General features: G+C 42.1%; 3 protein-coding genes across 3 annotated transcripts in view; all 3 read left to right on the forward strand.

Annotated features, from left to right (window-relative positions):
- The window catches only part of Su(z)12 (Polycomb protein Su(z)12), a 30167-nt gene extending 23421 nt beyond the window's left edge, over positions 1-6746 (forward strand). The window contains exons 12-14 of the mRNA XM_080278273.1: positions 4536-4724; positions 5718-5747; positions 6581-6746. Coding sequence (XP_080134399.1) covers positions 4536-4724; positions 5718-5747; positions 6581-6746 — 385 coding nt within the window. The remainder of the gene's footprint in view (positions 1-4535; positions 4725-5717; positions 5748-6580) is intronic.
- Positions 6747-35774: 29028 nt separating this feature from the next.
- Positions 35775-83040, forward strand: LOC145407152 (putative helicase mov-10-B.1). Its single transcript, XM_080278170.1, has 22 exons — positions 35775-35799; positions 37507-37559; positions 40178-40269; positions 46459-46568; positions 49469-49621; positions 57122-57246; positions 58149-58267; positions 59174-59311; positions 59443-59617; positions 60763-60905; positions 61427-61600; positions 61891-62038; positions 66990-67126; positions 68322-68447; positions 69095-69309; positions 72242-72399; positions 72927-73067; positions 73532-73639; positions 77136-77306; positions 79359-79435; positions 81138-81256; positions 82693-83040. Exons 1-22 carry the CDS (start codon positions 35796-35798, stop codon positions 82761-82763), a joined length of 2757 nt encoding a protein of 918 aa, XP_080134296.1. The 5' UTR covers positions 35775-35795; the 3' UTR covers positions 82764-83040.
- A 22714-nt stretch (positions 83041-105754) lies between these two features.
- The window catches only part of LOC145407197 (CD63 antigen-like), a 213643-nt gene continuing 175218 nt past the window's right edge, over positions 105755-144179 (forward strand). The window contains exon 1 of the mRNA XM_080278234.1: positions 105755-105867. Coding sequence (XP_080134360.1) covers positions 105802-105867 — 66 coding nt within the window. The 5' untranslated portion in view covers positions 105755-105801. The remainder of the gene's footprint in view (positions 105868-144179) is intronic.

Here is a 144179-nt window from a genome sequence, read left to right on the forward strand (position 1 = left end):
ACAGGAAAACTTTCACAAACTGCATATTGCAAACTGAACACAGTTAACACAAGGCACTTGGAACACTGAACTTACATTATTTTCCAACTGTTGACATTGGAGCCACCACCATCAGTATTTCCATAGATAATTAATATAACCAGTAAACACCTCATCCCCAGTGATAGCATTAAGAACTTCAAGCTCAACTTCTCTCCTCAAAAAGAGAGAGGGAGAGTGTACCATAAAATAAAATACTCTGCCAACCCCAGCAGAAGCAGAATTCTTATATACCCTAAGTAACACAGTAACAAATTGATCAGACAGACTGGCATGATAAGTGGAAAAACTTTTAGACACTCTTGTTAATAGGAAAAATAGCAACATGTTTTGGAAGATAATAACAAACCTCCACCCTTCCAAAAACTTACCGCCCACCAGCCCATATAGCCTAATGAACAGTGATCAATCCATCCCAGGCATGAAGAAACAAGCAGACAACCAGATATATTGCTATGCATCAGTCAGGCATAAAATTACCTGTCCTCAAATTAGTCACTCTCTCTCTCTCTCACACACACACACACACACACACACACACACACACACACACACACACACACACACACACACACACAAAATGGAAAATCAATGATAATTCATTAGCACATTCCTCATTCACCTCACAAAAAGTTATACAGGTAATAAAAAAAAAAAAAAAAAAAAACTGATGCAACTGGATCAGAGAAAATCACAAACATCCAACTCAAACACCTCAGTCCCCTAGCCTTAACTACCCTCACAGAAATATTCAGATTTTCCAAGACTCACGACAAAATCCTTGACATCTGGAAGAATACCTTGTGAACAGGTACCTTCAGGCCACTAGAGTCTCTGAAAGCAGTCTACAGACAGTTTATTAGAGCATCATGAATAATGTGAGGCCAAGCTTGGCTCCCACCTTAGTTGCAGCGTGCAGACATAAATTTTTTTTTTTTTAAGAAACAGAAAAGAAAGCTATAGAAACAAGAAGATATACAAGACCACAAATTTAGGTCACTTGCACCAAGAATCAGAAGTACTCCTCAGGGCCGTAACCAGGACTTGAAAACAGACGAGGCGAACACAGCCCTACTGGGGGGGTACGGGGACATTCTCCCCCAGAAATTTTTTTTTTTTAGCCCTAGCACCAAATAATACAATTGCAGGTGAATTTGAACAGATTTTAAATTAAGTAAATGTTCTGAGTTGGACTGATCCAATCCCGATGACTCACCCACAAGCACTGCGGGTTGAGGATGACAGGGATCAGTGTAAAGTTATTAATGCGATCAGAACAAGTCCCTGGACTTTGGGGTGGGGGTGGATTGAACAGGCTGCTAAAGGAGGGGAGGGGGAGAGGAGATGCCAGCCTCGTCTGCCTCAAGATGGTTACGGGCATGCTCCATGTCGAAGACCAGATGAACATGATAGGTACCCAGTTCATTGCCTCATCACAGGATCCATCCAACCCATGTAACTCTGTGTTGCATCACCCTCCACCATAATGAAACAGGAAATAAGCAACTTCCCAGCATTATACAAAATGCCTCAACAACATTCATAAGCCGCGTATTCGCGATGTTAAAAGTCAAGATATTTTGACTAATCTTGATATCTTATATTGACTATCATGCTGGTCCTCGTTTTTGCGAGCACCAAAAGTCAAAACGACTTTGAATTCTGAGCGTGACTAGTCAAGATTAGGCATTGTTCCTCCCGAGGTATTTTGACGGATATTGACTTTCCATTTTGTAAACAAACCCAGCGCTACGAAAGTCGAGCCAAGCTCGATAGAGAAGAGGAAAGAACTTATGGCCTATTGAGACAAAAGTGGTCCTGTATATGTTTTATTGGACGTGGAGAATCCAAATTTGCTATCAGCTGACGCCTGTGGTGGAGGCATCTATAGTAGGACTCGCGTATGTTTGCGGCTGTGGTGTGGCCCACACCTGTGTACAGTGTTGCCACGTTTTCTATACCGTTATCTCTCTCTCTCTCTCTCTCTCCTGGCGGGAAATGTGAGCCACCCTGAGTACTTTTGATTCTTTTATAAGTTATTTATAATTGTGCTGTCATTTGTTAATTTGGTTTTGTTATATTTAGTGATGCCGACAATGCATTCAATGCATGCCCCTCTCCTGCCTCTCTCTCTCTCTTTCTCTCTCTCTCTCTCTCTCTCACCGACTGGGTGTGGAAGTGTTGCTGCTCACGAGTGAATAGTTTTTTTTTTTTTTTTACTTCGGTATTGGCATATGCCTACTATTTTGTATTACATATTAGCTTATAATTATAAATGTGATTATTCCTCGCCCTTAAAATTATGGTAAAAGCCAGTAAATGTGAGCATTTTTCCCTAGCAACACCTGTACAAGCTATGCTTGGGTCTACGGAGGGGTACGTACTTTATCTTAGGCCAGGCTGGGTGTGTAAGTGTTGCCACTCACAAGAATTACATGAATTATTTCTTTTACTTTGGATATTGGCATATTTCTTCTTTTTTCAGGCTCATTATCTTATATCCATAACTGTGATATTATTACCCACCCTAAAACTACGCTTAAAACCATTAAAAGCGACTACAATTTCTTTTAGCAACACTGTACAATATGTATGCCATGTTTCTGTGTTACTGTATAAATATTTTATGCATAATAAGATTACTGTTGATTCATCCATCAAAATACACAAGTGTAAGTTTTATTCATCGGAATTTATCGAATTTGTGATGCCTTGTACATAAATAGCTTCTGTTTCACATCGCAAGTTGGGGAAACGTGGCACCATTGTACACAGGTGCGGGCCACACCACAGCCGCAAACGTACGTGAGTCCTACTATAGCAGCAACTTTAGTAATGTTCTTCATTTAAGCCCATTGAGACATAAAAGTGGTCCCATATAAAGTTATTTGAGATGGCTAGTTACATTTTACAGCAAACTGTTTGAAACAAAAGTCTTGCTGCAGGTCCCAGAGAAATTCTACTCTTGTTTTTCCTTAATGCTACCACAACTTGAGGGTCTTGAGGATTTTGACAATTTACCTTGTGTCTGACAACAATGGTACAGCTGCCCTTTCATCTGACGCCAAAATTTCAAGCAAAAGCCCTGTCTGGTTGGTCACATGGTGAATAATATCATTTAATTCCATCCATCCATCCATCATCCAATCTCATTTGCCCCATGAGGAGCATAAGAGCCCGGGGGTAGGCAAGTTGGTCCTGACATTTAAGGTGCGAGTGAGCAGCCTCACTCATCCCTGAGTGGCATCATGTGAGCAATAAACCCCAACGACCGCATGGATGTAAAACTTCACCTGCTCAATCCAATTGGAGCGCCATAATTACTCACTAAACCAACAGCCACCATAATTTGGTTATTTGGTTACCACCCAGGATTGTAAGTGGTTTCCTGGTGTACAGGTGCGTTAATTGGGACCAAGGAAGGAAGAAAGGAAAGGGCAGGCATCCGACGGCTTCACTACAGTGAGTGAGTGGATGGTGAGCGTCCCCACCAACCACTGGTGCATACATATATATATATATATATATATATATATATATATATATATATATATATATTCTCACTCTCATCTTAAATGTCTGGACCAACCTCCTAGCCCCGGGTTCCTACACTCCTCATGGGGCAACGTAGGATTGGATGATGGATGGATGGATGGATATATTGGATATATATATATATATATATATATATATATATATATATATATATATATACTGTATATATATCCATCCATCATCCAATCCTGCATTGCCCCATGAGGAGCGTAGGAGCCCGGGGCTGGGCAAGTTGGTCCTGGCATTTAAGATGAGAGTGACCAGCCTCACTCATCCCTGAGTGGCATTACGTGAGCAGTAAACCCCAACCACTCCTTGGATATAAACCTTCACTGGCTTAGTCCGATTGGAGCACCACAATTACCCACTAAACCACCAGGCACCATAATTTGGTTATATGGTTACCACCCAGCATAGTAAATGGTTTCCTGGTGTACAAGAAACCATTTGGCTTGTCACTTAGTGTAGGGTCACCCATAGACAGAAGGAACAAGAAAGAATGAAGGAGAGAAAGACAAAAGAGGGAGTGTAAAGTAACACTTAGACAGAAGGACAGGGAAAGAATGAAGTAAAGAAAGACAGAAGAGGAAGGAAGGAAAGGAGGGAGGAGAGGAAAGGGCAGACACCTGAGAGCAGCACTACATCGAGCGGGTGTTTATATATACTGTGTGTATATATATATATATACCTTGATATTTTATGCAAATAGCATCTGTAGGATTATGATTTTTTCCGGGCAGTTTTGCAGTGTACTCTGTCATCGTATTTGATATTGAGAGCACTGTATATTGATAAGAGTTCTCAAGTTTGAGCATCAAGTACTGTGCTATATCAAAACTTATTCTGATTGTTAGTTCACATATATTCAGAGTTGGTTACTCTGGAGATATACAGGTTGAGAGATGCAACTTTAAAAGTACCCTGTAATATGTTGGTGGCAGGATGGAGGACCCAGCCTTGCAGAAACAGTTGGCAGCTGGATGGGAGGAGCAGCGACGGTCGGCTAAACGGCTCTTCCCAGTCTCACCCCGCCCCCCCATGTCACAGTCCCACAAGCAGGAGACCCACCCTTCCCTCTCAGCATCCTCTTCTTGGCTCTCTGAGAGTAAAAACTCTCCTGCCAAAAGCAAGTGAGATGAATATCATGTTTACTTATGCATCATGCTGCCCAGTAGTTGGTGTCAGCAGATAGTGCTGCCTCTAGTCATCTGTGGCTGACTGAACTGGAGTACTCAGCACTGGTTGTTGTGGTTGTGCACAAATTTGCTTCACTCAGGATTTAGTATTTTTATTGATTCAGTCATTTGCATGTGTGAAGTTTTATAAGAGTAACTAGCTATTTTTCAGTTTTTGTATGTGTGTATGTTTGTGTTTATGCCTGCTGACAATAAATGTACTGTTGGTACATAGTCATAGGTGAAGTAACCTAACACAGGGAGTTTATTGTTTCCTTACACTCTTAAATGTGATCATACAGGAGCATCCTCATCGTGTTATCATAAAAATGAAGCTCCTGTGCATGTCTCAGTTTTGTACATTATAGACAGTATCTGTAATGTTGTTGAAGATAACAGTGTTATCTATTTGGAAACAAGCATTGGAATGATCCCTGGAGTTATTTAATACTGAATATGAGTACTGTTACCTTTAACACCTGAGAACTGATGTGTCAGAATGCTACTTTAAGTGATATGGCTGTTGTTGGCTCATGGTTGAAGGTTGTTAGGGTAAAAAAATATATATTTCTGACATCAGAGCAACTTTATTATGAAGAATGGGCAACCATAAATGAAAAACTGGAGTTTAGATCATCATTTTGATAACAGGACAGCTTTGAAGATTACCCATGAAAGGAGGTGTTATTGAATAACCCCAGTCTGTCTGGCAGAGCAGACCCTTCAACTGCTGGCTAACAGTTGCCCTTGCAAGGCTTTCCCATGCAATGAACCTTGTGGCAGACAGTCTGTTGCCATAATTAGGTGTCAGGAATAGTGTGGAGGGTTTCTGGATGGACACCACATGCGCATATCTCCACCCATTAACAGTAGCACTGTAGTAGGCTCCACATTGCCTCATTATTTGGTAATGTGGTTTTACCACCTACCAATGTAAATGTGTTCCAGGGTTATGGGAGACTTCAGTGTTAAGTCACCGTAAGTGGGAAGAAGGGTTATAAAACTTGACAAGAAAGTTGTGAAAAGTAGGAAGAGAGGAGGGCAGACACAGAAAAAGAATGATAAAGGTGAAGGAAGAAGTGGGCAGCACCACATCAGTTGAGTGGATGATGGTTGCTACTACCTGCTACCATGAATGGAGATGTAATGAACAAAAGCAGACTTCCTGAATCCCTGCAACTATTCAGGTCCATAATCTCATCTGATTAGACTTCTTAGCATGTCTTCCTGAAATTTATTTTGCACATTATAATCCATACAGAAACTGCATAAATAACATAGGCCCACAAGACAAAATTAATGGTCCACATATTTATAAAAATGAACTTGTAAGAAAGAATTACTTGGCAGCCGTAACAAAGAGGCTGATGTCACTGCATCTCAGACATGTGTAATATTGCATTGTGTTGCATATATCATTGACTCCCTGTTGTGTCTATGTCTGTTTTGTAATGCTGTACCATGCATGGCCTTGATCTTCCTTGCATTTTAGATCTTCTCAGAAATTTTTTGTACAGAAATGTTTTTCAACAAGTGGCTTTCTAATATTTCAGTGTGACTTTGGGTATACTGACCACTTTTTAATTTAATCTTGTTCCTTGGATTTCCAGAATTGTTGTAATGTACAGTAGGTACACACAGTACGCGAGCTCACAGTACGTGAATTGCATAGTACGTGAGGACCTGTTTTTTTATCAGATTTTAGTGTATTGTTTTAACAGTACGCGAATTGAACTTGTAATAGGCGAGACGACACCAAAGAGTGGCCCAAATCCTGGGTTACCCTGAACACGCGACATTGCCACCCCAAGACGCGCCAATGGTTGCCTACGCTCCACCCACCTTGTGAAGTCAGTGAGGAGGAGATCAGGGGCATACATTCGGCAGCAGTGGAGCAGGATCCCCAGGAAGTCGTGCAGCGAGTGGATGAGGCCAACGCAGAGTGGGAGTCTGTGGCAGAACAGCCAGCAGCACTAGTGATGGAGAGTGGAGACTTGTCGATGATGGGGATCAGCCGGGTACTATGTGCCCCAGATAAATTCAAGGAAGAATTCAAGGTCATCGAACACTGTCAGTTGTTGTTGTTGTTGTTTAGATTTTTCCCTCTGAACGGATCAGAGTGGAAGCGGGCCTATAGTATGAGGCCCGCCAGTGAAAAGCAGGAGATGAGGAGGTAGCAGTTGCTAGGCGGTAGGAAGGAATTAAGGGTAGGTAATGCAGTTGGAGAGCAAGTTGAGGAAGTTGGACTGGGAGAGCTGCTGGCGAAATATCCTGGCGAATTCGTCTAGATCGATTGTGATAGGTGGGCGTTCGGCATTGGCAGGAGAAGGGCTTTTGGGCGTGTGGTTGCATGGTTTACGAGGCGTGGCACAGTGTTTGGTGTCAGGCTGTTTCCTGGTTGTCTTCCCTTTGATCCTCCTCGGTGATGGTGGGGTGGGGGACGGGGAAGGTTCCTGAGTTGGCTGAGGATCTGCTGGTGACACATCGTCAGCAGTTGGTGATGGAGTGAAAGCATGGGCTTCCGTGTCCTGGATAATGGGCGGGATGGGAGAGATGGTGTCCTCCTCGAAAGCTGACGATGTGTTGTGCAGGTCTATGTCAGGGTTGGCATGGTTGGTGTCCATGGGCTGTGGAGGGCTGGCAGTGGTGGTGGTAGTTTCCTTGTTAATTGGAGCATCGAGCTGCAGCCTTTTCCGCGGTGTTCTGTGGGGTTGGGGAGGCTGCAGCGTGATGGAACGACGCTCCTGACGAGGGGCTGGCTGTACATCACGAGCGAAGCTCTGTGGAATGACAAGGTGCTGCAGCCCGTTCTTCTCAAAGATTTGGGGGAGAAGAACGAGTATCGTTGCCCTGTCATCACCACAGAACGATGCACATGACGACAATTGTATCCACATCACCAGGACATCGAGGATCCACAGGCCGGTGCCCTTGGGCCGTGGGGCGCCGCCATGCATAGGCAGAGCCTTGCAAAGCTGCACCTCCCGGTCCAGTGACGTCTCTAGCCTCGGGACCCTTCGGTGTCTGGTGAACGTGGAATTCAACTGTCTTGCCCTCGTGTAACGAGCGCTGGAGGCGCCGTGAAGTGGGAGCAGTGATCCCAGAACGGTGTACGAATACATCGGCACCAGTATCCCGAAACCGGACGAGCCCGTAGCTCGCCCTCACACTGTACCACTTTACCGTGCCTTTGATGGTCTGCGCTCGTCCCTCAGGCCCGATACTGCCAGTATTAGCCCCCCCTCGACAGGTCGTAGGCTGTAGCAGTAGTAGTGGAAGAGGGCATGGTGGAGAGAGGACTTGTTGCCGCCACCGCTGCTGGACACGAACTGAACACTGTCAGTTGTGAGTGGAGGATGTGATGACTTCACTGGACAGAACCTTCCACTACTACACAGACAGGCACAACTTGGAGGTTAACAGAAGGAAGCAAACCCTCATCACCTGTTACCTTCGGCCTCAAGAAAGTGAGGAATCACTCCCTTCAACATCAGAAGAGCCATTTCCTGGGTAGGATCAAGAGGATGATGTGATGTCTGACATGTCAGAAATGGACTTTGAAGGGTTTATGAATGAAGTGAGTGCATTAGCTAGTGAAAGTGTCGAAAGTGCTGGTGACGAGAGTGGTGAGGAAGGTGGTGTGATGAGTGGTGCAGGAGGTGCACACTAGGTGCCTCACCCTGCCTTGGATCCCCTTCTTACCTCCATCAAGCCTGTTGTCTTCTTGGGTTAAGGTGAGTAGCCATATTCTTGCTGGTTTAGTTAAGCCATATCCCTGTTGATTTAGTAAAGCTGTAATCGTGTTGCCTTACTTTATCTTAGGTAATATGTCCTAGATCGTTTCCCTGTACAGTACAATACTTAGGTCTGACAGGAGTCTCAAGGGTTACCGATGAAGGGGGGTGCAGACCATGTGTAATTTTTCCCATAAGTTTATGTATTCACAGTACACAACCTCCTCTGCCTTCCATAAACTCGTGTACTGTGCGTACCTACTGTAATAGGTTTTATTTCATCTGATGGAACTAGGCTGCTTCCACAATGTGAATTCAAAGTTGTGGTTGCGTGAAATTCAAGGTACCTAAGTTATGAAATAAAAATTAGTTTCCATGGTTACGAAATGAATTGACCCTCCAATCTGACCACACTCAGCTTTCAGCTGAGTTGCAGGAGGTGAGCAAATTTCATCTGATTAGAACAGACATGCCTTAGCTTTGCGGTTTGTCATCAGTGTTGATTGTGTATGTCACACTACCAAGTAAACAGCTGATAGTAAAATACACTGCATTTGTTCTTGCATTAATGTTCATTTCTGTCCTCACCTTTTCTTATTACTTTGGTATACATTGATGTCATTGTACTGTATATGAATTACAGTCCAGCCTCTCGAACTGTTTCATGTTAAAACTTACAACACTTTTCTCCCAGGCATAGCCATCAGTATTTACTGAAGATTGTTTAGAGGAATGAATGTACTATGCCTTTGGAAGGATGAACTTGACTTGATAAACCATTACTGTACTATTGTGTATACTATTTGTCACCATGCTGATTGACCATGGCCCAGCAGCATTTATAGGAGCCTAAAGCACCATCCCAATCACTGTTTCTTGTTTAGATACCAATGAGTGACATTTTCATTCCTCTATTTTCCATTTTCATATTCACTTTAGGGATTTACATTGGTGGCATACAAACCATTAACATTAATAGAATAGTTACCATGGAACCCTTAGTGAGCATTATATCTCCTCAATGAACCATTTTCATTATTGGAGAGTTTCTTTTGAGATGCAAGTAAATCAACCTGGGAAGCAGCTGTCATTCCTCACTTTCTTATTTTTGGCTGTTGCTCTCAGTACCATAGAATTAAAAACAGGATCTCCCTCTGTTGTTGGAGGTTTTACTGCAGTCATTTCCTCAATGATGTAATCCTTGTGATTGTTAGTGTTGTTCATCTACAGTGGAAGTAAGAAAATTATCACAAAAATATTGTTGCAGTAAAATAACATTCCATCTTTTTTCCTGCTGGCACAGGTGATGGTGATAAGAAGTGTAGCGTCCAGTAGTAATCTCCACCACTCAGGGTCAATTTGCTGCAGCTGTATTGGGGACGACTGCCGCTAAGTACAAAGGTGACATGAGCCAGCACTGAGGGAAAGAGAGAGAGTGAGTCAGGGGTCACTCTGTAGAGACCATGTAGAAAAAGAGAATAAGCTACATCATTTTCATGTGAGACCTTCTCAACTTGATGCAGTTGTTGCTGTTGAAGTATTATGGGTTGGAAATAACTGGCCTGGTCAAATTGGTTCTCTCAGTGCCTCATGCCTGCTTACACTCACTCAGATATACAGTACAAATCTCAGTGAATTGTGTGGAGCTTGAGATGAACTGGCAGGTATGTTTGTTCTCTTTCTCCTACGGGGTCTTGACAATACTGCCATTAACCCCAGGTGACCCCTGACTTTTGTGTAGGCTTCTCAGTGAGGAGTTGTTTTTGCCTTAACTGAGGCGTAGTGGTAGACTGTGTGTGTGCTAAGGTTGATACTTTTGAATATATGAGCCAGATACTTGCTCACCCTGATCCTCAAATACAGGGTGGATACTGCACTGTACTGTACTGTTTATCCCCTTTCCCCCACAACAAAGTATTTGTCACATCACAGTTATCTTCATTTCCCTCAAAATATGACCACTTTTCAGTGCCAGACAAGAACTTTTTCAAGGTAGTAGAAATTATATTCATATATGGTAATGAAATTGTGCATATTGCAGTTTAATTTCAGCATGTGGATATAATTTCTATAATTGGAACGCTACTGCACTGTGAACATTTTTTGGCATACTTTGCACACTTTGCACCACTCAGAACAGTTTCTCAAGACACTGTACTGTCAAAGCACTCTTATCATTTAACTCACATCACAGACGACCATTAACATTCCACCAAAGATCCCTTGAAGTGGCAGATTAAAGCTTTACTTTTGCTGTTTTGTGTGTGAACTGCCATAACAAGTCTGTCCATCATGTGTGAATGTGTGTGTGTAGTATTGACCTGATTAGGGTGAGCAAAACCTGGCTGTTGTAACCATTGACATTAAGGATGAGAAGATCACTGATGTGTAATACCATATGAAAATTAATTGTTGTGGAAAATATTTGAAATATGAGAACTTCAGATAGTAGTGTTCCACATTTTTCAGTTACTTCTCTTTGTTTTTCTGCTTTTCCACTTTCAGTCTTTCACATTGAGTGCTGTCATCCTTTATTCTCAATGCTTTTCTCAGTTTTGGCTTGCATACCACAATCATAGTCAGATAGATCTCTGTATTGTCCTCTCTGTGCTTTCATGACAGTTTTTGTTGTAGAGTAACCCAGGTCTGTCTGGCAAAGCAGTCCCATCAACCACAAGCAAGCAACTGCCCTTGCAAGGCCATTCCATGAAGTGAACCAACATTTTCTTGTGGTAGACAGCACCTTGCCACAGCAAGGCATAGGGTAGAGTGGAGGTTGGTTCCTGGATGGAATCCGCCTTTGTGTGTCTCCATGCAGTTGATAGGGACACCATAGTAGCTTGCACATCACCCCATTATTTGGTCATATGGATACCAGCCAGCATTGTAACTAGTTCAGGAAACCATTAGGCTTGTCACTCAATGTAGAGCAACCTAAAGTGGAAAGTAGAGCATTGGTGAAAAAGTAACAGGATGGATGACAGAGATAGGAAGAGAAGAGGGCAACTGCAGAAGAATGATAAAGGAAGAAGCAGGCCTCATTGCATTGAGTGAATGATGGTCACTGCCACCTGCCATCTTTTATGACCATAATACCTGATGCTTCTTTCTGTCTACAGGCACATATCCAATTAGGCTCCTTTTAACATAGTCTTCAGTCTTTCTGTATCATATAAATGTATGCATGCCATTGTCTGATGTATGAATTACTTGATTTCCCCCCCCCCCCCCCCTGAAACATCCTTCATTTACAGTGTTTTATCATTCTGCCATGGTTCTTCCCATTACATCATTACAGTAAGGGCCTGTCTTAAATCTTATGTTCATGTCCTCCACAAAAACACTCTAGAGTCTAGAATTCATGGTGTATGTTCCGTCACTCTCATTACAAGGCATGGTTACGGTAATCAGATCCACTTGCACCATAAACAGTAACTTAATACTCTATACAGACCCCCTGAGTTCATGTATTTACAATAATTTAATCCTCTCTGCTTTCATCATTCAGCAACAAATCAAAATCCCTCTTTTCCACGTCCACCCATTCTCATACATAGTCCTACAGAGGTTCAACCTTCCCATTCATCCATTTCACTCCCTTCTAGGGTCACACGGCATCGAGGCCCACATAAATATCAGTGACTACACATATGCACATTGTAGCTTTCCCAGCATTTGGAAACATGGAACAACTATCACTATTAAACCAAACAAGAACCCAACACCCCCTTCTTCGTACAGATCCATTACACTATTTAACATACTAACCATCCAGGGTAACTGAATGCCTGATTCTTAACATTTACACATCGTGTCCTCCTTGCTCCCTTACAGCTCAGCTTTAGTGCACCACTCTCCATAAACACCTTTCAAACTAGCTTCACACAACACACATTTGATGGCATCAGCTCCACACAACATACATCTAATGGCATCAGCTCTACACAACCCACACAGTGTACACTTTTTGCAACAATGAATATTAAAGCCTTTGATGACATCCCCATCACAAATGAATCACCAAAATTTACAACACAAATAAGGAGGATTCCAGTTGCTGGCTTGCCTGCTACTTATTTGGTAGTCAAGCATATGTCACACTCCAAGGCATCACAAACACAAAACTTTCTTAGCAGAGTTCCACGGGGTTCATTTAACCCATACACGCATGGGGTTTTTCCGATGTAGCATGCTCCTCCTTACAGGGGATATCCGTGACGGAAAAAAATACCCTTACTTCAAACCCAATTATCTGCCAAACTGTAACAGCTAGAGAAAGAATTCAAGATACATAAGACTCACCCACTCTTCCTCTTTCAAATGAAAGTATCCCCAAGTCTCCAGGTTATCTCGTCGATGAGTAAGGATAAGTTAAACTTCAAATGGTGGTGGGAAGACTATTGCTGCTATACACATCAACCAGCATTGCTCCGCGCCCAAAACCATGACGGCTATATACGTCAACCGGTGTGTAGGGGTTAATTTACCCACACTATCAGCATATACATGCATGACATTCCAACACCACAGCTGCCCACAAACATTGCCCTATTTGCAGATGATAATATCATAGCGACCACTCACCACATCACATGCACAGTCTGCACTCTGCAAGAAGACTCCATCAACTCACTATAGGCATGGGTCAAGGACAGCAGATCAGTGATTACTACTAAATTCATCGTCATCAGCAATCATGAGCATCACTTAACAGTGTAGCCATACCACACAGACCCTCCAGTAAGATCCTTGGAGTGAAATATGACTCTGGGTTCACCCTCAAGGTCCACATGTAGAGGCAGTGCATCCCCCAGAGTCAGTGACTTAGGGCACTTAATATATCAGATCAATGATGTCCTGTTCCTTGGCTGCATATGCCCTTATCCCATCTAACACCAACTACAATACCTCACAGACCATACGGAAAACACTATGCATTATCAATAAGTGCACCGTTACTATTTCCACAGCTGTTACAATTTGAAACCAGAATTGTCCCTATTAGACAATACTGTATTTTGATATGAGAGGCACACAGTTCTAACCAGCAGCCTGTGCCAGCACACAACACCCATCATTAGGATATGGAGGCACACAGTTCTAACCAGCAGCCTGTGCCAGCACACAACACCCATCATTAGGATATGACCGAGCCACACAACACGATGAGACACATAAAACAGTCACCACACAGAAATTGTCAGACTTTTCAGTAACATCCCACCTCCAGACTCTCCAGCACATGCAGTGAAGGAACATCTACATAATCATTTTATGTGCAGGGATCAGAACATTATACACCTTTACTGATATCTGCCTATGAGAGTTATCCCTAAACAAAGCTAACTGAGTTCACCTAGCTAGGCTTAGGTCTGGATATCACCCGGCCCTTCTCATTTATCAGCATAGATTTGGGTTGGGTGTAATCACAAATGACACGTGCCTCATTTGTAGAATAGGCATACACAACATAACATATAATGGAGCATTACACAATACATGCCACACTAAGACAGAAACACAGCAGTGGTGTAGGGAACCTATGGGATGACCCTGTATGGGCAGTTGCTTACCTGAGGTTGTTGGGTCTGCTGGACAGGGCATGACCAAGGTTGAGGAACAACAACACTCTATCATTTTTGTCTTGCACAGTGCTATGGCAGTGTTCTTTTCTTCATTAAAAACCTTCAGTACTGCTACTACTACTAGTATTTTTATTTCATTCATGCCTTTTGCATTCCACTCAGCCAAATGAGCCCACATTGTTTTACTGAGGGCTTTGGCAGGTTGTGGATTCACATCTGAGACCATCTGAACCAGCAATTGGGATTCTTCTGAGGGGCATGAAAATTCCTGATCCACACCTTCAGCTTACTTGACACACTGGGAATGCATGGGCAGTGTCATAGTTTTTCATCCTTAACTCAAGGGATCAGTTTTATGGTAAACCAGTCATAATAAAAAGGTTTGTGATTTACGGAAAATCAGTTGGCCTGTCACTAACTCTCACTCAGCACACAAAAGGATGAAGTCAGATTATGTTGGACCTTGAATTATTTTTGTTATCTTGTCATACACTTTACATTTGGCAACCATCATTATCAAATTGTTATGAAATTTTGAGCACTCTGTTAAAGTAGTTTATACTATACTTACAAAATCACAGTAGTATGGATTTTATGGAAAAGTCAGAGAGCTTCCCATTGTTCATGGAAATGGTCCTGATTGTTTGTAGTATGGCACCAAGAGGTAGTGTCTGTAGCAGCTGCTCAGTTGATGCATGGATTGAACTGATATCAGCATGAATGTCGTGTAGAAGTTTAGTCAACTCAGTATTCCAATATTGACAATGTTACGTCAGTTTTTGTTGCAGTTTTTTTTTTTTTTTTTTTTTTTTTTTTTTTTTTTACCCCCAGAGTCAGCCTACAATATGTTGGCAGAGATATGGTAAGGTTTTCTTTACATGCTGGGGAAGGCACCAAGTTAACACTGGATTCCAACCTGTCTGGTGATGCATGGCTCTAATTTTCTGTTTGATGAAGGTTCAAACGAATGTGAAGTAACCATGTCTTTGACAGGACAAGATGATGATTATGTAGCTAGAAAAGGTTGTAATTATGAGGTCAGAATACTGAGCAAGTGTTGATGGTTTGATGCATTGCCGTAACACCTTCAGTACAGTAGGGTATCACAGTCACCAAGTGAAGGAAGTTTTGTGTGTTGTATTCTTAGATATCAAAATGTATTATTAATAATGTTAACTAATTTGTTATAAGACATGTGGGAGGCATGATTTACTGTGTTTATTTATATTTCTTTTCTGTTCTTAGTGTAGAGAGACTATATGTATCACTGAGTCTTTTTAAGATGCCTCAGACAAGGCAGAGTGAAGGTGAGAATCATAAAGATCTGCAGTGTTGCTCTGTGTTGGTGCTTGTGGCTTATGTAATGCCAGTGTGTGTTAGCACCATTAGTCCTGTGACAGATAGGGTATTTTGTATTTCATTATTGTTATCTTGACAATTTTACTCAGTTTAGGGAAGATATTGAATGAGTAAATGAAGTCTATATCTGACCCCCCCAGTTTGGCAAGTCTCTCCTAACCTGGATATAATCATTCAGTGGATGCAATAGTGAAATAAAGAATCCACCGCTAGGTTGAAGAGATTACAGGGGAGAAGTATTTAACCTTTCAAGTCTGGTGACATTTGTTATTGCTTTACACTTGCTATCTCTAGAAAGTTTCATTCAGCATAGAGGAGATCTCTTGTAATGAAGGGGTAAATGACTGCTTTTATCAGGCCTCATCCATTTGAAATGCCCCTGCAAAGCTGAGTAAAATAGTCTGTAAATAGCAAGAATGAAATTAAGCAAGACATCAACAGATTGCAGTGATGAAAGAGGTAGGATGCTCCTGTTATGATGCCCTTTGGAAAGGTAGAGTTATTTGTTGCACATCAACTTTGAGAGCTTAGGGAAAGGGAATCATCTTATAGTAGTTATGCCATTATTGTGCAGTTTATAAAGCACTTTGATACTGTACAGTAAGATCTTAAGTACCAAAACTCATTAGCATTGTGGAGGAATACCAAGTGATCAGCGTAATTGCTTCATGGATTTGGATTTGCCCTGTGAGTGCATGTACATTGCTGAAGAATTGCAGCAGTTTGGAATCATGTTTTAGAATTTTACAAAGCTGCATAATAATATGAATATATATATATATATATATATATATATACAGGTATATATATATAATACAGTTTCCGCTCGCAAAGCGCACAATCCTAGTGCGCAAAACTCACATAACATGGAAGGCAATATTTAAGGCCCAAAAATGGTCATAATGCGAAAATGATAGACATAACGCGGGTGGAGGAAGCTGGCCATTTTTTGGAAACCGTACTACGCTGCGATGATAGAGATAATGTGGCCAGAGGCTGCAAATTATGGTTCAAACAGTCATAATGCAGAAAAATGGGGTCATAACGCGGTGGGAACAGACAGGACGCACCACCGGGTCGGTCAGGATCACTTGATGGTCGTGATCGTCAGCTTTTACCCTCCCGGAAGGGAGCTGAGAGCTCATATAGTCCGATCTAAGGGCAAGGCTGTGACCTTCACACACGCACACACCCATCCCCTTGCTCAAGGGAGACAGTAACCACCCACTTCATCAGTGAAACTTTTCGCAACCTGAGCGAGGCGCGAACTCCCGTCCACCAGTTGGCAAGCGGGAACGTTACCACTGCACCAGCGAGAGGGTTTTACGTCAGTCACGCGGTTAGGTTTGAACTCGGTACACCTGTTGTAGAGTTCCAGGCCGCTTCACCTTACTTCACCTCACAATAGTCATAGCGCGGGTTGCATCAGCCAGTAACGTACGGTTGTCACGTGTCTGCGCGGGGTGTGGTCACAGTCCACTGAGCATTCCTGTCCCAGTTGGGCCTATTCTCTCTCCTCGGTCTGGCTGCACACGTGCTTCCCCCCCCCCCCCATGGAACTCTGCTCCACCTCCCCCCAACAAGCCCATAACCTCTTATATTCAAGGTGGGGAATCCTCTAGTGTTTGTATGTAATGAAGTCTTTATTAGGTAGGTAAATGTCTTGGGGAAAAAAATACTGAAAATTGCCCCAAAGTGAACTTAAGGCAGGCTTGGGTACCATGAAACCGTTTAACATGTAAACACATGGCCTTATAACGTGGAATTTTCATAGCGCGGGAGCTTCAAGGTACAATATTCCCATGTTATGCGAGCGGTAACCATATATATATATATATTTATATATATAATAAAACATAAAGATATGAGGTACAGGTTTTGGTATTAGATATTTAGTTTCATTTTAGGCAGCAGTGTCAGAGCCAGTGTTTGTTATTCTGTGATTAATGAATTGGGAATTTAGTCTTGCTGCTTATTAGAAACATCTTAATGGAAACACTGTATGAAGGCATTTGTATACATTATTGCCATAGTGGTAGTTGAAAGTGTATTTTTCAATTGCCACTTTTTTCTCCCCAGAAATAGTAAATCCATTGTGAAAGTAAACAGTATTCCACGTAGGTGATCAGAGGAGTTCGAAAGGTGGATAATTATGTGGGACCAGCTGATTGTACATGTAGAGGAGTGTCTGTGTTTTATAAGCTGCTGGAAGTGAACGGAGTGGGTTGCAACGATGTAGTGTCAGTCTCAGAAACCAAAGGAGGGCTGCCTTTTGCACCAGTGATTGAAACCAAAGGAGAATTATGAGGGTTAGTGGCTCCTGGTGGTCTGGTGGCAAGAACATTGCAGTTGTAGTTACTACTTTGAATGGGTTCAATCCCCAAGTGGTAAGAAGAGGTTTTCCAGTCATATAAAGCCATCAAGGAAAATTGTCTAGTTATCCACTCTTAAATGCACTGGATTATGGGAGGCTAGCCTTGGGTCTGTACATCTTGAAGGGGGTAATATGGGATTGGCTGTTAACATTTCTGTTATCTGTTATAGCAGTGATAGAAATCTGAGGAGGGTTTCTGTTTTGACAAAAGCTAGGAGAGAACTGTTAAATGTTGTAGCAGTGATAGAAACCAAATGGGAGTTATCAATTGCTTCAGGTGTTGGAGGTTCCTTACTGTTGCCTTTGGAATATCAAGTCGTACCCAGGAAAACATACAGTTCATTAACACCTTCAGTCTGGTGACATGTTTTTTAGATGTACCCCTGCAACCCCCGTACCATATCATTCAGTTTAGGAAAGATCCCCAGTAGTGAATTGGTTGATGAAGACCATGTCTGATCGCTCAGGTTTTCTCAGTTAAGCAGAGTAAAAACCCCTGAGAGCTGCAAGAATAAGTTGAGAAAGATGTCACTGGATTGAAAGGGTTAAATGTTGCTGCTTGTCTGTATAACCTGTTCATCCTCACAAGTGGTCTTACTCACAACTGTCATTTGTAAGAAGCCTAGATGTAATTGACATCACAGCAGACTTTCCACAGATTCTTCCTTACCTCAGACAATATTTTGATACAATGTTCCTGCAGCAACACTTTTCAAAAAAGGATGATATCTGCTTCACTATGATGATGTATTAGTTTAGAAGATTATTGCTACCTCCAGACTATTTTATTGATCCCAGAAAGACTTTTAATAATGAAGGAGGTAATTAGGCTATACCTGACCCTTGCAGTTTGAAAAGTCTTTGCTGTTCTGAATAATTATCTGGAGATAGCAAGAGTAAAATGTAAGATATGTCATGGGATTGAGGGGGTTAAGTCCATTCATCCGTCAAACAGCAATGGTTTTAGGACACATTACCCATCGTGCCTATGAAGGGTGGACCGTCCTTTTAGGGTACCACCAATATCACTGCACCTCAAGGACTCCCTGGGCTGAGATTCACAGACATATGATAAACTCCCTCTTGTACATTAACTTGGATTTTGTTTTACCAGAGAGATGAGGAGCATGTATAACCATAGCTCTTGTTCTTTCTACCAAAGCAGATTTCAGTTATGAATGGCATATTTTCATAGTTGTCATTGTATTACAGGAAGGACAAGGAACAGAGAGAACAGGAACTTCCTTTTTTAATGTTCCTGCAAATCAGAATTCAAATTATGAGGGGGAGTTCATAGTGAGTCCTGGCCCTGAGCATGTTGATAACTCAGAATCAAGGGTAGGTCAGTGTGTGTGCTCAATAGATACTTTTGTTATTACATAGAAGTGACTAGACAACACCATATAGCATCTTAGATGCCCCCCATTCTGCAGACGTGCTTATTATTTGCTGTGTTTGGCAAGCTTGTGTTAATTCTGCAGTGGCATAATCCAGCTCAGTCACTTTATATACTCCAGCACCTCACACAGCCCATAAGAATCGTATTACTTGCTAGAACACTCCTCACATGCTGTAGCACACCACAACAATCCAAATACCTCGCATACAAGTATACCTCTTACACATCATAACAGTTTTCACTCACCAAAATTCACTTTACACCCCATAAAAATCATCATTGATTAGAGTACACTTCATACATACCACAGACCACCTCACTTACCCAACAATAAACATTACTTAGCAAACCATCCCTCACATTCTGCAGTACACCTCACACACCACATACCATCTTCCTCATTATTACACTGACATTCCCTTTAATAAGATGAGATGAGGCATGATACAGAAAACAAGGAAAGTGAAAGTTTGAAATAGGAACAACAGCATTCTCAGTTAAATGGGCCAGACACTCATTCACACACAATACAAGCCCTTGGCTTCCTGGCTTCACCTTACAGGGCTAAGCATTTGCACATACTTTTTGGTATTTTTGCTCACTGAAATACACCTCACATAATGCAACACACCTCATACATCCTTTGTGTACCAAAACATGCTGGACAGCTTGAAAATGCTATGCAGTAGGGCAAGTGCAACGACAGACTGTGGGAGTTGTCTAATCTCATTAATTGCCAACCTCCAATGCTCAAGACCCAATCCCTTTCAGCCCCCTTAGAGTACCAAGCAGACCAACACGGCAAACAGTTGCCTCAGAGAACAACTTTTTCATGTTGTCGTTTGGGTGCATCTTTTATGACGGTGAACAAACAGGTGACTTCTATGTTGACTTGTTGCAGACTGTGTGTTTCTTATTTTTAATTTATGAGGTCAGTAATGTCTTGCATTTTATCTGAACGTGGGTGGCTGCAGTGACAAAAATTGTGGTTGCCTGTTAACAAAGATCGTTATTTGCTGAAAATTCTTTGTATGATATTAGTAATTACAAAGTGGTAGATTGTAATTGTAGAATTTTAAATCCTTGTATAAAGTTGTATTTAATGGAATCAAATTGTAAACCTTCCATTAACTGGTGACAGTTTTCAATAAATTCTTTTGTACAAAGTGATCATGCTCTGTTCTTTGTAACCCATATTTCACGATTGGTAGAAAGTAACCATCAACATCGCAATGATATGCAAGGAACTTGAAATACTGCATGAAAAATTAGTGTGTATTGTATGCGGTCAAGCAGTTACTCTTATTACTTTAACAAAGCACACTGAAATTTAACTGTACCTGAATTATATTTGGGGACCACAGTTGCTGAAGATATGAGTTAATGAATAGGCCTATTTAGTGCACTGGTGTTGCTGATCATTTTGTAAGCTGAATTAGAGTGGTTATGGCAGTGTACGATGGTGCTCACACCCAGTTGAGAGAGAACTGAGGATTAAATTATGAATTTTCCATGACCATTTACTGTATTATGGTGCTTGATGTTCACTCATGTGACTCAAAACTGGACTCCTATTGAATGTGTTGTATGGTAATGGCTTGGTGTTAATTGCTGAGAACAAGAGGGTAGCAGGGGAGAGATTGAGGAGGTGGAGAGAAGGAATGGAGCACAAGGATTTGAGAATAAACACATTAAAATAAAAGTTATCTAGGGCAGGTGGTGCTACTGTCAATGTAGAAGGAATGTGGCCATGAGCAGTTTGCCATAGGAGTGTGGGAAGTAACTCATTTTGTGCAGTGCTTGTGATAAGTGTGCATAAGAGATGTTGTGGTATTAAAGGTAGGCTGCAAAATAATGCTGAGTAATTGTATGTGGTATGTGAAGGAGAGAGGAAGGGAAAGGATTAATCATGCTGGAGAGTCTCGAGTGTGTAGAGGAATTTTGTTTTTTATGGACATGATATGTACTGGAGGTGGGACTATAGCAAGCTTGAGAGCATGAGATTAAGGTGAGGTTGGAAGAAGCTTGAGAGTTGTTGCCCCTCCTGACATTGAGAGGGCTTTCTCTCGATGCTAAGGGATCCTTGTATGCAGCATATATTTATCAGTGTAATGTTGTACAGTAATGAGGCTGTGGCAATAAAGGAAGAGGATATTCATAGCATCAAATGTACAGTGATGAGAATGATCAGGTGAATGTGTAGTGCATCCTTGAATGTCAGGCTTAGTGGGATAGGATTGTGAATAATGAGTTGAAAGATGGAACTTGAATGTATGGATATTGTGATGAGAAGGGGTAGATTGAGATCATTTGGCCATGTGGAAAGGATAGAGGATGACAACTGAGTGTGAATGGTGAGAGTAGAGTTGGGAGAAGTAGACTGAAAAAGGCTTGGGACAAGGTCATAGTGTGTAACCTCGTATTATGGGACAGAGTTGAGAGGTTGCTGGAGACTTGGCAACACAGAGGACTGCCATTAGTTGACCAAGGCTGACATATGCAAGCATGTTGGAGCCTTTATAAATGAAGTGGCATATTAATTCTGGAAGGGCTTATGATATTACTGCACATTAGTTCAGGCTTCAGTGTAAACATGGAAAGAATTTACATGCATTTTAACCAGAAGCAACTTCTAGAAGGGCTGGAAGTGAAGAATAGTGTTGGGAAAAGGACTAATGCAGTGGAAGATGAGGTCCGCTGGAACAGAATGTTGCAAGATGAGGTTTGGTATGTGGGAAAGATGGTTCTATAACAGATTTTTATTATCATTAGCTTTACACATGATGGTTTTGAAGCTAGGGTTATCTGAATGTAAACCCAGTGGGCTGCATGAAACCAGCCATTTTAGCCAGGTGCCCCAGAGATCTTTTGTTGAGACTGTTGAAAGATTGTCCTTTGAAAGTGTGGTGCAAGGGGGGAGCAAGTGTGCTATAGTGAGGGAGGCTGCTTTAATGTGAAGGCACAGTGATTTGTTTTGGAGCCGTATTCTGTGTTGGTACTGAAGCAGGGAAGGGTGATGGACACGTCGCGGTCTGTGTAGGTGCTATAACAGTTGCAAGGCAGCTCAGTGCTTGTAATTAGCACCTGTGATGTCAACATGGTCACCAGGGGATGAAGGTTTATTTCTGGCCTTTAATTTTTAGGATAAACCTCCATGACAATAATTATGAATTGTTTTGTAGCATTTTCACGTTACTATCGACAATCACTCAAATTATGATTGTGAAATGTTTAGAATATCTTTGAGTGAATGAATGGCCTTCATAGACGAAGCATGAAGTGAGGAACTGCAATGGATTTTTAAGTATGGACAAAAAAAACTGGTGATTGGACATTTTTACTGTAAGGGAATTGAAAAAAAGGTACAGGTTAGTAGTGAGCGTGATTGTAGGAAGTGCCGTTTGCAACGAACAAACGAACTGACAGTAAACAACACGTGCGGAGGGGGTGGCGGGAGCTGTCAGCTGATTCCATTATTTTTCAGTACATCAGCCTTGTTTCTTCTTGCAGACACTTCAGGGAGGCCTGTCTGTAAGGTAAGAGCAAATCACGTCAGACTAATGAAGATGACAGTCATAGGAGAGTGTGATAAGGCAAGTGACGGCATGTACCAAGGTCAAATTGTTAACAAAGGATGGATACTGGATTATGACCTGATCTGCCTCTCCATGCCTCTCTTCCCACGCCGGTATCAGGCCATATAGCCACGGTCTGCCTCTCGCGGCTTGGGGGGGAAGAATATTAGATGATTCTTTTTTAAATTGGATTTTTTAAAGGTACGTTACACTGGGGATTATGATACAACACTGTACTTTTGGAGTACGAAGTTTGGGTATTATTACTGTTTTCAGCCAGCCACAGAATTATGACAGTTTGATCAGTTTTTTCGATATTTTAGACTTCTAAGACACTTCGGTAAAAGTGAAGTTTAGGACCAATATAGCTTTCAACAAGCAGACAAGGTTTTTCTGATTTTTTTTTATGTGTTTTGAAAGAATCTGACCTTCATTTCCGCCGAAAATGTTTTGTTTTCCCATTCCCCCCCCTCCCCCTTTGGGTGTGGTAGAAGGGAAAACGAAGCATTGCCAAAAGAAAAGGTCAGAATCTTTCAGACCACATCAAAAACCATCAGAAAAACTTGTCTACAAACCTAACCTAACCTAATCCAACCCAACCCATCCTAACCTAACTTAACCTTAGGGCCAATATGGTCCTAAACTTCACTAATACCCACTTTTCTTCTATGGCATTTTCATTGTTAATAATCTCAGTAAGTTAGGTTAAGTTAGGTTATCTTCAAGAGTAAAATAAAAATTAGCAATGAAAATGCAGTAGATGAAAAGTGGCCAATATGGCTTTCAGCATTTTTAGTCGTACTATCCTCAAAATCTCTCTCTTCTGAGCATTTTGAACCCCAGCAATAGGTGCCGCAAATGCATAACAGCGTCGGAAATTATTTTTGAAATTTTTCTAGAATTTGACTTCAAACTTAGCTCCGGTGGAGATGTTGACTGTAGCGTCCCGTGACCATTGTGTGTTTGTAGATCTGTTAGCTGCAGCTGGCGGGAGCCGGTAGTCGTTGCATGATGACGTGTAATTAATCTAACCAATTGCTTCTCTTTTCCAAATTATGTAATCACATGACAGGCTGGAGTCGCCCCAGGGTGTGAATTTCAGAAGCATCAGTCTACATCAAGATTTGGAAACGGGAGGACAGTGTAGTGGGTGTGCTCCGTTGCACCATAAAATAATACAAAGATACTGGTGAAAGAACAAGAGGAGCATAAATTTCCTCTGAAAACACAGAGTCCTGCCTTCGCAAGTGTTATGTGAGAAGTGCCAAAAGCCATGTCATCTATGTGAAAAATATATCAGGAGGTGTACTCGTTCTTATGGCACGGCAAAGAGTAAGAAAAGGAAAAACTGTAACTTTTCTGTTAGTGACTTGAAAGGCAGTTTTTTTTAGCAAATATGCATCTGAAGGCTTGGCAGATAGTGTGCTTTGTGAATGTCTGGGTCCAAAAACACTTTGATCATGAATCTGTGGAAAAGAACTTGTCTTTTTCTAGAAAAACAAGTATAGACTGGAGGAGTTTTTGTTCAGAAGTGTGTGAGAACTGGTTCAAGATCCACAGTGCTATAGATGGCCCCAGAGTTGTCGTTGAAATAGATGAAATATTACTACTGCGTCGCAAATGCAAACGAGGCAGAGCAGTGGTGCAAACCTGGCTCTTTGGTGGTATCAAGAGAAAGTCAAAAAAGTTATTTGTGGTCCCTCTCCTTGAACCATTGGGTGAAAAATGTGACCGTGCCACCCTCCTACCCATTATTAATAGATACATACCGGTACAGCCTGGCTCTGTGATTTACAGTGATAGTTGGTGTGCATATGCCACGCAAGGCAGAGGGGTTCACGCATGATGCTGTAAATCACAGTGAACATATCGTGAATCCTGAAAACCCTCAGGTACATACACAAAACATTGAAAGACTTTGGCGTGATGTCAAGGAGTGGGTAAGGAAGCCTGGTATAAGGGCCAAGTACCTTACACAGTACCTAAGTAGGTACTTGTTCCTCAAACACTACTCGGACTCAGCCATTCACCATTTCTTCATTGAAGCTGCCAGGCTTTATCCACCTCATGCTAACCCTCCACATGATGCTCTGCCGATACCTACTCCCAGGGTCCCTATTCCTGCCATCAAGGGTGATCCCACCGATGACGCTGATGACGTTGAGTTTGACTTCAATTAATAAGGTATGTGCTAGGCCTTTAGGTTAGCGATGATTCCACGGCGTCAGTGGGGGGCGGAGCCAGTTAGGTTAGATTACGTTAGGTTGGGTTAGGTTAGGTTGGGTTGGATTAGGTTAGGTTAGGTTTGTAGACAAGGTTTTTCTGATGGTTTTTGATGTGGTTTGAAAGATTCTGACCTTTTCTTTTGGCAATGCTTCATTTTCCCTTCTACAACACCCAAAGGGGGAGGGGGGGGAATGGGAAAACGAAGCATTTTCAGCAGAAATGAAGGTCAGATTCTTTCAAAACACATCAAAAACCATCAGAAAAACCTTGTCTGCATGTTGAAAACCATATTGGTCCTAAACTTCACTTTTACTGAAAAGTGTCTTACAATTGTACAGTAAAAAAAAAAAAAAAAAAGTAAGGATCATCCATCATCCAATCCTACATCGCCCTATGAGGAGTGTAGGAGCCAGGGACTGGGCAAATTAGTCCTGACATTTAAGATGGGAGTGAAGAAATAAGGATCAAAATCTCATAATTCTGTGGTTGGCTGGAACTAAAATTTTACCAAAGTTTGATAAAATGTGTTGAGTTTGCAGTGTTGTCAATTAACAAGTAATTGATACAGTGTAAGAGGTGGTAAATATGAATGGTGGGCTTCTTTCAGCTATCTCAGTAACTCATATTTTACTTGCTTGATGTTGGAGATATAGAAGGGCACTAATGAGGAGTAGCCTAAACAGTGTTTAGCTACCATGTGTTTTGTAGAGCCGTACTTCGATATGTTAATGTACATTACAGGAAACTGGTTGGGATAATATTTAGCGAAAGGCACAACAGAAAATAAAATATTTTGGGTCTTTTGTGTTAGTATATTGCAATTTGGTAACACTTACTGTACCTTCTAAACACATCTGTTAGATATGACCCCACTGATTTTTAATGACACCAAGGGGTAGAAGGAGAAGGAAGCAATTTGCAATGGAAGTGTCATAGGAGAAATATTTGGTTATCTTAAAGGAGACATAGGACCACCTTATTTTGCATTTTTTTCCCCCTTACCAAAACCCTTCCTAAGATTCTTGGAGTATTTTCCAAATCCGCTTTCAAGTTTCAGTGTTTTTTCTGTTGAACGTGATAAAAAACTATTAAGCAGTCATTGTTTACATTCCCTAATGGTGCCAAAGACAGATGGAAGCCATCTTGGAATGCCATTTTTGATACGAAGTTGCCCTTATCAGAGTTGAGTCATCCAAACCTAACCTAAACTTTTGTAACCCTAAGTCAGCCTAATTTATCTCAACCTAACTGATTTGGAATAATTTTTGTTGCACCCAAATGCATTGGTAATTTTAGTGTGCTCGGTGACATTATCTCTTTAAATTAAGGGGCAGGGGTCTTCTCTCTGGTATTTCCTTTGTAAACACGTCTATGGTGGTTTAAGTTTTGTCCCGTTCGTAATTTCTCGTGTTGTGACGTGCGACCTTCATCTTGCGGTAATTCATGTTGGTACAGAGGACAAATGTGTTTGGCAGTGTAATCGTGCGCGTGATCAGGAGGTCAGGGCGGTTTCCATCCCCAGAGGTGCTTAGGCAGCTAAATATGCCAAAACTACACCTTCACCCTTAGGTAAGTGGCATTCACAATTATGCCTGGAGGTTTTGAGTGGCTTTCAAGTTTAGATTTTGAGGCACACTGATACTGTAGTTAATGTCACTGGGAGGGGGAGGCTGGGGAGGAGGCAAGTCCCTCCCCCCTCCCCCAGTTAGGACAGGTTGTTTAGAGTGGTTAGGATAGGCTAGTAAGGGCAGGTTAGGTTTGAGTCAGATAGGTTTTAAATATATTCTTTGATTGATTTTCATTATTTTATTATATTCAGATCGGCTTTGATGGTTTTATTCTATACGTGACCTCATCCCTCAAAAAGGATAGGAGTCATTTGTGACAAAATCAGTTGAAATATGTTAAAAATCTTTGAAAAATATATAATACTGTTAAATGAAACATGGGTGCAGTGAAGAAAAAAAAAAATCTCTTGAAGATTGCCAAAAATTTTTGCAAATGATGAAAAACCAGAAAACACTTCAAAATGCTTGAAATCCAGATGTAACGTCTAAATATTTACCACTGGTTGGGCTCCATTTGCATCTTCTCTATTGAATTTGGCATGGAACTAGTTTTTATATAAGTAAAGTGATGTTAAGTAAGGTTAGAGTGTTAGGATTGGTGAGGTAGGACACATATTTTCCATGACTGTTGACTTTCATTTATATTGAATATTACCATTTCATGTTTATGACTTGAAACTGAAACCCTGAGCCAGGATTTACATACATTAATACAGTAAGAAAGAAACATTCATTATTAGTACGTTATCACCGAAACCAACCTGCTTGAGATACATGCCTCCCAACTGTCATTATAACATCCTAACCAGGGAAGTATTGATCCTAACCCTGGGCACTCTTCAGTTCTAACCTTGACATACTGGTACAGTATTGTACGTGTACTCAGGCCCGAAAATTGATATTACTGGAAAGGGTATTTATAGGGAGTGTACAAACCACAGCCTAGGTGAGAAATTGCTTTCACAAGATGGGCACTTTACTCTTTGGTGAACAATATCTTGCTTTGATAAAAATGGAGTTGTGGTGAGGCTATCATCACTTTACCAGTGAATTTTCCTAAGTGAGTGTAATGACCTTGTTTGTCTGCTATGACAGGTTTTATAAATCATCGTCATCACCATCATCACTTTTTACCCACCTGAAGATGGGATGAGATAGGGCCCAGAACACAAGGAAAGACAAAATGCAAAAAAAAAAGAGCTGTCAACAACTTGCCCAGTGAAATGGGTCAGACACTCATTCATTCACCGTTCAAACCCATGGAATACTGGTTCCATCTTACATGCCTAACAATGTGCACATATTTTATGTACTTTTCTTAACAGATGCACTTTGCATTACCTCCCAGGTAGTCAGTAAATTGCCTTTCTAGTTACAGAAGTGATGCCAAACCCTTGTCCTGTGCTCCTCCTTACATAACTGTCCATTCAACGAGGTCCCCTGACAGTTCCCTAGCCCCATCAACTTACAGACATTGCTTTCTCACATGATCATTTTCCATGACCATCTATCTTCTCTGCCCTCTGTGCCTTCTCCCACTTTTAAACTTGCTCAACATACCCTTTTCACTACCCTAATTGTAGTACAGAGTCTCCATTTCCTTCATGATGATATCATCAAAGCACGCTTTCTTCAACTTTTATATCAGCAGAAGTTTTAACTCCACATATTTCACATATCACATTGCAGTAAATACACATATTATCCAGTCCACTCTGCATAACCAACACACATTCCCTATTAATCCATTTTTCCACAGTTTGTATTCCTTACTTTTCACTGCCATATCAAAGTCTCCTACCCAGGTGTTAATGGGGACACCAACACAGTCTCGTGCAGTCCTTTTGCAGCTTCCACACTAAAACCTGTTTAATACGGTGGTATTCATAGCACCATCCAAGTTCCATCATTGTATCAGTGTATTTTCCACTTCCATAGTACCGGTACTTTTTTTTTCTTCTTCTTCACTGATGTACTTACTATGAGACATTGATGAGGAGCCTACACGTGGTGGTGTTGTACACCGTGGGTGGAGCAGCTACGGTGTCCTCTCAGGAGTCAAATCTCGTCATATTTTCTTGCACCTCAGTGTAGGAAGTACCCTCGTCTAACTCTGGTGAGATGCTGTCTACCACAGGGGGGCACCAGATTCCTTCAACGTGTACTTACATATTGTATAGTACCTGTAGGATGGCCCCACAGAAGAGTTGCTTACCAGTACTTGTGGGGAATGGATCTGCTCAGCCAGACAGATTGGGGTTCAGCAAGAACAATTCTAAATAGATTGTTGTATTGCAGTGATAATTCAGCTTATAAGAGATGCCTTCAGATTGAGTCTTGTATTGTTTGTATGTCAATAGGGATTCATCATACTCATGTGTTCTGATATTCCAGAATAGTAAAACCTTAATACCGGGACAGTATAACGGACTTCAATAGACCGGAATTTGCTTTTATCAGAATCGAGGAGCTACTGGACAAAATTCTTATATATCGGAAAAGTCCAATAAAGCCAGAAGCAGTCCGGACTGCCTGACCACTTCACCTATGTTTACCACAATAAAGTAAATAAAAGACATGTTTATCAGTGTACAGTATGGAGGTTATGTTTTCACCCCTGTGCATTTGTTTGTTTGTTGGTTGGTTGGTTGGTTTGTGAGCAAGATTACGCAAAAACTACTGGATGGATTTCCACGAAACTTGGTAGAAGAATGGGCCTTGGCCCAGAATAGACTCCATTAAATTCTGGTGCAGATCCAGGATTTTTTTTTTTTAAACATTGCGAGATGGCATTTTTCGACATTTTCGTAAAATTTTCAGTGAATATTGTGTGGATCGTGATGGAAAAAATCAGGCATATTTAGGATGTTGGTATCTACGAATGTGTACAGTTTGGCATGGCTCCATATAAAATTCTGGGTCTAGCGGATATAAATATGCTTTTATGGGGGGGGGTAGTCTTTTTTTCAACTGCATGTTGGGCCTTGGCAGAGGTATGCTGTCTACTGAGTGCCATTCTAGTTATATATATTATACCATTAGGTTATTGTAGTGAATGTATAATACAGTACAGTACTGCAATGGTAGTGAAAACAGTTTAAAAACTGTTAGTGCGATCCAGACTAATGTCTGATATATCAGAAAAAGTCTAGGTTAGCAGGGGGAAGTCCGGATATCATTTTTTTCGGAATGGCTTGGGTCCCAATTAGTCCGTTATAGTGAGGTTTTACTGTATTATAATATTCTTGGTGCGAGTACTGTATATAATCCTTCAGTACAGTGATTTCTTCTATGCGGTGTGAGATTCCAGGTTCAGTACTGTACAGTACAAGTGAGTGAGGCAAGCATACTTTGTTGTTGTTGTTCAGACCTGGAAAAAAATTGGAAAAACAATATTCACTATTACCAAACCTGCCAAGCTACAGTGCCCATCTTCACTAGACACCTCATCACCCTCTACAGCCCCACTCATTGTACCTACATCTCTCAATCCCCCCATCCCCCTCCTTAAAGATATATATATATATATATATATATATACACAGTATGTCCATATATATATATATATATATATATATACACACTATCTCTATATATATATATATATATATATATATATATATATATATATATACACAGTATGTCCATATATATATATATATATATAATATATATATACACACAGTATATCCATCCATCCATCCATCATCCAATCCTGTAAAGCCCCATGAGAAGCGTAGGAGCCTGGGGCTAGGCAAGTTGGTCCTGACATTTAAGACGAGAGTGACCAACCTCACTCATCCCAGAGTGCCATTACGTGAGCAATAAACTCCAACCACCCCTTGGATATTAACCTGCACCAGCTTAGTCTGATTGGAGCCCCTTAATTACCCACTAAACCACCAGGTGCCATAATTTGGTTATATGGTTACTACCCAGCATAGTAAATGGTTTCCTGATGTACAGGAAACCATTTGGCTTGTCACTCAGTGTAGAGTCGCCCATAGGCAGAAGGAAGAGGAAAGAACGAAGAAAAGAAAGACAGAAGAGGGAGTGTAAAGTCATTATTAGGCAGAAGGAAGAGGAAAGCGTGAAGGAAGGAAAGACAGAAGAAGAAGGAAGGAAAAGAGGAAAGGGCAGACACCCAAAGTAGCACTACATCGAGTGAGTGGATGATGAGCATCCCTACCTATCATATATATATATATATATATATATATATATATATATATATATATATTTATGTATATTTATATATATATATATATATATATATATATATATATATATATATGTACACACACACACATATACTGTAGTGCCAGACTGCCAATGGAAATCTGATCCCTCCACCAACACCATGCCTCATTCAGTGCCCATCTTCACTGGGTGGACTTGTACAGTGTTTTCCCAACACTCGGCCCCATCTTATCTTATCCCACCCAGTCCACCCACCCCTTTCTGCCCATCTCAGCAATGTTTTCCCTTCCTCACCTTAAATAAACCTTCATAACTTTAAAACGGGGCAGCCTGCATTGCCTGTCTGAGGGTATTTTACCCTACCCTTTGATGTTAGATGATGGTAACAGTCATCTACTATTTTGATGTAGTTATGCCTACTTGTTTCTTCATTATTCTTTTCTGTGTCTGCTCTCCTCTCTTTCTGTTTCACCCATCCTTCCTGTGTTTTTTCTTGCTATCCTTTCCACTTCATGTGACCCTAATTCCTGTTACCCAGGAGATCATTTACAACACTCTGTGGTAAATACAGTACAGTATATAAACAAATAATAGGGTCGTATGTCACCTACTATGGTGCCCATGTAAACTGGGTGGAGAGATGCAAATGTGGTGTCCATCCAGGAACTAGACTTCTGCACCCCTCCCTGCTCCATGCTGTGGTGAGGACTGTCTACTGCAATGGTTCACCCCTGTAGGTACGGTGGCTTGCTTGCGATAGATGGGTCTGTTCAGTCAGGTGGACTGAGGTTACTAACAACATCAATACCCTCATGACCCACCCCTTCCATTTTCCATCCCCTAGCACTATACCTCTAAACACATCTCATCCTACCTCCAGTACTGTGCCTTTTACAGTGCCCATCATAATTGAGCTGAGCCCCATTGGCCATGATCATCTTTATTCATCCTTCCTTGTCCATCACCTTTGACTTGCAACATATCAGCCTACTTACAAAACTGATTTCCACATCATATACAGGACTTCCTTGGCACCACTTCGTCTTCCTAGTCCAGCCTGCCATTACTACTCCATGCCTCTCTTCCATTTCTTATCTGATTCTGATATGGTGAATATTGCAACAGTGACTGGCTTGCCTACCATCTAACCTACATTTCTCATATTCACAGAGTTCAGTTCCTTCCTTCTGTCACTCCGATCCTGTCCTACCCACATAACCCAGTAATGAAAGATCTAAAATGTCATTTAAAAACTATTGTATTGATTGGACTGGTTTTTGGCATGCTCATATATAAGTATGACTTTAATTGAACTTTTATTGACTTACGTGAACTTGATCCTGAAGTTTCCTGAAGGGGCCTAAATTGCCTGAAATTGTATGCAGTTGTCCTACAGACCTTGATCTGAACATGGTTGAAATGAACTAAGATGATGAGTGGATCTAAATAGACTAATGTATGTGAATAGATCTGAAGGGATCTGATTTAACTCAGGTGAATGTTTTTGCTCAGCCCCAGTGTGTCTGGCTGAGCAGGCCTGTCAACCACAGGTAAGCAGCAGCTTTTGTGGGGACATCTTACAGGTACAGTAGGGATACAGGGATCCTTTATGGTAGACAGCTCCTAACCAGGGTTGGACCAGGGTTCTTCCCACAGTGAGGTGCTGGGAATATGAGAAGGTTTTGCTCCTGGATGGATGTTGCAGTTGCTTTACTTAGGGTGCACAGCAGCACCACATGTGACTCCTTGTCAGCGCCCCAGTTGGGTGTAAAGGTCATGAATGGTCCAGAAGTGATTTGACTGAGCTTTAGTTCATGTATAAGATGATTGGACTTAAATGACATTGAATGAGCATAAGTGGACCTGAACTGACATGACAGCCTAAATTAATGTGACCTGCCTGAATTGACCAACTGTCTTGAATGGGTCTAACTAATCTTAGATGAGTCAGCCTGGACCTGAATGAGCCTAAATGAACCTAAATGGAGCAGACTTGAATTGACCGACTGATGCTGAACAGATCTGAACTAACCTGGCCTGACAGCCTGAATAGATATCAACATCAGAAAGGGCTGTAATTGATGTAAATTATCTGATATGGTCTGTTGGGCTGGATAATCTGAATTGGATAGTTGGATCTGAATGCACCTAGGCTAAGTAGCCTTCACTGACCTAAAGCGTCCCAAGATTGAATGGACGTAAATTATGTGAATTAGGCTTGTTGGACCTGGTTAAACCTCTTTAGACCTGGTAGTAGATTGTAATGGTGGTAGTGGTGGTAGTGTAATTTGGTATAAGGGTAGTGTTGGTATATGGTGTAGTGTGGTAGTGTATGGGCAGTGGTGGTGTATTATACAGTAGTGTAGTGTAGTGGCTAATTGATGGTGGTGCTCTAGTTTATTATAGTGGCATATTGATAGCGGTGGTGTAGTATATTGGCGTATTAGTGGTGCTGGCGTAGTGTATTGGCGTATTAGTGGTGCTGGTGGTTTGTATTGGTGTGATGGTGGTGTGTAGTGGCAAATGTTGGTGGTGTGGTGTAGTGGCAGTCTCATTATAGTCACGAACACAGCTTTACTGGAATCAGCGTCTTTCATTGCCATCAGTTTTCATTATTTTCCACAAGACAGCACATATATATATATATATATATATATATATATATATATATATATATATATATATATATATATATAGATAGATAGATAGTATATACACCGCGTTCCTGCTGTGGTACAATTAAAAGCTTTATCATATTTTATCGGTCCTTGATAGTGATATCGACTTTGTGTACACTGTACTGTGCTTTGTGGGAGAAGCTTTTCGAGTTAGGATGAGAGTAATTGGCTTATTATGAGAACCAGTTTCCAGACGAACATATAGAAAATATTCCTAAATTTTAAAAACTATAACAGTAATCACTGTGAGACTGAGTCAGGACATTAACAGGTACGAGTACTCTGTCGGAAATAGTGGCGTGTCCTACGTCTGGCAGGACGGTTCATCTTATCAGCTGTCATTTTTCTAGCTAGAAATCCTTTTTTTTTTTTTTTTTTTTTTTTATTTCCCAACCCCTTGCTGCTTGAGATAACTAACTCATATTCACCTGTATGTTAGACCCACCTGACTTGCATATATAGATTATGCTTATAGATTTAATTTAACCCCCATCACTCGTCAGTAACATAATCTTACCGTCATATTATTCATCAGTACTTAGATATACCACTTATTATTTCTTTAACCTAACATCAGATTCTTTGTCCACTTTCATTGCACTTGCTTAGCGGGGAGTGATTCTTTTCACAAACACCCGTGACTCATTGGCTTATCTTGGCGTTCTGGCGCTCCTTTCACAGCCGTTTGTTTAGTAGGCTACAGTATGCTCCAATACTATTTTGGGTACTTTTTACATGTTTTTAGTATTTAGCTACATTTCATTAAATACAAGACTGTGTTATGTTGGAGTGGATGACTCAGAATATACTGGTAAGGAAGATGTTAGGGAACTTTCCAAACCGACCAATACATCCCAAAGTCTTTTCACCCCAGACCTACGCTTTATGACATCACTTACATAGTTGACATCACTTGGATCAGTCACCTGATTTAACATACACTTCATTTCCACTTCATATATCAGTCACACACGCCTGACTCCATTGCTCATTCACAAACATAGCATATAACAACACACCCAGCTTCATATTCATCGCTCACACTTCACTTAATATCATCACATCACACACCTAACTTCATTTTCCTCATTTCCATTTCATTTCACTATCATCCACACACTTCACTTCCCTTATGCACACGCCACTTCTTACACACCAACCTGTAGTTTCTTCACACTCAGTTTCATGTTACAGTCACGCCTCACTACCTACCTCTCACACACTTCATCCTCCTTATCACATTCACACACTGGTCATCTGACGAGTTTCATTTCACATCATGTTCACATACCTAACCACCTTCATTTACACTTTATTTCACATCACGTCAGTTTGACCATTCTCAATATCACATCACGCTGAAGTACTGACCATACCTTTCATGCACCTGACCTTATATACGCAACTGACTTCATTTGCATCATCTTTGTTGACACCCACGAACTTAGAACCATTGATCATAAAACTATGTGCTGAATGAGGTGTGTGGCAAGACTCACCACTTTTTGTTGTGTAAGTATTGTGTACACCTTTTCAACAGTAAGTATTCACACACACACACACACACACACACACACACGATTCACAAACTAAGGATGTGTGAATCACTCTTCACACAAGAACGGTACGACACGTTTTCCCGCCCTGTAATCGGCAGCCGTATTTATTTGTTGCTTGGTGGACGTGTATAGTACGAAGTTGCGGCCCAGTTTCATCATTACGTGGTCTTCCCCTTTTGTGGTGTGAGTGGGCTCCTCTGTGTTACGGGAGGTTTACGGTAGTTAACACGCGAAAGGGACTTAGTGCAGTTTGAGTTGGAGTAGCTGGGGATATATCGTGGAATATTTGTGGCGGGAGTGTTGAAGGTTCGTAGTATGGGAACAGGGTGTTTGGTAAAGTGCTTCAGCGAAGTGGTTGCTTTTATTCAGCGAAGTTATGACGGTTGCACTAATAGTGTAATCAGAAATTACTCGTTCCACCAGATAGTGGAATCTAGTCAATTGTAAAGTACGATTAACGGAAAGTGCCCAAGAAAGTACTATATTATCCTATAGCCAGACGCACAATCTCATGGCGAATCAATGCATTTCAAAGTCAAAGCTTCCCTTTAAATTTAGGGTGAAATGAAAGATTTGTTTGTTGCCCTAAGTTACCCACTGGATAAATATGATAATATTGATATTTAAAGACCACTTGTTATAGCCAGTTTGATAAAAATAGGCCTAATTTTGAAATAGGTGCATTCTTGTGTGGTTATAAGTAAACTGTTGATTTCTTCCTTTATTTCAGGGTGTATTTTGAGGTGGGAGCAGTGGACAGCATACTGGTATGGGTAAGTATGGTTAATTATTGACAGGATAGAGAATGGTAGCTCTGAGGTGTGGGGGTGGCACTAGAGATAGTGTAGTTGGTGCTTGTGGTGGAGATAGTGTGGGTGGTGGTGCTGATGGTGGGGATAATGTGAGTGGGGGTACTTTGGGGGATGAAGTACGTGAAAGGGTACAGCAGGGAAGAAAGGTTGTTGGTACACTGAAAGCAGTGATGAGAAATAGGGAGGTGAGTATGGAAGTTAAGAAGTCACTGCATGATGGTATTGTGATCCCTACCCTGACGTATGGAAGCGAGGCGTGGACCTTGCAAGAGGGGAACAAGTCAAGAGTGAGAGCAGTGGAAATGAGTTACTTGAGAGGAGCATGTGGAGTGACGTGGAGGGACAGGTTGACGAATGAAGAAGTGAAGGAACGTTGTGTGGTAGATGTGGATGTGGTTGAAAAGATTAGGAGAAATACACTGAGGTGGTTTGGACATGTGGAGAGAATGGAGAATGAAAGACTGACTAAGAGGGTGTATGTAGGTGAGGTGGAGGGAGGGAGAGGGAGAGGTAGACCGAGGATGAGGTGGAGGGATGGAGTTGAGAGGTATATGAGGGAGGGGGGGGTGAGTTGGGGGGAGGGGAGTCAAATGGTGGGTGACAGAGTGACTTGGAGGCGTTTTGTCTGCGGCCACCCTTTGCGGGATTAGGGCGTCGGGCTATATATAGATAGATAGATAGATGGTACTGGTGGAGGGGATGGTGTGGGTGGTGGAGTTGGGAATAGTGTGGGTGGCAGTGCTAGTGGTGGGGATAGTGTGGATGGTGGTGCTGGTAACGGGGATAGTGTGGATGGTGGTGGGGATAGTTGTGGGTGGGAGTGCTGGTGGTGGGCATAATGTGGATGGTGGTGGTGGGGGCTGTGGATGATGCTAATGATGTTTATAGTGTGGATGATGCTAGTAGTGGTAAGGATAAAGATGGTGGTGGTGATGGTAGGGATGAGAATTGGTGATAGTGGTAGGGATGGTGCTAGTGGTTGTGGTAATGGGCATTGTGAATTGTGGTGGTGGTCAGGATACTTGGTAGTTCTGATGGTAGTGATATTTGGAGTGAGTGGTGGGAGTGAGAAAATGTCATAGGTAGTTTTGATGCCAGATGGTGGGGGGATTGTGTGTGCAGAATGGGAGGGGTTCAGTGCACTGGGCAAAAGTTTGCATCGTTGATAGACAGTGGCAGAATTACAGTAGTTTGAGTGAATAACATTACAATGTAGATACCATTTCTTCCCACCTCAGTTTCCTATTATTTTAGTTGTTTATTTCAGAAATAGGATAAAGAAATTCATTATACACTTTATTTCATTAGGCTTTGGTATGCAATGCAGTCTGAAAATGTACTCCTAGTTTTAATTCTTTTTATAATTATTATTTGAAAATACATGTATATTCAGAAATGGTAAATATCGGTAATCTTTTAACCAGTATTTTATTTATACTGTATTAAATAAATTTCAAAAGAATTATAAACATACATGTGTACCAGTACAGGTGTGGTATAATGAGAATTTTTAGCCACATCGTACTGGTATAGCTTGTAAACTACTGCTTTTGATCTGTAGCTATATTTCTTCATAACTTTTAAAGCATAACTGCTTAGGGATTGTGTTGTATTCATCACTTGTGTAGGTTTGTTACCGTTATGTTTAGTTCTTGTGGTTTGTTACAGGTGAGACCACAAACTCGCAGGGGAACTTCCCTCTTCACTGCCCTATTTGCTCAGTAAGTTACACATATACACTATTCCATAACTGTGAAGATGGGAATAATCTTGATTTTTTTTTTTTTTTCCAATTAGGATTGAGTGGCCATCCACAAATAGCTAGAAAGTGTCCTGGAACATTGGGGATTGTGAGATATTGTAACATTCAAATGATTTCTACTGTCAAGCACAGCTAATGGGCAGTATTCTAAAACTGATTTGGCTTAGTTTGTAAAATGTGAAATGGTATGTGGTTACTGTTTCTCTAATGATTTTCACATACTTATAGGGTTTGTAAAATGTAAAATGTTATGTGGTTACTGTTTCTCTAATGATTTTCACATACCTATAGTTAAGCACAAAAGTTATGTGCTTTATATTATTCTTTTCAGTACAGTATTCCCTCAGTTATCCAGACGTCCATTGACCGGACCATCCATTATCTGAATGCTGTGATCTGGCTGTTCAAAACCATTATTCGTACATTTTTCCAAATTATTTGGGCAAAATGCTGGCATACAGGCGGAAATTATGGCCGCACAAACATTTTTGCCCAGCTGGGCCTGTTTTTTCATGTTTTTTAGGGCCCTTATTGCTTGCCTGTGGTTGATGGGTCTGGTTGATGATAATTACTGCTTGGCTGTGGATTTTAGGTCTGCTTGACAAGATGGAGTAAAAACACCAGAAATAAGTGTTGTACAGTGTACTGTAGTGGCTTTTTACAATGGCTTTGAAAGTTAGGGTATGTACAAAGGAGGTGGGGGGACAGGGGAGAAGTCCACTATCCAGGCATGCCTTTGGCTCTGTTATGTCGGATAATCGAGGGATTACTGTATTTGGCCAGTGGCAAAGATGTTACTCGGCCAATTCCGATTATCAGATAATTTTGCTGCTTCTGATACCAGTACTGGTATTAAATGGATTTTGTGTTGATTTACAGTACAGCTGACAAGCAGATTAAATAATCTGTATATTGCAGAAAGAAACGACAAACGATATCATCAGATTGAAGGGTTCAGATCCAAATAGCTGATCTGTCAGCTTTCCTCAATTTACAGAGCTGGCTAGATGGAAAATGTGCTACTGTAGAACACACCCTGTAGTGTGCATGGAGTGCCTATTTGTTGTTTGTTTGTGTAATCTCTTTCCATGCTGGTTCTACAAAACTGACAGATATGGCCGTTGTTGCATACCATTGGTTATCTCCTAGTATGTCACCACATTAAACACATTTTTCTTTTTTTCTTAACAAGGCTGTTGATTGAGTTACTGTGAAAATGTTGAATGATGTACAGGAGTAGTTATAGTGCAGTATAGAAATACCAGTAAGTCCATGGTAGCTAATATCCAGATAAGAATTTTAGAGGCATTTATGCTTAATTGAAGATTGAATAATGAGACACTGCTGTATTGGTACCTAATTTAGCCTTCTTTGCCAATCTGGTAAATAATAATAGCATGATATGGTCATGATCTGGCATAAACTGGTATCTTCCAGGAACTCTCACGTGACTTCAGAAATGGACTCCCATGGGAGATGTTGTATGCTGATGATTTGGTGCTGATTGCAGAGAATGAAGGAGGGGCGGTGGAAAGATTTAGGAAGTGGAGAATTGGTACCGGGTATGTGGCACAAGGGCGTAGGAATAAGTGCAGATAAAACAAAAGTGATGATATCCAGGGTTAGTGTCAGTACTCTCAAAGAAGAGGAAGAGTGGCCATGTGCAATTTGCCACAAGGGTGTGGGAAGTAATTCCATCTTGTGCAGTGTTTGAAATAAGTGGGTGCATAAGAGATGTAGTGGTATTAGAGGTTGACTGCAAGATGATGCTGATTTTATGTGTGCGCTGTGTCAGGGAGAGCAGGTGGAGATTGTCAGGCGTGAAAGGATTGAACTTGCTGGTAAGTCTATTTAGTGTGTGGAAGAGTTTTGTTATTTGGGAGACATGTTATGTGCTGGAGGTGGGGCTGGAGCTAGCTCTGTGGCTAGGGTGAGGAGTGGTTGGAAGAAATTCAGGGAGCTGTTGCCTCTCTGACATTTAGAGGGCTCTCCTTGTATGCTAAGGAGCATGTGTTAGGAGTGTAATGCTGTATGGTAGTGAGACCTGGGCAGTAAAGGAAGAGGATATTTGCAGGCTCATACATAAAGAAATGACAGTGATTAGGTGCATGTGCAGTGTGTCCCTGAGTGCAAGGCTAGGTTTATGATGGAAGAGTTGAGAGGTAAGATGGGACTGGAGTGTTTTGGTGTTGTGATGAGGAGAGGTAGATTGAGATGGTTTGGACATGTGGAGAGGATGGGGGATGATAATTAGGTGCAGAAAGTGAGAAATATTAATATTAGGGGTGGGGTTGCAAAGGGTAGACCGAAGAAGACCTGGAACGAGGTCATTAAATGTGACCTTAGGGTTAAGGGACAGAACAGGGAAGCTGCCAGAGATCAAGCAGCATAGAGAGCTGCCGTTAGGTGACCAAGACCGACGCATGCAAGCATGTTGGAGCCTTCAAAAATGAAACAAAATATGATCCTTCTATTTCTGCTAGTCATTTGAATTCTTTCAGGTATAAGCTGTCTTTTTTTTTTTTTTTTTTTTTAAGGTTCACATTGTCTTATTTGCCTACCAATGGTTTCTTGCAGATTGACTTGAAGTCAAAGGAGGAGTTTGATAAACACAAATCCTCAGCACGTCACCGTGTCCAGTGGCTGAAACACTGGTACCAGAGCAACAGGTAGGTACCCTCTTTCTGCCCATGTCTCAGTGTATTTGCATATTTTTGTATGTACCTACCTTGTAGCCTCTGCAGTAGTACCCTTTTATTCTAGTTGCTTATGTTAGGGCTGGTGTAAGCAATCATTCAGCTATTAGTCAAACACTGTACAGTTTTTACTGTATAGATTGATACCGGTAGATTTTGTAGGCTTAGCATCGGTAAATTAATATACTGTGGTCCATTGCTGTTTGCAGGGTTATGGAACACAAACTCTTGTGAATAATTAAGACTTTTAAAATGTCCCCTAATATTTTAGTACCATTTGTGATTTGCCCACAGACCCTTTGTAGGGCCCAAAATCATCACCAGACAGTAGAATCTGGGTATTTAAAGTATAGTTTTAATCTTTTAATTGTCCCAGAATACACCTTAAAGTTGTATATTTTAAGATGGTTCAGTAACCCATGGATAACCAGAACCAGCAATAGCAAAACTATATGAGTAGCGCTGCGGGAGAAGAATCCAAGCACCACCACCCGCCAAACCCTGATTTCCCACTCAAACGGTAGCCAGACGCTTCCTTTACCATGTGGTGGGAGATGGATGCTTCTCTCTCTGTGCTGATAGGGTCGAAAATGCTATAGAATAACAACATGTGCCAGCCCGTATGACAGATTGTCACAGGATGTACAACACCGCCGAGAAAGAAGAATCCAAGCACCAAACGGGGTGGCGTGGTGGCCGCCAGTCAATCAGAGCGTCAGAAGGAATGACGTGCTGTGCCGTCACAGCTAGCCGGCCAATGGCGCGGAGCCCGATGCCGTGACGTAGTAACGCGCAGCCAATCAGCTTGCTGCGGCTGTCTCGAGGAGGCAAAGACAACCTCAGTCTCACTCTCCCTCGGCCGCCATTAACGTTGACTCTTGGATTATCTGTGCTTTTTGGGATTTTATAGCCATGGCTGCTCATGATTCTAGCAGTGATGTTGATAGCCTGCAAGCTCTTGCTGTTCTTCGTGACGCGAGTGATAGTGAGAGTGAAGTGGAGCAAGGAAGAGGGAGAAAAAGGCCTCGAAATGTGGAAGAGTGGGACAGCGTTGTGGCCAAGGTGAAGCGTAATCTAGGCCAAGCCTACACGAGTTATAAAGCCAAGAAAGGGGTTTCTGCACGTGCAATTGGTAATCCTTGCCATGATGGGCGCTTTGGGAAGGTTATGAAGCCGGCAGAGTCGAGCACAACATCGCCCTCCCTGATGAGGATGACAACTTGCTTGATTATTGCAACTAATCCTGGGGGGGAAGGGGGATGAATCAACATTCAACAGTCAAGTCATTCCAGTGTGGTAAGTACCCCTAATATTAGTGTTATAATCATGTCTCTAATCATTCTTTGCAGGAAAAGATGACATTTAGCTGAACTCTTCATGCACATGATTTCGTTTTTTTTCGTTTTTAAAGGCTCCAACATGCTTGCATGTGTCGGCCTTGGTCACCTAATGGCGGCTCTCCATGCTGCACGATCCATTGCAGCCTCCCTGTTCAGTCCCTTAACCCTAAGGTCACACTTAATGACCTCTGCCCCATGTCTTTCTCTCGGTCTACCCCTCATAACCCCACCCCCAATATTAACACTTCTCACCTTCCTCACCCAACTATCATCCCCCATCCTCTCCACATGTCCAAACCACCTCAATCTACCTCTCCTCATCACAACACCAATACACTCCAGTCCCATCCTACCTCTCAACTCTTCCATTGTAAACCCAGCCCCTCCAGGCCTTGGACGCAGGGACGCACTGCACATCCACCTAATCATTGTCATTTCTGTACGTCTGAGCCGGCGAATGTCTTCCTCCTTCACTGCCCAGGTCTCACTGCCATACAGCATTACACTCCTAACACACGCTGCATACAAAGACCCCCTTAGCACGTAGGGAGAGCCCCTCAATGTCAGGAGAGGCAAGAGCTCCCTGAACTTCTTCCAACCACTTCTCACCCTAGCCACAGAGCTAGCTCCAGCCCCACCTCCAGCACACAACATGTCTCCTAAATAACAAAACTCTTCCACACACTCAAGAGATTCACCAGCAAGTTCAATTCTTTCACGTCTGACGATCTCCACCTGCTCACCCCGGCACGCCGTACACATAAAATCAGCATTATCTCGCAGTCTACCTCTGATACCACTACATCTCTTATGCACCCATTTATCACACACACCGCACAAGATGGAATTACTTCCCACGCCCTTGTGGCAAACTGCACATGGCCACTCTCCCTCGTCTTTGACAGTACCGCCACCAACCCTAGATATCATCACTTTTGTTTTATCTGCATTTACCCTTAAACCCCTTTGCCCCATACCATCTCTCCACTTCCTAAACCTTTCCTCCGCCTCCCTTTCATTCTCTGCAATCAACACCAAATCATCAGCATACAACAACTCCCACGGGAGTCCGTTTCTAAAGTCACGTGAAAGGGCTTCAAGTACCATGATAAACAACATGGGACTCAAGACTGACCCCTGATGCACACCAACATTCATGGAAAACTCATCACTCAAATCTCCATTCACTCTCACCTGGGTGTGAGCACCCACATACATGGCCATAACCACCCTAACCAGCCACTCCTCCAAGCCAAGCTTTCATTGCCCACTTCACCACCTCTCTAGGGACTCTGTCAAAGGCCTTTTCCAAATCAACAAAAACAAAATAAAGATCCCTTCTCCTGCCAATATATTTTTCCTGAAGCTGTCGAACAATGAATATGGCATCAGTGGTCCCCCTACCTGGCATAAACCCAAACTGCATCTCATCAATATTCACTCTTTTCTCTAATCATACCTTCTAAAACTCTCTCCATTACCTTCATTATCTGATCTAAAAGCTTTATACCTCTATAATTCCCTCTTTCCAGGGCATCACCCTTCCCTTTATACACATTTACAATTACACTCTTCAGCCAATCATCTGGGACAACACACTCATAAATAATCCTATTTATCAGGTCAGTGACTAAACTCACCCCTATATCGCCTGAGGCCTTCAACATTTCGGCAGTCAACCCAGACACACCTGCTGCCTTCCCCACCCTCATCCTGCCTATTGCCTCACTCACAGTAGCAGTATCAATCAAAGGCCAAGGGCCAGACACTGGATCTGCTGGCTCCAAACCTTCCCTGTCCCAGTCAAACTCCTCATTCAACAACCGGTTATAATGCTCTCTCCATGCATCTTTAATATCCTCACTGTTCACCACTACCCTTCCTTCATCATTCTTCACACACTGCTCACCTATGATATCCCGATTATCCCTCTTCACCTGACCTGCCACCCTAAATATATTTTTCCTTTCCCCATGATTTAGGTTATCAAGTAATTGTCTCTGTGACTCAGACTTTGCCCTGTATACTCTCTCTCCTAGCCCTACGCTTGGCAGCCAAATATTCCTCTTTGCTACCACCCTTCTTCCATTCCCGGAAAGCCTTCTTTCTCCTTAATTGCAGCTTCTACACCCTCATCCCACCATGAAGTTACTTTATGTCTTGGTGGTCCTCTTGTCCAGCCGCATGTTACATCAGTAACTCTCAAGAAATTGTTCTTGAGGGCTCTGTACTGTTCATTAACGCCTCTGTCTACAGCTCCCTGTTCAGCCACCACTCTCCTCAACTCGCTATAGAAGGCATCCCTTACTACTTGGTTTTTCAGCTTCCATATTTTCCTCCTAGGTACATAAGTCCTCTTTTTCATCATTTGTTCTTTAAGCACCATATCACAAATCAGTAGTTTGTGCTGCTGCACACACTCCTCACTTCCTATAACTTTAACATCCCTCACTAACCTCCTATCGGCCCTCCTAACCAGAAAATAATCTATCTGACTGCTATTTCCCCCAGACTCATACGTGTAATTAACCTACTGTCTCTTTTCCTAAAATATGTGTTGCACACAATCATGTCCGTTGCCTCCCAAACTCGAGTATCCTTTCCCTTCTGCATTCCTTAGACCATATGCACAGCCCCCATGCACTCCTTCATAACCTTGGGCTGCTTCACCTACATGACCATTTAAGTCCCCTCCCAAAATCACTATCTCATCATCCCGCATACCACCCACTACACGTATTAAATCATCCCAAAATCTATCTTTCTCTGATTCATCCAATCCTGCCTGTGGAGCATATGCCGATATAATCACAGCTATCTTTCTTCCCAACAGAATTTTCACAACCAATATCCTATCGCTTACTCTCAAAACATTCATAACATATTCCACCCATTTCTCCGCAACCATCACACCAACACCTCCATATCCATCTGTCCTCCCCTGCCAAAACAACTTATAGCAACAGTCCTTCCCAACAATCTTTCTGGCTGATCCACCCCTGTACCGGACTTCCTGCAAACACGCCACGTCCACCCACCTCCTACTGAATGCCTCGACGACTTCCCCTGCTCTTCCCCTCAAACTTCCCACAAAAGTTTTTTTCATACCATTATGAAGCTGATGCTTTAAGGTTTATTTTGATATGTGAAACATAAAAATCGTAGGATTGGTTATTGAGATTTTTTACATTTCTTAAAGGCAAACTGTAGGAGCGATTTTGCCATTTTTTAAAAAGGGCGCTTGGATTCTTCTCCCGCGGCGCTACTCATATATAGTGAGGGGTGACTAATCAGAAGTACTCACCTAATTTCCCTAACAACTTGCTGAATATTAATAATTTGATCATTACAGTAGTAATTGGCATGACTAGTTACTGTGTTTAAATTTGACTGAATTTGTGATTAGGTTTGTTTATTGAGATGATGTCCTTAACTGTTAAGAGGAGTCTGTGAAAGATTACATGCTATTCAAGAGACTGGGAATTTTGAGGAGTGAGTTGTTTGAAAAAGGTAGTTGTAAAGTATACATGGAAAAGTTGTTATGTTATCAGGAGATGGGTGGTTACTATATAGGGACAAAATATTTCTCTCTGTCTGTCTGTCTCTCTCTCCAGGCAGTGGTGTCATATTGTAGTCTTTGGAGGGGGGAGAATGTATGGGTGTAAAAATAGGACGGGGGGGGGAGATGAGATTAAGCATTAAATAATGTTAAGAATGAAAGGCTTGGTGTGTTGATGTTTATAACCAGCTTACAAGGTGGACTTAGATGAGTGTAGATACTACTGACAGTTGAAAAGAAGTAGACTGTATGAAAAAAATGAGAGAAGATGGTGTAGGTGGACATAACCAAATGTGAAGGTGGCCTGTAGTGTAGAAGAGCTCTGAATGTGAAAGCTAGGTACAGGCAGCTGTCATTTGATGTTGGGGATGTGTTCAAAAATATCCCCAAAGTTTTCATACAGTTGGTACTATATATTGGAGGAACTGGCAGATCAACTTTACAGGTAGCAGTGTAGTTTTAACACCTATCTCACTGTGATTCTTTTTCATATTTTTAAATGATTTTGTTTACCTTCTGTGAAAACTTTTAACTGGAAAGGTAGGATATAGCCTTTATTAACTTCAGTACTTCAAGGGTACTTTCCTTAAGTTGAATACAGGTATACCCTGGTTTAACGATACAGTTGATAAGTAAAAACCCATCGTTAGGCGGGGTATCATATATTGGGGTAGATTTAATATGTAACATAATGGGATGCGTTTTTCAGCCTTGGGTTTCCCCCCCAATGAAGTCCAAAACCCACCCAAATAAGCCCAAAAACAAGTTTAAAGCCAATCTAAATGGCCTAACAGCTGTAAAAGAAGCTAACCTAAGACTATCCCCTGTAAATAACTCACTAAAACCAACAAATAAAATATGAAAATCGTCAGATATAAGTCTGGAAAAAATCAAGCTTAGTAAACTGTACCCCAAAATGACAATGCTCACCCAGCTTATGGCTAAAACACATTGTCTAAAAACTATTTATAAATCAACCTAAACGCACAATTTTAGTCTAAAATATCATCAAAATCAGTTTGAAAGTCAAAACCCATTGTTAAACCGGGGTTTGATCATTGTTAGGTGGGGTATGTTGGTATTTCTACCCCCATTGTTAAACCAGGGTATCACATCTAGGGGTATTTTATATTGAGGTATTGCTATACAGTATACAATAAATGTGTGGCTAACAAGACTGTTTGTATCAAGATGTTAGTGTAGTCAAGGGTAAATAGGTAGTTTTTATGCAGACTCTGTATGAAGTTGTTTGTCCATCCCTAGACAGTTGTTGGCCCAAGACAAGCTAGGGGTGGAGGTAGAGCCACGGGGAGACCTCGGAAAGGGCAGCTTCGATTCTCGCACTGGCTCTGTTACCCTCACCATGAAACCAGGTCTGTAACATCAGCTTTTCTGGCCTCCCTCCTGGTCACTCCAGTCCTGTCTCTCTCCTTTTCTCTCCTCATCTATCCTTTCCCTCCTGCCATATCATTTCACTTCATATTCTCGTCTCACCTCCTTTTCTCTTACTGTCACTGGGAGGGGGCAAGGTGGTTCAGTGGTAGAGCGTCTGAGTCGAGACCAAAGGGTCGAAAGTTTGCACCTCACACAGGTATCTGGCCTGCTAGGAGAGGTAGCAGTCTCTCCTCATGTAGCAGGGTTGTATGATCTGTCAAGGTCTAGCTTGGAGTTTCCCCATATAAAAAGAAGAAAAAAAAAAGAAAATGCCACAGATGATAATTATACTGTATATACAATAAAACCTCTACAATTCGGCATCCTTCAACTCGGAAACTTCTTCAACTCGGGAAGGCTCCAAAATATTCATTTAAAAAAATCAAAATTCAAAAATTCCCAAAAATGCACACGTGAGAGGAAGAGAGTCGGTAAAAATCCCCCCAACTCGGTATGATGCCGAGTTGTACTGACGTTCAGCAAGAGTAACCCGGCATCATGTGTGCATGAGGATGTAAACAAAGCTTGTTGTGCACCACATGTGGGCCAGTTTGCCTTTATCCGCACCCGTGTTGCGTTCTGTCCTCACTCGTTCTGCTTGTGACTAAGTGTTACGCACTCTTAAGTGGATTGTACGTGCAGAAGCTAACCATGGCGTCTCCCATTGCAACCCCAGTGTTTAGTGAATAAGTTCTGTACAATAATGTTTAGGTGTTTAGTCTTTAGTTCCCCAGTATAGTACAAGTCATAAATACATTACAGTATGGCCTTTATAGTGTTAATTGTGCTTTACATAGTGTACAGTGTCAAGTACAGTACAGTAAAGATGTGCCCAAAAGTGATCTAGAGTCCCCCTAACACCTCCAAAAACTACCAAAAGTCCTCCTCCATGCCTACAATACACCCTACAACTGTGTGGAATCATGGTAAGGCAGCTTTTATTGTTTATTGTAAAAACGTTTAATTTTTTCCATTTTCTCCTTTTTTGTGTGTGTGTGTGCTGGGGGGGAACTTAAAGTTCATCCCTACAACTCGGCAAATAGGCTAACTCGGCAAGACTTGCACATGTATTATGCCGAATTGTAGAGGTTTTACTGTACTGTACTTAGTGACTGCGATGTATGCAGATGTCATATGGAAATAATTGATGATGTCTTGCATGAGTTCTGTTGGTTTTGTTATCTATAACAGCTTATGTGGGCTGTTGTGAGTAACAAAATATCCCTGGCTGTACAGTACTTTTGGTCACTGCCATCATTAGGTGAATAGGTGTGTGCAGGAATATGTGTATTCCTGTGCAAGTATGTACAGTATTATGGTATATCAGGTACAGTAATCACCTGATTATCCGTCATAAATCAACCATTATTATGTTGGATAATACATGTTTTTGGAGAATGCAATACTACTCCTCAACCCCTGTACTGGAGGCATAGCCTTAAAAAAATATATATTTTTGTATATATGTATTGCACTGTATACTGTACCATAACTGTTTGGACTTATGGTAGAAAAAAAAAAACGACCCTAATTAGAGTTTTCCTGTTAAACAGCACAATAGTTTACAGAAAAATATACAGCTTCTGTTCATGTGTACTGTACCATACCCACCATGCTGTAGCTCTGTAAAAGATTTTGTTGATTATTCCTTTCATGTTAATGGCCTGCTGTTGCTTAGTGCTGTAGAAAATGGATAATACATTAATTCAGCCACATCTTTGCTTGTTGGATGATGATTGTCTGTTAATGTGGCCTCAGGTAATCAGGAGATTGCAGTATCTCACTATATCATCACTATGTGATGTATCGCACTAATGTTGAACAAAAAGTTAGACCCATTTTAGGAATAATGATGGTGAAATGATCACAGATTCATCTAGAATGATGCCTTCCAGTCAGCTATTTGGTCCAAGGTGACTGCCCAGTATTTACATTCATTGTGATCATCTTGTGCTTGGAAGCCCATTGAAGCACCATTGCTATGGCCAGATAACAGCGCAAATGGGCAGCGAAAAAGGCAGTGTGCAGTATTAAGAGAAGTGATAACTTTTTGTGTGTGAGATACTGAGACTTGTTGGAAATTGTGTCTGGCAAGGATGCTATCCCCATTGGAAAGTATGGTGCCAGTGAGGGCACCTACGTCAAGCCTAAAAGCATATGATTTCTTAGGATTTTAGGTTATGAGGTCATAGATTCCCCCTCCCCTTCTGTATTCTCATTGACCCATTGCTATATTGACAATGCTATTTGATAAATCACTATAATCTCTATGTTACAGGTTTCCAATTGATGTAACCTCACCATACAGCAAGGTGTGACTTTATACTGTATCATTATATATATATATATATATATATATATATATATATATATATATATATATATACTGTATATGTATGTATCTATGTATATAGATAAATAGGTAGATAGCTAGATAGTACTCAAGTACCAGTACATTGTGATGGACTGGAGTGCAAGCATGCACTCCGTACTTAGTTTGTATAATTCTTAAATAATTTTCAGCTTTTATATTATCAGGTTGAGTGTTACTCATATGTATTGCATAGTTGGCTTTGCCATTTTTATTGCTAGTGCTTAGCACTTGTGTTTAGCATTTTTGTTTTATTAATAGAGATCCATCTTCCTTTTTTGTGCCCAGTGAACCAGTTTACCAAAATGTCTCCTAATTGCTTTTCCTCTGTAAAGGTGTATCCTCACCATTACCAGTACTTTGTCATATGCAGACTTATGTATATTTTACAAAAACTCAAGGTACTAGGGAGTCTTAAGCCATTGAAAATACAGTCTGTCATCTGACACAATTGTTGTTCTGTAACAGGAGATGTGAAGAATGTGACCCTGGTGGTAAAGAACTTTGGAGGCGAGGCGGTGATCCTTCGTCAGGTTGAGGCGCTGCATTCCTGTCCCATGATCTCACTGAGTGATCATTATGGAGTTACCAGGAGTGAGAAATTTGTTCGGGTTCTCCCAGGTCAGTTGCAGTGCTCAATCTCTGCTGTTCCTCCTTTAGCATGGTGGAGTTCCCTTTTGTCACTTTATGGTATGGATGGCAGACTGGTTAGATAGATGATAAGAAGAGAAGATAAGAAGTGGATGTGACCAGTTATTATGAGGCACATTTCTGGTGCTTCTTTAGCCTTATAATGCACAGTAATTAACCCGCAGCGTCCCATCGACATTCTTTAACGTCCACGTGTTTTGTCACTGCCAATCCCGTCGGCTAACATAAACAATCAATTGCAAGGTCCCTAATTTGCACAATTTTCAATTTTCGCGAGTGATTTTTGGTAGGTATACACGTGACACCTTCCTCTAGAAGATGCCAGGCAAGGACAATGCCTTACCCAGCATGACCTCCTCCCCCCCTGCACACCATTGTCTCAGCAATTCACCTGTTATCAGTGACCTGGCCAGTAAAGCCATGTCATGCCACGGTACGAATTCAGGGCTAGAGTGATTCCCCAATCAATGACAATGTGTAGGACAAACTTAATATAGCATTAGAGGAAGAAACAGTCAGAAATGATGATCAGGTAATGTGGCAAAAAAAGGTCAGGTATGGTGATGAGTTAGAGAGTGAAACAATGCTTATAATGCCTATATTACTGCTTGAAAACCAATATACTCTCGTACTACTTATAAATTCGTACCAAGTAAATAAATAAATACCGTTTATGAGTGGTGTGAAATAGTTATTCTCCCATAGAACTCGTTTTCTTTGGTGCCAACCTGTTAGAAAACCCAGTAAGATAAGGAAGTACTCCTACCTGTATTGAGTATTTTAAACCTCAGGTGAGTGATTTCTCTATGAATTTTCGATGTTTCTCACCAAAAGCGGAGGTTTGAGCAAAAATATATATATTTATATATATATATATATCAAAAAATGGTCAGGATTGGGGGGAGTCAGTGGTGGAAAAGTGGTCGGGATGGGGCGGGTTAATGGGATAGTAGCCTCTTCAAGTTTCATTGCTACTCGTAAAGCAAATAAGAAGGCGTCATGTGATGTACAGTACCGACTGTTAGGGAGAACTGGTGCTTCCTTTTCAATAGCCCTCAGGACTAGCTTCTGACCATCCCCCCTTGCTGATCTTTTTCGGAGTGTTGCTAACACAGAGATAGACCAGCAAGCTCTCCCAGATACAGTACTAACTTTCTATTGTCCACTACATGCACTTTACATGCCACATTACCTTACTATGACACAGGTTGGCACCAGCAGGGGCATGCAGTTGGAAAGCTTTGCCCCTGCTATCCAGTGGTGAATTTGAGGGGAGGCATGGGGTAAGCACTGTCAGCATCCCCCCATATGGGCTTGGGGCCTGTGATCTGTCTCCATCTTTTATTTATTCAAGCAATAAAATAGAGGCCGCTAGAGATTGAGCAATGTGTAGACTTATTGTAGAGCCACCATTAGGTGACCGAGGCTGATGCATGCAAGCATGTTGGAGCCTTTAAATGAAGTGAGTGTGAGTTAAATAACCATTACTTATATTGAATATACAGTAATCCCTGTACTATCTGGACGCCCACTTACCGGACATTGTGGGCAGGACCTTCAGAACCCAGAAATGGCCCAAAAAAAAGAAAAGAAAAGAAAAGAAAGCCCCCCCCCCCCCCGGTAATTTGAAATTGCTGTGCGGTGCCGAACAGCTGTTTACACCACGGCCCCTTCACCCCTTCCTTCCTCCCCCCTCTCCTGTCAGGTTGCCATTTGGTATTACCAAATGTGGACCAATTTGATAATGAAAAATTTGTTTGATAATGAATCCGAATAATGCATTACCAAACGGATTTTTCACATGTATGAGGATACACAGGATGGAGATGGTGGATTGTCTGCTCTCTCTGATTAATCTGCTAGCCTACATAGCGTAATGAACATTCATTCATTCATTGCCAGACGCCATGTATCCCAAATGGGGTGGCCAGCGGCTTGGAGTTAATTGTTTTACAGGGAGGGGCACTAATCCTCCACCAACCCCACTTGACACATAGGGATGCCAACAGCATCTGGTGTTCCCAGGCGGTCACCCATCCAAGTACTAACCAGACCCAACGTTGCTTTGCTGTTAATTATAAAGAGAGTGATTGCATATATTTCTGCTTGTACTGTATATATAATTAGTGAAGGATAAATGCTAGCTTTACGAATTTGGTAATGAAAAGTTAAATTTGGTAATGAAAATTGAGGAATGTGGTAATGTGGCCGAGCTCCGATTTGGCAACCCTGCTCCCCCCTCACCACCAGTTACTGCTTAACTGCGATCACGAGTAGATGCCTATCGCAATGGATGGTGCACGTGCTTGTTTTTTGTGAGTAAACTGCAGTACCTCAGCACAAGACCACATGGGAATTTACAGTGTTGTGCAGTGTTAAGAAATCAGAATGTAGAGTGCAAAGGATTAACTGTGGAGTGCAAACTGGCGGTTGAAACTGGCGTGGTGCAATTAACAATGTGCAGTGTTAAACAGTTATTACTCACAGTGCAAAGAATTACTGTAAGTGCAGCACAACACTGGATTACTGTATGTGCTTCAAGAGCATTTTCACCACTGCCAAAGCCTTAGAGAAGGGGGCCACAGACGTGCTTCAAGTACCCTGGCTGAGGTACAGTCGCTTCTAATTCCTCATTCTTTGGTTCCTTTTCATTTGTTTCATGCTTTATGTCCATTATTGGTGTGAATAGGGTCTTAAATAGGTTTAAATAGGTGCTATGTATGTCTGGTAGGGAGTTATTTAGGTGGCTTCCAAAGTTATCCTGGGTTAGGGTCCATAACATGTTACCCGCGTTTCGGCAATATGAGTTCTCTCCCAGGATGCGTTTCACTTCAGAATTCTCTCCCACCAGTCTGCATGGAGCTATCACAGCAAAAGAATTTATGTCGCTTTACTGAGTACCAATGAGGGATATGACTTCATGAAAGTAGTGTGTCACTGGTGGCCCAACATGTATCCTGACATTTTCTTCTCGTATTGCATGATGCACCACCGGTGGATCACTGAAATAGTGTACTACTTTGGCCCAGGTAGCGCAGTCTTCCCCCACTCTTACCTGGCGCTTCTGTTCTCTTTGGCTTGTTACGATCTCATTCTCTGTCATGAAGTTCCAGGTGGCACTTGGCTATTTAGGTAGTTGAAGTAAATTCAAGCAAAGGTCCAACACTACCTTTTTTTATTATTATCTTGTTTCTTGATCATTTTTCCTCCTGATCTCTTTACTGGCCTTCTAAAGGTTTTTTGCATCGCTGAAGACAATGTTTCTTGCAACCAAGCATAATGATAGCTGGGTACGTTGAATGCCATAATAATAATCGGCAGTATCCAGCTAGGGATAATTACAAGTACCATAATTAATTATTGATTATAATTAATCATTTATAACTATAAAAAATCTAATAACCAGAAACATCCAACACTTATCTTTTTTGTTTGTTTGTTTGTTTCCAAACAAAGATAATGTAGAACCATTCAAAACAAAATGGTTACTCCATTTTTTCTTCCAGTACAAAATCACAAATAATTATTATTAGTAAATTTAATCTTTGCTTCCCCCCCCCCCCCAAGAGAAATGTATTTGCATCTCATGGCCCTAGTTCTGCAACTCAGGGTTGTTTTTCAATGTTTTTGTGCAAATAATACTATTGTTTGACATCTAAATGAAATGTAATAGTCACTACTGGAAGTCTGATACATATTCTCTAACTAAATAGGCATTTCTCTAATCTCATATCATTATCCTATTCAACATCTCTATTGTAGAAGCAGCAACAAAAAATCAGTCCAGCCAATATTCGTGAAGGTGAAATGCATGAAAAAGTGAAAACAAATTTTTACTCACTGTTGTACCATTAGCGTACCAACACGCTAGGAAAGAAGACATCAAATGGTACACCAGTGGCTCAGCACGCTGGTAACTTGTTAAGTACCAGTCCAGGACCCAGGGGCCCAGTTTCCGGATATGCCTTTGGATCTATTACTTCGGATAGTAGAGGGGTTACTGCATGTGTCATAATATAAAAGTTAGGACAGTACCATTCCTCCTGTAGCTTGTTGTGGTGATCTTTCATCAGCTCTTCTTGTATTCTCACCTGTAAAGAGGAAACGAGATGAGGTGTGGAATAGGATCAGAGTTTTTACCACTAGCGTATGATCTGAATTCCACATACAGGGTGATCCATGTGTTTTTTCCCTTTCCCAGTTCATGTGCACTGTAGGGACAACTTGGTCAAATTTACCATTTCTAACCTGCTGAAAAACCACTATAATTATGGTCATGTGTATATTTATGGCAAGTACAATAGGTGGGGGCGCTCACCATCCACTCATTCGATGTAGTACTGCTCCTGGGTGCCTGCTCTTCTTCCTTTCCTTCCCTACTCTTGTCTTTGCTTCATTCTTTCCTCTTTCTTTTGTCTACAGGTGACTCTACACTGAGGGACGAGTCAAATGGGTCTCTGTACACCAGGAAACGATTTACTCTGCTGGGTGGTAACCACATAACCAAATTGTGGTTTAGTGGGTAATTAGGACGCTCCAGTCAGATTAAGCCAGTGCAGGTTTATATCCAAGGAGCGGTTGGGGTTTATCACTCATGTAATTCCACTCAGGGATGAGGAAGGTTGGTCACTCTCATCTTAAATGTCAGGACCAACTTGCCTAGCCCGGGACTTCTGTGCTCCTCATGGGCAACACTGGATTAGATGATGAATGATTGATGGTAAATGTAACCTGTCATTGGCTGCATCATTTTCCCACATAAATTGCCCATTTCCACACTCGCTATAACAAACTAATGGCACATGGGAACTGGTGAAGATGGTCGTGTGTATGGACCACCTTGTATACAGGTACAGCATTGTGTCAGACATGGATTGCTGAGTTCATATTGGGTTGCTTTTTAAATTAATCTCTTATTTACTTGTGATAAAGGTGTAGTAAATAAGAATTTGAGAATTTTTGAAGAAATGATATGATAATGCCCCAGGAAGAGTATATATAGAGATATTTGCCAATAATGACCAAGAACAGCATAGAAGAGTGTGATGAATTCAGATCAGTGAGCAATTATGTAAGTCATGAGTTAGGTACGAGAACAAGGTTGAATATATATTAGAAGACTAGACAGGAATGGAATGAAGGCATGCATTTGAATTATGGTGGGTAAGTGTCAAGTGAAAGTGTTTGGTTGTAACCACAATTAATTTCCCCTTCAGTCCATGGACGTATTTCTAGTTTTATTCTTGCTTCATGACCATTTTATTTAACTTGGAAGAGCACCCTAATAGTGACGGATGTATTATACATCAAAATAATATCATTTAATGATAACAATGATTTTTAAAGGTACTATCACAAGCATTTGTTTCTTTACCCCCCTGACAATTGCGAGGTTGAAGTCACGATTAGAGATGGACCAAGCGAACGAACACAGACAGTTCACAGTGATCAGATATGTTTCAGTACGACAAAGTCGTTCACTCACTTGGACTCAACATTTTTCACGCTGGCATGAATAGTTAAAACGAAGTTTAAAGGATGTTTGTAGATCATCCTCTTGTTAACCACTGCCACTGTGAAATAAGCTTCGTTGTTCGAATGTAGGACACCTAAGATAGATGCTTTGGAGTATTAGACTGAAAATGAGTTGAAAGGGGACCTAGAACGATATTGAGAATTACACATAAACAGTAATGCATACACTGAAAGAAACACATGTGGGAATCACTTTACAAACATTAACTAATTCCATGTTTATGGTGGTGAGAGATGAGGGTAATATTGTGGGAAGAGAGCCCCACCAAATCCCATGAAGCATTAACTGACTACTATGGACTGGCTAATGTTTGAATGCGTGGCCTGTCTCCATCCGGGACTTACGCCCGTAGTCTTGAAACTGAGGGCAAAGGTTACCCTTCCCTCACCCCGCTGGAAGTGGAAGCTCACACCTTCAACTTAAGTGGGAAGCTTGAAAGCGTGACAGTGCATCCCTTCCTGTGGGTAGGTGCCGCAAACAGTGGGTAGCACTGATTAATTCAAACATTTAAAATCCTATTTTTAAAAAATGTATGACAGTTTCTGAAATTCCCATGCAGTATAATTTTTATTGTTAGCAGTTCTTACCTCTTTTATCATTAAAGATTGTCATTTGTTCTTGAATACTCTGGTTATGAGTATGCATACTGTAAATTATCCACCCAGGGTGTACACCTACGTCCGCATGTTGCACTACATTCGCCCATGGTGTACACCTACGTCCGCAAGCTGCATTACATTCGCCCATGGTGTAAGCTACACCTACGTCCGCATGTTGGACTACATCCACCAACGGTATACATCAATGTCCGCATGTTGCACTACATCCACCAATGGTATACATCAATGTCCGCATGTTGCACTACAACCACCAATGGTATACATCAATGTCCGCGTGTTGCATTACAACCACCAGTGGTATACATCAATGTCCGCGTGTTGCACTACAACCACCCACGGTGCAGGCTACACCTACTTCCGCATGTTGCACTACATCCACCCACGGTGTATGCAATACCTACTTCCGCATGTTGCACTACATCCACTTATGGTGTCCATCAACGTCCGCATGTTGCACCACATCCAGCCACGGTGTAGGCCACACCTACGTCCGCATGTTGCACTACATCCACCCAAGGTGTGCGCCTACATCCGCGTGTTGCACTACATCCACCCACAGTGTACACTTACATCCACATGTTGCACTACATCCACCCACAGTGTACACCTACATCCGCATGTTGCACTACATCCACCCACAATGTACACCTATGTCTGCATGTTGCCTGCATTTACTTTTCACCTTTGTTTTCATCTCGTAAATTAACCATCTCCGGAGAAGCAGAGAAGTCTTTTAAAACGATAAAAATATTTTTTTTTTTTTTTTTTTTTTTCCCTTTACACGCTGTTTTTATTAAATTAAAATTCTCATCATACACACCATATGGTGCTACAAATTCTACATAGTTTCCTTTGCACAAGGCTACTATATTGTGACGAAGGGACATGGGAAGGGGTGCAATGAGACTTCCCGTGGATTCCAGTACTACGCCGGGGTAATCCTTTCCCGTTTGCCAGGGAACGCTCTCTTTTTCGTGCATTAAGGTTACCAAAAGATGCGGATAGGGCAAGGCGAATGCCTGCCCGCAGTTTAAGACTACAGCCCTTAGACTCTGCTCTCACCAAGGGGGTAAAAAAACTAATGGTCATGAAAGTACTATAAATTATTTGGCTGTTGTTTTTGTGGCCTAAGGCTCATCAGGATGTGAACCTGGTGTCTAAAGTTGCCCTTCTTCAGTTTACCATCCTCTTTTAGGGTTAGGTAATAAACTGAGGGATGTTGCCCTTCTGTATTGGTACCGCTGCAAGAAGGCATCCCTCTCTAGCACCAGTGACGGGATATATACTGTATTTGGCATACAAATTATATTCCAGGGGTGGAGTACGGTGTGATGGTGGTAGGTGCAGCCAAAGAAACACTTGGAGTGGAGCAGGTACCCATAGTCTTCCAGTTCAAGCCAGACACCTCTGACCAGCTGTTTTTCATAGCACGCACCATGGTCAGTCCCTTAATTGTGTACAGGAAGTCCTTGTTTGAAGTTGTCATTTTTGACACCCTCTTTGTATCAGATCCTCAATAAATTTCACAAAAGTTGCCCATTAATTCTCTGGGCCAGGATAACACCAGTATTTTTTCCAGCTTTTACCAGATTGTTGTGTTCAGCTGAGACTAGTAACCAATAACTTATGATTGGGACAGTGTTAGACTGTTAGTGTGTGTGTGTGTACACATCAAGGCCATGACACCAGCACCCTGTGACTGCCATGTCACTTTTTGCTCGGTTATTTTGAATGGTGAAGACAATGATTTGGGGTTTGTAGCCATAATCTTCTTCCATAAACCATGGAATGACCAGTGTATAAGGCAGAAAGGTTGAAATTGTGGGTGCCGTGTAATGGGTAGTTAGCGCAAGCCACACCCAGAAAAAGCAGGGGCCTACTGTAACGGTGTATTGTAAAACAACTGCTTTAATTGAAAACAACTGAATGATCAGAGAGCTTTTAACCCTTTTAAGCTGTGAGAAATCTCGTCTCTATTTGGCTACCTCCAGATCATTTAATTCTGATCATTAGGTTCCTGTTTTAATTCCCACGACCATTTTACTCACTTCAGGAGTGGTTTCCTTTCCCTTTAGAGTTATGTTGTGAAAAGTGGCACACAGAGGGAATGTCATTCCTTGTTAGATGGGGGTGAGAATATTTTGAAGATTTAATTGATGAGTGACAGTGTGTGTCACAGCTCACTGATTGCACTGTAGCTCACTGATTGCACTGCAGATAGTTCACTTTCTTTGTTTTTTTATCCAACCCCATTCCACATATTACTGAGAAATATGCTTAATTGATGACATTGATAAATTAATGAAATACACTTAATGAAGTACACTTGTGATTGGTATAGGTTCTGAATGTCGTGGACAGTATAGCAGAGGAAGTTGGATCTAGTTCACCCTACAGAAGACAACATCCACTCCAGCCACTCTTCCGGCAGGACTACATCCCTGGTGTCCCCTTGTCACCGTAAGTGTGGGTTGTGAATTGGTCATCACTCTGGGGTCTAGGGGTCATACTCTCATCTGTTAAGGAGGGTCCATAGCACCTCTTCTTTACCAGTTTATTTGTTTCTGGTACGTTAATATATTCGTGTAAGTCTTGTCCTTCTGCCTTCGGGTGACTTTACACTCCCTCTTCTGTCTTTCTTTCTTTCATCCTTTCCTCTTCCTTCAGCCTGTGGGTGACTCTACACTGAGTGACAAGCCAAATGGTTTCCTGTACACCAGGAAACCATGTACTATGCTGGGTGGTAACCATATAACCAAATTTTGGCACCTGGTGATTTAGTGGGTAATTATTGTGCTCCAGTCGGATTGAGCTGGTGAAGGTTTATATCCAAGGGGTGGTTGGGGTTGATTGCTTACGTATTGCCAGTCAAGGTGAGTGAGGCTGGTCACTCTCATCTTAAATGTCGGGACCAGCTGCCTAACCCTGGGCTCCTACGCTCCTCATGGGGGAATGTAGGATTGGATGATGGATGGATGGATGCTATTTATGTAATCATTCAGTATAAGAAGTCTATAGGTAACATACAAGGTTTACTATGCAGAGTAAATAGTTAAAGAAGTGTTAAAAGCCTACTAAGGTGAAGAGAATAAAGGCCCAGGTATCATTTAAAATTACACACACACACACACATACACACACTCTCTCTCTCTCTCTCTCTCTCTCTCTCTCTTAGTAAGAGTGGGTGGTTAACACAGGCCTAGTTCTAATCCTGTATGCTTTTACTAGGTAAATACACCCACACATGACCCAGACTGGGCAGGTATATATAAAAAATATAGCCCCTATTTGTCTGTTTTTATCTATCTTTAGCTGTCAGTATGTTTGTCCCACTGTCTGCTTTTGAGAATATTATCTTGCCCACAGACACCGCCAGTCAGCACACCCAAACTTCAAGAAGCTGAAGCCATACAGATATACCCAGAGTTTTTATAACATCGCCTTCAAGAACTTCAGTGAGAAGAAAGTTGCCACAAAGCATTCCATGGAGTGTGCTAAGCTCAAGTGAGTGTTTATCCTCTTGCAGTGATGAGTTCCATTTCTGATACATCTTACTAAACTAGCTTTGGGCCTCTGTGGTCCTGGTGGGACAATAAAGGAAGGGAAGATGAATGGATTGATTATTTGCATTGTAGAAAGAAGCTGGAAGGTGGTGTGACAGGTGCAAACCACAAGACTTGGTATGAGACAATGCTGTGGGTGGAGGAGATCCAAATGGAGGTGGACATCAGAATGTACAGCATGGAGGAGGCTCAGCTCATCACAGTGCCACCCAATGTCTTCCCATTCCCTCCATGTGTAGAGCTCAAGGTTGGTACACATCTCCTACCATTTATGTGCACATGTGAAGAACTGTATATGGAGTGTTTGATATATCGCTCTTTCTGTCTGCACCTGATTTTCCTTTTATTTGTCAGCAGTCATCCATGTTTATTCCTTACATTTTCACATTTTGCAGACCTGTTCCTAGACTTCAGCTCCCTTCTCGAGAGTGATCTTATATTTCCAGTCATCATTTAGACTTCCTCTTGCACCTTTCTAACCCATGGATCCATTTCTTAATACACACTTGTTTTTACGGCCGCAGGGTCATCTAGACGTGAACCAGGTGAAATGCAGGCTGAAGTTGCCCTTCTCTTGCTGTTCACCATCCTCCTCTTAGGAGATATGGCATCCCTCTCCACATTTTTTACTCTGAGTATATTACGTTCATTCAGTAGTAGTAATTCTGTGCATTTACCCCACCTTCTTCCCTTTTTCCTCCACTGGGCTTTCAGTCACCATTTCTCACCAAAGCATGGAAGGTCAAGAAAAAGATGGCTGGTGATTGTGAAATAATGTGTAAGTGAAGTATGGAAATTAGGAAAGCAGATGAATTGACAATGGATCAGACTGACTGAATGCATGTTACAAGAGTGGCTTCCCCTTTCTTTACTTGGTAGTTAGCTAAATTATTGTCCTGTAGGTTTTTGTGAAGCTCATTCTCCCTACGTGTCAAGTGGGGTTGGTGGAGGATTAGTGCCCCTCCCTGTAAAACAATTAACTCTAAGCCCTTGGCCACCCCGTTTGGGATACATGGCATCTGGCAATGAATGAATGAATGAAACATCTAAAAATATAGTGCAGATGTATTGTGGGTGTTTTTCATTGAAAAGATGGAGTTAAGATTTCAGATGCGTAAGTGATTGTGTAGCTCATGTCATTAGGTTCTCTATTGGTGGTTGACCTACCTTTTTGTTATTCCTATCCAGTTTCTGAACCTAACTCATCCGATTCTTTAAAGGGGAGTAGGGTTAGGATGATGATAGATAGACTGACCAGTTTACTGTATGAAGCCATATGTTGGAAAGAAGTGACCATCGCTGTAAATGGGGGCCGAACTTACTGGTTGATCTGTAGGTAGACACGGAGGCAGATGTATATTCACATTTGCTATATCTTTGCTCGTTTTACAGGTGGAGGGACTGGCAGAGAAGCGACCATCAGTACTGGTAGGAGACAATGTATATGTGGCCCATCATGGCCATCGCTCCCCTGTGTATGCTGGGGTGGTACACAAGGTTACTGACACCTCTGTATACCTTGCTTTCGATGACAGGTGAGGCATGATGAGATTTATAAGAATTTAGAAGCAGAATGAAAAGAAACTGGAAAGGCAGGATAAAGAGTGGAGAATATAGCAGACAAAAGGAAGCAAAGGTAAAGTTTGGAGGCAGGATAGGAGGGGTACAGTAGAGAAGAGGCAAAGAGGCACAGTTGAGGTACGTTTAGAGTTTAGAGGAAGGTTAGGAGGGAATCACACAGAGAGGGATAGTGCTGCAACCGATACGATTTGTCGAACTGATATATCACTGATGTTTTCATTTTTTTCGATACCAAACCGATGCCTATTTTTATTGTCAGTATCAGATATGGATGGAAATGGCATTAAAATGTCTTTTATTGAAGATTTTGTTCATTACTTTGCCTGATTCTCTGTGAAAGAGTGTTGTTTCCCTGACTCTGTTTTACAGCTTAATAAAAGAAGAGTCGTTACTAAAAACCATTCAGAGTTCAGAATGATAAATGGGTGAGTGGGAGAGGATGTGGATAATTAATGTCATCCTTTTCACATTCCAGCTTCATGGAATCATTTGTGAGTGGGATGAAAGTGAGTGTGGAGTTTGAGTTCAGCCGCCACCCATTGAAAGTTTGCCACCGAGCCCTTGAGATTGGTGCCTCCCGCCTCAGCCACCTCACCTTCCCCAAGCAGCCCCAGGGACAACAACTTGCAGATGAACAGATGAATATTATGTAAGTGGATTTAAATGAATGACTGTAATTACAGTATACATATTTGTCTGTCTCTTTGTCTGTGTGGGTTGTGGTTTTCCTTTAGTACATGGTGTTCTGTTTGTGGATACCTGTCTGTTGTATGTTTCAAGTTGATTACTGATGTTGCTTTGCATCAGAAAACGAGAGCATGCGATACTGGAAAGGTTCAGACATTGAGAAACATTTTCTGAACACATACCGTACTGAATGGGGTCGGTTTTAAGTGCTTGTATCTTAAATCTGTCTCTTTGTCTAATTTCCTCCCACAGAGCCTACAACAGGAAGCTAGAAAACAATGCAGAACAGATGCAGGCAGTGAGAAACATTCTTTCTGGCACATCCCTCCCGGCTCCCTACATCATCTTTGGCCCACCCGGCACTGGCAAGACTGTCACTGTGGTTGAAGCTATCAAGCAGGTGAATGGGCATTAGATTTAGTCCATAGTTATTGTGAACACAGCACATGGCAAGACCTTGTTTATAAAGTTTCTGGTTTGGCCATGTGATTCTCTCTCTCTCTCTCTCTCTCTCCCTCCCTCCCTTTCTAGTGATACCCAGTTTTAGAGAGATGCTTTTGAACTAGCAGGAGATTGGAGTGGAGAGTAGATTACAGTACCGTAATTGTGTGATGAGTAATTGAGGAGTGGTTGGTAACTTGAGTGGAGAGTTGGGACTAAATGGGAGGAACAGTTCAAGTACATTGCAATCCCAGTTATCTGGTTACCAGGCAACCAGAATTATCAGACATCTGGGAAAATTCACGAACTGGTAAATATATAAATAATATAACTGTGCTACCATGGTTGACCGCCCTAGCATGGGTTAGCCACATGAGACTGGGTGAAGTTGGGCAATGTGAAGTGAAGTTATTTCCGGTCAGGGTCATTTCCTGGTTAATCCCCTTTCCAGCCCCCCCTCCCCTTTCCCCCTCGACATTTCACCAGTCAGCTTTCTGCCGCCAGTCAATAAACTAACACTCGCCATTGAGTTGTGTTATCGTGTCGTGAATAGGCTAGTGATTTGTACCCTTTGATGCCTGAAGTGCAAACTAATCTTAAGCACATTGTGATCTCCTTGAAACAAAAGCTGGACAAATGCATCACCCTTGAAAATGGTGAACATTGTAAGACACTGATAACAGAATTTAACATAGGAAAGCATTTGTTTTATATGACAAAATTACTGTTCTTGCAATTTCTACATATTTATTGTATTCTCTGCAAAACAGCTGAGGAGTGGAGATGGCAGTCATGTGAGGAATAAATGGGTGGGCCATGGCACATAAACACAACTGTGAGCAAGGGAGTCATGATAACTGTACTGTAGAACACTTCTTTCAGAATCATCAGTTCAACAATTAATGCTCAAGATTTATTTCATTAGTTTATTTTTCTTTGTTTCATGAATAGAATAATGGACTATTTATAAAACAGACTCACTTTGTGCATTTTGCACTTCTTCAAGGCTATGCATCCAAGTGTGTTATGTCAGTGGAGTGTGTTTGAGGTTGTTTCAATGGAAAAATGTTAGTGTGGCCCTGGATTTTTTTTTTTTTTTTTTTTTTTTTTTTTTTTTTTTTTTTGACACTTAAATATAGGTACATGGTGTTTTATTTGTTGGTCCAGCTAGAAGTACTATTAGACAAAGTATCAGCAGGGTAGAGTAGGCTGGATGGGGACCCAAAGACCAAGCCCTGGGTGGGCAATTCACCACTTACCATTTTTCCAATAAGTTCATTGGTTCACACAATGCGAAATTGTAGAAAGTGAGGATTTCTGCCGCCTGTAAGCTCGTATTGTGTGAGGGTGCACCATTTATATATATATATATATATATATATATATATATATATATATTATTTACATAGTGAGGGGGAGAAAGAGAGAGAGAGAACAACCCAAAATAGAGCCTTCCTTATAAAGTGCAGTAGTTTACAGTGAAATATACTGTACAGCTACTGTATACTGTACTCACCATACTGTTGTATGTTTAAAGATTTTGTTGAATATTCCCGTGTGGTCAGTGGCACACTGTCGGGTAATGCCAAAAAACTAAAATGATATTGCTTTAATTCAGTCAGATTTTTTCCTGTCAAATAATAATGTTTGTTGGTTAATGCAGTGCTATAAAAGATTTTGTTGATTTTTCCTATGTGATAGTGGTGGTGACCATCATCCACTCACTTGATGTAGTGCTGCCTACTTCCTTAGCTTTTATCATTCTTTTTCTGTGCCTGCCCTCCTCTCTTCCTATTTCTCCTATCTTTCCTGTCACTTCTCATTCCTTTTCTTTCCACTACAGGTGGCTTTACATTGAGTGACAAGTCAAATGTTTTCTTGTAAGCCAAGAAACCATTTACAACGCTGGGTGGTAACCATATAACCAAACCAAACGTGCTCCCTGCGTGTCAGCAAGAGGGTTGGTGGAGGGTTGGTGCCCCTCCCTGTAAAACAACTAACTCAGTGTCAAATGGCCACCCTTTGCGGGATTATGGTGTCTGGCAATAGCTAGATTAGTGGCATGCCGTCAGTTAATGCTATAAAAAATGGATATTGCTTCAAATCAGCCAGGATTTTGCTTGTCTGATAATAACACATGTCGGTTTATGTGGCATTGGATAATTGGGGAATTGCTGTATACCAGTTGGTATCATTATATCATTTGAGGTTCTAAATAGGTTGTATGGACAGAGTTGTGTAGGTCTTTTTTAAATACACTATAGTCAACTTCACTTATCTTTACAAAATTACTGCACTATCCTGTGGGCCTTGTAGTTGGTAAGTATGAAGTACTGTACAGGTAATGTGTAGTTTATTGAGTTACATTGGGTTGTGCCTTTTGATTTGTTTCATGCTTTTGTTATTTGAGTGTAAATAGTTGCAGCATTGTATCAGTGCCATGTCATTCTTGCAGCATGAAGTTTCACTAACTGCTATTCTGGTTTGCAGAAAATTTGCAATTCTTTACATGAACCTTTCCTGTATGATGGTGCATCATTATAGTTTTATTCTTGTTACCTGGAAATGATTCCTTTCATCAGGATCTCTTTAGTATGGTACTGAAAAGGTTATTCTAGGCATTATCAAACCTCCCCAGTTAAAAAAAAAATAATAATCATCATCATACTGAGGAGGTTAATATAAGTAATTAACCCTGCCACATAATGATTTTTGCATCTTTTTCATGTTTCATATTTCCAGATGATTTTATTCAGCCTAGGAGAGACTTTTCAGACTGGGGGAGTTATACAGAACTTTCATTAAATCTTGCATAATAAGGGGGATTCCCTAGGCTGAGTGAACTCATCATATATTAACACAAGGAAGCGTTCAGAAAATTACGACATAGTAGGGCAATGTATGATGATGCACAGTACAGTGTTAGGAGTGATCGTGGTACCAACTTGTAAAATTATTGACATACTGATTCTTGTGTTGTTGGTGCAGCTCTTGACATTAACAAGTTTGTTTACATTTCCACAGTAATGCATGTTTGTTTAGTGCTATTTTATTCAGTAGTTCATTTCCTGAGAGAGAGAGAGAGAGAGAAATGCCTTTTCTTTGTGTATATGTCTCCCCCCCATTACCTGTTATCTGTATAGCCTGTATCGTTCGTTCAGTTATAAAGGTTCCAACATGCTTGTATGTGTCGGCTACCAAATGGCAGCCTCCTTGCTGCTCGATCTCTGGCAGCCTCCCTGTTCAGTCCCTTATCCTTGTGCTCACACTCTATGACCTTGTCCCAGGTCTTTTTTTGGCCTGCCTCTTGCAGCAACCCTATCACAGATGTCACTTTCCACACCCATTTGTCATCCCCCTGTCATCCCCTACCCTCTCCACATGCCCAGACCATCACAATATACATCTCATCACAATACACTCCAGTCCCATCCTTCCTCTCAGCTCTTCAATCATAAACAAAACCTTCCCAGGTATGTAGACAGAATACTTAGTATTTGTGTTCCTTTTATTTTGAATTTGTGCATTCAGCCAGCCCTGGACATTCACCAGGAATATGTCATAAGACCCTACGTAAATGGTTGATGTTCGTGATTGTGTGATGCCTGAAAAAAAGATAATGCAGTATTACAGTATTCCCAGAGATGGGTTGATGAACTGACGTTTCTTGGTCCTTAGTGGCAACTCATCAGTCATTTCCTCAGTCATTTTAACCTATCCTTACCCCGGCTACTTACCAAAAACCAACCACCTAGGGCCTGTTTAATTATTTTTTTTTTATTATTATTTGGTTTTACGCCAGGTATCCCCGCAGGGCTAAGGCATTGCCCCTGGGTAGAGGACTTTAGGACTGGAGCGTGTAGCATTTTATGACCGGATGCCCTTCCTGATGTCTACCAATGACCCTTGGGTGGATTTGATCCTCCGACCCTTCGATCAGAGCGGAGCGCTCTAACCCACTGAGCCATGGCATTTATATTCATTAAAAGTTAGAGGGAGATGTATAGATGAAAATACCTGTAAGTAGACAAAAGCAGGCATCTAGCTAAACAAATTGAGTAACACAAAGGAGGCAGCCAGGGGGGAGGGGAGGAATTACTAATTCATATTCAGCATCCCCCCATATGTTGTAAAGGAAAGGAATATTGCATTAAATCTTTTAAAGTGGAAATACCCGAATATGTAAATCTCACCACTGCCTTGTGTTTCTAACAGGCAATCAGCTGACTTTGTTTATAAGCAACCAATGCACTTGGTGTGGTGCAGTCATTCCATGCTCCATGTATGTGCTTATTTGACCCACAGAATTATTAATTTACTGTTTATTTTTGATGTACAATATTTATAATAATGCTGTAAAGGTGAGGGCTAGCCACTGCAGTCACATTTTTGTATTTTCTTTGCTCTGTAAGTGTTCCCTGCCCCCCTCTCCCAGGACTGAATCATGAATATACTAGGGATGCAAATATTTATTCCACAGAAGTTCAAGGCCAACTGTACATGCATCTGTCAATCTTGTTCACCTGAAGGTTGCTGTCAATACAGCAAGATCTCTGTAACATGTCCATTCAGTCCATTAACCCCAAGGTCATTTTGTAGAATCCCAAGTTTTAATAGGTTTGCATCTTTGTGCTGTATGCTCCACGTTCACACTCATAGACTTTTCACCCAATTTTCATCCACCGTTTTTTCCTTATGTCCAGACCCTCTCAGTTTCCCCTGTCATGTGACATCATGAGTGCTTTAATTATCAGCCAGTCTCTGCCAATCATTCAGTTTTGCTATTTGTAGTACTATCATTCAGGTACCAGGTAGGAAAAAGAGAGAGTAGTGATGATGATTGTGTGTGTGTGTGTGTGTTTATTTGCCATATTGTTTTGGATTACCCTTAGAGTGTATGTGTATTTCAGGTGATCAAGGAACGTCCCCAGAGCCGAGTGTTGGCATGTGCTCCGTCCAATGCTGCGGCTGACCTTCTTGCTGAGCGACTTCTGGAACATGTGTCTGGTGCTCATATGCTGCGCCTCAATGCTGTCTCGAGGACCAGGTGTGTAATTCACCGGGTCGGTCAGGATCACTTGATGGTCGTGATCGTCAGCTTTTACCCTCCCGGAAGGGAGCTGAGAGCTCATATAGTCCGATCTAAGGGCAAGGCTGTGACCTTCACACACGCACACACCCATCCCCTTGCTCAAGGGGGACAGTAACCACCCACTTTGTCAGTGAAACTTTTCGCGACCTGAGCGAGGAGCGAACTCCCGTCCACCAGTTGGCAAGCAAGAGCGTTACCACTGCACCAGCACCAGCACCAGTTTGTATCTGTGTGTGTGTGGGCGTGTGCATGCATTTTTGCTTGTGGATGTATAAAGGTGGTGATGGTGGTGGCAAGGAGGAGGAAGAATACTGTCCTCATATTCATTGTGTACTCATATAAGCGTTTTATACTGTAGTTTGATAGCCATGTTATAATGTAGCCAAAAAAAAAAAATGATAAACCCAAGTGGGTTATTTGGTTGGTACTAGGATTGGGATAATGTTACGTGGTTACTTCATTCTTTCTTCGTCCTTCTGCCTATGTGTGACTTTACATTACCTCTTTTGTCTTTCTTTCCTTCATTCTTTTCTCTTCCTTCTGCCTGTGGGTGACTCTACACTGAGTGACAAGCCTAATGGTTTCCTGTACACCAGGAAACCATTTACTACACTGGGTGGTAACCATATAACCAAATTATGGCGCCTAGTGGTTTAGTGGGTAATTACAGCACTCCAATCGGATTTAGCCGGTGAAGGTTTATATCCAAGGGGTGGTTGGGGTTATTGCTCATGTAATGCCACTCAGGGATGAGTAAGGCTGGTCACTCTGATCTTAAATGTCAGGACCAAATTGCCTAGCCCCGGGCTTCTACGCTCCTCATGGGTCAACGTATAATTGGATGATGGATGGATGGATGGAAAGATATATGTTGGAAGGCCAGTTATTAGTTTGTTTTGCTGTAGTGTGTACCTAAGGTAAAATAAGATGCAGCTTTTCATCATGGATTTTATTTATTCCAACATCTGTCGCATGTTGTGAAGGAGTGACCAGTTTTAAAATATTCAGTGATTGATGAGTGGATATATAACCCATTTCAGTACTTTTGTTTTGCCATATTCCATTTTAATGTTGTGTCTGTCCCATTTATTAGTGGGAGATGGAGTGAAGGTGATAATTATGGGAGTTTTTTTATTTATCTCTGTTGCAGTGCCACAATTCCTGCCAATCTGAGGTGTATATCAAATTTGGATGACAACAATAACATTTGCATGCCCCAGGAGACAAAGCTGTCGCATTACCGTGTCATCGTGTCAACTATGGTCACTGCTGCTTGGTAGGTGTAAGCATTTTGTATTTACAGCATCAATACCATTCCTCCTGCTCCTCCTCCTCCTCCTCTTCTTCTTCTTCTTCTTCTTCTTCTTAGGAATTGGCTACTTGGGCTTGTAATTTTATGCTGTTTTATTTGTTTCTATTCTTACAGGCATATTTGTTTCTATTCTTACAGGCATATTTGCATATCTGTTTTGTTACATTATACTTCCCACCTCACAAAGATCTCTGTGCATCAGTCTTCCCTCCTCATCTGTGTTCTGTTCCATCCCCTCTCCACCCTTCTGCAAATACTGTTCCTGTTTTCTTATATTATTCGTCCTAATTGATCGGCAATGTATCGTATCCCCTCTTCTCTTTTTGCATATTCTTTTCCGTTTCCTGGGAGAGATGTCTTGGGACTTTGGCTTTGTTTGTGGTCTATAAGCCCCTCAGCCACCTTCTCTATACCCCTTATCCTTGTAGGGCCTCCCATAAGTGAATGAAAGCACTCTTCTTTTTTATTTAATTTTTTAAAATTTAGTTTTTATTTTTTTCATGACATGACAAGAACTGAGAATTCTACAATAATGTTGTATGGCCAGATGACATTCCTGGCATTATGTGAAGCTGAGATTATATACTGTTCTGTTGTGGTGCCATGTACAGGCTAGTGACATCTGGGATAGCAGAGGGCCACATGACCCACATCTTCCTGGACGAGTGTGGCCACAGCATGGAGCCAGAAGCCCTGGTGGCATTGGCAGGCCTGGCCAACAAGAATACACAGGTGGTCCTGGCTGGTGATCCTCACCAACTTGGCCCAGTCATCAGGAGCACACAGATCCTATCCGACAGCAAGCTCTTCAGGCCATGTGGCCTAGGTGGGGGCAGAACTAATTTTTCTCTTATTTCTGAAGTTTTCCACTGTATGCAAGGTTTTTATTTTAAAAGGCATTGCATAAATCAGATTTATTAATGTATGTACACACAATCAGTGCACATGTCTGCTGTTTTTGTTGTGGCTCAGGTTGGCTCATCAGAAGATGAGCCTGGTGGACAGTATGATGGTTCCTTTTTTCATGCAGTTCATCCTTCTCCTGTACAGGGATAGGGTAGGAGCTGAGGATCATTTTATAACTTTGTGCCCTCATGTGAAGCATCCCTCCCCAGCACATACCAATAATAAATGTACTGTACAGTAAAGTACTCTTTACACTATATTGAATAAACAAACTACAGACAGAGTGATAACAAGAAACACTGCACACACTCCAATATAAAATACAAACAAACCATATTGGAGTAATAACAATGAACATACTGTGCACACTGCAGCAATAAAAATAAACATACTGAACACAGTGTATGATCTTTGATTAAGGTTGAATTTCAGAAAACCAAGATTAGGCAACTTGGGTTGCAGCAGTAGTTCGGGGACCTGAATGGATGTGTGACCTCTTCATTTCTTTTCCTTATATTGAATCCTGTTCACCATATTTTTTTGTGGGAAATAAAACTTGGTTTACGTTGTTAGTTGTTACTACTGTCTACCCATCAGAGGTATCCTTAAATTCCCCTCCGGTGACTTTTTCTGTAATACAGTTTTCAGTACAAGCTGTGTTTCGTGGTGTGGTACGCTTTCTCTATCATATTCATTCAGTAAAGTAGAGTACTTGTATAAAATAAGAGGGAGACATCATGAAGCCATGCATTACAGGGAACTGTCTATGTTTTAACATGGAAACAGGACCAGTGGAGGTTAGTTAGTACAGGCAGTTATCGAAGAATGTTGTCATGGGGTTTGGCTCTAGCCGGGCCCCAAGGTAAGAATTTTTATCATAGCTCTTTAGTAAATTAAAATACATACAGTATATGAAAGAACAGATAATTGCATAGAAAGCATATTATGGGAGCTGTCCACGACCTACCTAAGTACACTTTGATGAAGGGTGGGTGGGTTAGGATTACGATTGATGAGAGGAAGGATGGTACCGGAGTGTATTGGTGTTATGATGAAGAGGGATAGATTTAGAAGGTTTGGGCATGTTGAGAGGATGGAGGATGACAATTGAGTGAGGAAGGCTAGGTCAAGTAAATGATTCGTGATTAATTTTGTATATAAAAAAAAGAAAAAGAAAAAAAAAAGCCACAGTTGTGCCCCATGGTAATCCTTCATTATCATATTCATTTAGTAAATTTGAGTATATGTATATGTAACATAACAAGGAACCATCCGGAAAGCAGAAAGTATGGGGATCTGACGATAACTTAACCTAACCATGTGTTGATGGGGACATGACCAATGAAGGTTTACCCTAGTGATGTAAAACCAGTTGCCAAGTATGATATAATCATGGTTGTATAGTAACTGCTTCTCTGATGATACACAGTCATTCATCCAAGCTCAAATTTTACCTGTATACAGTTCAGTAGCTATGGCAGATAAACACCATTGACATCATGGGAGGTGTCACGTGCATGTCCTCTGTATTTTGAGTTATGTTGTTCTTATTAACCCAGTCAACCCATCTCTTCCCATTGTCTGCCATTCCCACTGCTTATGATCCCCAGTTTTAAATACAGTGTGTCCAGGCATTGTAAACTTTTGTGTGTGTGTGTGTGAATTTTACAGTATTTATTGTTTGTTTTTAAGAGACATCTATTACAGGTCCCCCATCTGTTAAGTCCTACGTTTCATTAACCCTTCACTGTAGCTTTTTTTATTTTTGGCTGCTACAGAAGATTTTTGTCCAACTTAGGAGAGTCCCCTAATAATAAAGGGGTACCATCCACTCACTCAGTGTAGTGCTGCTCTGGGTGTCTGCCCTTTCCTCTCTTCCTTCCTTCCTCTTCTGCCTTTCTTTCCTTCATTCTTTCCTCTTCCTTCTGCTGTGAGTGACTTTACATTCCCTCTTCTGTCTTTCTAACCTTCATTCTTTCCACTTCCTTCTGCCTATGGGTGACTCTACACTGAGTGACAAGCCAAATGGTTTCCTGTACACCAGGAAATCATATACTATGCTGGGTGGCAACCATGTAACCAGATTATGGCTCCTGGTGGTTTGTGAGTAAATAAGGCACTTCAGTTGGATTGAGCCAGTGCAGGTTTATATCCAAGGGGTGGTTGGGGTTTATTGCTCAAGTAATGCCACTCAGGGATGAGAGAGGCTGGTCACTCTCATCTTAAATGTCAGGACCAACTTGCCTAGCCCTCAGGTGGTATGCTTCTCATCGGGCAACATAGGATTGGATGCTGGATGGATGAATGCCATACCTAACTTGTTCATTTGGAAAAGCCAACCCTAAGCCAAATAAAATCAGGAGATACCATGAATAAAGTGTCAGGATGTTTTCTGACAGGTGTTGTAAAGATTAATCCTTGCCTAAAGACTAGTATTTGTACAGGCCAAATTCCTTATAAGAACCTTAAATGGGATGTGCATCTAGTTCATAATTGAAGAGAGTTGGTGTAATTTTATTCTTGTAGCCTCCAGACTGTTTTCTTCGGTTTAAGAGACTTTAAACTGGAGGGATTAGATAAAGCCTTAATCAACTCCTCCTCAGTCAGATTTGAACATAATCATTGAATAAAATCATCTGGTGATAGAGTAGCCTGATGAAAGTGAAGAATCATTATAGTAAAGAAGTTAAAAACAAAAAATCAAATTCGTATCTGAGTTCAGAATAACTTCATAATGAATCATAGGCAAGTTAGGTAAAGAAATGGTTTTAATTCATCAGCTGCTTAGTAATGAAGGATCTTCAAACAAGAATGAACTTTGCTATAACCCAGCTCTTTATTTGTTTGGACAGACAAATCATATCTAGAGCGTCTGATGGGGCGCGAAATGTACCAGCCAGCGGATGGAACCTATAACACACTTGTGGTCACCAAGCTTCTCAACAACTACCGCTCACACACACACATCCTCAACCAACCTAACCGGATGTTCTATGACTCACAGCTTAAGGTTCGTATGTCCAGTCTGTCAGTTTTGTCTCCCTGTGCACATTTTTTCTAAACTAATCAGTTGTTTTATGACTCGGCCTAAAGTTCATTTGTGGATATTTAAACTGTTTATGTATGCAGATCTGTCCTCAACTAGTCAAGATGTTCTGTAACCCTCACTTGAAGGTTCATCAGTCCAAACTTTCTGTCTTGATATGCACATTTTCATTGGTCAACCTTGTCATATATTTTGTGATTCTCAGCTCAAGCTTTGTATGTACGGTATTATTCAGTGTCATGAGTCCAAGATTTCATGTTAACCACCTATGTACAAGAGTGGGAATAGAGCTGCTACATTTCTAATGAGGTGCTGCATGATGTGAATATGGGTGGATGGAATAGGGTTTTGATGGTAATGGTAACTAACAGGATTGGATAAGTTGATGTTTAGAATAATATTACGACGATAATGCTCATGAATAAAGTAGTATTGGATGGTGGACGGATTGAACAGGGCAGTAATGACGATGACTAATGGTGGCATGACAGGTGTGTGCTGATGAGGTTCTGGCAACATCTCTGTGTCGCTGGGAACACCTGCCCAAGAAGAACTTCCCACTGATCTTCCACAGTGTGCGGGGGAAGGACCAGCGAGAGGGTGCCAGTCCCAGCTTTTTCAATGCTCAGGAGGTCAGTGACATTACAGAAATCATCAGAATACATTTCAACTACTGTATATCATTCTAGCCTTGTATTTTTAAGTTTATTCATGCATCAAAGACTCAGTTCTTACACCTATCAACCCGAGAGAATCTTCCACAGGAGTATCCACTAATGTTTGATAATATCTAGTTCAATCCTTCATCATCTTTAAACATACTTGGGGTTTCATTCTCTCTCAGTATCTTACAGGAAAAATTGCTTTGATATCTGACATACTCGCTGACCGAACACTCCCACTGGTACATAACACTGCTGGATATCAAGGTATGGGTGTATTTTGCTTATACTTTTCCCACTTTTATACTTTTCCTTGGTTCTGGATTCTCTATCACCCTATACATGGGTGAGGTAAAAGGTCAAGATTAGTAATTTTTAAGCTGTGGTAAACTAATATTGTGTAGTTGTATTTGTCTGTATTTGTTGTGTTTCAGGTGTCAAAGGTGGTGGAGTACACCAAAAAGCTCTTAGATACCCGCAGTCCAAAAATCAAGGCCCAGGACATCGGCATCATAACACCCTACAGGAGGCAGGTGGAGAAAGTGAGTACAGTATACAGTACTGATTTCCTCCATTCTTATCTCGTTCCAAAATCCTCTGTCTATCAATCTATAGCCAGATGCCATACTCCCATGAGGGTGCTAAATCCCTGGTCATGCACTTCTCTCACAATATTCATTTAGCCAGCTCGATCTCTTGTCAGTCCCCGTACCTCACTGACTCCCACACCTCTCTTCCTCACATACTTATTCACCATTTCCCCCCACCTTCTCCTTGGCCTACCTCACCTTCTCCCTCCTTCAAATTCGCGCAGATAAACCTTTTTCAAAACTCTATTGTTATCCATTCTCTCCGCATGACCATACCATCTCAGTACTCTCTCTTCGATTCTGGTGTCCACGGACTTCCTCACTCAACATCTTTCACGAATCACATTATTTCATATCTTATCCACTCTCTGTATTCCACATACATTCCTCAGCAGTTCCATCTCCACTGCCCTCACTCGTGACCTTTCATGCCACACCATAGTCTCACATTGATATGTTAAGTTGGCACTAACACTCCCTTATGTAAGCCTCGTGCAGCTGCAACACTCAAGCCTCTGTTTCATATCAAGGCCTTCATTGCACCAGCTACTTTTCTTCCTTGTGTCACTCTACTTTCCATTTCTTTTGCAGATTTTCCTCTCTTTTTCTATCACTACCCAGGTATTTGAACTCTCACCATTTCCAGTCCCTCTTCATTCACTGTAGCATCGCACCGGGAGTCACCTTCAGTCTCAGTAACCATCACTTTATTCTTTTGTACATTTACTCTCAAGGCACGACGCTCACAGACATCAGCAAAACTCTGCTGTAGCCTAGCAAGTTCTTGTCCGGTATTTACAAGTAGTACTGCATCATCAACATACAACAAATTTGTGATATTTCATCTATCACCATTCATTACCAATGCCATCTCCCTCTCCGTTACATGTGTTTTTACTTCTCTCATCACCCCATCCATATATATATATATATTGAACAACCACGGGGACATCACACAACATTGTCGCACACCCACATCAATTGTGAACCATTCACTAAGATGCCCATTAACCCTTACGCATGCTTCACCACCATCATAAAAACTCTTGATGGCCCCTAGCAGCTTATCAACTGCGCCGTACATGTGCAAAACCTTCCACAATCCTTCTCTGTCTACTTTGTCTTATGCTTTTCCATATCCATGAATGCCATATATACAGTAAAAGTCCTATTATTCGGCAGCTGATTGTTCGGTAGATCCGACATTTCGGCAGTTTTGAGAAATAGTCCCATTTACAAAAATCATTGATTGTTCGGCATATGTCCGGAATCATCTCGGCAGTCTAGGAAGTGATATCTGTGGATTGTAGGCCTAATGTTTCATTACACTTCTGTATGTTCACTAATTTCTATATTTTTATTCAGACTCAGGTATAGTACTGTATTGATTACAATATTGCACAGTATCATACACTACAATAACCACCCCCACCAAATTAGCGAGGGTCACTTTCCAAGCCCCCATGCTAATTCTTGAAATTCTTTCATTCTTGATGCCTTTATGAAAATGACTTACCGGGAATTGAGTAGCCCATGACACTGTAATGCATTACCCATAAATAAATGTTGCTTGTTAAATCAGTTTCCCCGTTGTTTTTAGCTGTACGGCTGTGACAGCTCTAGTATTTTTATTCCTCAGCATAATGGTGGGACTGTCCTGTTTAACTGAACCTAACCTAACCTAACCGAGTTTAACTGTATTTAACCAAGCCTAACCTAACCTAAAGTCAGAAAAATACTTAAAAATAAACTGGAGGAATATGAATTGCTAAGGTCTCTCTGATGAAAGTTAAACATACATTTAGTTCTCATTCTTTTGTTTGTTTTTGTGCTTAACGTGAAAGAGAGAGCATTGATGCAAACAGTAATATATCCCATTAACCCCTTAATAACCTCCGGCACTGAACAACCTTTTACAGTGCCGATGTCAGTGATGTTAAGTTAGTGTGAGCTATAAAGAAAACGGAACAATTATGGGGAGGGAACGAAGGTCACTGGTATGTTTGCATGACTACGCTACGATTCCAAGCAGTTAGGCGGTCGGTTAATCTCAGATGTTTTCGCCCATTTGGTAAATACACCGTAACTTTATCAATCTTTCCGTGACTCATAGCGAATCATAGCATGGGTTTAGGAAGCTAAATAACACATTGCTAGGTGAGCCAGACGATTATCTTCCCATCTTTAAGAAAAATAAATTGATTTCAGAAGAATGGAAGAACTTTACGTACTCAGAGAGGGATTTAATTTCTTCCATTTTCTTATAAGATGTGAAGATAATCGTCTGGTGCACCTAGAAATGTGTTATTTAGCTTCCTAAACCCAAGCTATGATTCGCTATGATTGACTGGAGAATTAATAAAGTTACGGTGCATTTACCAAATGGGCGAAAACATCTGAGATTAACTGACCCCCTGACTGCTTGGAATCGTAGCTAGAGTCGTGTAATTATACCAGTGACCTTCGTTCCATTCCCATAATTGTTCACAGTTTTTCCATAGCTCACTAACTCGACATCGGTACTGTAAAGGGTTGTTCAATGTCGGAGGTTAGTAAGGGGTTCATGGAATACATTACTGTTTCCATCAGTACTCTCCTTTCACATGTAAACAAAAAAAAAAACGAACAAAAGAGTGAGTGTTAAATGTAAGTTATAACTTTCATCAGAAAGACCTTACCAATTCAGATCCCTTTACTTTATTTTATGCAATTTTCCGACTATTTTATTTTGTTTGGAAAAAGTACTGTATACAGTACTCAATCCAAACATATTTGTAATAATATAAGTAGTGATGAGTTCACCAATACAAGTGATGTACTGAGCTGGTAGGTAATATTCCGTATCATTTCGGCCATCCAGGAAGTGTTATCTGACTTGTATGCCTACTGTGTCATTACACTTGTATATGTTCACTAATATATATATATATATATATATATATATATACTGTATTTCAGATTCAGGTATAGTACTGTATTGATTGCAGTATTGTACAGTATACAGTACTCTCTCCAAACACAGTTGTAATACCGTACCGTAAGTGGTGATGAGTGTTCACCAATATATTTAAGGTACTGAGTGGGTAGGTTTTTGATTATTCGGCAAATCTAATTTCTCGGCGTCATCCTGGTCCCATAGATGCCGAATAATGGGACTTGTACTGTATATATATATATATATATATATATATGTGTGTGTAGTGGATGATGGATGGATGGATATATATTATAAAACTGCTAGCTGTGATGTGCATGGAATAATTTTCAGTTGAAGTATGAAGCACACAGCAAAAGAGTATAATAAAGATGGATACCCTGACATTTGAGGAGGAACAAGAATTTTGGAAGGCATGATGGTGTTGGAAGGGGTTTGTCAGTGAACTTTTGCTTGTGATAGTAGCATTGATGCAGCTGATTACCTACGTCTAAATATCCATCAATTCTTCAGATACGGAATCAGCTGAGGAAGGTTCGAAATGCTGATGGACTGAAGGTAGGCTCACCAGAGGAGTTTCAGGGCGATGAGCGGCGTGTGATCATCATATCCACTGTCCGGGCCTCTGCAGACCATCTTGCACATGACCAGTTCTTTAAGCTGGGCTTCCTACGCAACCCCAAGGTAGTGTATGTAGGCTGTTCAATTTAATATCTTAGGAATTGTACTGTATAGTGTCTGTATTTCCAGGATTTCTTCCCTCAGTGGTAAAGAGCAACCTTATAGTGTTTGTTAGTTATTGTAGCTTATTTGATCTGATCTGAGAAGAGATGAGCCTTAAGCTTTTAAAAGCTGGCAGCTGATTGGTTGTCTGAGTGCATTCATTATTAATGACATTTAAAATTATTTTTAATGTATGGGTTTCAATAACTGTTTTTTGATAAGAATGCCCAATAGAATATTATATACAATTATTTGCATACATTAATATAAAAAGGGGGGAAGAGGGAGGGGGAGGCCGAGGATGAGATGGAGGGATGGGGTGGAGAGGTATATGAGAGAGGGGTGTGTGAGTTGGGAGCAGGGCAGTGAAATGGCGGGGGACAGGGCGACTTGGAGGCGATTTGTTTGTGGCCACCCCAAACGGGATTGAGGCGTCTGGCAATAGATAGATAGATAGAATATAAAAATGGGGCCTCATTATCAGATGGCCTAGATGCATGTGAAATTTTGAATTCTTTGAACAAAGCAAAACATGTCCAGGTAAAGTTTCATGAGTACTCTAATCTTTTTCCCCTCCATGTTAAGGCAAATTAAGGTAAATAATGTCATTACTGTGACATTATGTAAAATCTAACCTAGTAAAACATCAGAATTCCAGTGAAATATGACTGGTAAACACGGATGAAGAAGCTATATGTGGCTGTCGCTTTTAAATATCCCACAGCCTGTACCTTGTCACAGCTCAGTTGTAACTAGACATTCAAAACTTAAAAGAAGCTATATGTGACTGTTGCTGTCAAATATCCCACAACCTATACCTTGTCACAGCTCTGTTGTAAGTTGTAACTAGAAATTCAGAACTTAAAAATATAGAAAACTTACGGACAATGCATAAGTAGAGAGTATATTGCAAACTGATGCGACAACAAAACACTTTTAATTTAATCTGAATATTCGTCTGCTTAGTCAAGTGGGACATCCCATGAGCGGCCCACCCCACACCCCCAAGTCTGTCATTCATCAGAATTCAGGGAATATGTTGTACAATATTTCATTACAATTCCAATGTTTTACTAGGTTATATTTTACAAACTATCACAGTAATGACATAATTTAGCTAAAGTTGCCAGAACATGAGAAAAAAAATCAATGTACAGTACTTGTAAAACTTTGTTTTGATTAGGCCATCCAGTAAACTTAGTGTGGCCCCGTTCTTAAATTAATGTATGCAAATAACTATTTTTAATACTTTATTTGGGCAGTCTTAACATAAAATGGTTACTGAAACCCTTATAATAAAAATTTTAAATGCATTGTTAATATTGATTGCACTCGGACAACCAATCAGCTGCCAGCACTCAAAAGCTTAAGGTTCATCTCCTCTCAGATCAGATCAAATAGGCTATGGAACTGTATCAGTTTTGCTTTGTACTTGATATGTTGTAAAACTAGCTCTTGACATACAGTATTATGGGCATCACATTACTCTCATGGATAGTTGGTAAATTATGCAGGTAGTGGAAATTTTGTGTTCTCAGTGAGTCACCCTCCATCCACTCCCTTGTAAAGCTACTGAATGGTTTCTTGTAGCTCGGTAAACCAGTAACTACCTTGGGTTAGTAACTGCATTGGGTGGTAACCATATAACCAGACAGATCCCTAATAGTCCATTGGGGTACGGTGCTCTAGACAGACTTTGTTCGTGAGAGCTGGCATATGAGGGAAGGTTGGTTTGTTGCATACACTGTTTGGTGCCTGAATAAAGTATCCCAGTATACTCAGCTGTTAATGAGAGATTATTTCATGTTTAATTCTTGCACCTCATTATTGTTGTGCTCCTGTTAGGGTACATTTTTCTTTCTGAAAGGGTTAGAACAGCCTTCATAAGCCCCTTCACTGGGTCTCTCTAGACTTTTGATAGCAAGAATTAACCAAAAATGTAATAATGGAGGAGTTCAGTTTATTAATGTTTGCCTACTTCATCCCTTCCTTTCCCATTCCCCTCCATTTCAGAGGTTCAACGTGGCTGTCACCCGAGCGAAGGCATTACTCATTGTTGTGGGATGCGCCGACATCCTTGCACTCGACCAGTAGGTATCAACTTATCCACAACATAAGCAGTGAGTGTGTAGAATGTAGGTTGTTTGAGAGGGGTGCATGGATGTCAGTGAATGTGTAGAATGTAGGTTGTTTGAGAGAGATACATGGATGTCTTCGCACTTGACTTGTAAGTATCATCCTTTTAAATAACTAACTGTTGTATAAGATGTAGGTTGTGCAAGAGGGATGTACAGATATCCTCTTGCATCATCAGTGTGTATTACATGTTTATGATATCAATTGCTTTGTAGGGTATAGGTTGGGCAAGAGCTGTACAGGTATTCCCATATGCATCTGGAATTTATAGCTCATTTCAGTGTTAGCAGTTGGTGTGCAGGGTGTAGGTTGTGAATAAGAAATATAGTATCATGAGCAAAAATTCACCTACAGTCCCTTGCCAGCAGTCTTCTGTCTTTGACATTATTCATTCCTCCCAGAATGTCAAAGAGATTCTTCTCATATGTATTGTGCTTCATTGTGCTATCGTATAATATCGTCTCATTTATAAAGGCTCCAACGTACTTGTGTGCATCAGCCTTGGGCAGTTAATGGCAGCTGTCTATCCTGCTTGATCTTAGGCTTTTCATGTGTTGTTTTGGTAGGGTTAGATCAGGACTATGCATCACTGCCTTGACCCATGTGAGGCCACTTCCTTAACCACGTAAACAGCTGACGCAATATGCACCATAAATGATGTAACTCATTTTATATTTTTATCTTTTCTTTACTCAGTTAATTTTGATCAGCAAAATTTCTATATCATCATCATCATCTGGACCTCCTTTCCCGCTGCAGGGCAGGGTGAGGAGTAGCAATGTCCAGACAGCCCAAGTTTGCCCAGTTCAGTAAGCCATTCTTCCATTCACTCATCATTCAAGCCCCTGGAATCCTGGCTTTATCCGATATGTCAAAAACTTTCACCACATTCAGTAGCTTCACATAAACGTACAGTATATATTTCTGCGTACAGTATATACGTGCATAAACCATATGAGTGTAACATGAATCAATTATTACCTTTTAAAATGTAAATCTGAATCATTACAGAAAGAGCCATCTTATCTCAAATTTTTGCTATATACTGTTATGTATTATATAGAAATACCATCATGCCATGCCTTGTTGCATTTTTTTTTTTTTTTTTTCTCCACGATGTACAGGTACCTTAAAAATAACAAAGTACTTAAAAAATTGTTACATTTACGTAACTCATTTCTCATATTTCAGTGCTCCCAGATATTATAACACAAGTAGAGAAGTATCAGAGTCAGCAATCACACATCCTTCCGTCTTAGCAGCCTGAGGCTGAATTGTGGGAACTTTAAGAGGGTGAGGGAGGGAAGTTTTCCTACCTAGCAAGAACTAGCCAGTTTCAGGGGATGGTGGAAAATCCCAAATTTTACATACAGTATACTTTCCCCACAGTTCTGTTACATTTCACTGCATTTCAATACAGTACATTCCCAAGGCAGTGGAGTTCAATATTTTGACTGAGTAGCTTAGAACTAGGCCTCCTACACTGGTTCTAGAAAAGATTGGTTGATGGATGGTTGGAATGGATTAGAGTAGTATTTATTGAATCATGGATGGATGCATGTAGAACAATAATTGACTCTGGTTAAGTGATGGAGAGATGTAAAATGTTTAGTGAGGGTGGATTTGGCAGTTACCATAACCATACACTAATTCCAGGCACTGGGGTGGGTTAATGCGGTACATTCAGGACCGTGGAGGCTACATTGGTCCCGCCCCCAGAGCTCTCGACGATGATATCGATGACGTTATCTCTCGTTTTGAAAGCCTCGGCCTGAGTCAGTATCTCTCTGTTCTCATTTCTTGATATTTGCAGCTCAATATTGGTCATCCTCGGCTCACTAGTTTTCTTTGTAACCAAACTTATAAGGTTACCCTGTATATTCACAGGGCGTTCTAGGTCAGGAAGTTATTCTATGCCATTTTAACCTCATTATGCATTTTGACTCATCTGTGCATAAAATCATCATCAGCAGCAGCAGTAAAGACAACATTTGTAGTGTATATAGTCTTTCAGCTTTGCATTTCAAGTTGTCAAAACAGAAATATACCATACATCTATCTGTCTGTCTGTACCCAGAGGCCTTAATTGTAAAAGGGATTGCCAAATACATTAGTTTCCTTCATGTCATTCTGTCCTCCTCCATCAATGTGCCCTCCCTCCAACTCACACACCCCTCACTAATATACCTCTCCATCCCGTCCTGTCATATGATCTTTAGTCCTTCCCTTGACCTCCCCCTCTCCATCTCTCTCACATACATTTTCCTAGTCAGTTTCTAATTCTCCATTCTTCCATATGGCCAGACCATAATAACCATGCTTTTTTAAATTTAGCATTATGTTTGTCTACCTGTTATTCAGTTTGTTCAAATGTAAAACTTGTTTTGATACCACCTTTTCAACAAAGAAGAGTAACAAAGAACACAGTGTAGGAGTTCATAAGAGCAAATAGATGGTAATGTTATGTAGTTTAATTATATGTTCAGAGTCACATGAGCTGGAGTTGCACTTCATGAGTTAGGGACCTCAGATGGTAGTGAACATTTTCTCGAGATTCAGTTCCAGGGATCTGATGTATCATTATCTTGGAAATCCAGTCCAGTTGCTACACTTACATCAGTCATAGTCACATTGTTTAAGGTAATTTTGGCGGAAATGGTTATGGTAATTACAGTAAATCCAGTAGGTTGATACTGGTGGTCATGTGGTCAGGTTCTGGCTTTAGAGATGGGAGAGGGGGCAAAAAATTGAAAATAATGAATTACTGGAAATGTCTGGCCAGTCATGTGGTCCAATCCCAGCTCTGCCTTGATATGTAGAGAAGACCATCTATTTGTTACACCTTATTGATAGTGGGGCATTATTACATCCACATGCTGCCCTGCATAGGATACCTGTGTTGGATAAGGCTGCATGCTATTACATATAAAAATGTTGCATTAAGATCTTAGATGGAAAGGTGGACTGTGGACACAAATGAAACAAGATAATACAGTATGGTATGCACCCACTTGCAGAGATGCCAAAATTTGAAAGAAAGTACAGCACAGTTACCATTAATGTAGTCATAATTACAGTAGTTACAGGTAACTATACCTGTTCTTGGCTATTCTTTTGGTAAACAGGCTTTGGTTATACAGTACATATCGCTGGATAATTGATATATGCTACTGTGAAACAAACGCTGACAATAATGTTGTTTTTGTTCCAGATCCGGTGTTGGGTGAGGATGCAAGTGCACGGGAAAAGGCCGAGGCTCCTGAGTGGCGTACTGAACAATAACGTGCTGCTTCTCCCACTCATACAACCTGTGCACTCATGCCTCATCATTACATAGCCTTTACCATTACATATTATACTTTCCCCTCTCACCACAGAACCATTCACTATTATCACACTTTCCAGTAACCGTGACACAACCCATCACTGCCATCACATAGCCTTTTACCCTCTACATCATCACTCACCCTGCCTCCCACCACACATTCCTTCACCACCATCACACCGTGTCCACTACCACTTCACAGCTTGTCCTCATCATCATACAACTTTTCCCCATCATCACACAATTTATCCCCATCATTGTTTTTGTTTTTAAAGGTTTCAACATGCATGCATGCATCGGCCTTGGTCACCTCATGGCGGCATTCCATGCTGCTCGATCTCTGGCATCCCCTGTCCTCTCCACATGGCCAAACCATGTCAATTAGCGTCTCCTTATCACAACACCAATACACTCTAGTCCCATCCTACCTCTTAACTTTAGCATCTTAAAGCTAGTCCATCTAGGCCTTGCACTCAAGGATACACTGAATATCCACCTGATCATTGCCATTTCTGTACGTTTGAGCCTGCAAATATTCTCTCCCTTTACTGTCCAGGTCTCACTATCATACAGCATTACACTCCTAACACATGCTGCATACAAAGATCCCTTAGCATGTAGGAAGAGCCCTCCCAGTGTCAGGACAGACAACAGTTCCTTGAACTTCTTCCAACCACTCCTCACTCTAGCCACAGAGCTAGCTCATGCCCCGCCTTTAGCACATAACGTCTCCCAAATAACAAAACTCTTCCACACACTCAAGAGACTTACCAGCAAGTTCAATCGTTTCATGCCTGGCAATATCCACATGCTCTCCCCAGCACACTGTACACATGAAATCAGCATTATCTTGCAGTCTACCTCTAATGCAAACTACATCTCGTATGCACCCGCTTAACACAAACACAACACAATATGGAGTTACTTCCCATGCCCTTGTGAGAAATTGTTCACAGCCACTCTCCCTCATCTTTTTTAGTGCCACTCCCAGCCCTAGACCATCACTTTTGTTTTATCTGCATTTATTCTTAAGCCCTTGTGCTCCATTCCTTCTCTCCACTTCCTAAATCTTTCCTCCACCTCCCTTTCATTCTCTGCAACCAACACCAAATCATCAGCATACAACATCTCCCATGGGAGCCCATTTCTGAAGTCACTTGAGATGGCTTCAGGTACATTAGTAAACAACAAGGGGCTCAAGACTGACCCCTATAACCCCTTTCACCACGACAATACTCCTTCTCCCACCATACAACCCATCACTATTACACAACTCCCTCAAACCCCCATCTCTCTCCAGCTCATCATCACTTTTCAGTTTTCCAACCTACCATCAGTTCCCTCTTTCCCTTTACCATCATCACTTCTGCCCCCATTCCACTCCCTGCCTCTTACCACCACCCAGAGCGTTAGTGGCCATGGCAGGTGAAATTGTGATAGACCAGTGGAATTTTATACAGTCCATTCGATTATCGTATTCCACAGTCTGTTACTGTATTATTTAATCTTTCCCCCCATGCTAATGATTTTATTTGTAATCCTCTCTCCAATCTCATGGTTAGCTATTTTTTTTTTTTTTTTTTTTTTTTTTTAATGCTTGATGGGTGGGGGCATCCATCATCTACTTGATGTAGTGCTGTGTACTTCTTCCTTCATGTCTATCATAGAAATGGAGGGGACAGACACAGAAAAAAAATGACATACGAAGGGAGAAATAGGCAGCACCACATCAAGTGAGTAGATGATGGGTACCCCTATGTAACACCAAGAAAATACATTTCTTTACGTATTAGGAGGAAACTTTGGGAAGCATCATTTGTTTGCTTGCAAATGCTCCTTGTAGTTTTTATTTATATACTTTCCCTCGAGGTGTATCTTTTCCCTTAACTTTGTTTCCCACCCCGATATTTACCTATGCATTGCGTCCCAGCTATTTGATTTGTTTTAGTTCAAAATAATCAGTACCATGCAAGTTGGTCGAAAGCAGTGTAATTTTTTTTCATTGGCCTGTTAAAGGATGCATTTTTATCTTGTGAAACTGTGATTATGTGATTTTAGTAAAGGAGTGTATAAATTGTCCTGTGAAATATGCAGAGCTTGGGACACAGGTATGGCTGTGTTTCTGCGGTGAAATAATGTGGTATTGGCTCTTTCACTACAAGATATCTCTCCCAAACTGAAGAAAATTGTCTGGCCATGGCAACAGTAATAATAAGCATGCTGAAATGGTTTTAAAAACATTGCTTCTGAATCTTTTAACTACACGAAGTCTGCCTGCTGAATCAAAAAGTCTGGGGGGGAGGGGGAAAGGAAAAAAAAAACAAAGAATAACTACATTGTACTGAAAGGGTTAATGCATGGGTGTTTGAGTTTAGACTGGGAAGCAGATAGCTGTTTTCAGTAAATATCAGTACAGGTCTAAGAATGTATATATTGTACTGTGCATGCTCTGACTTGTACCTGCCAAGAAATGAAATGGTTATTGGAAATGGCCAGGCCTCTCACCTGGCGTTCCAAGTTCAGTTCTCTGGAGATCTGGCCGAGATATACTGTAAGTACGTCATCATCATTATCAACTGGACCTCCTTACCCATCCTAGGGCAGGGTGAGGAGTAGCAATGACCAGACAGCCCAAATTAGCCCAGTCCAATGGGCCACACTTCCATTCACTCATCATTCAAGTCCCCAGAATCGTTGCTCTATCTGGTACGCCAAAAACATTCACCACTTTCTGTAGCTTCACATAAACGTGTCTGATAGAGTCAGTCCGGACGCTGTCACATTAAAAAGGGGTTCCAAATTGCTGATCATTTGCTTCTCACAACATTCATCCACCAGCCACCTTGATCGCTTGTCAGTCCCCTAGCCTCACCAACTTCCAAACCTCTCTTCCTCACATACTTATCCACCATATCCCTCCACCTTGACCTGCCTCACCTTCTCTCTCCCTCAGATTTGCTCAGATATACCTTTTTCACCACACCACACTGTTATCCATTCTCTCTGCATGATCATACCATCTTAGTACACTCTCTTTGATTCTGGTGTCCACAGACTTCCTCATTCCACATCTTTCACGAATCACATTATTTCATATCCTGTCCATTCTCTGTACTCCACATACATTCCTCAGCAGTCCCATCTCCATTGCCCTCACTCTTGACTTTTCATTTTCATGCCACACCAGAGTCTCACGTCGGTATGTTTAAGTTGGCACTAACACTCCTTCATGTAGGCCTTGTGCAGCTGCAGCACTCAAGCCTCTGTTTCGTATCAAGGCCTTCATAGCAGCAGCTACTTTCCTTTCTTGTGTCTCTTTACTTTCCACTTCTTTTGCACAGTTTCCTTTCTTTTTCTATCAGTGTACCCAGGTATTTGAACTCTCTCACCAATACCAGTCTCTCTCCATTCATTGTAACATCACACTGGGAGTCACCTTCTCTTTCAGTAACCATCACTTTACTCTTTTCTACATACACCTCAAGACATGATGCTCACAGACATCAGCAAAACTCTGCACTAGTCTACCAAGTTCTTGTCCGGTATTTACAAGTAGTACTGCATCAACATACAACAAATTTGAGATATTCCATCTATCGCCATTCATTACCAATGCCATCTCCCTCTCCATTACTTGTGTTTTTACTTCTCTCATCACCCCATCCATGTGCAGTATATATTGAACAACCATGGGAACATCACACAACCTTGTTGCATGCCCACACTGATTGTAAACCATTCACTTAGATGCCCATTTACCCTTACACATGCTTCTCTACCATCATAAAAACACTTGATGGCACCTACCAGCTTTCCTTCTACATTGTACATGGACAAAACTTTCCAGAACCCTTCTCTGTCTACATTGTCGTATGCTTTTTCCAGATTCATTAATGCCATAAACACCCTATAGTCCTCACAAGCCTGCTCCACTGTCTCTGTCTTACTGCAAATATTTGATCCACACATCCTTTCCCACTCGTAAAGCCACCCTGCTCATCATTTATTAGACTTTTGATAACTCTCTTACATTATAATTCTTCCATATGGCTTCCCTACCATACTCAGTAAACTTATGCCATGATAATTCTTCCACTCTGCTGGCACAGTTTCACTCATCCATGCCTTCTTACATATCTCCAACAAGCACTTCATTCTGCTGTCTCTACTGCACTTGATTAATCATCTCTGCATACACCTCATCAACCCCAGCTGCTTTCCCACTTTTCAGTTGCTTCACAGCACTCTTCACCTTCGCAAGTGTCGCGTCTCCTGGCACTGCATTCCTTCTCTGCGCACCCCCACAACCAATCGTGTTTACAGCGGCACTGCTGTCCCTATTCCCATTCATGAGGCATTCAAAATATTCTTTCCATCTTTACCTTACTTCATCCCCATGGGTAAATAATCTACCACTTATGTCCTTCACACTTTCATATTTCTTTCTGCTGTCACTTCTACAGTGCCATGCCCCTTTCCAGAATAACTTCCTATTTTCAGAGTAATTTGCATTCATTTTTCTTCCTATATCATCATTTACCTCCTCCTGTTTCATTTTCACAAGTCTCTAAGTGCCTCTTGCTCTCAATATATTCAGTTCTTATTTCAATTGAACTCTGTCCTGTAACCACTTTAGCCACTTCTTCCTCTTTTCCTCCACTGCTCTCAACCTTTTCATCTCACCATGCTGTATGTTTCTTCTTTGTTGCTACTCTTGCCACCCAACACACTGTTTTAGCATTCCTAACGAAGCAGTCCCTATATGCATTCCACAGGCTGTCCAGATCTATTTAATTCCAAGTTACTGATTCTAATTCCTCCCCTACTTTGGTTCTGTATTCATCTGCCATTTCTGTGATCCTCAGCTTCTCAGCTCTCAGTCTTTCTCCCTGATTGCTCTTCCCTCTCCTGGTCGAACTCACTCCTCCCAGATTGGTCTTGCATACCACAATCACATGATCTGATAGACCTTCACATCTTCCTCTCATGGCCCTCGTATCAGCAACCGTTCTTAGCGTCAACCTCTTTACAAGCACGTAATCAGTCAGGCTTCTTTCAGTGCGATTGCCGTTCCCACTATACCATGTTTATTCCTGTATATCTTTGTGTTTGAAATATGAGTCACAAATGCATAACCTCCTTTCCTGACACATATCCTTCAGTCGCTTTCCATTATAATTTTCTCCTGGTACAGTACTGTACTCCATTACTACCCGTTATGTCATCCTCAGGACCAGTTCCTACTCTTCCATTCATTTCACCCATTACGATCACTTTATAGCTCCTGGGCATTTCTCCCCTCATTTCATCCAGCTCATCCCCAAACCCGTCTTTCTCTGTCTCATTCCTGTCATCACATGGTGCATACGATACAATCACCGCCACTTTCACCTTCTCAGACATGCACTTGACATACATACTTCTCGAGCTGGCACATTTGTAATCTCCCATTCCACTCTGTCACACTTCATTCATCAACAAAGCAACTTCCTTGCATCTTCCTTGCCCATTCATGCCCGACCTCACACACTTTACACTCTCCCACTCCTCCACTTCACACCCTTTCATCTTTATAGATATTCCCTAAACAGTCTGGCCGAACAGCCCCACTTTGTTTCACACAATGCCATCACGGCATATCTCACACTCTTGAACACGTTCACCACTTCCACGCTCTTGCCCTCCTTATTGACACCTCTCACATTCTACATGGCCATTCGAATCTGCCCATTTGGTTGGGGCCCTGGGCAGGTATTGGGCCCTCCGAGGCTCTCCGAAACATTTGCCATGATTTAGCGATTTTAGATAGGGGAATCTGGGGAACACTTAACCCAGCCAGAATCCCCAGTTATATGGTTACCACCCAGCTTAGTAAATAGTTTCCTGAGTACAGGAAACCATTTGGCTTGTCACTTGGTGTAGGGACCATAAGGCATTCCCACATTGAGTGGATGATGGGTGCAAATTCTACCACTAAGTACAGGTATAGATTATCGTTGTGTGAGAACTTATATTGTTAGAAATGCCATGATCTCTTTTTGGCATAATCTCTTCTCCAAGGACATCTTTTTAGCCCTTCTGCTATATAATTTTATTCAGCTGAGGAGATATTTTTCACACAGGACAGGGTAAATATAGCCATCATCTACCCATGCTGTGCAAGAGTCTTTTCTAAGCTGAATAAAATCATCTTAAGATACCTAGTAACAGATTATGTAATATGTCACTGGCTCGAAGAGGTTAATCATTCCTCCTTTTGCTGAGTCTATGTATTAAACTGCCTCAACACCATCACAGTAATTATGTTTATTTCATTTTACTCAGACTATCACCACCTGATTTTTTTCAAGGTAGGAAACACCCAGAGTAGCAAATATGTTAGTGGAGGCTACATATGACCCCTCTAGTTTGACACCTTTCTCCTAAGCTGTATAAAATTACCTGGAATTTGGGAGGTAGCAAGAAATACATACATACATACATATATATCATCATCATCATCAGCTGTTTGAGTATTCACTGCAAGACCGGGCTATCCCGACCGAAGTCTGGACGATACAGCCAATGTATCTCTACCAAGTGGCTTAGGCTGTCTGGTAGAACTTGTATGTAGGGTGATAAGTGCTTGTAAGTGTAATTGTTGTGGCTTTGGATGTGTGTGTAGTCTCTGAACCAAGTGTAATCGGCCTGCGCAAGCCGACTGGGTGCAAGCATGCTTTATAGTAAGTGACACTGGTTCAACCACAGCACCCCTTGTGTCCGCCAATGCAGTACGTGGGCGGGTGAACGCTCCCAAAGTTTATTACCCTGGTGGGGCGCGAACCCTGGTTCACCCGTGTACGAAACGCACTCTACCACTGTACCACAGAGGCTCCATATATATATATATATATATATATATACCGGTATATATATATATATATATATATATATATATATATATATATATATATATATATATATATATATATATATATATATATATATATATATATATATATATATACCGGTATATATATATATATATATATATATATACACGCACACACATTCTCTCTCTCTCTCTCTCTCTCTCTACAGTATATATACAGTAAAACCTCACTATAACAGATTAATTGGGGCCCTTGCCATTCCAAATCTCTCTCTCTCTCTCTCTCTCTCTACTGTATATACAGTATATATACAGTAAAACCTCACAATAACGGATTAATTGGGGCCCTTGCCATTCTGAAAAAGTGAAATTGTGATAAAAGCGACATCTGGACTTTCCCCTGCTAACCCGGACTTTTTCCGATATATCAGACATTGGTCAGGATTGCACCAATGGATTTAAACTTTTCGCTACCATTGCAGTATTGTGCTGTGTTGCACATTCACTACAATAATCAGATGGTCTAATTTATTTACCCGAGTGTGGTGAACTTAGCTGAAGTGATCACGCAGTCCGGACTGCTTCTGGCTTTATCGAACTTTTTCCAAAATATGAGAATTTAGTCCGGTAGCTCCTCAATTCCGATAAAAGCGAATTCCGGTCTAACGAAGTCCATCATATCGAGGTTTTACTGTATATAATTGGTGAATGGGTTAATACTATTGTTAAAGGTTGGTTAGTTTCTGGATGAATATATATGTATCTGTTCATAGCCTTATAAGCAAGAAAATGTTTCTCCTAGCTTCATCCTTGCTCAGCTGCAGCTCTTCATTGTCTTAAGATCTGCCCTCTGATGTATGCTCTTAAATTTCCATTCCATTCCACCTGTATTTGTTTGCACCATCATTCAAGGTGTACCTTTCCTTTTTATTGCTATTTGTATCATCCCATTTAACTCCACCATAATAATGTCATACTATTTTAGTATTACATCTTTTAGACAGTTTTATGCAGCTTTGGGATGGTGCTAAGCAGTGATTTTTTAAGGGTGTATCTAACTCTTCCAGTTCTAATATCACCTGTAAACTGACAAGGGTTTTCTGTTAGTTGCAATTGGTTAATGCAAAATACATCTAGTTGAAGAAGTTAAACATTACAATTGAAGGGGTTAAGCACTGCGGTCACATTGAGTTTCCTGTTATTATGCAACAGCACAGTTCTGAAGCAGGATGTAACCTTTATCCCATCAATCCACGGGCATCATTTATGTTTTATTCTTTCAATCCATACAATGTCATTTTGATTGGGAGAGAGTTTTTCAAACTGGAGGGATTAGATACAGCCTTCATTTAACTCATTTGTACAAGTGGTCTTTCTAATCATAATAAATGCATCCAAAAGAGCAAATATTACGAAGGAATGATAGGTCATCAGATGGAAGGGGGTACTGATAAGTTCCAAGTAACTGAGTGTATCTCTCACAGTAAAGTTTCTCAGTGATGGTGTGTACAAAGGTGCTCTTTGGTGCTCTCTTCTAAGTCAGTTGTTTTTACAGTCTAAGAGTGACCCTGTACATTAAGTATTAATCATGTATTCTGCTGCATCCATAACACTTGGTAAAGCAGTAACACACATAGCAAGAGTTGTAACACATTTCTCTTACTACTGTACTTGTTTATTAGTGTAGGAGATTAGGTTACCATGCATTTAAAGGTATGTGACAAGCCTGCATCCTTGGTGACATTATAGGATTGAAAATCCTCCATTGGCATAGGCTGATCATTTACCTGTTAAATGGTTACACACAACACTATGTGGTTTATAAAGGGAGTTTTACACTAGGTACCCCTTTTTTTGGATAAGGGCTAAGGCGTTGCCCCTGGGTAGAGGACTTTGGTTTGGAGCGTGTAGCATTTTATGACCGGATGCTCTTCCTGATGCCTACCAATGACCCTTGGGTGGATTCGATCCTCCGACCCTTCGGTCAGAGCGGAGCGCTCTAACCCACTGAGCCACTTTCATGATAGATTCTTACATTTTTGGTTTCAGCTTTACAGGAGAATGTACCTGTTAGTTAAGTGTTAAACATGAAAAGCAGTTTTCACCATAGTATATTACAGCTACTGTACCTGTGATACCCTTTTCACATGCAAGATTTCTCTTGAATATACAAGAAGTATTGATAGTCTTAAGTTAGCTACCATTATACAGTAGTAGTAAGCTGCAGGTTTGTTGATTATGGTGCAGATCTTTTTTAGGTGGTTTTATATTTGTTGTCATTGTATAGTGTGAACTTTTATATGCTGGAGAGGAGTGTGTCAGATATTTATGTGCCTGACTGGGCATAGACTTAATAGTCCTTTTCCCGAGCCCCACAATTTGTACGTGCAATACATCTATACATGTCACTACTGGCACTGATACCTCCCCGTGGTACAGAATACTTGCGTGGGCTCTCACACTTCAGAACTGACTTGATGGTATGGTATTAGCAGGGATGTTTTTATGACATCTGTTAATAATCAGACTTTCCTGCCCCACTAACCTGGGATCAAGTTTCCATCCTTTCAGACAGCAGATCACTGGACCACCACCTCCTCCAAAGGCATGAAGAGACACCCAGTGCATGGTTTTGGTCCTGCTGTCTGGTATTGTTACGCTCTTGTTTTAGTCATCTTTAGATGTATTCTTAAAGCTAAAATTTATGAAAGGGGAGGCAAGTCCCCAGTATTTTATCTTAATTTTTTAGATATATGGTAAAGGTGGAACATGCCTGGCCTCTCAGTATCACTGCTGACTGCACTCTAATATGGGACGCAAACTAGTTACTGTATACTGTATCTGTTAATCACAAGCTTTCCATAAATGACTGAAAAATTATGGGTTTGCATTCTTTGTTGCCATATAAATTTTAAGCATGCACTTCTGAGTTCTGTCTACAGGTTGAATAAGGTGTATACTGTAATTCTGTATGTTGTGAATATTACATTTCTCAGTTTGTGGCTGGGGGGCGCGGTAGCACAGTGGTAGCGCGCTGGACTTGTAATCGGGGGATTGCAAGTTCGAGCCTCGCCCGGGCTGCCGTGCCGGGAGGGGTAGCTCCCTCCTGTAACCCTAGCAGGGCTATATAGTCCAATACAGGGCTTAGCTCGGGGGAACTCCATTTCTCCCATTTTTTTCAGTTTGTGGCTAAGTACCGGTAAGCAGAATATGCATGCAGATGTCATAATTAGTTGGGCATAGAGAGTGATTAAATGAGTTTAGCCCCTTCATTATGGTAATCTTTATTTTTGCCGCCTCCAGATGATTTTATTCACCTTGCAGGAGGCTTGCCATTGATCTGGAAGGATAATTACAGCCTTTATTAAACCCATTACTGCTGGAGCCACTTTGAGGGTTGAACACACTTGTTTATTGATATTCTGATAAAAAAAAAGACCACTGTGTGGAAGTGGTTACCCACAGCATTATGATGCCTGGCTAGCTAATATGTACTTGGTTACAGAATGATGTCAGCTATCCCTGTATCAGGAATGGTTAGTGAGTTAGCAAGGATTACTAGAGCAGCTCATGTAACTGAAACATGTGTAAGTGCTGTTCCATTATTTAGAATGTGTGTTTGGTTACTGAGTGATTCTAATACAGTTGTGTATCATGAATGTGTATTGGGTTACTGAAGGGGTACTGTCACCTGGGGTGAATTTGGTTGCATTTTACAGTTTATTTTTACTTGCAACTGCTCTTTTTTGGGTGTGAGGAGGATATTAAGTCCCCATGGGGGACTGATCTAGTAAGCAATGAAACCATAACCACAAAATGTGTATACAGTGAGCACTCACATAATGCGGGAATATCGTACCCAGAAGGTCCTGCTTTATGAGAATTCCTTGTTATAGGGTCATATATTAACATGTTAAACGGTTTCATGGTACCCAAGCCAGCTCCAAGTTCACCTTCTGGGGCAATCCCCCCCCCCCCACACACACACACATTTACCTACCTAATAATGACCACATTACGTACAAACACTGGAGGATTCCTCCTTTGAATGGAATAGTTTGTGGGCTTGCTGGGGGGAGGTGGAGTGGGGTTCTGTGGAGGGGGGAGGGAATGATCGCACAGCACTTGTGCAGCCAGAGCCAGGGGAGAGGGTAGGCTCAGCTGGGGCAGGAATGCTCAGTGGACCATGACGATACCCTGCGAAGACACTTAATAGCAATACATCATAGGCTGATGCAACCCATGCTGTGACTGTTGCTGGCTGCATTGTGTCTGTTCCCACTGTGTTATGACCCTAGTTGCCAGGTGATGACTGTTAGAACCATAATTTGGGGTCTCTGGCCACATTATGTCTGTTGTTGCTGCTTAGTATGGTGTTAAGAAAAAATGGGCAGCTTCCTCCACCCATGTAATGGCTGTCATTTTCGTGTTGTGACTATTTGGACATCAGGTTTTGCATTCCGTGTTATGTGAGTTTTTCGATATAGGATTGCCTGTTATGTGAGTGCTTGCAATATATATATATCATCGTCGTTGTCGTCAAATATCCAGTGCTGCCCCATGAGGTATGGAACCTGGGGCACGGCAAGTTGGTCCTGGCATGTAAGATGAGAGTGACCAACCTCACTAATCCCTGAGTGGCAGTGTGTGAGCAATAAACCCCAACCACCCCTTGTATATAGAATATATATACTGTACTGTATCTACAGTGGGCACGCTCAATACACATAATCACATTGTGCGAATCACTTAGTACACAAGTGACCTAAAAGCATAACCATAAAACTTCGAAATGCAAGAGTTTAGCCCACAATATATGAGGCAGAGGCAAGGAGTGGCCCTAAACCACTATTTTCCCAGACTACCCCCCATATCCCCCGGCACTACTTGCCCATCGCGTGACGTAGAGGCTTATGGGGAAGGTGCTCAAGAGGAGTCTGCTGTAAGATCTTGCCAATAACTACTTTGACAATAACGTTTTCAGCAATATTGGAAAATTAGACTAGATACCCAGTTTCTATAATAACATTTGGATTCACTGGAGTAACGATTATTTCATGAATGCCAAGTGTTATACTACAGATATGTCCATAACAAGATGAGGAATGAAACAGACAAAGAAGAAGAGATGAAGGAAATTGCCGAAAATGTGAGCAGTAGCAAGGAGGAGACTCCTTCCCTCCCCACCTCCCCTGACTCGCCTGACACAGTCCACTCCATCTCCTCCCCTGACTCGCCTGCCGCTATCCACTCCACCTCTACTGCCCCACCTTACTCACCAGCTGCCTCCCCCTCCACCTCCACAGCCCCACCTGACTCACCTGCTCCACTGGGCATACCTGCAAGCATACCTGCATCCCCCACCTTAATGCTGTTGCTGCATTCTGGAAGAGATACAGTAAAGCATTTGACAGACCGTAAATTTCTGTCAAAGCTTGGAAGAATGCAACATTGGCAACCATTAAACACGCAGGGGCACTCTAAGTGTGTTGCTGCGCCTCGGAACCCCTGATAAATATTTAAGTCCATCAGGCCTGTCATCTACTGTTTTTAAGGTGACTGACCATCCATCCATCCATCCATCATCCAATCCTGCATTGCCCCATGAGGAGTGTAGGAGCCCAGGGTTAGGCAAGTTGGTCCTGACATTGAAGATGAGAGTGACCAGCTTTACTCATCCCTGAGTGGCATTATGTGAGCAATAAACCCCAACCACCCCTTGGATATAAACCTTCACGGCTCAATCCGATTGGAGTGTGATAATTACCCACCAAACCACCTGGTGCCAAAGTTTGATTATATGGTTACTACCCAGCATAGTAAATGGTTTCCTGGTGTACAGAAAACCATTTGGCTTGTCACTCAGTAGAGTCACCCACAGGCAGAAGGAAGAGGGAAGGTGGCTGACCATATTTTTGTTATTTTAGCTATACTTGTATGTGTAGTATATGCCTTAAAAATTTTCCCTTTATTATATCTCTAAGGTTACAAAAATATCAAGGTTTGAGGGGTCCCACCCATATGTTATTATTTCTCATAAGATTATTTATTCACAGTACGCAAAATCACAGTGCATGAGGTCATGGACTGCTCATCCACTCACTCACGTACTGTGCGAGCCCACTGTGTGTGTGTGTGTGTGTGTGTGTATATATATATATGTATATATATATATATATATATATGTACATACAGTATATACAGTACGTATCATTATCATCCGGACCTCCTTTCTCACCCTAGGGCATGGCGAGGAGTAGCTACGTCCGGACCGTATGTACTGTATATATCATCATCATCATCATCCGTACCTCCTTTCCCACCCTAGGGCAGGGTGAGGAGTAGTTGTGTCCAGGCAGCCATTATATATATATAGATAGATTGATTGATTGATTGATAGATAGATACTGTACTGTAATATAAAACATTTGGTCTTGTTTTATGGTGTAAAGGAGATAATGAGTGACTGGCCAAGTAAGCTGTCAAACTATAACCACCAGAATAGTGCACTATATATATATATATATATATATATATATATATATATTTTCCCCACTCTAGATTGCCTCAGAATGAAGATATTCTCATTAAATACCCAGATATGCATACACAAAATAGTGTATGGATGTAACCATCTAACCATTTTACATATTTCTGTCTTCATTCTGTACATCAGTTTGGATAGTGTAGTTGCATAGATAAATTTCTTCCGGGTGCATTAAATCACTTTTGCTAGGAATGTAATGGTGTAAGAAATTTAATTTATAATTAAATCCTGTACTATGTTGGCAGTATAAAAAAGAACATCAGAAACAAACCCATACAAACAAATTCTGATGTGTTGTATTGTGTGAGAGGTATTATTCAGTATTTTTTTGGGGGGGAGGGGAGAGGGTGGTAGATGGGGGTGCCCGTCATCCACTCACTCATTGTAGGGATGCCTTGTGGTCTCTGCATTGAGTGACCAGCCTAATGGTTTCATGTACCCAGGAAACCATTTACTATGCTGGGTTTTTGGCCAGGTTAAGTGTCCCTCAGATTCCTGTCTAAAATCACTTAATCATGGCAAATGTTTCGGAGGGCCCAAGACCTGCCCACGGCCCAAACCAAATGGGCAGATTCGGGAAGTGTGGCCCGTTGTTTTGGGCAGACTTGGGCTGTCTGGACATTGCTACTCCTCACCCTGTCTTAGGGTGGGAAAGGAGGTCTGGATAATGATGATGGTGATGAAAACTTTAGTTATATAAAAGAGAGTTAGAGAGAGAGAGAGAAAAAAAAAATTGCAGCAGGTCCACATTTACCTTAGTGTATGGTACTAGTTCTGTAGCATGAAAGTAGTGGGTTAATGAGGGATAGCAGTACAGTCTGTTGCATGAATGTGTGATGAATTAGTGAGGGGTACTAGTTTGTACCATGAATGTGTTGTAGGCTACTGAGAGGCACTAGTTCTGTGGTAAGAATGTGTGTTGGGTTACTGAGGGGTATTAGTTGGGTACCATGAGTGTGTACTGGGTTACTGAGGGGTACTGATTCTGAACCATGAATGTATGATGGATTATTGAAGATGTGAATGTTGTTTCATTAATTGAGAAAATGGTGTTCCTTGGCCTTCTGGGTCAGTTGCCCTTGAAGATCCTCAAACCATGGCTTGAACATATGTAATAAAGCCACCCACCTATGTCAGGTGTGTTAAGGTCCCCTTTATTTACATACATAGTAAGTTGGTGATGGATATTGGTGCTGTGTCTTTATTGGAATTGTACTGTAAACCTTCTGCATAACAGACTAGTTAGGGAGGAACTGGGTATTTTAATCTGAAAGTTCACTAAATCTGATAGGCAAACCAAGATTCACCATGCCTGTATGTTAGTTCATTAAGACACGTTGTGGTACCGTAAGTGTTTGTGTTTTGTGCTTTGATTATGTTTTGGGCTCAGCGCGGAACTGTACAATGGAAGCCATGCCATCAAGTGGTCAGTCAGTCAGTTGGCCACTTCCACTTTATATATCGAACTATTCTTGTTAAATGCAGAGATTGTTTAGTTATTCAGGGAGTTTGTTAAAGCTGAAATTTGTTACATCTGATTTGTTATTAGGATGGTTTACTGTATAGTTGGCTACTGAGGGTTGTGAGTGTTGTTAAGATGCCAAGAATGTGTAGTGGGTAACTGCTGGATATTAGCATTGTCCCTGTATCAAGACTTTGACATTGATGAGTGGTGGAAAATCTTGTAAATCAGCTGCTTTCATATGGATGACAGCTTTGATGGGATTTTTAAAGATAACATTGGAATACCTCATCTTGCCTGTATGTGGGAAGAAGGGGTATGATGATGGGATGTGAGTAGTGTAGGGCCCAGAAAGGCTACAGAAATATGTAAAGTATGAGAAACATGCATGCATTGTGGGAAGAGTTATATATAGTACAGTAATTTTTCATTTCTCATTTAACAGTAGATTTGTTGTAAAAAAAAAAAAAAAACTACTGTTAAGTGAAATCACTTAGTGAGAGCTATGTTCCTGCAAGAAAGATAAGAAGTATCTTCTTAAATAATGAAAGTTAGTCTGTATGTATCAGATGTGAAGTGCATGACCAGTTTAAAGAAATTAGAGGTGTATTGAGAGCAATGTTTGTGTGTGCTATTTCAATTATGATTTTTCATTGCACGTCATTACCTGATGCATATTGGCTTGCTGTATGAAGTGTTCTGTGTTGATTCATAAGTTTTTATTGTAAAGCATCTAAAACGAGGAATTATGGCATCATTATGTGTTGTGGTCCCTGATGCTGTTTTAAACTTGATATTGTTTTGACCAAAGATTCATGCAGGGCTATCATCTGTCATCTGCCATTCTTAGTTCACTCCTGCCTTTCCTGGTTTAACTTAATATAGCTTTAACTATGACAGTTTTAGGTTGTCAGTTCAGAGTTTCTGTACTGTGATGCCTTTATTCAGTGCTACAAGACTCATCCATTTATGTACTGTGGCTTGAATATGCCAAGATGGAGACATTAAAGGACCTTAAACGAGAGGATTTGTAGGATTGCAATATATTTAACTGCAATTGTATAAATGTTGAGTTCTAAGAAGCTAAGACCACACACATTGAAAAAAATTATATATGAGACATGATTTGAGTTGAAATGTTGCATGATCTCATTGGTATACTAAGTTGCATGTCACTGGGAAAAAAAATATTGATGAATAGTGGAGTACTGATATATTTAAGAAAGTGAACTGGGATAGAGTGAAATATTGCAGTTAAGTCAGAATAAAATAACTTCAGATTTATTTTGGTCATTGTCGTTGTAGATGACATACCACATTGCACCTAAAGGCCGACAGAGGGTGCAGTGCTGATTAAGTTAGGACTGTATTCTTGAAAGCATCACAGTGATGTTTAGATGTACGGTAACTTTGTATTACTTGGGATTACAGAATGGCCTCATTTTTCGTATTGTAGATGCACTCCACATTCCCACAGAAAAAACTTTTTACACCTGTTACTCACACGAGGCATTAAGTAAGGGCACAAGAAATGTCCACATTTTTCATAACCCTTTCATTCAGTGGCATATTTTTATTGGGTATTGTTGCTGCCTCTTGATGAGTTTAAGAATGGGATAGGCTCTTCATAATGTAAGGGTTAGTCATCATTGTCTTCCCTTCACTACTGAAGGTCCATCCGGAGTTGAATAAAAATTTTTGGTTGTTTCTTAGTACTGTGTCATTGAAATGAAAGGTTTGCCATAAATGGTCGGAAGTGTTAAAGGAGCACATCAGTGTATAAGATACTGAGGTTTCGGACATTCAGTTAATGTATCTGGTATTTTGAGGTTCTTGGAGCCACAGCCACTGTTTCAAAGATCAGAAGGTGGCATCAGTGTATAATTACCTACCATATAGTAAGAGTCCAGTTGTCTTTATACATATTAATTGATTTTATTGCATGATTTATTTGGTGAAGTTTTTGCTCAGTTTGAAATTGTTCCAGCTTTTGTCGTATGTTCACTGTCCTCATTTTGTAAACAAAGAGTTACCAAGAAAGTTAATAATGGAAGGTGTTGTGATATTCCTGATATTGGTAACAGATCCTGCCTGGTAGTGGAGTGTTCATGACACATAGGAAAGACTGAGGATGCACACAAACATTTTCTTAGCATTACTTCAGCCCTTGTTCAGTTCAGTGGTCTTATCCATTCCATCTAATGGCGGATTTTCATGTTATTCTTACTCCATACAAATAATTTTATTCAACCTATGGAAGACGTATTTAATGAAGGGGGTCACTGATAGCTGTGTTAGTCTCACTTAGCCTGAATAAAATTGTATGGAGGTATCAAGAATAAAGAGCTCATCATGAGATTGGAATAGTTAACTAGAGTAGAATTATTGTGATTCAAGTACCCAGATTACTCGTAACTAGTTAGTGTTTTGTTTATGAATTGTTTGTGATTTACCAGAATAATGATTGTATACAGCAGATAACCATACGCACTGTATAACCATCCTTTGCCCTCCTTGCTTTTCTTTGCCATGAACTGTTGGAACTTGTACAGTGAATAGGTTATATCCAACAACTCATTTCAAATTCCCACAATCTGTATAAAGAAAGAAAAAAAAAAAAAAAAAGTAATTCAAAAAATGTACAGGCCAGTAAAGTCATTTATCCTTATGTGTTTATATATTTTAATGACTATTTTTTAAAGTGAACTTTACAGAATGATAGTTACATTTGCCATTAAGTTAATCATGTTATGATATGGCTAACTTCCAGTCAGTACAACTTGCGTCCATGTTCAAAAAAAAAATTCCTGTTTGTGTAAGAACTTGTTCCCATATTTTGGATCACTGGTATTTCTATGTGATTGCTTGCTGATGTCAGTCATCCAGCCTCACTTTAGTGTAACAGCAATAAGAGTTTGGTATATAGTTAATCCTTATAATATATAAAGCAACTTAAACCATCTTTATGCTCTCTTTTGAAGTTGTTTGCTTATTAAAGTTCCATTGCTACATGTAAATCTCATAGACAGTACCATTATACCTCATTTTGCAGTACTGGTCGTATGGAAAATGTCTTTGCATCTTGAAACATCCCTAATATATAACAAGAACTTACTGTGTTTGTATAGTCAGCAGAAGAAGCATTGCAACACATAGATTCAACATTTTGCAAGGTTATGTATTTTTTGTTTTATCTTCCGTCTTCCAGATCATTTTGTTCAACTTCGAGAGCATCCTGATACCGAATGGGTTAATGAAGGCTGTATATAATCCCTGTGGTTCAGAAAGTCTCCTGAATTGAATAAAATCATACTGGAAGATATCATCGATTTAACAAAAAATATTTTGTCGTAGTGATGGGGTTAAAGATGAACTTGAGAAATGTTTCCCATGATCCTTCAGTGTGTTTGGAAATTCAGAGTACCAAAAATTTCATTTTTTTATTTATTTATTTTTTTTTTCCGGGTGCATATATTACAAGAGGATGTTAACTCGGTTTGTCTGTCTGTCTGTTATCACTAATGGAAAGGCTGTTGAATGAAACAGCAGTAGATTAATAATGATTAAGGGCTGTCAAGGGAACAGGTGATATAAATTTTGACCATAAAAGGCAAGGTCAGGGTTAAGGGCAAGGTCAACTCAAACAGTCTCAATCCAGTTTAGACCGAATGTAATGGAAGGGTTTAGGATCAGGAAAGGATAAAGTGATTCAATTGTGAGGTTAGGGAAAAGTTAAATACATGGACTGTTAATTCAAATAGTTTTGCATCTGTTTGTATCCCAGATGGATGGATGTAAGGTCAACTGAAGATTAAATTGTTCTGAGAAGAAGTAAACAGTCAGATTCATGGGGATATATCAACTTAAACACTTTTGATCCAAACTTTGAGGAAGGATTGAGGTTCAGACATGGACAAGTTACTGTAATTCGAATTTGAGAACAATGGCACAAAGGGCAAGGTCATAGGGTAATGTCAAAGGTTTGCCTGTAGGCTGATTGTTAGATGTGATTACAGTATTGCACTTATTTTATTTTTGCTATGTCTGGACACTTTAATTCAGCTTAAAGGAAACTTTGTTGTTGTGAAGGAGGTTTATTAAGGCTATACACCATATGTCCCCTCCAAAACCAAAAAGTCTCCTCTAAGCTGAGTAAAATCATCTGGAAAGAACAGGAATTTATAAAGGGAGGGAGAAGTTGTTGTTGATACAGTTGATTAATTTTATTGACTTGTGGTAAACAGTACAGTATTTGAAAGTTTCATCCTATTTTTGAGTGGGGGCAGGGTGGGTCAGTGGTAGAGCGCATGACTCAAGAGACTGAAGGGTTGAGAGTTTGCGCCCCACCCGGTAGCTGCTCTGCTGAAGAGGTAGTGCTCTCCTGTCACCTAGCAGGGCCACATGATCAATCAAGGTCTCACTCGGGGAGTTCATTTCCCCATATTAAAAATTTTCCCAAAATTCATGTTTGTTGTAATTTATTACTTTTTTTTTTTTTTTTTTTTCCAAAAATGTGATCAGTTGAAGTAAGTTTTTGCATAATCTTTTCAACTCTAGGACATCATGATTACTTTAGTCTTGCTATAACCAGACAGTTTTATTCAGCTTTAGAGAACACCCAGTTACTGATACTGTATGTTAATAATAAGCTATGTCTCACCCTTACAGTTTGAAAAATCACTCGTAAGCTGAATAGAGCTGTCTAGAGATAACAAGGATAAAATGTGCCATACATCTGATCATTGAGGCCAGAAGTTATGAAGCCACATGAAATTTGTCACCAATAATATTTTATTCGGTTTTGTTTTTATTATTGTATTAATCCCTTTGATCCAGTGCTGTATTCCTACATGTATACTTGCATTCCCTAGATGATTTTATGCAGCTTGGGAATGAGTACAGTATTGGAACTGGGGGGGTTAGATTGAGCCATAATTAACCCCTTCACTGTCAGGATAGTTTCCTAAGCTGCTTTAAATCATCTATTAGTTGCAAGCATAAACTAGAAAAAAAAAAATTATTAGTATGATGGGGTAAAATTTTTAGGTAAATCTGAATTGTGGAAAACTGAGCATTCCTGATAGGTAACTTTTGTTTATGTTTTTAATTGAGTATTCTTTTAACTCATTCAGTTTGAGAATCTGTTAATTAATTCTTTACTATGGTACCATATTTTTTAAAATTTGTGTTTTATTGCACAAGATACCTCTCATAGTGATGTGGTTAGAAATGTTCTTCATTAACCCCTTCATTACATTTAAATTTATTTTTGCTACTGCCGGACGACTTTCTTCAACATATTGGGGACATTTTGTAAAGAAGGGGTTAGTGTTAAGCACAGTAGTAAGAAGCCAGGTTAGTTCGAAGAAAGTTGAAGTTTTATGAAATGTTCTTTAAGAAGAATTTTATAATGCACATAAGCTCAGTTTCCTTTTAGAATTTTGTATTTTTGAACAATTAAATAACTTTCCACAATAAATTGTGTTTAACTAGCCACAGTTCTCTCATAGGCAGGGGACTGGGTCACAAGTATGGTCATTGTCATAAGGTCTTGTATTAGTGTGTCAGCTTACATACCCAAAATTACATTCCCCAACTCTGCCCCACATAACTCTATACAATCCTCAGTAGTTCTTTACACTCTCACATTACCCCATAATTATAACTGCACATTTCCATACTACCTTCCCAATCCCATCACAATCTCTCACACCTCACACCCTCCCAACCATGTGCTTTCCCCCACAAGTAGAGTCAAGATCATAAGTTCTAATATTCCACTGTATCTGTTTACACTGTATGTTGTGTCCTGTACAAAGAGGCTTTGTTGTAAGTCGCTTTTTAAATATGATGGGAAAAATGCTTGTCTGAGTTCCACTGCCACTTGTAGAGATATATGCCATCAGGGGCGCACCCAGGAATTTTCTATGGGGGGGGGGCGTACTGAGGTGAGGTCAGGTAATCCGGTAGAGAGGTGGCGTGCGGTCCTAACGGACCCAGGTTCAAATCCCGGCTGGGGCAGGGAACAGTTTAAGGATTTGAATTTCATTAAATCAGGCTTTACTGATCTACCAGAAGACCCGCCGACATGTCGTAAAAATACCCCCGCTAATACCAATACACCAGTCCTGTATGAGACAGCCCTAGCATGTATTCAATAGGGACGGTGGGTGTTAGTGCCGAAGTGGTGACATGTAGAGGTGTATGGTATGTAGGAGGACTGCTGGGCCTTGATAGCAGGCTGTGAGGCCTATGCCCAGAGTCGGACACAAAAAAAAAAAAATAAATAAAAAATAAAGATAATTAATGGGAGGTCGCATGCAGCTTTAGAGGCGGAGAGCTGCTGGCTTCTGTGTTACTCTTTCTTTGTACTTGCCAATTTTTCATGTATTGCTGTTATCGAAATAAATATAAATAACTTTTCCAGGGGAGCGCGGTAGCTCGGTGGTAGGGTGTCGGGCTCGTAATCTTGAGATTGCGAGTTCGCGCCCCGCCCGGTGGCTGCTGTGTTTGGAGGGGTATCGCTCTCCTATCTTTTCTCCTCCGTGCCTGTAACCCTAGCAGGGCTATATGATTTGATGAGGTCTAGCTCGGGGATTAATCCCCCTTTAAAGGACCCAGAGAGCTAGGGGGGGGGGTGCCCGGGCCCGGTGCCCCCCCCCCCGGTGCGCCCCTGTATGTCATTTCCCCCATGGTACAGTAGCCAAGAAAGTTTAAATTTAATACTTTAGGTCAGCAACAATGTGCAAGTCTATGTTTAAACTTTGACTTGAATCTACTTAAGGCTGAGTTTCTTTGCCCTCACAATAACAAATAGTGGGAACTGATCACAAGACATTTAGCGTAGTGTCAGATGTGATCATGCTATAATGTTCATGTTCTTCCTGGGAAAAAAAAAATCCTAGTTGACTAAACTAAGCTTAAGTTTGTGAATCTTGGGCCTGGTTTCTACTGCATTGCCGTTAGTGTTGTAAACCACTACAATCCGTGTCCGTCCTGCCCAGCCTTCCCTTTTATAACACCCACAAAATTAGTAGTAGTAGTATCATCACCTCAATCCCCATTCTAACCGGAGAGGTAAATTGAGAACTCACGGAAACTCAGACAGCGTGCATAATCAAATGACCCCACGATCACACACATCTGAAAGGCTTTGGGATAATAGCTCTACCTCATAAACAGGAAAACAAAGCCATTTCAGCATGTCCCGCACCGCTGCAACGCAGATAGATTATGCGGTCGACGAACGCGACTTAACTCCGTCCGTCAGTGTGCGATTTTATTCAACGTCTGATAAACTTTTCTAGCTGGAGTAGTTAGCTATAGCCTTCATTAATTCCTTCAGTAACCAATGTCTTGACTTACTGGAAGAAAATCGCCTGGCGGTAACAAAAATACAATCATACGTCCTCAAACTGAGGTAATTTTAATAGACTACCGCCATTCTCAAAACTGCCAGAATTAAATTAAAAAAAAAAAGCCGATACCCCACGTCTCCAAAACTGCAGAAGAAAAAGAGGAAGAAAGAAAAATTGACTTTACAGCGAACATTTCTCTTCTCACCGTGCGCCAAAATCCTTCAGGTGCAATGTTTTTAGTTAAAAAAGAATGCTCCACTCGAAGAATGAAAGTGCGGGGTAAATACATGAAGTATTGCACTCCCCAGCCCTCCAAGAATAAACTCTTAAATACTTTTATTAAGTCTGAAACAAAAACCGTCTTCAGATTCGCACGAACATCGAGCAAACGATAACATTATTCAAAGAAGGTGTGAAAGATCTCACCCACCCATCTCCACGGTTCCCCTGACACTGCACCTGCACGGAGACTCCACTCCGTGTCAACCTCGCTCAAGAAACTAGTACTGTCAACCTTCAGCACTAAGAGCGCACGTTGCTCAGTCGAGTAATGCGTAAGCCACAGAATATAACTCAACAACAATACATTATCATTTTGCAAAGAAAAGATTTTTCCAGTGCCCGGGAATTATGTTTTAATTTACCTGTGTATTCCTCCGCGTACCTCCAGTCTGCTTCGTTCTCTCACTCAAAGTCAGTTGTGCCTGGACCTGTGACGGAAGTGGACTAGTGCGCGCGCCTCTCAGGCTCCTGAAAAATGGCTCTCGACACGGGGATGAAGTGTGTAAAATACCTCCTCTTCATTTTCAACCTGCTATTTGTGGTGAGTACAAAGTTTTGAGAAGTTGGTGCAAAAAATTAGATCCATATTGGTAATGTTTACATTGTTTGTTGGAGTTCGAGACGGAGTGCGGCATCTACTCCCACCCTTCCCCCCCTCCCCCAGCCTCCCTCTATTTCCTCTCCATGTTTTACTTTCCCTCTCCATAAAACTCCCTTTCATTCCATCCATTCCCCCCCCCCCTCTTCTGTTTTTCCTTTCCCACTCATCAGCATATGTCTTCGTTCCTTCAAATTCTTTTGTCCTCTGTCACCATGACAAATCTGACATTTCTTTCTTTTCAACATTTTATCTCGTAAACATCCGAAGGGTGACGCCTTTTCATCAGTAATGCCACCAGATGATTCAGTTTAGGATGCTTTGTAGACTACTAGAGGGATATATATATATATATATATATATATATATATATATATATATATATATATATATATATATATATATATATATATATATATATATATATATATGTATGCGTGTATTTTATTGACCCCTTCACTACGAGAAATTCCCCCCCAAAAAAAATATATATATATATATATATATATATATATATATATCGCCTGGAAGCAGGGAGAATAATACATAAATGACGTACTGTATATATTTCGCACAGATAGGTTTAATCCTACCGAACGAAATTATATCGTATGTTCTGTTCTAGCTGCATTTACGAACTCGAGCCCTTGAAACGAACGGCTGTGCTAACGGAAATTTCGTCTGCAAGAAGACAAGGAGTTTCTGCATTTTCTTTTTGCCCTTCAATGAAAAAAAAATAAAGATAAATAAAAATAAGGTAAAATGTAAATAAAAGAAACTAAATAAAGAAGGAATAGCTCAATAATTTTAGTTGTAACCAGTTTTTTTTTTTCTTTTTTCTTAAAAGACATGAAAGGTTTCTGCATTTTTCCTCCCCTAAAAAAAAAAAAAAAAGATCCCTCGCAATTGTTTTCCTTTAGGCTACTGATGGGAACAGGAGACATGAGAAGATTTTACACTTGTACTAAAATATAGAAGAAAGCGAAAAAGAAAAAAAAAAGTAGGGAGTTGATCTTTGTGAATTGAAGATAAACTCTCGTAGACATGTTTTTGCAGGAAAGACAAGGAGAGGAGATTGTTGATTCTTCCCATGTGTCTAGTTCTTCCTGTATGAATGAATAAGGATAGATGGGGAGTTCATTTGGATTGTTAGAACAGTTGGGAAATGTATGGATATTCTGGAGACTCCCCCCCTTTTTTTTTTTTTTTTTTTTTTACGATACCGGCAGTTTTTTGAAGCATGAGAGACCTCATGTAGTCTTTGTTTCGTTGCTACTTACACACTAATGCGGGATGCAGCCTAATCCCATGTAACGGTCACAAGTGCCCCATAACAGAGCGTCTAACATTCACGCACTCAGTTATTACGTACAATTATTGCGGCCGTGGGTTTGTGAATCCTGCCTTTGTTGGCGAGGAGACGTTCACTTGTGCAGAGATCCTCCTCCTCCCCTGCGGAAGGATGGGATGAGGTGGGATCAAGAAGCTAGGAAAGTACGATAGTGGGAGAGCTGTCAACAACATGCCTCGCAAAAGTATACCGTATGTATATATATATATATATATATATATATATATATATATATATATACCAGTATATATTATATATTACACACACACACACACACCCTGTATGGACGTTCCTCAGCTTTTAATTTTGTATACATGCTGCCTCCAGACAATTTTATTCGGCTTTGGGTGATAAATCAGGGTGTGAAGGGGTTGATAAAGACTTTTAGTCCCCATCACTACAATTGGTCTCTTCACAGCTTCACAAAATCATCCGGAGTCAGAAAAAATCCTCGGGCAGAAGGTGTTAATCTAGATCAAGATCTCTCTTGATCTAGGTGTTAATATGATTCATCTTGGTAGGAGGCTAGAATAATAAATTCGTTTCAACTTGTTATACCTAGCAAACTCTTAGCAGACTTTCTCCATATCTGACCGAGGAACAAATTTGCCTAAGGACGTAACTTAGTTTTTTTTTTTTTTTTTTTTTTTTACAGTATTTTGACAAATCTTTCCCCACCCCTGCCTCAGGCTCCTCACTTTCAGGTAGACAACTATCTATCAATCTAGTGCCAGACGCCTTAATCCTATAAGGGGTGGCCACAGACAAATCGCCTCCACATCGCCCTTTCCTCAGCCATTTCACTCCCCACCCCCCAGCTCACACACCCCTCTCATAGACCACTCCTCTCCGTCGCACCATCTCATCTTCGGCCTACCTCTCTCTCCCCCCCCACCACCTCACTAGCCTCTCGCTCTCCATCCTCTCCACATGGCCAAACCACCCCAATTTATTTCTCTTAACGCTTTCTATCATATCCGCACCACTACGCTCCTTCACTTCCATAAAACACCACATGCTCTTCTCAAATAACTAATTTTCACTGATCTCACTCGTGACTTGTGTCCCTTTAACAAGGTCCAAGGCTCCCAGCTTCACATCCAGACGTTAGAGTTGGTATAACAGTACTATCATGCAGCGACTTTTTTTTTTTTTTTTTTTTTTCGTGCTCACTTCCTATTTCTTATTACTGCTTTCAAAGAATCAGCAACCCTTCTTCCTTGTTGCACCTTTTCAAGCACTTCATCCTCCAAATTTCCATCCTTACTCACCACGCCAGCAATCCGAACACTTAATGTAAATGCACTCAAATTTTCCATTTCTTCGTCATCCAACCTCACTACTTTCCAGTGACTTCATTCCTGTCGAAGACAACTTTCATGTTGATTTCCACTCCCCCATCTCTGATACTCCCGTGTGAATTCCTTTGCTGCGCTTTCTTCTGTCATTGAGGTGCCACCGATGTTTTTTTTCTTTTTCTTGTTCATCCTTTATTTGCCGACTTTCGTTTGTCATTTTTTCTTAATCTTGCTTAGCCTTCAGCGACATCGTTCCCCAGTGATGGGGCTTGTACTGATTGCTAAATACCGTGTCCGAATCACACTCACACTGTTGACGGAGGAGTGCGAGGTGAACAGTGTTAGCTACGATTTTCCCAGACGGTGTGCCTTACTAACACTTTCAGTTCAGTGACGTGTATACTTGATTAATTTTTACCATATTCAGACATTTTAATTCAGTTTAGTTGACATTTGAAGATGGAGAGGTTAGTTACAGTTTTCACTTACAGTTTCAGCACGAGAGATTGGTCCTAAGTTGAATGATCATCGAGAGATAGGAAAAATACAGAAAAAGTACTCGGTAATGCTGTAAACCGACGTTACTGCATTGAAGGGGGTAAGCGGCCCCGAGCGTGTTGATTGATTACATTAAAAAAAAAAAAAAAAAAAAAATCTGCCAGCGTAACAAGAGGTATTACCGCCATACTCGAGTAAAAGCAGAACAGTAATAAGAAATAAACAAGAAGCAGATATTTAAAAAGGAGAAAAACAGTTATTGCAGTCCTCCAGTGGGTTCGTGGTTAGAAGCGTACGAGCCCAACAGAGCCCCTCAATCACCACTCCATTTTCCTTTCATTTCTTGTGTAAATTTCACTGCCTGGAACTCACGTAAGTACACTGTTCAAACTAAACCCACACGGCTTTTTAAATTTGTTTTTCCATTTTCTGTTCATCTAGGAGAGAGAGAGAGAGAGAGAGAGAGAGGGAGACTTTACGATAGTCCTGCCCATTGACTATCGGTACAAATATAGCTAAAAAAAAAAAAAAAAGTCTAGTGGTAGGCTGGGTGATATAATTTTAAGCGTCCACAAAATGCAAACGAATTAAAGAGCAAAGTTACCTGTTGGCGACTTTCACATGCTCATTTCAAAATAAATCAAACAAAAACTTGCATTATGACTAAATTGCATCATAAACGTACACAAAATAAGGAGGAGGAAGATAATGACGATGATGATGATGATGGCCTTGGGAAACTGATACCGTAGTCTGTAATGCCGTCAAGAAAACGTTGGTAGTGAGATCATCATCCTAACCCACTTCCCACGTATGGAGTAGGCTACCCTCGAATCTATAATCAAAGAGGGAGGGCACGCGGAACTTCAGGTAGACTTTGCTTTGTTAATGCGCTATGTCCAGAGTAATTGGCACTCATTTAAGCCTTTGAAATCTTGGCTCCGCGTGACTAGCAAAATCTCTCTCTCTCTCTCTCTCTCTCTCTCTCTCTCTCTCTCTCAAATATTTTCGACCTGAGAGAGAATCGTTGTGTGCTGTAGAGTTAAAAAGGGAGTGCCAGACCCACGTCGCATGCCCCCACGTACTGTACTGTACATGATTCATCTGTTCATATCGATCCCTTGTAAATTCCTTAGGTACCCCAGCTTACCTCGCGTTCTCATGCACATCACGCCCTCTCCCCCATCTGAAGACCTGCTCATCTAGTGTACCATACCCCTTTCACGACCACCTAGTGTACGGTACCCTTTTCTCCACCTACTGTATCCTTTTCATCACCACCTACTGTACCCTTTTCACCACCACCTACTGTACCCTGTTCGTCACCACCTACTGTACCCTTTTCATCACCACCTACTGTACCCTTTTCACCACCACCTACTGTACCCTGTTCGTCACCACCTACTGTACCCTTTTCACCACCACCTACTGTACCCTTTTCACCACCACCTACGTACCCTGTTCATCACCACCTACTGTACCCTTTTCACCACCACCTACTGTACCCTTTTCACCACCACCTACTGTACCCTTTTCATCACCACCTACTGTGCCCTTTTCACCACCACCTACTGTACCCTTTTCACCACCACCTACTGTACCCTTTTCATCACCACCTACTGTATCCTTTTCACCACCACCTGCTGTACCCTTTTCACCACCACCTCTGCACCCATTATGCCAGACCGTACCATCAAAGCAGTGCTCTTTCAGTCATAATTAAATTTCCTTATTGCACATCCGTCACTAATCTGCTAGTTTTCCTACCCTCACTACGCAGGCCAAAGGCATTCCCCAGGCCCCGTCTCCACTGGTGTTACGCACGACTTTCCACACTCATGCCTCTTGTAATTCTCTTGCTGCCTCCTAACTCTCTTGTTCATGTAATACTCCTTTCAGCCCTAGGAAGTCAGTTCCCCCCCCCCCCTGTTGTTGATTTCAGGCGATTTATCACCGCTTGAGAGACTTCGAATTGGAGGGGATTAAGGTAGCCATCTGTAGCTCCTTTGCCAGAGGGATGTTCTAATGAGAGAGAGAGAGAGAGAGGGGGGGGGCCAAGAATAACTTCCTCTGGTTTTACGTATTTAAGGCCTTCATCGTAAACATATGAACACGCAATGTATAATTTTTTACTTTTTTTTTTAAACCTAAAATGACGGCAAATTTCAACAGCGTAGCCACCCTTTGTTAAGTTTGAATAAGTGGTGGTTGAGTTGTATTGTTGTCAGTGTTATACTATGGGTTTTTAATTCACCGAATTCCCATGTTATTTTGAGTACTTGGATACCCGGTGTCGTATGCACGGAGTGACTTATGCTGAAAGTTACCGTTCCGCTCAGTGCGCATGCGCCGAGTGGCCGTTTAGCTTCTGTTTTGTAAGTATCCGCATGTTATCTCAAATTTTGTGCCATTTATCAACAACAATGTATGAAATATGTCACGAAGATAGCTGGATGTCTTATCGGCCTGTATGTAACTATAGGTCGATATATGAATATATATAAATAAAGATATATATGTATGTTACAGGCAGATTGTGAAATGAGTCATTTCGTGAATTAAGATTAGTTTAGTTTAGGTTTGTTCAGGTTAGGTTGATCGAGGATAACGTTATGTTAAGGTTAGGTTTGGTTAGGTTAGGTTAATTTAGGCTTAACAGAGAAGGGATCGGTAACTTCCAGCATAAAGTCACTCCGTGCATATGACACCGGCACGATTTTTGGGACTTATTGTTATTATTATTTCCGGTATCATTATTGTTAATAATTATTTTATTATTATTATTATTACCGGTATTATTGTTGTAATTATCATTAGCCTGTTTTATATATTCGATTCAATGCGGGGCAAACTAGGTCGTCACGTTTGCTTATTTCTTTGTTTACTTTTCAACTGCACTTGACAACCGCTTCGTGAGATCCTGCTGTCTTTAATGTGGTATATACACCTATCACCACTTCTGTGTTAATTACCGGCCGTCCCTGTTGCTTGCTAGCCTTGTCTTTCATAGCTATACTCCTTTTTACTCCAGCTGGGCCTAAAATTGCCGTATGTCCATCATGAGTGCGAGCTGTAACAACAGATTAACACTATATGATGGTAGTCACGGAAGAGTGTTATGGAAAAGATATGGAGCCGTAGCACTGTCTTTTTCTGTCACTGAGCTACGTGGAATAAGCTGTAAAAGCACGAATATTTGGACCAAGTTAAGGTGAAAGATCTGTAGTGTAAATAGTGTTATCGCTGGTGTTTCTGACTTTCAGGTGGGTCTAGCGGGAGATCAGTAAATTTCTTGGTAATGAAACCTAAGTGTTCACATCGCTCCCTTTTCCGGCCTGAGATCAAAATTGTCTTTACAAACATAGGTCCGTATCACTTCTCTAAAGATTGGATTACTGCATCCTTTTTATTCCCACTTGGCCGAAAATTGCTACCGTTTCTCTCCATCTTGAATGCTGAGATGTAGCAATAGATTAGCACTAAAATACGGTCCTTGTTCAGAAGTGCTGTAGAGAGGAGGTAGAGCTGTAGTGTTGTCTTTTTCTGCCGCTGGGCCATGTGAAATAAGCCGCCAGAAGACGAAAATCTGGGCCAGGTTAAGGTGAAAAGTGTAGGTGGTTCTGTGAAAAGTTAATGCAGTAATTGTTGCATATCCAGAAGTCATTTATACCCCGTTTCTGTTGTATCAGTGTTTTTAAGATGGAATGGTGATGGCGATGTAACAACGTAGATAGGCTCAATGGATAGAAAGGTAAATAGGTAGGCTCAATGGGTAGAAAGGTAAATAGGTAGGCTCGATTGATAGAAAGGTAAATAGATCGATACCGTAGATAGAAATGGTGATAGATGAATGTATAGAAATGTATCGGTAGGCATAAGGTTCGATGGATAGATAGAATGGTAGATAGAAGGATGAATAGATTGACAGACAGACGGATAGAAAAATGCATAGAAAGAAGGATGGGTGGACAGAAGGAGAAAATTGACAGGCAGATAGGTGAACAAATGTGTGAAGACGAAGGTAAACAGAAAGGCAAGAAGACAGACACAGCAATGACGTAAGCGTTTAGCAGTCCGAGCCTTAAATTGGTGGGTATAAAAGAGAATGAGGTGGAGAGGGTGGGGGTACCTGCATAGGAGGGAGGGGGGCGTGCTGTGAGGATGGAGGGGGGAGGTTGTTACTGTGTAGGGACATGAAATAGGACAGGCCGGTGTTGAGTAGGGAGAGACTGCCAAAAGGTCCGTTCACTGTGGTCGCCCCTCACAGGTAGCGGGATAAGGAAGAAGAATATAGCTGATGAGGTAGAAGAGTATGGTTATGAGGGATAGTTAGTTTTGTGGCACGGGTGTTTGTTAATGATTAGGGACAGAAATGAGGCGGGTGTCGTGGGGGGAGGATGAGTCGTTATTGAGTAGGGACAGAAATGCATTGAGGTGGATTGTAGTGACCGCCCCTCACAGGCTGCGGCGTTAGGGAGTGAGTGAATAAAGCTGTGGTAAAGGAGTGAGCATTCCCAGCCGGCAATAGGATACAATATTAATTCGGTCTCCCAAGGTCGCTGTCAGCAATCCAACATGCTTCGGTACCGCCATGGTGGGCTGTCTGACTGTTAATCTACTTATCTATCAATCTGCAGTATAGCTCAGTTTATCTCATTCCCCGTATGTAGTACCGTATGTGTGTGTGTGTGTGTGTGTGTGTGTGTGTGTGTGGCGGTTTCAATCCCACCGCTACTTTGGTTATCTATTAGCTATCCCATCAGCCTGAATGTCTCTGTATCTGTATATGGACATCTGTACGTCCATATGCCTATCTGTTGCCTGATCCACTATATTAATATCCCTCACCTCCTTCCCTATCCACCGAAAGGGGGATGGTAGAATGCCGGCAGAGGGCAGCTTCAGCCTGCAATCCACCGAGTTTATGTTTCAGATGGACCTGGAGCTACATCAGTAATAACTTCTAATACTGCTGTTTATTTGCTTAGGACAGCGCGGCACGGGTCAGCCACTCTTTAACTCAAAAGTCTCCATATCACATATTATTATATTGCTATAGTAGCCGCAGCGAGAAATGAACGCTGTGGTGGGGCAGCCGGGATGACCTGGGATTCCCCCAATGTAGCCATATCCACATGTCACCGACCATAGAGGTAGGATGTCACCGACCATCGGCCACCGCTGCAGCCCCGCTCCATGATCCTTACCCTGTGTCTCTGGCTTTCTCTTTCTCTCTCGGTTTCTATATAAACTGCTGTATTTCCGAAACTAATTATGAAATTATTATGACTTTTGTTCCACACCACCACTGAGGTAAAAATCAAGGAGAGTTTTCTGTATAAAGGTTTACCCCCCCATGTCTGTGGGCAGGTCAGTTCTGGCGAGTGTATAATTATAGGTCAGGCGGAGGTATCGGCAAGGCCGCACTCCCCCGCTCATATGCCACATTTAGGAGGGGGGGGGGGAACCTTTATACAGAAAACTCTCCTTGATTTTTACCTCAAAGGTGGTGTGGAACAAAAGTCATAATAATTTCATAATTAGTTTCGGAAATACACCAGTTTATATAGAAACCGAGAGAGAAAGAGAAAGCCAGAGACACAGGGTAAGGATCATGGAGCGGGGCTGCAGCGGTGGCCGATGGTCGGTGACATGTGGATATGGCGTCATCCCGGCTGCCCCACCACAGCGTTCATTTCTCGCTGCGGCTACTATAGTTCGGTAATAATTTGGTTTTCACTAATATTCACAGTACCGGTACCGGTACGTAGTTTTGTTGTGAAGGAGTTGGTGGCCGTGTGAGTTAAGATAAAAATTTAAACACGCCATTTTACATACATCTGAGGCTCAAGAAAGTGTATGAATACGATAGGCCTACATGGTGTCCCCGTGGTAAAGGTAAAGCCATATTGTGTACTGAGGACGTCATTGTTAGCTGTATATAGCTGACATTAATTCAGGGATAGGTAAGAGTATATTATTGAAACAGATTACTCGTTAGACATACTCGTATATGACCACATGTTTCCTGTATATGGGTATCTATATATTTCACAAATGTTCTCTTCCATTTACGTAATCATGGGCGCAGTGGTACTCTGCCACGACCACCTAGATAGCTAGCTTTAGGTACCCTTGACTCAGCTGTTTAAGAAAATATCAGATGGTAGGTTACATGAGACGAGAAAGGTTAGGAACAAAGGCTAAGACCGTATCATCCATATTAATTGCATTTATTTTTGTTTATCATAATGTGCTGTAGGCTCCCCCCCCCCCCTCCTTTTCTGTGTCTGGACATAGGATCCCCTTTTCCGAGGTTCAGTTATCCATCCACCCACGTACCTACATACTCGTATGGCATAGCACACCCATACACGCCACCGATGGAGCGTTATTACTCACGATCAGTATTGGGCGCTGCTGTTGATGTTACTGTTTTGACTGGTTCTGGTATGTTCGATGGGTTATCGGGAGTCTGGCTAGTTAGTCGGTCGGCCTTCTGTAGAAACCATGAAATACTGGTAGGACTAATCTCTTTGATTTTAGAATAATGTAATAGTATTAGGCCTATATTACTTTAATATTGCTTAGTTTACCGAAACCTAACATGTTCCCATCATGAGCCAGGGTTTCATATCGTTTCGCTACCAAGTTGACCAGCTGTATTTGTACGACCTCCTTCCCCCCCTCCCCCGCCCTCCACCCCTCTGTTTGTAGACTTATGAGCCCCAGACGGACGACACGGGCATGTTAGTTACTCGTTTCTGTCAACTCAGCCCACTACCTTTACCAGAAAAAGTTTTAATTTAAGGCAGATTTGCCAGTGATTTGATGGTATAGCCAGTGCAGGTTCTGATCAGAATAAACAAGATTGTGAAGATTGCCTAGTAAGTTATGTAGTCTATAACATTTGCAAGTCATCGCCTTCCTTGGAAAAAGAAGTTTTGCTACAAAATCCGTAGGAATGGTTTCATTGAAGTATGCAGTCGAAGGTAAGTGGCAGTATCAATAGCCTGTGTAAAATTCTGACAATATTTGTCAGCAGATGTAGGTAGTAATGGCAATACAGGTACTGGTACTAGCTGATCTTAGGTGGAGGTGCCGACCATCCACTCACTTTATATAGTGTCTGTTCTGAGTGGCAAAACAAATCCTTTCTTATATCCCAGGAAACCGGTTATTACGTTCCTGGTAACCATACTTGTATAACCAACACGTAGTCGCTTGTGATCTACTAGACTGAGTCCCAAACTGAAAATGATCAATAAGGGTTCCAGCCCAAGGGGAGGTTGGAGTTTATACCGTAGTTCACATACGGTATTGTTGCTCGGGGAAGGATGACTGGTAACTCACGCCTCTAATATGTTGGCTTTTGGCCTAACTCACTGGCTTCTATACGTTCCTCCTGCTGGACAGTGAGGGATTTGATGATGATGATAGTGAGGACGGTGATGATGATCGGATGGAAGGGTAATGCAAGTATAATACATTGCTTTGCGGAGGTGATTAAAATAGACTAAATTAATTACTATGGTGAGTGAATTGTAATTTGCGCCGTTATTATATTTCCGTCCCATACCTCATAGAATTTCTGATAAAATTAATGTATCTAATTGAAACCTGCCTCACATATTTACCTCAGAATAGGTGATGCGTTTAGTAATATAATGTATTGTTTTTTAAGTAATCCTTCTCGCCCCTCCCCTCATTGCAGCACCACCAACCCTGAGCATCGTTTCATCATTTCATAATTTGGGTCACACGGGAGAAAATTTGGCCACGTCCTTGGTCTACGAGGTTCTTAATTAATTTTCAGAGGTTCGTCTTTGAGTTGAGGTAAATCGTCTGGAGGTAACTAGAGGAAACTAGAAAATGCGTCATCGTGTTAAAGGGGTTAGGGCCTCGGCACACGTATTCTGACGCAACTTGTGTGATCGTGTTGGTCGGTGGTAAAAATTTGATTAAGAACACCGCCCTTTCACTGGACCACGTGTATAGGAGACGTTGACAGGGAGTGCAGGGAGAGAGGGAGGGAGGCGAGGAGGGGGGAGAAGGGATGGAAGAAATTAAACAGGGAAGAAGGAAAAGGAGAACTGAAAGAGAGAGTGCAGGGAAGAGAGAAGAGGGAAAGAGGAGGTGGGAAGGAATGACGAGTGGGGAGAAGAGAAAGGTAAGGGGGACCAGACGAGAGGGGAAGGAGAGAAGAGAAGGGGAAAGGAGAGAACGAGAGGAGAGAGGATAAATGTTTCTCAGCCTCACCTGCATCGTGTCTGGTATTGAGGAACGAATACCTGAAACGTGGCTAGATGATAATGTGTGTTCTTAGTCCAGATTTTACCCCATAAGCCTGCAGTCCACTGGGTTCACGTTTCAGATGAACCTGGTGCTACAGCTAGGCTACCACTACTATTATCCCCGGAGTACACGATCGAGCAGTTAATATTGGAGTATCTGTCTGTCTGATTGCTGCCTCAGAGTAAGGTCCTTTGTTACTGTACATTAATGGCAGTTTGTAATGATGTGTGAGAAATATTGATAAGTTAATACCAGGCCACTATAGTCAGTTTGATTTTAATCCTGCCTATGATCTCCAGTCTTTCAAACGCAATGTGTCCAGGCATCTCGAAATGAACGGTTCTTGAATTTGGCTCTCTGTTATCTAGTTTTTGTTTTTTCTTGGAGGGAACAGTTTGCAGGTTCCAGGCCTTCTTCCTTTGCATTAAAAAAAAAAGAAAAAAAAGAAACTGACGAAGATTAAGCCGTTTCAGCTGAGTGAGGTGTAGTGACACTGGAGGGTCGATATAGTAACCAAGGATGTCCATTCCTGCCTCGTAAGTAAGGCTTGTCGAGTTACACGCAGCCATGACTAAGGATTCTGGTTGTGAGTAGCCCAGTTCCACCAGATGAAAGAAAAAAATTATCGGTGGTAAGCGAACACAGGCCCAGAGTACTGTGGTTGATTTCCTACCTGCCAGAAGCCGTATTCATCAACATTCTTAGGCTCAGGTTGTGTACAAGGTTGTGTTTTGTAATTTAGGCTCCTGTCTTCACTTTTATACATACCAAGCAGTTCGTTACCAAAACAGAGTGAATATTAAAGTAAAGGATACGAGAAAATAAAACTTCATGGTATTTCACTGCCAAGGAGATTTATCAGTCGTAAAAATTGGTTAAGACCCTTTGTGAATGCGTCTTCAGAGGGGCCAGTGTCAAGCCTGGCACTGAAATAGTCAGACGTGGATGTGACACTGGCCTACACACACACACACACACACACACACACACACACACGCGCACGCACGCACGCACGCACGCACGGACGCACGCACGCACACGCACACACACACACACACACACACACACACACACACACACACACACACACAGTGGGCGGGGGGAATAGAACCTCGTAAATCATTGTAAAAAGAAGTGAATGACTAAGTTAGAGAGAGAAGAGAGAGAGAGAGAGAGAGAGAGAGAGAGAGATTCAGCTATTATTGATGTAGGATAACGTGTAGGATGAGGCCAGGTCTTTGGAACATGAATAGGGAAGGAAGGATGTGTGTGTCAGTTCAATGGACACTGTTGAAAGCTGATCGTACTGTTTACATGCAAAGGCCGATTTCCGATTATGAGTTTCAGGGCCTATCCAATCGCTGGCGGTAGAGATGATTGTGATGATGATGGTGGTGGTTGTGATGATGATGATGAAGGTCCCAGTGGTGGTGGTGGTGGTGGTGGTGAAGATGAGTGTCTTAGTGATGATGATGGTAGTGGTGGTGGTGGTGGCTGTGATGATGATGATGATGATGTTGATAATATTGGTGACGACGATGATGGTGGTGAGGATGATAGTAATGTTGATATATAATGATGCTGGTGGTGACATGGATGATGATGTTGATATAGATGGTGATTATGATGATGTAACCGATTTGATAATATTGGTATGAATGATGTTATTGGTAATGGCAGTGATGGTGATAATGCTGATGATGCAATTGTTGACATTAATGATGATGCAGAGGATGATGAGCTTAACCCTTTCACTGCGTTAACGTCATTTTCATTTTCTTTCGCCCTATTTCTAGACAAAGTTAATCTTAGGGAAGGCGTTCCTAAATGGAGTAGTTTTACATGGTGTTCAGTAACCTCTTCAGTAATAGTGTTTTTACCCAACTTGAAGGAAAAAATAGTTTATTGTCGTAATCCCGTCAAAACAGTATCTTATTCTTTCCAGTTTTACTCTTGCCACCACCAGGCGATGCTGCTGAAGTTAGGAAGGACAAAGCTAGGACCTCAGACAGTGAAGGAGTGATGGCGGGAACAAAGTGTAGGGGTGACAGTAGGAATAAAGACGTCCCCGAGCTGAAGGGGTTAATGCATAGCTGTTACCTGTGGAGGGATGGTGGTTTGAGGATAGCGAGGATAAAATTGAAGGGTCTGAAGGGCGGCTGATGCGTGGCTGGGTGGTGCTTAGCGCGAAGGATCATGAGTAATGCAAAGCGTGAGAATCGATACCATCAAGAGTGCTAAAGTCAGTGCTGAGAGTGTGCAATGGTGGTGGTGGGGTGGTGTGTTGTGGTAGTGAGGTGATGTATTGTAGTAGTGTGGTGTGGTGGCAGTGAGGTGGTGTGGTGTGGTGGTAGTGAGGTGGTGTGTCGTGGTGTGGTGTGGCGGTAGTGAGATGGTGCGTTCTGGTGGTAGTGAGGTGGTGTTGTGGTGTGTGATAATGGTGTGGTGTGATAGTGAGGGATGGAGATATTGCTGTGGTAATGAGGTGTGTTGGCAGTGGTGTAGAGGTGTAATGGTGTGGTGATGATTGTGGTGTGCCGAGTGACTAGTAGCCTGGTGAAGGTGGTGGGCTGTAGTGATGGTGGTGTATTTATGACTTTGTGGAAGCCTAGTGAATGGTGTGGTGTGGTGTGGTGTTATGACAGGGTGAAATGTGATGTGTTGACTGTGTTAACCTAGGGAGATTTGGTTACTATGTAAAGTGATATGGTGATAGGCCTAGTGAGGTTTGGTGTTAATGATGGTGATGGTGTAGAAGGAGGGTGCGTGATGTGTTCTGTGATGCTTTGAGGATAAGGTATGGTGTTATATATACTCTGCTGAAGTATGGTAATGTGTACTGTTATGTAAGGAGGTGTAATGTGACTCAAATATGTTCTCTCGAAAAAAGAACCAAAGTCTCGGAGCTTGCGAAAGTAGTCCCTTCCAAGAAAATCATAATCAGTGTAAGTTCATATCGAGATGCCTGGACTCACTGCATTTCAAAGACTGGAGGTCGTAGGCAGGGGAAAAGAGAGATTGAAGATAGTTCCAGAGTGGACTGTTGGCATAAGATTGAGCTGTGGTTGTGTAGGCTAGTATGTATTGGTGTGTTGATGGTATGGTGTGATATAGTGTATCGTTTGAAGGTGTGGTATAGTACTGGGAGATGTCTGGTAGTGTGATGTGTTGGGTGTGATGCCGTGTTGTGGTTGTGTTGTATAATACCAGTTATGTTGAGTTGTGGTAGGTTATGGGTAGTGTGGTGGTTTGTATGAGTAATGTGTGGTATTGCATTGTGGTATTTTGATGTAAAGTGTAGTGTGGTATTGTGGTCCTGTGGTAGTGTAGCCCGGTGCGGTGGTATGTCAGTGTGTAGTGTGATATGGGCTAGTGGTGGAGGTGTTATGCTGTGGTGTGGTGTGGTGTGTGGTATAATGATGTATGGTGTGGTGTGTAGTATAATGGTGTGTGGTGTGGTGTGGTGTGTGGTGAGAGATCTCGTCCTTCCCTCCCACCTGATCCAGAAAATAATCGCCCTATCATGACCCCTCACTCCAGCCTCATGTGCACGCTTTGGCCAAACACACACACACACACACACACACACACACACACACACACACACACACACACACACACACACACACACACACACGTTTCATCATACAGGCATAAACAGCCATCAGCATATAATTATGGTATTGACACGCACATAGCCTGGAAGCCAATTTCAACATACACACATACATACATTCACACCCTAGCTACATACATACAAACATACATTAATAATACATACATTTACACGCAAGCTACATACATACATACAGCGGTGGTCTCTGTGTGTGCTTGTCGATATTTTTGTCTGTCCTTCTGTGTGTCTGTCTACTGCGTCTGTCAGTTTTTCAGTCTGTCCATTTCCTGTACCTATATCCATCCGTCTGTCTGTATCTATTGTGTCTATTTATCCGTCTGTCTATCTGTCTATCTTATCCTAACTCCTTTGTAGTCCTTCGTTCATTACAGTACGGTACCGCATTTAGCCTACTTCTCAACCCGCCCTTTTCCAGCTCATCCTTGGTCTGCCTCTCCTGACGACGAAACACGAGACGTGGATAAAACGGTCGTGAAATGTGAGGAGAGATGTATGTTGATTAAGTGGGGTTATTTTTCGAGAGAGAGAGAGAGAGAGAGAGAGAGAGAGAGAGAAAGAAAGAGAGAGAGAGAGAAAGAAAGAGAGAGAGTGAGTCATCAATACACCTTGTCTAGCACCTCTTCCCTAGCGATTTATTTCCACGGAGAGAGAGAGAGAGTGGGAGAAAGAGTGAGTCATATATGTACCTTGTCCAGCAAGGTAAATACCCTAGATGACTCACTGGCGATTTATTTCCAGAGAGAGAGAGAGAGAGAGAAGGGGGGAGTAAGGGAATAGAACTTCGAAATAATTGTAAAAAGAATTGAATGGTTGAGAGAGAGAGAGAGAGAGAGAGAGAGAGAGAGAGAGAGAGAGAGAGAGAGAGAGAGAGAGAGAGAGAGAGAGAGAGAGAGCATCAGAATCAGCCCTCATCCTAAAAATCACACGCAATACCAATAGTAATCCCAGGGGGCCGACATATGAGTGACTATGAGGGATGGTGAATGGAAGGGCAAGTGATGATGAGGCGGGACAAAACAGGGAGACATCGCCTGGCCTGCCCCTGTGTCCTGGCCAGGTCAAGCGGCAGGGCACACCAATACTGGGGGGAGAGCACGTGTGTGTGTGTGTGTGGGGGGGCTTTGTGTATGGTGTGTGTGTGTGTGTGTGTGTGTGTGTGTGTGTGTGTGTGTGTGTGTGTGTGTGTGTGTGTGTGTGTGTGTGTCCGTGTCCCCGTGTGTGTGTGTGTGTCCGACTTTGGATATAGAGTTCTGCCCATTAGTTTTCATACATGCCACACATGTCACCACTTAGGCGCCGATACTCATCGTCCGTATGGAATCCATGTTAAGGCTGCATCATTGACGATTGGTGTTTTAGTGTTTGTGTAAGATTTATTTTTCCTTTCGCTATTTCGGTTAGTCTTGTGGAAGATAAATAAAATCTGTTATATTGAGATCACCTCCGTCTTTCCGTGTCCCATCCAAGAATCGAACCCACGTCTTTTCGGATAGAGGACTACTTATAACTATAGGGAGAATAAAATGTAGAAAACGTATGGCACTTGTAGTAATGGTCTGAAAATTCTCTCTCTCTCTCTCTCTCTCTCTCTCTCTCTCTCTCTCAAGTGGGTAATTGCAACTTGACACCTGTACCTATCTTTGGCTTTCACCATCCTCATCCTGTTGTTGTCTCTCTCTCTCCCTCTCTCTCTCTCTCTCTCTCTCTCTCCATCTTTTTATTTGATTCCATTCATCCTATCTATCCTCTCTCCTCTCGTTCTCTCCTTTCCCCTTCTCTTCTTTTCTTCCCGTCTCGTCTTCTCCCTCTCATCATTCTCTTCTCTCCACTCTTCATTCCTTCCCACCTCCTCTTTTCCTTCTTTCCCTGCCCCGCACCCTCTTTCCGTCCTCCTTTGCCTTCTTCCTTGTCAAATTTCTTCCATCTCTTCTCCTCCCTCCTCGTCTCCCTCCCCCTCTCCTCTCCCTTCTCCTCCCACACTCCCTTTCAACGTCTCCTATATATACACATACGACTCAAGGACAGCAGACCCTCCCCTTACCTTCTCCCCCCCCCCCCGTCTGCCTCTCCCTGCCTCCCAGCCTGCCTCTGACTCATCCTGCCTCTCCTTGCCTCCTTCCCAGTGCCTCTCCTTGCATCCCTCTTCCTCTTTTTTCCTCCTCAGCTTCTCTTATTCCTTCATAACTTCTTTCTGTTTCCTTTGATCTCCCTTCCTCCACTTGTCTCTTATTGCTCCTCTGGCCTTCCCTGCCTCATTTTTCCCACTCCCGTACTCCTCTCCCCCTTCCCTGTCTGCCCTTTCCTGTTCCTGGGCCTTTTCTCTTCTTTCCCTTCCCTCTCACTGTGTCCTATCCTCCCCCCTTTCCATATCTCTCACTATCTCTCTCTCTCTGTCTGTCCCTTTCCCCTCTTCCAATCACCCTCTTTCCTCTCCCTGTCTCCCTTTATTTCTCCTTTTCTCTCCCTTCCTCTCTGCCGTCGATGGTGGGTTTGAGTCCCAGTGGTGCCGTGGGGATGGTTTTAATGGTTTGTGTTGGCTCTCCCCACACGGCCCGTCTCTGTTATGTGTTTAATATGGACTATAGCTGTTGCATGGACCCGGTCATCGGTCCCGTGTCGGGGTGATGGCTTCGTGCGGGGATGGTGAATACTTTGCCTGGAAAAGAGAGAGAGAAAAAAAAAAAGACACTGGTTCCTCTCACTAGCTTGCCTGTCTTTGCATCACAGCTTGCCTCACCCTGCATTCCCTCTTGCCTGTCTGCCTCTCTCTGCCTCCCAGCTTGCCTCACCCAACCTTCCCTCTTGCCTCCCAGCTTGCCACACCCAACCTTCCCTCTTGCCAGTCTGCCTCTGTCAGCTTTCCAGCTTTCCTCACCCTACTTTCCCTCTTACCTGTCTACCTCTCTGTCTCTCTCTTTATCTCACACTGCGGTGCCTCCATGTCCTCTCCTCAAGGGTCCTCCTCTCTTTTCTCCCTGTCTCATTCTCTTTTCCAATGACCCCCTTTTTTTCCCCCTGCATTCCTCTACCTCTCCCTGTATCCCCCTGCCCCTCTCAATTGTCTCTCCTTCCCAGTATTCTCTCTCTCTCTCTCTCTCTCATGCCATATTAAAGTGTGTCCTTCCATGGTGCCTCCAATTTTTACTGAGAGAGAGAGAGAATGTAATGATGTCAGCAAATTTAAAGTAATAACAATAAGAATGGGAGTGAGAGGAAATGTGAGAACGAGCCTTGAAGAAATTGGAGAGAGTGGGTGGGGAGAGAGAGAGAAGTTATGGGGTCAACAACCTTCGAATAATAAAAATAAACCTATATAATGAATGAGGGAGAAAAACCATAATGAAGAGAGAGAGAGAGAGAGAGAGAGAGAGAGAGAGTGAGCTAGGTTACATCATCACCCTGTTTGACCAACCCCTATACTACCCGTTTCCACTCGATCACTTCACACTTCCCCGTCTTGCGACCTTCAGTGTGTAGAGAGCCAGAACTTAACACTGCATAGAGAGAGAGAGAGAGAGAGAGAGAGAGAGACAGACAGACAGACAGACAGAGGCGAGTTGTGTTTTCTTTCTTTTCTCTCTTTACGAGCATTTGTCTACTGGCATCGGAATGGTATATTTACCTCGGTTAACTAAGTTTGTTTGACTTCTCTATGTATTTCTGTCTATCTGCCATTTCTTATCTATCTGTCTATCCATCTACCGTATCTATCTGTTTGTCGGTGTCTGGTAAGTTACTCAAGGCAACATGTGTAAGGTCGTTTAGGACTTACAAGTCTGTAGGGCGTAGGGACATGGTTCTTAGGGCGAATTGGTAGACCGAATGGATTGAGATGATGGAGCGAGTGATGGAACTAGTTGGAGAAGTTGATGGAGTGAGTAGTTGGTTTGGGTTGATTTGAGAAGTTGATGGTGCGAGTAGATGGGTGGAGTTGGTTGGACAACTTGATGGACAAGTTGATGGAGCGAGTGGGTGGGTGGAATTGGATGGACAAGTTGATGGAGCGAGTGGATGGGTGAAATTGGTTGGACAAGTTGATGGTGCGAGTGGATGGATGGAGTTGGGTGGACAAGTTGATGGAGCAAGTGGGTGGGTGGAGTTGGTTGGACAGGTTGATGGTGCGAGTGGCTTTACTTCATCAAGGCACACGGATTCTTTATTGGTTTCTGTAGTTTTGATATGCTTCACAAAATCAGCACCAGTTCTAGTGAAAGATATACCTATGTTGGTTTTTACTGTTTAAAGACAAAACCTTACTGTTTACCCGTAGCCAGATCGTGACAACATTCCAGTTCGCTCAAGGTGACTGGCAGAGAAATCTTTAACGTGACTCATGGAAAGAGTGGCCGTGTTGGGTTTTGTTGTGAGGACTTGAGTATCGTAAACCTGATACTCTTTCACTACGAGGATGTGTGTGTGTGTGTGTGTGTGTGTGTGTGTGTGTGTGTGTGTGTGTGTGTGTGTGTGTGTGTGTGTGTGTGTGTGTGTGTGTTTTATTCTTGCTATCTTCAGATGATTTTACTTAGGAGAGACTTATGGGATCGGAAGACGTAAATGCTGCCTTTATTCATTCCTTCAAGGCCACTCTCCCTATGCAGGTAAATGCGTCTGTGTTAATCGTGAATAAAAAAAAAACAGTTAATCATTACGGGTTACTGTATATGTGGTTATTGCATCCTGTATAATTATGAAAGCTTCTGTAAAGGTTAGTTAGCTCATTGGCAGAGCGACAGTCATGTGGCCCTGCATTCCACAAGTTTTTCATGAACAGCACCGTATTCTGGTGTTAAATATAGATGCTCACTTGCTCAGGCAGGAGAAATGACAGTATTAAGGCTCATTAACGTGAACAGAGTATAGTATTGTGAGAAGGGAGGGGAATTTTAGATTGAGCGAGTGAAGTGAAGGGTGGAGGGGAAAGGATGATGTATATCCCAGAGAGGTGCTTGTTTAAATCACGTGTAGACAGTTAAGATTAAGTAACATAAGAGGACATTGTAGTGTGTGGGTTAATCTGAGCATCCCTGGTAGTATGGGGCATAGGGTGGGATGGGTGGAGTGCTGTGGCATTGGCGGGTGGGGGACAGAAGTGGGACGAGGGGCATATCCCAGAGGAGGTGGTTGTCTGTTGTGTCCATATTTCACTATGGCGGTCACACCACTAGTTGCCTGATCCATTCTGCCTCTCCCTTCCGTGCCCTGCCTGCCCCTGCTTTACTCTACCCTGCCTTGCCCTGTCCGCTTTTCCTTCCTCTGTCTCGCTCGTAGTGTCTTGCCTAGCCTTAACCTGCTCTCTCTTACTCTACCTGCCTTTCTCATCCCTGCCTTACCCTAGCCTGCCTTACCACACCTTTCCTCACCCTGCCCTACCTTACCCATCCCTGCCTTACCGATCCCTGCATCACCTTTCCTTGACTCACCCGACCTTCCCCAGCCTGACCCTTCCCTGCCGCACTCAACCCTGCCTAATCGAGTTTTACCTCACCTTACGCTGCTTTACCCTGCCCTGCCTCACCCTACCCTGCCTCCTTGTACCTCACCCTCCCTTATCTTCCTGAACCTGGTCTGCCTCACTCATCCTCATCCTGCCTCCCCCTGTGCTTATTTATCCTGCCTCACGTTGCTTCTCTCGTCTATGCTCTCTCCCATGCCTCTGCCTTTCCTCTGTCGGTCATTACGTCACCCTGCCTAACACTGCCTGACCACAAGCATCCTGCCTCATTCTCTCTCCCGCCTCGCTCTCCCTTGCATGACCTTGCCTAAAGCTGCCTCACACTGCCTCACCCTATCAAATATTTCTTCCTGCCTTGCGCCTGCCTCACTTGCCTGCCAGTCTCTCTCTCTCTCTCTCTCTCTCTCTCTCTCACTCTCTTCTCTTGGATTCCCTTCTTTCCTCTTTCTTTTCCCTTAGTTCCCTCCCCTTCCTTTCCACTCTTTGTTTTTTCTGTTTTCCCTACTCGTTTCCCTCCACGCTTCCTTTCCCCTCCCATCTCCCCCCCTTCTTTCCACCGTCGCTTTGTCCTACTCCCTTCTTTCCTCTTTCCCTTTCAAGTCTTTCCCATCCTTGCCTTTCCCATCTATCCCTTCCTGTTCTCTCTCTTCCTCCTTACCTCATCATCCCTTGTTCTTCCTTTCTTTGCCTTCCCTTCCTTCTTTTCCACTTTCCCTTCCCCTTCCCCTCTTTCTTTCTTGTTCCCCTTACCGTCTTTCCTTCCCCATTCCCCTTCTCTTCCTCCCCTTTACCATTCCCCTCCTTCCCTTTCCTCTGTTTCCATTTCTTTCCAGTATTCTCTCCCCGTTCCCTTTCCCCTCCACCCCTCCCCATTTCTCTCTCCCTCCCCTCCACTTTCTTCTCCTTGACCTCCCCTTCCCTCCCCCTCTCTTTGTTCCCCTCTCTTAGATTCCTTCGTATTAAGACCGTGACGAAGTGAGTCAGAGAGAGAGAGAGAGAGAGAGAGAGTGTGTGTGTGTGTGTGTGTGTGTGTGTGTGTGTGTGTGTGTGTGTGTGTGTGTGTGTGTGTGTGTGTGTGTGTAAAGTAATATGTAGTTACCTGATACATCTACTGGTATTTGTTTACTGATATGTACAGCCTTAAGCAGAACTTCATCAACACTTTCCTTCATGCTGTGGCGATGGCAGGTGTTGTATGAAATGCCTTTACGTGATAGCCATATGAAGTAAAATTAAAGAAAGAGGAAGCACTAGAATGAAGGATACACAGACGTCACTGGAGGAGTTACAGACAGGGAAGGCGGGACATAGTGTTAGCAGAGGATTGTCTGCTAAATTTTGTTAATGGGTGTATAAAGTAGTGTGCGTTTATATTTAGGTTGAGAGTTTGTCTGTTAAATGTTATGAAGTGGCTTAGAATAGTTTGACTTACAGTTGTAGTTTGAACTGTATGTAAATATGTTAGCATGTGTGTGTAATTTTGTCAGGCTGCTACTACTATTTCTTCCACTACTACTGCTACTACTACTACTACTACTACTACTACTACTACTACTACTACCATTTCTCCATCAGATCATGACATTTCGTTGCCAGAACTTTAAAATGTGTATGGAAAAGAAAGCTAGATTATAAACTTGATATCCAGTGGCCTGACGTCTTTAAGAAGGAAAATACGACAACTGGGCTGTGTGTTGTAAGATGTAACTTAAGGAAATCACACGGTATTAAGAAAGTCGTAAGTGTTAGTGGTGATATACGACTCTCTCTCTCTCTCTCTCTCTCTCTCTCTCTCTCCGATTGTTTATTGTACGGTATAAGGAACAGCTCTGTATACTCGTACTTTAAGGTAGGATTTCTCTCTCTCTCTCTCTCTCTCTCTCTCTGACATGTGGTGTGGTGTGGTGCATTTTATGGTGTATAGTGTTCCGTAATATAATACAGTGCTCTAATATGGTGTGGTGTGGTGTGCAGAATGGGTGTTTAGCGTAGCAGTGTGGTGGTATTATTGTGGTGTGTGGTATAGTCGTTTGGTGCGGTGTAGTGTGGTATGGTATGATGTAGTTTGTTATGTGTATGGTATGGTGGTAGAGTGTGGTGTATTTGTATGGTAGAGTACATATGTGTGTGGTGTATGTGTATGGTATAGCAGTAGACTGATGTTGTGATGTGTAGTGTGGTGTGGTGTGGTGATATGCTGTATGGTATGGATGTAGAGCGGTGTGGTGTGGTGTAGTTTTGTGGTGTATGGATTGGATGCAGAGTGGTGTGGTGTGGTGTGTGTATGGTAAGGATGTAGAGTGGTGTGGTGTGGTGTGTGTATGGTATGGATGTAGAGTGGTGTGGTGTGTTTATGGTGTGTATGGTATGGATGTAGAGTGGTGTGGTGTGGTGTATGGTATGGATGTAGAATGGTGTGGTGTGTACTTGTGTGGTGTATGGTATGGATGTAGTGGTGTGGTGTGGAGTATGGTATGGATGTAGTGGTGTGGTGTGGAGTATGATATGGATGTAGTGGTGTGGTGTGGTGTATGGTATGGATGTAGTGGTGTGGAGTGGTGTATGGTATGGATGTAGTGGTGTGGTGTGGTGTATGGTATGGATGTAGTGGTGTGGTGTGGTGTATGGTATGGATGTAGAATGGTATGGTGTGTACTTGTGTGGTGTATGGTATGGTGTGTATTTGTGTGGTGTATGGTATGGATGTAGTGGTGTGGTGTGGAGTATGATATGGATGTAGTGGTGTGGTGTGGTGTATGGTATGGATGTAGTGGTGTGGTGTGGTGTATGGTATGGATGTAGTGGTGTGGTGTGGTGTATGGTATGGATGTAGTGGTGTGGTGTATGGTATGAATGTAGTGGTGTGGTGTGATGTGGAGTATGATATGGATGTAGTGGTGTGGTGTGGTGTATGGTATGAATGTAGTGGTGTGGTGTGGTGTGGTGTGGTGTGGAGTATGATATGGATGTAGTGGTGTGGTGTGGTGTATGGTATGAATGTAGTGGTGTGGTGTGGTGTGGTGTGGTGTGGTGTGGTGTGGAGTATGATATGGATGTAGTGGTGTGGTGTGGTGTATGGTATGGATGTAGTGGTGTGGTGTGGTGTATGGTATGGATGTAGTGGTGTGGTGTGGTGTATGGTATGGGTGTAGTGGTGTGGTGTGGTGTGGTGTGGTGTGGTGTGAGCAAGATCGCCGCTGTGACTGGTTGGCGCCGGTTGTCAAGACGACGCTCCCCTCTCTCGCCCCCCCCTCTCTCTCTCTCTCTCTCTCTCTCTCTCTCTCTGTTTGGCTTTCCTCTGTCCCCTCCCATCCCATCCCTTTCTCCCTTCCCTCCCTCTGTGCCCCCTCTCCCCCTTCTTCCCTCCCTCTCGTGTCATTCCTCCCTTCTCTCTTTCTCCTCCTCACCCCCCCCCCCGTCCCTCTCTCTCCCTCCATCTCCCTGTCCAAAATAGCATTGTCCCTCTCTCTCTCTCTCTCTCTCTCTCTCTCACACACACACACACACACACACACACACACACACACACACACACACACACACACACACACACACACACACACACACACACATACACACACACACTCAGCTTCCGACCCTTGGCTTCTCATCTGTCATACTGGATGTCTCTCTCTCTTCCTCCTCCTTTTCCTTCCTTTCGCTTTCCCCCTTCCCATCCCCTTCCTTTTTCTTTCTCTCCTATACTCCTGTCTCTCTCCATTCTCTCCGTCCTTCTTCCTTCTTTCCTTCCTTCTTCCATCTTTCCTTCTTCCTGTCTTTCATCCTTTCCTTTTTTCATTCATTCTTTTCCTCTACCATTATCATCTTTCCTCCCCTGTCTCTTCCTTCCTTCCCTGTCTTTCATTTTCTCATGTCTTCTCTCCAGATATATTCTCCTTCCTCTTTCCTCTCTTCCCTCTTCGTTCCCTCTCCCCTCACTTCCCTTCCTCCTTCAGTTTCTCTCATTTTTCCCACTTCCTGTCTTGTTACATTCGCCTCCCTCCCTCATTATCTCCTTCCTTTAGCCTCTCTCCTTCCTTCCTTTCTTACCCTTTTTCTCCTTTCACCTCCTTCTTCCACCTTCCCCTTAGAAACTCTCTCTTTCTTCATATCTCTTCTCTTCCATTCTCTCTCTCTCTCTCTCTCTCTCTCTCTCTCTCTCTCTCTCTCTTTATTCTTTCCCCCATTATCTCACTTTGCATTCTCTCTGCCTCTTTCTCGCTTTCTTTCCTCTCATCCTCTCTGTCTCTTTATGTTCATCTTCAATTCCTTTCTTTCATTTCCGTCCCTCCCCCTTCCTCCTTCATCCTCCTACCCTTCCCTTCTCCATCCATACCTCTTCTCCAGCATCCTCAAAGTTCCCCTCTCTCGTCTAATATCATCTTTTTCCAGTCCTCTCCCCCACCCCTCCGCACCTCCCCCCTGCCCCCTGTGGATCTGGTTTGGCGCCAACTCCCGTCATGATGTGTATGTGCGTGTGTGTGTGTGTCTGTATGAATGTATGGTGTGTATGTATTTGTGTTGTGTGTGTGTGTGTGTGTGTGTGTGTGTGTGTGTGTGTGTGTGCAAGCTAGCATATTATGTACTTACAGTATATGTAATCTCATATATATATATATATATATATATATACGGTAGAGAGAGAGAGAGAGAGAGAGAGAGAGGATATCCTTACAAGAAGCTAGGCTAAGGGATCTTACACACACACACACACAATACGCTACATAACAAAACATGCACCCAGACATGTGTGTAAATAGTCTCTCTCTCTCTCTCTCTCTCTCTCTCTCTCTCTCTCTCACACACACACACACACACACACACACACACACACACACACACACACACACACACACACACACACACACACAAACAGCCAAACACATTAACAATCATTTTCTATTTGGCGGCCCAGTTTTGTCAACAAACACTCATTCCATTCCACACTCCAGTCTCATTCCAGCCTGATTATTTTGAGCCCATTAATCATTTCACTATTCTCTCTCTCTCTCTCTCTCTCTCTCTCTCTCTCATTTATTTACGTCTCTCTCTTTGGTATTCTCTCCACTCGTTTCCACACCCCTATTTTTCTCTCACTTCTCTCTTTTTCCTCTGATGTTCGCTTGCTCCACTCACTCCATTCTCTGTTCTCGCCTCGGTCCACTGGAATAATTGGAGTCGTGTGGAGTAAGGTGGAACGGAGTTGAGTTAAGTAAGGTGGAGTATAAGGTGGAGTTGGTGTGGTAGAATGGTCGGTGGAGTATAAGGTGGAGTTGGTGTGGTGGAATGTTCGGTGGAGTTGGTGTGGTGGAATGGTGGGTGGAGTATAAGGTGGAGTTGGTGTGGTGAGTATAAGGTGGAGTTGGTGTGGTGGAGTATAAGGTGGAGTTGGTGTGGTGAGTATAAGGTGGAGTTGGTGTGGTGGAGTATAAGGTGGAGTTGGTGTGGTGAGTATAAGGTGGAGTTGGTGTGGTGGAGTATAAGGTGGAGTTGGTGTGGTGAGTATAAGGTGGAGTTGGTGTGGTGGAGTATAAGGTGGAGTTGGTGTGGTGGAGTATAAGGTGGAGCTGGTGTGCTGGAGTATAAGGTGGAGTTGGTGTGGTGGAGTATAAGGTGGAGTTGGTGTGGTGAGTATAAGGTGGAGTTGGTGTGGTGGAGTATAAGGTGGAGTTGGTGTGGTGAGTATAAGGTGGAGTTGGTGTGGTGGAGTTGGTGTGGTGGAGTTGGTGTGGTGGAGTATAAGGTGGAGTTGATGTGGTGGAGTATAAGGTGGAGTTGGTGTGGTGGAGTATAAGGTGGAGTTGGTGTGGTGGAGTATAAGGTGGAGTTGGTGTGGTGGAGTATAAGGTGGAGTTGGTGTGGTGGAGTATAAGGTGGAGTTGGTGTGGTGGAGTATAAGGTGGAGTTGGTGTGGTGAGTATAAGGTGGAGTTGGTGTGGTGGAGTATAAAGTGGAGTTGGTGTGGTGGAGTATAAGGTGGAGTTGGTGTGGTGGAATGGTGGGTGGAGTATAAGGTGGAGCTGGTGTGCTGGAGTATAAGGTGGAGCTGGTGTGCTGGAGTATAAGGTGGAGCTGGTGTGCTGGAGTATAAGGTGGAGCTGTGGTGGAATGGTCGGTGGACTCATTAGCCTGGTATTGAGGTGGCGGTGATTGGGTGGGAATTGTTTTCTTTGATCACACACACACACACACACACACACACACACACACACACACACACATTCTCTCTCTCTCTCTCTCTCTCTCTCTCTCTCTCTCTCTCTCTCTCTCTCTCACGTGGTAAGGTGTATTCCAGGTAAGTTATCAAATAAAACAGATACCCAGGTGTTTGAATGTATGAAAAATAAAGATATGAGAGCGAAACTAAGTGGAATTCCGTCTTAGCATATCGCTGGAGTGTTCACTGTTCCGGAAGTTATCGTTCAGTAATGATTATGTATTTCTGAGTTTTTCGTTTCTCAGAATGGATAAGAAATTTTGAGATTTTTTTTTTTTTTGGGGGGAGGGGAAGGATGATGGTGTTAGTTATTGTATATTTGAAGTAGCGGTATCCAGTAAGGTCGAGAGAGAGAGAGAGAGAGAGAGAGAGAGAGAGAGAGAGAGAGAGAGATTGTTTCCTTTAAGTGGTACAAGCATAATTTTCCTTAATAAAAAGATCATGTCATTTTACACATTTTTTCACCATCGCCCCGCACCCACCTCATACCCCCCAAGGGAAGTGCGCCCCCCAATTTCCGAACCATTAGGGGAAACTAATCAAAACCTTCACTACAACAACATAAAGCTAGAAAAATATACACCAAGACTCACCACTCAAGGCAGGAGGGGAGACTTGGCAATATGTAGTAAATTTGGTCAAGATTAATTCATTTGTAAATTAATATGTAAATCGATATATAGCCTATATGACTGCCTTTAGATTTTTTGTAGATATCCCTCCGTAAATATATTCAGGGCTAGGTATAGATTGCCACCTGTTTGTAAATAGAGCTTAACATAGGAAGAGAATTACCTGTTTGTAAATAGTAGAACTTAGCATAGGAAGAGCATTACCTGTTTGTAAATAGTAGAACTTAACATAGGAAGAGCATTACCTGTTTGTAAATAGAGCTTAACATAGGAAGAGCATTACCTGTTTGTAAATAGAGCTTAACATAGGAAGAGCATTACCTGTTTGTAAATAGAGCTTAACATAGGAAGAGCATTACCTGTTTGTAAATAGAGCTTAACATAGGAAGAGCATTACTTGTATGTAAATAGTACAGCTTAACATAGGAAGAGCATTACCTGTTTGTAAGTAGAGCTTAACATAGGAAGAGCATTACCTGTTTGTAAATAGAGCACAACATAGGAAGTGCATTACCTGTTTGTAAATGGTAGAGCTTAACTTAGGAAGAGCATTACCTGTTTGTAAATAGTACAGCTTAGCATAGGAAGAGCATTACCTGTTTGTAAGTAGAGCACAACATAGGAAGAGCATTACCGGCATGTTATGTTGTGGTAGCATGCGAACGACCTTGAACCACGAGGCTTTTTTTAGGTTTAGGTAACTCGTAACTAAACACACACACACACACACACACACACACACACACACACACACACACACACACACACACACACACACACACACACACACACACAGGGCGGAAGTTGACATTGTGGGAAAATAGTCTGTCTCTCCACATTCCCACTCTACCCCAGAGAGAGAGAGAGAGAGAGAGAGAGAGAGAGAGAGAGCACAGTAGTAACAAGCAAGGGATGAAAAAGGGAGAAAAGAAGAAAGACAGGGAGGTAGAGAGAGGCAGAATGAGTCAGAGTTAGACGGAGAGAGGCTGGGAGAGTCAGTATAGGGGGGGTTAGGCAGGGGGGGTGTTGTCCTTGAGTGGTATGTGTTGGAGACGTTGGTAGAGGGAAGGAGGAAGAGAGGGAAGGAAGGAAGGGAGGGGGAAGGATGCAAGGAGAGAGTGAGGGAAGGAAGGAAGGGAGGGGGAGGGGGAAGGATGCAAGGAGAGAGTGAGGGAAGGAAGTAGAAGAGAGATGGGGAGGTTGAGAAGGAAGGGAAAGAAGAGAAGAGGCGTTGGAAGGGTGAAGAGAGAGAGAGAGAGAGAGAGTGAGAGAGAGAGAGAATTTTCCTGATCCCCTGACCTGGCAATCCTATCATTCTTTCCCTTCACCAGACTCCCTGCACTTCATGACTTCACAATGGACGTTTCCTGAAGATGACCTTTTCTCTCTCCTTTCTTCTCTTCACATTTATCTTCCCTACCGGACGGATGAATCACTACCACCACCACCACCATCATCATCATCATCATCATCATCATCATCATCATCATCACCACCACCACCACCACCACCACCACCACCACCACCATCGTCATCGTCGTTGTCATAAAAATACCTGTAACGTTATATCCCAGTGTTACCGTTTAATATTTTATTATATCAAAATATATTCTAAAAATAGGAAGAAGAAACCACATGTAAAGACATTCTCCTCCTCCTCCTCCTTCTCCTCCTCCTCCTCCTCCTCCTCCTCCTCCTCCTCCTCCTCCTCCTCCTCCTCCTCCTCCTCCATGTGTTCTTCCACTTTTAGTAATGGGTGGGTAGGATGCACAAAAACATAAAGACGACCAATATAGGCTGCAGGTATCGTTCTAAGGAGGTCCAGTCGCGCGGCAGTCTGATGGCACATTGGTTAGCACATCTAGTTCATTACTAAAGGATCCAGAGGTCGATTATGAGGGCCGGTCGGACTGCTGGACGAAGTTTGTTTCCTCATATTCCTTTTCACCCAGAAGTACAATTAGGGACCTAGGTGTACGTTAGACTGTTGAAAGTTGCTTTCTAAGGGAAGATTGGTTGGGACAGTCGGCTGGGTAAAATGTACCTCTCTCTTTCTCTCTCTCTTTCTCTCTCACCTAAGTGTTTGAAGTTTTTATTGCCTGTATGTCTAGACGCCTGGTGGTTTAGTGGTCTGCGGGGCTGGGGGAGGTCAGAGGCAAGTGAAATGTGGGGCAGTTTGAATCACCAAGAGGCGCATTTTTTTATTTATTTATTTTTTAACACGGAGGCGGATATCATCAGAGGGACGCCTTCATGTGGTGGTATCGATATAACCTGGCGGATCTACTGCCTGGCTATACAAACGTCCATCACCTACTTCCCTATCCCCTAAAAGGAGGAGGATGGACCGCAGAAGGGTGACTCTAGGCTGTGGTTCACTGGGTTCACGTTTCAGATGAACCAGGTGCCACAACAACAACAACAACAACAACAATACGTTAATATCCACTTGTGTGATGCCAGTGCAGTAAGGGTAATTATTAAAAAGCGGTAAATGACATACCACCTTTTAAGTCTGGTTTACGTGGAGCAGTGTTACGGTATAGGGAAGTGAGCATGGAAGTAAACAAAAAATATCGCTGCATGACAATACTGTAATCCCCACCGTAACGAATGGAAGTGAAGCTTGGACTCAGTTGGAATTATATAAGTGAAGTGTGAAAGGAGTGGAATGACTTAAAGGAGCTTGTGGTGTTACATGGAGAGACAGAGAGACAGAATTAATGTGAAAGTGTTGTGATCTTCATGTGGATGTTCTGAAAAGCATTAAGAAGTACCATAGAGATGATTTGGTCACGTGGAGAGAATGATAAGATGTGGTGGAAAGGTATATAATATATATGTGTGAGAGGGCTGTGAGTTGGTGACATACTCGCGTCAGGTTCGGAGGTTTCCAAGCTCCTCTCCCTTAGCTATTTATTTTTGGATATGTTTGGTTAATATCCTTTTGAACGTTATTTATGCAGAGTTTGGCGATGCTTAAAGAATGTACATAACACAGAGTAAGACATATGAAATAACTAAAATAAACAACTTAGGATAAGGTGTTATGGCGCTTCCTTCACCGACGAGAATACGGCCCTAGAGAGAGAGAGAGTGAAAAAGAAAGAGAGAGAGAGAGAGCCAGATGACGGGAGACAGTGACAGGAAGGCTATTCATCTGTGGGCACCCCTTCCGGGATTAAGGCGTCTGGCTATTGATGGAAGGATGGTTGCTAGGCCTACTGAATCGCTGAGGGTGGAGTGTTAAGAAATCTCCAAGGCCTACGAAGTTTTGTGTTTTCGTCGTTTTTTTTTATGCAAAGAAAGAACCAAAGGCCAGGGTGTTATTATAGTGCGTTTATTTTAATCAGAGATCCCTTGCTTCTTCACAGTTCCATTGGCGGTCAGATTGGAGGGTATATTTGACTAGTGACCAAGGAGACTCGTTTCTGATCCATAACTAACAGCGACGTAATAGTTGAGTTCAGGAAATAACCCAGTTCCGTCAGATGAAAGCAGACCGATCGTAAATAAAGTCTTGTATGTATATTTTCGTTGGGTCAAGGTGGTGGTGCTAAATATATTTCTCTTTTTTATTGCAGGTAAGATTTGGAGACACCCAGAGGGGGATGGGAGGACGGCGGGGGAATCCAGGTGAGAGAAAGAGAGAGAGAGAGAGAGAGAGAGGGAGAGATTGTTGTGTATGGTTGAGAGGATGTTTATATTTGGGAGTGGGTAAAAACAGATTGTGTGTGTGTGTGTGTGTGTGTGTAGAGAGAGAGAGAGAGAGAGAGAGAGAGAGAGAGAGAGAGAAAGAAAGAGAAAGAGAGAGAGACCCCCACAAATCAGACTCAGTGTAAAGACCCCCCCTCACCTGACCACAGTATAAAGAAAACGGAGAGCATCGTAAACACTCCGAAATAACGGTGTTGGTGCGTAAGTATAGCATGGGACGGGGGGAGGGGGAGAAGGAGGGGAGGGATGACGTAGGGAGGGGAAGGAGGGGGAGGGAATGACTTACGGAAGGGGAAGAAGGAGGAGGAGGAGGAGGAGGGAAGGGGTGTTTGGTGGGGAGGTTTAAGACTGAGATCAAAATATGAAGTTTTTATGAATATTTACATTGATATAATCCTTACATCTTCAGTACAGTGGCATTTTTATTTATTGGGATTTATCAGAGGGGGTGGCTTGAGGAGGGGAAGGACGGGGGGCGGAGTAGGTGGGGAAGGACGGGGGCGGGGTAGGACGGGAGACGGGGTAGGTGAGGGATGGAGGATTGAAATGAAGTTGTATTGCTCTTCCATACTCTATTTATTTTTAAGGTGACATTCATGGTGGGGGTTGGGGTTGGGATACGAGAGGGAGGGTGGCGTAAGAAAGGGGGAGAGGATGGGATTGGCAGTTGGGAGGAGAGATTATAGACTGTGAAAATTTTAGAAGGGTTGTCAGTATTTACGTTTAAAGAATCATAACTCCAGTACGATGGAGAGGGGGAGATGTAAATAAGTGTTGGGGTAGCGAGAAGGGAAGGAGGGGTTGGGTACTTGGGTGGAGGGGGTGGATTTATGATTGAGGTAATAATAGGAGGTTGATCAATATTTGCATTTATATATAGAATCTCAGAGAACAGAGGTGGGTTGACATTCATCCTGACAGCAGTTACTTAGCATCCCCTTTATACTTTAAGAGAGGTACCCTGACTTATATGCATACTATCCTAGAACATACCCGTACAAAACTTCCTCAGGGTGGAGTTAAGCTTAATGACACGAAGAGGATGTGATGGAGTGGATAGAGCAGAAGGCTTGTATCCGAATGAACGCGAGATCGATCTTAGGTTGATGCCGGGAATAGTTTGTGGGTGTGAATTTCGTATTTAAAAATAAATAAATAAAACTGATCCTCCACCACCGACGTGTCAGAACATCCCCGCTAATACCACGATACGATACCAGTCCTGACAGAAGCGTCCCTAGCATGTGCTCAGTGTGAACGGTGGGTGTTAGCGTCGAAGCGTTGACTACATGTGAAATTAGGTGTGTCTCAGGACTGCTGGACCTTAGGGGACTGACTGACTTCTATCCACATTAACTTGGCTGAAAATTGCCGTCTCTCCGTCTCGGATGCTGAGCTGTAAGAAGAGAGTCGGCCTTACTGGTGCTAGTCTCTAAAAAGTGTTTTGGTGAGGATGTAGAGCCGTAGTATTGTATTTTTCTGCCTTTGAGCTACGGGAACTAAGCTGCAGAAGAACGTAAATCTCTGCCTTTTCCACTTTATTATTCATACGTACAAATTGGCCTGACATATATAACATACTCATGGGACTTGTGTAATTACCAAAAGTTTCTACATTGGAGGGTATGAAGTGTTGGCTCTTCATGTAGGTACAGTAGTTGGCATACTGGCATCTGCGGCAGAGTTATGTAGCTACACCAAACTGCCAGTGATATATGTAGAATATATTATGTGTATGTTTGTAGGTAGGTAGGAAGATATGTATTTATGTATGTATTTTCTCGGCCAAATACATAGAGGATCTTTCTTTTACTGTAGTAGTTCATTATTATCAGCCTTTTTATTGTCGTTTTTATCGCTTAACTCTTCAGTATATTTCAGTTGATGTTTTGTCACCTGTGTGGATGAAGATAAAAATATAAAAAGCAATTTTGGTTGGAACACGAGCTCAAGAAAGTTAATGAGTACGATACCAGATGCCTTGAAGCTGAATGTTGTGGAGGCGACCTTGCTTTTTTTTTTTTTTTTTTTTCCACGGTGGGATTGTCGAAGATTTTTTATTTTTTAGATCCCCTGTCGCAGCTTGTGTGTGTGTGTGTGTGTGTGTGTGTGTGTGTGTGTGTGTGTGTGTGTGTGTGTGTGTGTGTGTGTGTGTGTGTGTGTGTGTGTGTGTGTGTGTGTGTGTGTGATAATTAACCAGTGACGTCTTTTTTCAAGATATTTTTGCTACATCAATATGGTTTTTGTCAGCTTTCTGTTCACTGCAAGAGGTGTCGCATGAGGTGAACAAAATCGCCAGAGGTAAAAGTAGGACGTGTCAAATACTAAATGGTTTAAAGATATACAGATTGGTCCATACATTACGCCACACCTTCTACCAAGCTGTTGCATTTTTATATGCTGTAAGGACGCTAAATCATTGTTACCTGTATCTACCCTGCTTCATGAAATTAGTGCACATACGGTAGTCAACCTTGCCATCAGCAAACGTCAAAATACAGACAGTGTAAGGCATGAAAAGAGATACCGGTACCGGTATGAGACGTAGGGAACACTGCAGGATTGACGATTGTACCGCTGACTCCTGCGACCCCACAATACACGGGGTGTGCTATGTACAGTATATACCCATCCCGTAGATTTCATAGAAGACTAGAAAGCATCCAGAGTGCGCATACTTCCGTCAATGTTATTGCCATTAATAAGGATCTGGATCCGGATCCGTGGAGATCGGATCCGGATTCGGATCCAGATCCTCCCCAATATTTAATCATTTCTTTCTTGGCCCATGGCCCACCCTTCCACAAAATTTCATTGAAATTCATTGAGGACTTTTGGAGATATTGTGCGGGATGCTCCGGATCCGGATCCACCCCCAGATTCAATCACTTCTTCCTTGGCCCATGGCCCACCCTTCTACAAAAATTCATTGAAATTCATTGAGGACTTTTGGAGGTATCGTTTGGACAGACAGACAAACATAGGTGAATACATAACCTCCTCCAACTTCGTTGGCGGAGTTAATAATGTGAAGATATTATAATTGGCGCAATAAATCCGTATGGGGGATGCGCCTCCGTCTATCCTCGCCAGTTTATGTTCCTTAACGTAGGTGGAATTGATGGGTAACCTGTGTTTAGTGCCTGTTAGCCTAGCAGGGGAGGGAGAAGGGAGACAGAGGAAAGAGGTGAGGGAGGGGAAAGAGGAAGAGGGGAGGGGTTGTCATGGAGGAGCTGTATAATGTATGATTGATTTATGAAATGCATGGGCGCGCACACACATTCTCTCTCTCTCTCTCTCTCTCCCTCACACACACACACACACACACACACACACACACACACACACACACACACACACACACACAGCCTATACACACACACACGCTCTCACAGTATTGGTTAAGCTTATTGTTAGGTTAGATTGGGTTAGGTTACATTGGAGTAGGTTTGGTTAACTTAGTTAGGTCGGTCGGTCTAGTAGGTCATTCAGGTCTACGTTTTTGGTCTGGGTCACCTCTCCATGGCACATCCTTCCCTAAAATATTACAAAAAGTCTCACTGCTTTTCGTGATCTTTTCGCAGGAATAAAATGACTATAATTTGTACCAGTGAGGGAAGTGGGTAGTCCTGTCTAGCTGAACAGAGGAAGCATAAGAGGCTATTAACAACATACTGTAGTTCCCCATTGTCAATAATCCTTACCATAATACCAGTGCACAATAATGAAGATGACGATAATGTGTATGATATAATGTCTGTCACCATATGCCGACAAATCTTGGTTGATAACGGGGACATTAGTAAACACGACAAACTTTGAAGGAGGGTAATGGTGGTGTTGCTGGAACTTGTCTCGTCCGCCGTGACATTTTGATAATCGCCAACTGGCAGCCTTACACTTTTAAACTTTCAAATTCTTCATAAACCGGAATTCTCTGCAAACTGTAAGAATGCTGCAGTATTTCATATATCAGTAGATGTTATAGTAGGTACTGAGAACTGACATCATACTGAAATATGGAAAATACAGGCGTCCTCTCACTGACTTCTGGCCATCTAAATGCGTCTTCTAGTAGTGGTAGTGGTAGCAGTAGTAGCAGTCGTCGCCAGAGAAGAAAAAAGTAAGCATTCACTGCTCTCATATGCCTACTGTCTGTAGGTAATATCCTTTTACATGTTTATAAGGCTGTTATTGTATTACTCTCCTTTGTACTCCATTCGTAACACCTCACCACCTTTCACAAACTCTCTCTCCCGCACATCACCCTGGCCACTTCACATCCCACTCTCACACCTTATCCAAACCTCGCCCCCCCACTGCGCCTTCCTCGAGGGTGGGGTGGGGGAGGTGAGGGTGAAGGCGGTGAGGGATGTTTATTCACTTAATTTCTTCCTAATTCCGCCATAACTCTGACGCCATGACAGCAGACGAGCGGCTTCCGTGAGGCTTGGTGCACCCAGGGCCTGAAGTGATGGTGATGTGGTCCTGGTGATGATGGGGATAGTGGTGATGGTGGTGATGGTGATGATGATGGTGGTGTTGGTGGAGGATTGGGATTACGTACCGTATGAATGATATGATTGTGATCTGAAAGTGATGGTAATGGTGAAGGAGGTGATGATGGTGATGTATCCGTGGTCTGGAAGTGATGGTTGTGGTGCTGATCGTGGTAGCTGTGGTAGTATTGGGAGTAATAGTCAGTGATGGTGGTTGTAGTGGTGACAGTGATGATCATAGTTTTGGTGCTGATGAGGACGATGTCTGTGGTGAGAGACAGAATAGTGTAGTTAATGGCCATGGTATTTGAGGTGGTGATAGTCGTGATGGTGATTGGTAGTAATGGTGGTAGTGGTGATGGTGGTTATAACAGCAGTGGTGATGGAGATAGTGATGGTGGTAGTGGTGATGGAAGTTATGATGGTAGTAGTGATGGTGGTTATGATAGCAGTGATGGTGGTTATTGTAGTAGTGGTGATGGAGGCAGTGATAATTGCTGTAGTATAAATGGTGCAAGTGATGATGACGTTAGTGAGGGTGATGCAACTGAGACGTGAGCGTACCAAAGTCAGAGCGAGGCTAGGGAGTTACACCTGTGCCGTGGGCAGGTGAGGCAGTAATTAGCAGGTGAAGAAGCCGCCTGAGTCATCCACCTTGCATGCTTCACCTCGGGTTTATCATCACATTCATCCTGACCCACACCAGCCACAACAACACACTGACTGGGAGTGATGTGACGGGGTTTTTTCTGTGCATCATCATCATCATCATCATCATCATCATCATCATCATCATTCAGCAGGTGAAGAAGCCAAATTAATCCAAGTCATTTCATCCCCTATCCCATATCAAACCAGTTAGGCCCAAACCAGCTTGATTTGACCTACCCTATCCCAACCCAACCCAACCCACCTCATTTTTATCCATCTCACGTAAAACCAGCCCATCACAACTCAACCGGCTGTATCCCACCAACAAATAAAACCAAATCTAACCCAATCTAACCCACACCAATCAAACCCAACCCAACCAAACCTAACCTAAGTTCACCTCACCTATCCAGACCTAACCGAACCTAACCAGACCAGACTAAATCGAAACCATTTCAACCCACCAACCCAGCCGAACCCATACCAACCAAGCCAGCCCATCTGACCAAGCTGGCTCCTGTGTTGTGGTGGTGTTGTGTTGATTGTGTGGTGCTCAGGTGTGCCTACCCTGGTCACGCGCCACCTTGTTACTGCTTACTCCCACCGCCACACCACGCCACACATCCTGCCAGCCTGCCTCACTCCTGCCTATCCTCTTCCTTACCTTCCTCAGCCTCACATCTCTGCCTACCCTTTTCCATACCTTCCTGTCTAACCTCTGCCTTACCTTGTTGTTAAACCTCTCCCCTACCTCTGTCTAACCTTCTGCCCTACCTTCTTGCCTAACCCCTGCCCCTCCTTCCTGCCTGACCTCCACCTCACCTTCCTTACTAACCTCTGCCTAACTTGTCTTATCGTCAAACTCACCTTCCTGCCTATCTTCTTTCAGGTAATCTATGCCTCTCCTTGCCTAACCTCTCTCCCACCTCTGCCTTACCTATCTTGCCCTCTGCCTTCATTTCTACCTATTGTCTCTCTCTCTCCGTGCTTAGCTTCTGCCTCACCATCCTACCTAACCTCTGCCTCGCGTCCCTACCTAATCTGTGCTTTTCCTTCTTACCTAATCTCTGCAACACCTTCTTGCCTAACCCCTACCTCACCGTCCTTGCTAACCTCTGCCTTTCCCTCCATTCCCTATCTCTGCCATCTGTTTTCGTTCTCACATTCTTTCCTTACCTCCCTGCCTAACCTCTGCCATCCTAACCTTTCTTAATTCTCTCATAGTTATCTCTCTCTCCTTGCCTCACTTCAGCCTTATTCCCTTGCCTCATTTATCTGCCTCACGCCTGGCCCCCGTTCCTGTCTGCCTCTGCCTTAGTTCATCTTCCTGACTAATCTTCTTAACTCATCTCCCAGACTCATCTTCACCAGTAATCTTAACTCATCTTCTTAACAGATTTTCTTAAGTAATTTTCTTAACTCATCTTCCGGTCTTAATTTGCCTCACCTCCCTGTCTTACTTTGCCCCACCCACTCTCTCACCTGTCTGACTTAGCCCCACCTACTCTCTCACCTGTCTTACTTTGCCCCACCCACTCTCTCACCTGTCTTACTTAGCCCCACCTACTCTCTCACCTGTCTTACTTTGCCCCACCTACTCTCTCACCTGTCTTTGCCCCACCTACTCTCTCACCTGTCTCACCTTCCTGACTCACTCACCTGAACCTTAACTTTCTCCCTGCCTTACTTCTGTCTCGTTTTCTTCTCCTCTCCCTAACTCCGTCCCCTGCCTCGACTTAGCGTGTTGCCTTGCCTGACCTTTTTCTCTCATCCTGCCTCTCCTCCCTGCCCCACGTCCTTGCCTCACCTCAATATTTCATCTCACAGCCTCATCTCCATATCTCATCTTACTGTCTCACCTCATTGTCCCACCACACTGCCTCTCACTCTTGTCTCATCCCATTGCCTCACCTCCTTGTCTCATCCCACTCCCTCTCCTCCCTGCCTTACATCCTTTCCTCACCTCCTTATTTCATTTCACTGCCTCTCCTCCCTGCCTCACGTCCTT

The sequence above is a fragment of the Coenobita brevimanus genome, chromosome 72 (genome assembly GCF_032717465.1).
Source record: "Coenobita brevimanus isolate Jiangsu-jjx chromosome 72, ASM3271746v2, whole genome shotgun sequence".
In the NCBI taxonomy this organism is placed as follows: Eukaryota; Metazoa; Arthropoda; class Malacostraca; order Decapoda; family Coenobitidae; genus Coenobita; species Coenobita brevimanus.

Bases quoted from the DNA above. Each gene is read 5' to 3' on its own strand.
- LOC145407152 (XM_080278170.1), top strand. The intron at 68,448-69,094 runs GTAGGTGTAAGC...TGCCATGTACAG, and splicing joins ACTATGGTCACTGCTGCTTG to GCTAGTGACATCTGGGATAG. The intron at 79,436-81,137 runs GTAGGTATCAAC...CACTAATTCCAG, and splicing joins GACATCCTTGCACTCGACCA to GCACTGGGGTGGGTTAATGC.